At 39.0% G+C, this 144,179-nt stretch overlaps 2 protein-coding genes and 3 long non-coding RNA genes across 9 annotated transcripts in view; 3 read left to right on the top strand and 2 right to left on the bottom strand.

Moving 5' to 3' along the window:
• LOC308185095 (uncharacterized protein) overlaps positions 1-17,771 on the top strand; it is an 846,543-nt gene extending 828,772 nt beyond the window's left edge. Inside the window, exons 7-10 of the transcript XR_013943103.1 lie at positions 1,159-1,238; positions 8,039-8,114; positions 9,281-12,271; positions 14,573-17,771. The gene's annotated coding sequence lies outside the window, so the exon portion shown is untranslated. The remainder of the gene's footprint in view (positions 1-1,158; positions 1,239-8,038; positions 8,115-9,280; positions 12,272-14,572) is intronic.
• Positions 17,772-33,463: 15,692 nt separating this feature from the next.
• Positions 33,464-47,726, top strand: FAM174A (family with sequence similarity 174 member A). Of its 4 annotated transcripts, XR_013943105.1 has the most exons (5): positions 33,464-33,891; positions 43,853-43,987; positions 44,183-44,230; positions 44,340-44,382; positions 47,253-47,726. XR_013943105.1 is itself a non-coding variant. In XM_080572847.1 (4 exons), the coding sequence occupies exons 1-3, from the start codon at positions 33,479-33,481 to the stop codon at positions 44,205-44,207; spliced, it is 573 nt and encodes a 190-aa protein (XP_080428973.1). In that variant the 5' UTR covers positions 33,464-33,478; the 3' UTR covers positions 44,208-44,230; positions 47,253-47,726. The 4 variants fall into 4 exon arrangements, 3 of the variants coding, with proteins under 3 accessions (XP_080428973.1, XP_080428974.1, XP_080428972.1); XM_080572847.1 differs by lacking the exon at positions 44,340-44,382; XM_080572848.1 differs by lacking the exons at positions 44,183-44,230; positions 44,340-44,382.
• Positions 47,727-49,626: 1,900 nt separating this feature from the next.
• Positions 49,627-115,841, bottom strand: LOC308185117. Its single transcript, XR_013943132.1, has 3 exons — positions 115,698-115,841; positions 71,560-71,724; positions 49,627-59,912 (listed from the first exon to the last, which is right to left on the bottom strand). It is a non-coding gene; the product is annotated as an uncharacterized lncRNA (long non-coding RNA).
• On the top strand, positions 97,279-99,299 carry LOC308185116. The gene is made up of 3 exons (XR_013943131.1): positions 97,279-97,416; positions 97,849-98,039; positions 98,216-99,299. It is a non-coding gene; the product is annotated as an uncharacterized lncRNA (long non-coding RNA).
• An 11,027-nt stretch (positions 115,842-126,868) lies between the features above and the next one.
• On the bottom strand, positions 126,869-130,936 carry LOC308186199. 2 transcript variants are annotated; one of them, XR_013943963.1, is made up of 4 exons: positions 130,872-130,936; positions 130,290-130,423; positions 128,527-128,605; positions 126,869-128,288 (listed from the first exon to the last, which is right to left on the bottom strand). It is a non-coding gene; the product is annotated as an uncharacterized lncRNA (long non-coding RNA). The 2 variants fall into 2 exon arrangements; XR_013943964.1 differs by lacking the exon at positions 130,872-130,936 and adding an exon at positions 130,503-130,845.
• Between the last annotated feature and the right edge of the window lie 13,243 nt (positions 130,937-144,179).

Raw genomic sequence — 144,179 nt, 5'->3', positions numbered from 1 at the left:
GCTGGCAGCCAGTTACTTGTGGGTTCCCCAGGCCTGTATTTTAGAGGCACATCTCTTCAATGCTTTCATAAATGACTTGCATGTAGGACTCAAAGGTATACCAAGTAAACTTGCAGATGACACTAAACTGGGAGGATGTTGAATCCATTGATGTTAAAGAGGCCTTGCAGAGAGGTCTGGACAAATCAGAGAGCTGGGCAATCACTAACAATATGAAGTTTAACAATAGCAAGTGCTGGATGCTGAATCTGGGATGGAGCAACGCTGGATATATGTACAGAATAGAGGACAAAAGGCTGGAGAGCAGCCCTACAGAAAAGAATCTGGAGGTTTTGGTTGACAAGAAGTTGAATATGAGTCAACAGTGTGTCCTGGCAGCCAGGAGGACCAAACATATCCTGGGGTACATCAAGCACGGCATTGATAGCTGGTCAAGAGAAGTGATTGACGCACCTCTATTCTGCGGTGGTATGGCATCACCTGGAGTATTCTGTGCAGCTTTAGGCATCACAGTATAAAAAGAACATAAAACTATTAGACAGTGTTCAAAGGAGGGCTACTAAGGTCCAGAGAGCAAGATGTATAAAGAGCAGCTGAAGTCACTTGGTTTGTTCAGCCCAGAGCAGAGGAGGCTGAGGGGAGGCCTCATGGCGGCCTGCAGCTCCTTCACGAGGGGAGCGGAGGGGCAGGCGCTGAGCTCTGCTCTCTGGGGGCAGCAACAGGACCCAAAGGAACGGCATGGAGCTGGGACAGGGGAGGGTCAGGCTGGGTGTTAGGAAAAGGTTCTTCCACCATAGGGTGGTCGGGCACTGGGACAGGCTCCCCAGGACAGTGATCACAGCACCGAGCCTGCTGGAGTTCAAGAAGCATTTGGCCATGCTCTCAGATATATGGTCTGATTTTGGATGGTCCCGTGCAGGCCCAAGAGCTGGACTCGATGATCCTTGTGGGTCCCTTCCAACTCAGGGTATTCTATGATTCAATAAATACTTGACGGGAAAATCCATACGCAAAAACCTGTCTCCCCAAAGAAGACCTAGTATTTGTTAAATTCCCACACAACACCAGTAAGAAATGCAGTTTTCTAACTTTCTTAGACCTGTACATTGTCCTTCTTTTGTTAATAACTTATCCTCTTGTTTGTTTTGTCTTCATTAGCTTCCTCTTCCACAGTAGACAAAATCACCACCTGTAGCAAAAGATGAATGCAGCCATTTCAGTTGTTCAGAGGACATATGGTGAGTGTCCAGAACTTCATATGTCTTAAGAAATACATCTAGGATACTCTCAAGTTATAGTGTTTTAATCAGAAGATGTACCTGAAATCTCTGAAATTCCATATCTTTGCCCAGATTTAACTTGTTAAAAATTATTTCAGTCATTAAGCCTCCCTTCCACCTTCTAGGACAAAGTTCAATCGAGATTTCAGCAGTGCTTTAAATACAGATGCCAGCCTTCTCATAAGCATATATATTAACTGCTTATATTATAGCACTATAAAAATTGAAATAATGAACATGTTTCACTACTATTTTTTGATTTACACTAGTGTAAAAAGCTGTGCCGTGAAAGTTGGTTGCACTCACATATGTTCTCTTGCCTGGAGGTGCTTTTTCAGGACATCTGGAGGATATCACACATTTATCTAATTTTTATTTCTAAACATCTGAATGCAGCATATCCATAAATATATTTACAATCTTAGCCTTATTCTGATTTCTGGATGCCTTGGCAGAGCTCTTGGGCACTTATGTACTGTGTGACTAGCAATAGTCAATTTGACATTTTTGGGATAACCAAGCCTATGCTCCATTAGCTACAGAGCTAACCAGTGTATGTTTTGTAAGGCTAATGCTTCTCTGTACAGTATATGCATACTTATTTCTGTTCAGAAATACAGTAGTTCTTTTTCACATCTTCTGTTTGAGAGCAATTTTGATGCCTTTATTCTTTCCTGTCCTCCTCTTCCCTTTTACCTTTGTCTCTGCCTTTTAAACCTCTCTGGTGCCTTTCTAAAATCACCTGTTTCTCCTTTTCTTCCACAACAGTGGGAGTCAGTTCTCCTTCAGAGCTGTGACATATCAGAACAAGTTTTCTCCTGCTTAATGTTAAAAGTGGTCCAGCCAGTTCCATAGCTAAACTGCAGTAATCAATGTCTTTTTTGACTATGCTCTTCATATGTGCAAAATAGTGAAATAAATGCTCATTACAGACTTTGCACTGGGAAAAAAAAATATATATATATATATATATGTAAAAGCGAAAGTGGAAACAGAATATAAAGCAAAATTTAAGAATAAATATTTCTTGGTACCTTGTTTTCCTGAGAGAATATATCTTCAAAACCAAGCCATTTTCCATGCCAATTTTCCACAGAAAAAGAGGTTCAAGATATAGTTGTCAAATTTCTCAAGTCTCAGTGCCAAACCCCAGACGTGACATCTAAATCAGATTCTCCCACAGATGGCAGGTACCTTATACCTTATACTTTGTTGTCAGTCATGAAGCATCCTGTTTTCAGTGTCCCCCATGAACACGGCAAACTGGCAGCTGATGATCGCACCAGTGATCCACTGCCTTAGGTCACAGGACAGAGAAGAAGATGAGAGGTTACCCTACAGTCAGAGTTAGTGCCAAATGCCTGAACCTATGAATTCAGACACCATGTAATACAATGACAGGTAGCCTTCAAAGAAAAAAAAAAAAAAAGAAAAAAAAAAGTAACCCTTCTATATCTCTGCTTAGAACTATTATTATTATTATTATTTTAGAAGAGGGAATCAATTTTAATTCATTTTAGCAAGTACAGCAAAAAGAAGTTTTTTTTAAAATCATTTCTTATTTAAAAAAATACCAAAACAAGCAAAACCAACATGAATTACAAACTTTTTCTTTGCTGAATTTCTAGGTGTTGAGTTATTGCCAAACTGTGAAAGGAAAATGGACTGAACAAAAAAGACCATACAAGGTCTTTAGCTCTTTCAACTTTGAGCATAACGGTTGAACCAGTATTCTGTTTCTAACAGCAGCTTACTGAAAAGCATGTCACTCTTTCACTTAAAAGAGTTGTCCTCTTTATTACAGCTATGAGTTCAAACTCAGATTTTAATAAGTTAAAAAGTCTAAAAAGACCACCACAAAAAAAAAAAAAAAAGAGTTTTTGTCTTATTCTTCGTTTTTTTCCAGTCATACATGATTTCATGGTAGCCAAACATAATACAACATTTCTGGCCCCTCCTTTCTGAGAGCTGCAGTGCTTGCATGGCACTTCACCAACCTATTTTAGCACACATTCAACAGAAAACCATTTGTTCTTTCTGGCAGGTTAGCTTTCTGACAGATCACTGCTGAGTAGATAAGTGCTAGAGACAGCACAAGGAAAATTGCAGGAATGAAACACTGGGATCAAGGAAAAAGGCAGGATTACAACAGCCTGAAACCTGTGTTGGCTTAAGTTGTCTGTACCCAGACGGCCTATACCCTTGGTCTGCCTCTGTTTGAAAACTGTTGCTCTCTCCACCTCAGGTCAGCCACACAACCTGCAGAGCACCATCTAAATCAGAAGATGAAAGGCCAAGTGTTCCAATTGTCTACCTGTCAGCAGAAGAACAAATAATTGTGTTTCTTTTTGGTTTGCAGATTGCTCAGAAAGAGTCAGAAGAGCATTCAAACTGGTTGCTCCTGTAATTTTTCACACATTTATTCAGAGGATAATTTCTGTGGTACATACCATTAACTGCAATTAATAATTTATATGGAATGACTGAGTTCAGCACATCATGTTATTTTCTCAGTTCTTGTTCTGACTGCTCTAAGTGTAATGCATTGGCCCAGCATGAATAGCAAACCTGTAAATTTCACAATCAAATTTACAATATAAAATTAATTGTAAGGGTATCCTCAAGCAGCCAAACTAAATAATTTCTTTTTATTGGTATCTATGCAGTTAGATCTTAAGCATTTCAGCTTTCCATAGCTAGCGAACAGGCTGTGAATACAGTCGAATTGAGCTTTGCTTCTGAACTGGAGGAAAGTTAACAGAAAATGTACTGTTGCTACATGATGATATTATGTTGCTAGTGAAACAAATAACCTAGCTCATCAGCAAAAAGTCAGAATATTGATTATTTAATGTCAACCACTGTATTTTTCTGAAGGAGTATGAAAAGAGGAAGAGTGTGTGATAGTCACAGAAATACATACCTGCTGATTCTCCAAAGAAATGCCTGAAAAAGACTGAGTGGTTGTTTCTGCTGTGTAAATTACTGGTATTAAGAGATATCATACATGAACTAAGCACGAAGAAGCTAACAGAGAACACAGCAACTCCACGTCATAAAAGGAAAAAAATAGTTTTGTTTAGGATTATTGTACAGAATCTATTTTCTACAATTAATGTTCTTAACAGCTAGCTAATTGTTTGAACTTCGGCAGTGTCACATCAGTTTGGATCACTTGCAAGCAACTAATTACCAAACTGACAAATCTGGGTGACTCAGTTTTTCAGAGGGTTTGTGAGCCTATATGCAAGCAGGAGTGTAAACTGCCCTTTACAGCTATAACGTTATTTACATTTATGCCCTGCCTTTTAAAGTACACTTATAATTAATTTTTAACTCTCCAAAAATAAGCTGTGTGTATAAAATCCAGAGAATCTGGTCAGCAGAATCTTGAAAGACTTTTCCAAATCAGAACGATAATTTGATTTCACTGGTTCTTTGGTACTGTATGTTTTTATTCTTAACTAAATGTGAAAAATTTTAAAAAGTAAAAAAATATTTTAGCAGCTTAAGGAATCATTGACAACAGGTATTGCTTACTGTGCCAAAATTAGAACAAAATTCTTATTTTCCTTATTGCTTAGTTCTTTCATGGCATATTAAATACATTCAAGTATTACTGTTGTTGCAGTAAAAATGAATGAGAAAGGATCAGTTGCTACAGTAACTATAGATCATTAGTAAGCACTTAAAAAGAGTATCTGAATATCTCTTTGTACCTGTTATCTTGAGCTAAATGTGAAGTTAAAACCTCTTTTGTCTAGCCCAATGTCTAAAGAATGCCAAGATAGTATTCATAACAGAGTATTTTCTTAGCTCTTTACAACTTAGTAGTGCTAAATTTTATTCTGCAGCTTCAAGGACAACCAATCTCATGCACAAGCACGGCAAATTTATTTAACATTCCTTGATTCTGCTCCCTTGCATTGTTCTTGGAAGTTTTCCCCAGTTTGATAAATTGGTCTACTTTAGCCAGACATAGACATACATGCTGTACCCTCTCCTCAATGTTTATTTTGTGCTGGACATTGTAGATGGTTAACATAGTTCAAAAGATCCCAAATAATTTGAATTACTTTGTGATGTAGTGGGCTGCATAGTATCTATGACTTTAAACAATTTTGACACATTGGAATCACAAATAACACAAATTCAATCAAGAAATTTCAGTGATTATTTTATGGGCATAAGATTCTCTTAAGATTCAAAATTTGAACCTAAAATGTATGTTTCACATGTCCAATTCTCTAATAAGCAAGAAAAATTGCATAGTAGTCAGTGAGGGATATGTATAAAATTGTCAAAGCACAATGAGAGTATAAAAAAAAAAAAAAACTTTTTTTTTTTTAATTGGAAATTTTTATTTTGCCAAAACTAAAGAGAACCTTGATAAATAAATTATTAGTTATTTTGGTCTCTCTCTCTTTCTGTGTTTCCTTTGAAAATTTTGACAGGTGTCAGTTTTATCTTGGTATAAATTGAAAAATATGCTTTTTAGTCTCAGGATTTCAAGGGCAGCAGAATACCTTTCATGATCAAACTAAATGAGAGGCATCAAGCACAGTTCCTTACATTTTTTGCGTTTGTATGGTATGATGATTACTATAGTTTTCCAGTTGTACATAGTCTTCTGCTTGTCATCTACAACAGTGATTCCCTAACTGGAATATTTGGTTCTCTGTTGTTCAACTGTTGTTCATTTCACCCTAAATAGTTGTGTAACACAATATTTTTGCCAGGCTTACATTCAGCTTAAATCATATTCTTATTTTATTCAGATATACACTGATTTTATTACAGGACCAGCAAGACTGTATCATCTGCTTAACAAATACTGTTCATCCATTTTCTATTCACCTTATTAACTTTTGCGTATTTATTTTATTGAAATGTCACAGTAGAGATTGAATCAAGCCAGGGAATGACCTCATAAAATCATGCCTCAGCCTCCTTTTGATGTCTACAAGACTTCTATTTTCACCTTCTGTTATAACCATTTTCTGTTTCCAATATAGCTATTTTTTAAGTGGATCCCTGGTTTGTGAATTCTGATATAATTTAAAATGGTAGAATTTCCATGAAAATATTTTCTTCTTTCCATTAAAATTTTCAGCAACATTTGAGATTGTTCTTCCAGCTGGCCCCAAAACTCTATAGCAAATGAGTAAAGTTTTAAAAAGCTTTCAGTCAAAGTTTACAAAACACATATTTTTACTTCAAAATAAAGAAATTTTATATATATATATATATATATATATATATAAATATTACTGGTTTTACTTCATATTAAAGAAATTATAAAAAAATAAAATAATTAGTGGTCTGTGACTCCACACAGACCCACAGTGGATTCAATCACTCTGAGATCCTGATCAGTTATTTTCACTTAGCCTTTAATTACACAGTGAGTTCACATCATGCTCCTGACTGCGATGAAGACTGCAACGCCATGGGCACCAACTGGACCAAGCAGACACCAGCCCCGAGGGTGCCTGGCCCTCCCGGGACACAAAGTGATGTAGCCCAGCCCCACCCACTCTGGGGCCCATGGATGCCACTTGGTCTCACTCACTTGGTCTACCAACACCTTGTCCTTTTCTCACCTACCCGCACGCCATGTCTTACCCTCCTCCTACCCTATGTGTAGTGGAGTGCCATTTTGTTTCCATCATACGAGAGGAAGCTACTATTTTGACAAATATCATAACCCAGGTGTTTTCAAACTGCCCAGTGATTGGCTGAGAAGACTGGCTCCCCCACCAGTTTACCCAGAAGGAACATCAGAAAAGAAAGCTTGCTCTGGCAGTGTGTCACTCCCAGCATGTTTTAATACTGCTTGGTGTTCAGCTGGTGGCCATTTTGCAACTCCTATAGCCACTTGATCTCAGACCAGATAGCACTCTGACTGGATGTCTGTTTCATGTGGTCCAGAAGGTGCACAGATATACAAGTATATACATTTGTATACAATGTATACATTATTTAGACATACAGAAATAGATATATTAAGTAGAATACAAATATGTATGAATATTGTCTTTTATATATGCACACTATTTTTATAGATTTACATATGCGTGTGCATGCATATTTATGAAGATATAAAATTGCATGTATCCGTAAAGGTATAGATATAAAATGGATAAAATATTCTTTAATATGAGATAATGGAACACATAATAATAAAAATGTGAAAACTAGAGTAATTAAACAAAACTTAAAGGCAGGTTCAGGATCCCCTTCTTTGCAAGGCTGCAGAAGATGCCCTTAGCTATTGGGAGGGAGCTTCAAGAGGATAGAAGGGCACCCAAATAGTGAGGGCCCCAAACAAGCCCAAGAACCTTTACTAGGAGGCCCAGTAAAGGTCCTCTGCAAAAGCCCTGTCATGTACAAAGAAAGGTCTAATCCTGTGAGCTACAGCCCTGCAGATACCTGTCTGTGCAGGGTTACAGGGGCAGCCTTTGGGCTTTGCCCAGTGCAGCAGCACTCAGACAATGCTGTCTGTGAAAATAAAACTGGAACAAAAGCCCTACTTCAAAAGAACGTGTGTGTGGAAACAAGAAAAAGACCAAACAAAACAGAAACACTGGCCAATGGGCCCATGAATAGCAAAATAGTTTTCAAAGATGTTGTCACACAGAAAAGGGGTGTAATGGTGTGGGGGCTGTGCTTGCTCATAGTTGTGGGGGGATCCTACAGATACTGGTAAGACCATTATGGGATATAGGCTAATGCTCTATGTGCTTCCTTATCCTTAGGGCAATGTTGCATATAAGACACAGAAGAGCACACATTCAGTGAGGATTGTCCTGTTAGACAACGGTTACTGCACAGGTATCAAGACCAAGGCTGTGAGACACAGACTGCAGCCCCATGCTGCAGAAAGAGGAAAAGGATCACTAAGAGTAACTGAGGTGGTACAGAGCTGAACAACATTATTTTTGTGGGACAGAGATAAGCAGCAGGCTGAATGGTGGTGACAAAATGACGGGAAGGGCTGCTAATTGTGGGGCCTTAGATTACAGCCTACCAGAAAACAAAAACAAAAATGCAAGAACAAAACCTGTTAATTATGGAAGCTAAACACAGTTTTCATCCCTGCAACCATGTTCTTGGCACAGGTTTACAGAGACCACAAAGGCCCTTAAATGCACATTGATCTCAAGCTGATCTGGTCTGTATTCACCACCTCACATCAGTTTGTGAACCATGCAGGGAATATACTCAGGAATGAGTTTCAAGTCTTCTATAAGGCTATAGTGGAAAGTGATTTTGATGTAATAATACAGAGCTAAACATTAAAAAGAATGCAAAAAACCAGGAGGCTCACACAACCATTTTACAAATATGTCCTTTTTTATCTATGTCTCAGGGGATCTGATAGAAAGCATGTCATGACATGCTATACTATTGAGCTATAGAAAGATGTCATGAAGCCAGAATATACCAATGGTACAGTGAAGATCTACTGGAATGTGTCCCTCCTCATAGCAGGGACCTCTAGTTGTAACTAGATTATCTTTAAGGTCCCTCCCAAACAAAACCGTTTTATGATTCTATGATTCTGTAATTCTGTGATAAGATAATGCACCTATGGAAGAATAAGCTTTTAAGGAATCATTTAAATATGATGAAGGTAGTATACAGGAAAGTAGTGTAAGTAATCAGAATTCTAGAAAATGAAAGTGGAAGAGTTGAATGAATTGCTGTGGTTTAGCTCTGAGAAAACATGACTCTATTGTTTAATAAAATTTGCTGTAAATAAAAATGTAGTGATGAGTTTTCTATATCTAAAACACAGCATGAAGAGACAGGTTTAAACTCTTATCAAGGAATGTTCATTTTGTAAGTAACAGTCATTAGTACAACAGGTAATTTAGGTGCTCCTGAATTCTCCAGTTAATGGAGATCGCTAAGAATAGTCTTAGATGCAAAGAAATGTACCTTACATAAGTATTTTTTTATTCTAACAGTATTTTTAATTTATGTATTTTTAACAGAGGAAAGTGCACCACCCTGAAAACCATGATATTCCAGAATTCTTTACATGGCTCTGGACTGTCATCAGGATTGAAGCTGTAGGTCACCTCTTTGTCCGGAAAAAGGAGAAGAAAGAGGAAAGAAAAGAGATCATGAAGTTCAATTTCCAGAATGTACTCATGTAGAATAGTGATGGGTAACATTAGAATTTTAGGAATTATCATTGGCTTTTTTAGCTGAGTCAGAAAATGCAGTCTTCCATGTTGCAACTTCCTTGGAGTCTTTAGTAAGAAAGGTTTAGAATAAATACATCTGAAGCAGTGTCTGCATCTTCAAAGGCCTCCAGATAAACTGCTTTTACTAAGTCACTAATTGTTGTTTTAAGTTGAAATTTTCAGATAGACTGAAAAAAGAGTGAATGTCAAAGCAATTTACATCAATGATATAACCTACTGTGCTTGAATACAATCAAGCAGAGTCTTGGCTGCAGAAACATGTCTTGTAACTATCACATGTATGAGATGAGACAGTTATAGTGGCATGTAATATCAGCTCTTTGTATTTATCTGATTTTCAACAGATAATAAGAAAGCTTGTATTAATACCGATTTATGTGAATGCAAGCAAAAATACTTTAGAAATAGGTATGTCATTAAGTTAAATAAAAATAGCAGACTACTTAGCTATGCTCAACTGAAATATACATATTGAAAGTATTTCTTTCATTCTTGAGAGGAAGAATGTGATAAAAGTATTCATCTGCATACGAGAGATCCCGAGTCAAATTTCCTGGCTCTAGGTGGCATTAGTCAAGACATTTTGACTTAGCTTTACAGAAACTGAGACCCACAGTTGGTCATCTTTGGGCAACTTAATACCAGATCAAATTGTTATACTTCATGCAGTTGCTGCCTAAATTCATAGGTGCCTGAACATCCCCTGCTAGCTTAATTTTCCCAGTACTAATTTATTTTCAACTCGCTTAACACTTCTTAACTCGCTTTTCTTAATGCTTCTGTTGATGGACTGTTTCATATGCAGGCTACTTGCTGTAAGTGCTCCTCCTCCTTGTATCAAATGTGTTTTATGAAGGAAAAAGCTGACATGGTCAGTTTTTTCCCACAAAGAATTACCTATCAGTAAGATGGGTATCTGATTCAAAACTGTGCCATAGCAGCAAATCCCCTTTGTAAATCTAGTTTTTCCTGCTGTGTGGTTTCTTATGTGTACAATAGTATAAGACCTTTCCCCTAAACCACTAGGAAATAAATAAATAAAAAGGATTTTATGGTGTTCAGAGGTTAGAAAAATAGTAAAAGTTTCATCAAAAGAAGTGTAAAAGTTTTAATAGCAAAGGTGTCTAAGAATAGCTTATGCAAGGGGAGGGCACAGTAACCTGTGCTTGGCATGACGTGGAACTGTGCAAAATCTGAGAGGCTCCTGCAATTCTTTGAGACACCATGAGCAGCACTATAAAAGTAGCTACTAGCACCCTGCAAGGCAAAATTTGCAGGTCTAGGTAATTTTCTGCGATGATTTTCCTACTTACGTTGTAAGAGTCCTGACTGATTGGGCACTCTCACATGGTGTTTGGATGAAGTGGGTATAATGAATAAATCCTGAAACTGTCAAGGACAGCATATGATAGTAAGGAATGAAAGAAGGCTTGTTGTGCAATTTGTATCTAAAACTTCTGATTGAGTGTCCATTTTTCAGAGCTGTGGAAACTGTAAGGCAACAGGCAGCCCTCAGGAGCAGGAACTACTCTATATGTGACTGAAATCACAAATATAGAAGCACATTTAAAAACACCTGTTCTTTGGTTTATTTTATTTTATTTTTCATGTAAAAACTATAATTTTTCAGTACGCTTCACTAAAAAGATCTAAATGTGTAATATCTCCTTGGAAATATTAATACTATTCATGTATTTATTAACAAGCAACTTCTGGACTCTTAATGAACAATTAAAGAAATAATTGCTAAAAGCAAGAACATTTAAATAACTTTATTTAAAATACAGAATGTATAAAATCTTCAATGAAACCTTACTTACAAGAAATGAAAGAAGTGTCAAAAAGAAAAGGCTATTTGGAGAAAAATCAAATAAGAGATTTAATCTTTAAATTTGATATTGCATTTTCCAAAGAAAATTTGAATATATAGTCACAGACAAAGATGATATATTTACACCTTAATGAAAAACACTGTAAGGATATATGGCTTTGTATTACTGTATTTGTCAAAAGAAATGCCAGCAAAAAATGTATTGATAAATATATATCTGCATATATATTTGTACATATTGTATCTTTTTGATGAGTTCTATATTGTAAATATTAATATTTCTGAAGTCGAGCATAGAAAGAGTATGTGTAGTTATTTTGTACAGAATATGCATGTTAACCAAACAGTCTGACTGAATTCAGTTATAAGAATGCATTACATCAGTATTGCTGAGCATCGTTTCCTAACTCTTTTATACTCTACACTAAAAAATCTCTAAAGTTCTTGTACATTTGAAAATGGTTATATTGAAGTCTGAGCACACAGCCATAAAATAGAAAAGTCACGAAAAAAAAAAAAATCAGTTGCATTCTCAGTCTAAGCTTTAAGCAAGGGGAACGTGGTTAAATCTGGGAGACAATAGCCACATCTAAATGAGCCAGAGTATGAATGAAGAGTTCCTCACCATGTTAGCTTAAGCTCCCCTGCCAAGCCAGCTCTCTCTTTGTATCTATTATGTGAACAAGGTGGATGGTGTCTGACTTGGGTCTTAACTACAGATTAGTGTTCTAACTGCAGCTGAGCAAATAACAGAAAACAGATAGTCATGAGTATTCATTTAAAACTGAATGTCAATTTGATTGGTTTTAATGAACCTTTCTTGGCTATTTCCAGGTACCCTTGAGTGTTTCAGATGTACTGTCATGAAAACATATGAAGTGCAAGTCACATGTTGTTGCTCCAGCTGTGATGGTGAGCATGCAAGATATGGTTTGCAAGAAGAGGTAATGTCTTTCTTGTAGTTAAATGGATTCACTTGGAGATACTTGGATGTTAAATGGATTCACTTGGACTTTTTCTTTTTTTTCTTTTAGCCCTTCAAAGATATCAATCATATACAGCATGCTGCCCAAGAGCCTAACGGTTAAAACATCTCTGTTGACATATTCCTCTGGTTTGATCTACAAGTCATAGAAGTTATAGTCATAGAATCACTAAGGTTGGAAAAGACTTACAAGATAATCTGGTCCAACCATCCCCCTACCACCAACATCACCCACTAAACCATGTCCCTAAGAACCACGTCCAACCTTTCCTTAAACACCCCCAAGGACGGTAACACCACCACCTCCCTGGGTAACCCATTTCAATGCCTGACTGCTCTTTCTGAGAAGAAATGTCTCCTAATTCCTAACTTAAAACTTCCCTGGCACAACTTGAGGCCATTCCCTCTGGTCTTACCACTAGTTATCTGCGAGAAGAGGCCGACCCCCAGCTCCCCACACCTTCCTTTAAGGTACCTGTAGAGAGCAATAAAGTCTCATGTCAGCCTCCTCTTCTCTAGACTAAACAACCCCTGTTCCCTCAGCCACTCACCATAGGACTTGCGTTCCAGGCCCTTCACCAGCTTCATTGCCCTTCTCTGGACACACCTCAAGGCCTCGATGTCTTTATTGAAGTGAAGGGCCCAAAACTCAACACAGTACTTGAGGTGTGGCCTCACCAGAGCTGAGTACAAGGGGATGATCACTTCCCTGGTCCTACTGGCTACACTATTCCTGATAAAAGCCAGCACGCTGTTGGCCTTCTTGGCCACCTGGGCACACTGCTGGTTCATGTTCAGGCAAGCGTCAACCCAGATCCTTTTCCTCTGCACAGTTTTTGAGTCACTCTGCCCCAAGCCTGTAGCACTGCATGGGGTTGCTGTTATCAAAGTGCAGGACCTGACATTAGCCATATTGAACCTCATCCCACTGGCCTTTCCCCATTGATCCAACCAGTCCAGGTCCCTCCTACTAGTAGGGGAGGCTTCCTATCATCCAGCAGATCGACACTTCCCCCAGCTTGGTGTCGTCTGCAAACTTACTGAGGGTGCACTTGGTTGCCTAGCCCAAATCATCAGTAAAGATTGGGGCCCCAAAGGATGGGCCCCAAAGGTGTTTAACTATTGAGTGTTTCAGGTCTTTCATTGTAATATTAACAATAATTAATCCTTGCTTCATTTTATGTAGAGTAACAAGTATCAAAACTTCCTTTCCAGATAAAATCTTTCAGGAATGATAATGGGAGAAACACATAACACATAAAACACTAGGAGATTAAAATATGAAAATATGAAAATATAAAGTAGTCATTGAAGGATTTGAAATTTTCAAAATGTAGGCAGTTCTGTCTGCTAACAGAAATTAGGTGTCTAGAGCTGCTTTTCAGTAGAGTTGGGGTGCCAGGAATGAGTTTGTGAATGCTAGTAGCACCGAGATCTTAGACAAAAGCACTGCATATTTCTGTTCCCCATTTAAATAGAGGTTCTTTGACTGTGTGGACATTACATAGAAACAATAACATATAATTTTACTAGTTTATAACCAGTGAACAAAGCCACAAATACTTTGTTGTAAAATGTAGTTCCCAGTGTGTATTCTGTTGCTTGGTGACATAAATCATCCAATCAGACAATAGAAAAATACCAGATGATTTCTGTAATTTGTGTAGTGAAAAAGGCAAATGTTTGTAATGAGATTGAAGGTCAAAACCATTCACTGAATAAGTATATATCTTTTCAATAAAAGTATGTTCAAATGTTTTTCAGTTCATGTAACAATCCTTTAAAATAGTGAAGTTTGCCAAACACAGTAAATTTTTACAGATTACCGGATGAGGCCCGAAAGTGCTTTGCTGTAAGACAAGCTTGAAATCTACAGAGAGATGTCAATTTTGTACATAAAATACACTAATAGCACACAAAAATAATAATCAACATCACAGTTTACAACAATTACTGACAAATCCCCATCTTAGACAACTGTAGCCAAGCAGAAAATCTTTGAATTCAAGAAACATCCATGTCAGAATTTTTGTAGTCTCAAGTAGCAGGATACCATTTACTCAATGCATCAAGGATCAACAAGCAATATAATTTAATTGTGAGCTGCAATATGTCAACATTCACAGCAGTTTGTAGAGGTAGAAAATATCTCCCTTATGTAAGGCTGCATATTTCTACAGCATGATTCCAACTAAAATGTATTTCTGAATGCTTTACCTTTTATTTATTTATTTATTTATTTATTTATTTTTTCCTCCAGGGACTGTACAGAAACCACGATGAAAAAGGAAAAGTATAAACCTTTCAGATTTGCAGGAAAACTGTTTGGGACAAAGACTGAACTGAGAGAGGAAAGAAAAAAAAAAAAATGTTTTCAGTGATGGTCCCCATATCTAGTGCTAGAGAAATAAATAAATAAATAAATATCTTTGTTCAGTTTCTCACCAAAAGCTACATCAATATGAGATCAGAAGAAACTCACCCTTCTGCCAAAGGTAGTGATTGGTTCAGCCTCTATGTTCAAATAAGCATTACTATAGTGAAATAAACTCTATGTGTAGTCACAGTGCCAGTAGTCTCTAAGCAGAATTCTTCCTTCTTTAAACTAATATTTTCAAACCATTAACAGGTGCTCTGCAAATAAAATAAAATAAAAAAATAAAATAAAATAAAAAGAAAGTCTGCAAGCTAATCTAGTCACCTTTCTACTGACTTCTTCAAAGATTCTGCCAGGTTTTGATATTTTATTATTTAGGTTATCCACAGGACAGACACCTTGATGTGCATTCAATGTCTTAATCTGGACTTGCTAGTTAACACATAGCTACCCTGCAGGATCTGTTCAGATTGTACAAGTGCAGATGTGAGCAGTAGTTGAGGGAAGAGCTACCAATACATGACATTACTTAGTAGTGAATTCAGCTTTCATTACCCATTAGGTGAAGAGCTGATGCATTTGTCTTTCATCCTGGTTTTATGCTATGTTACAATCCCACTACCCTCAATAAAGTTACTTATTTTGTGTATGTATATGAGGAAAACGAGCCTATATGCAAGGAGAAGCTTACGGAAGAGTCTTGAAGATTAATACTGTCTTAATTGCGCTTGCATTGTAAATAGTCACTCCATTCTCCGTACCTTAATTTCTCACCATTAGATTATCAACAGAGTGACACAGAAGCAGAGCAGACGCAGAAAAGCAAATTACAAGAGAAAAGGAAAGAAAATAAAAACTACGTGCAAATTCTTAAATTGATAAATTTATTCAAAAGCAACAAAAGAATGAATTATGATATAGTAACAAAATTAAATCCCCACTGAACAATTAGCTCTGTTTTGCATGGCTGAGAGGTCCTGGACTCTATGAGGTATATGTCATTCCCTCTATTGGACTGAATTCATAAATGAGTTTGAGTTTTGGACTACTAGATAAAAGTTTCTCTTAGCTACTTGAGTTCACAGTTCACAACATTCTTAGCAGGAATGAAGATAATAAAAGCCAGGTAGATCAGAAATAAGTTTCCTAAGATTGCTGTGGGAAATGCAAAGCAAAGGCGTGTGCCTCAAACCTCACTCTTCCAGGCCTACTCCAGCTTGGCAGAAAATGTTTTGACTTTTTTTTTTTTTTCTCTGCACAGTTCTGTCTTTGGAAAAACAGCATTTATACAACAGAATTTGAGCTGAAGTCTTCTCAGTGTACTGCTCCCTTGTTTTGTGGACCATGTAATGAGCAGATCTATTAAATTAGTCCCTAGGTTATTGGTTTGACTGTGAATTCTGCTAGCTCTCACCCATGGCATAGGCGTTTATGTGACGTAGCCTTTTGGACATAGCTGGTTCTGCATAAGAGAAAAGCAGAAATATAATATGCCTAAGAACTTCAGTGGTGTAAGTGTAATTTAGATATTCTCTGGGTCAGGCAAACTAAAATCACCCTTGAAAGTATGATTTGAATCATAACTCTGTGTTGTATAGTGGGGATCTTAGTCTATACTTCTAAGAGTAGGTCAGCTAATCTGTTTCGCAACTGCCCTGCTTCTAGCCTTGGTGTTCTCCACTTTCCTTTTAAATTGCTACTCCTTTCCACTCTTCTCTGTATGTTTCCTCATGGTGATGTCTTGATCTTGGATAGGTCTTACTGACATGAACATTGTCTGTTTTCACATCCCACTTAAAAAAATACATTTGTTAATTGGCTTCCAAATCTGGTGTTAGCTGTTTCTCCAAAGTTGTGTCCTTCAGAATCTTATTAATTTACTTGGTTTATATTAAACTTTGGTTTCTCACTTGCTCACTTATATACATGTGTGCTTTTTTTTTTTTTTTTTAATTGTTTGTGTGTATGTGCATGTTTGTGTTTGAGAACAATGAACTATGCATTAACACCATAACTATCTGGAAAGAAAAAAGATTGAATTAATGCTGTAGTGATATACCTATTGAAAAGATCTTTTTGAAAAACAGATTTCAAATGCAATATACAGCAGTGATACAGTTAACTGCAGTTTGATTTTTTTTTTTTTAACTGCAAATGTAGCTTACCGGAATGGGGGTGATTTTTCAACATCACTGTGTCTGTATAGTGGCAAGAGCCACTATTTATTAAAGTACTTCTCATTTTGAAAAATGAGTAAAGGGGAACATAGATGGAGAGAGTGGTTGATTTATGCTCCATCAGATGCCCTCTGTTTTGCTACGCCTCTAAGCATTTCTTAGAAAGGAACCTGTGCTTTTTCTCCATCAAGTTTTAATAGATGGTAAAATTCCAAGATATGTGAAAATGACCATGGAAAATAAGAGAGACCACTGGTTAGCAGCATCTTCATTCATTTCTAAAGTGAAAATAGCAAAACATTTTTTGTAGGTACAATACTATCAGAATACAGCTTGATACTGAAAAGGTACCTAAAATCAAGGAAGTATATTGTCATGCAGTTAGCAGAACATGATCCACTATCCAATTGCATGAATAAAAATGCTCTTCAGTACTATAATCTGTCTTGAAATTACAGTTAGTTTTACTTACCTGAGAGTAATGCTTGAAATAAACAAATCTGTGTGTTTGTGGGTTGCTTTTATAGAACTAAATAGGTCTCAATGATGGGAATAAATTTGATATTTGTGTGAAAACTGAAATGTTACATTTGGCAACCCTCAAAGACATGCTCTGCCATGACTAAGATGTCTGGGTCTCTCAGGACTTAGCTCTAGGAACCCAAATCCACTACACTTCAGAGAGGCATACCTCACTGGCAAAGGTTTTGTTTACAGTCTGCATTTAGTGTACAGTGCGCAGTATTCTCTTGCCTTCTATTTGTCCCCAGTGTGCAGACTAGCAGTACTGGTACAGCGCAAACCAGTTCCTTAGTGTCTTTGGCACCCTACTGAATGACAAAGAGATTACAGTGGTAATGTGTGGTTTACCTCTGAATACAGGGTGGAGCTGAATTATATTTTGTCATTAGGATCTTTTGCAGGTACTGCACAGAGGACTGCACAAAATCAGTGGTATTCATTACAGGAAACAATAAACCTAAGGACTGAAAAATGTATACAGAAAAGAAAGTCTTTCCAGTGGGTTCCGTACAGACGCTGTTATGGAGAGGAGCACGAAGAATTCATTATCAGTTCAGTATTTCCTCCCTAAACCTATGTACAGCCTGAAACAAGAGGTCTGAAGAGGATTTATGCACCCTATCCTCTCATTGGAGTGTTAAGGAGAAAATAAAAATTGCAGTGCAAAGCCTTCCTTGACGATATAGTTGCTGAGTGTTCTAGTGAAACCATCCAACTAAGATATTTATATTACAGTTCAAAAGCTCTCTAACATCTTCTCTGTTATGGTCCAACTCTCCCTTACATAGTCATTAAACCCTGCAAATCTGTGGTCCTTAATTGTGCAGCTGTGTGTTGCCAATAAAACCACCTACATTTAAAAAAAAAAAAAAAAAAGCATGTGTGGTGATGGTTTAAGATAAAATGAATTTAATCTCCGAACAAATAACATGGGAGACATTCACTGATTAAATAAATAGGAAAATGAAAAATGTAATCAGTTTCTACTTTACTGTACATTAAATTGTCCCAGTTTCTCCAGTCTGACACAGCATGCAGTGGAATTTAGGTCTAATGATCTGCAGAACAGACTTGAGTGTGATTTGGATATCTTAACAAAATACTGAAGCTTTGTATTAATAATGATGATTTTCAAAAGCTAACACTAGAAGAGACAAGAAAATTTCAGGCACAGCAAATATAGTGAGCCAATTAAGGTGCTCTAGATCAAATACTCTTTTATAGTTTTAATTCTGACAAGTCATGGTTCCTTCCTGAAGTTAGTTATCAGCCTGTACCCTTATTTAGCAGAGATTTAATTGGTAAGGCCAGCCTTGTTCCCAATATAGGTTCTCACTCATAGCCACTTATTAACCTTATTTTTAAAAGTAATATATTAAAATCCCTTTTCGTTTTTATTTGATAAAAAAATTACTGTAGCTGATCACAATTTCAGTGACTCTTGGTGGTACTTTGACAGCCCCCCAGGTATTTTTCCCAAGATCAGACGTTCTTTTCTGATGGTTTTCTATCAACCTCCCAGCTGCCAACTTTGCCTTCTAATGGACACCATTTACTCATCATTTCTTTTCAGGTGCTGACCTTTTGTATCAGAGACAGGAAACATTTGTGGTACTAATATTGTTAGCTAATGTACCTCTTTCTGTATTTTAACTAGCTTAAGCTTCTATTATCTTTATTCCTATGTTGATTTTCTATTTTTTTACTATACCTGTCTCTAGAAGCTACTGACTTTAACTCTTAAAGTTTATAACTTCCACTGAAATGAATTTATGTAAATCTATTTGACCTTTAAATGTCTGCGTGGCTCCAGTGATCATTGCCAGTAGACATTAATGCTGAACTGGGGCTGTATACTGTAATTAATCCTACTATACTATTCTTTCATTAGTATTTTTATCCTGTCCTCATTCTTAATAAAAATATATGCAGAGCTAATGCTTGCCTAACTTTTACAAATGACTTTAATTTCTGTGGGTTTAATTTTTAACCTGTCCTAGTCATTTTCTTTTTCTTTTTTTTTTCTTTTTTTTTTTCTTTTTCCCAAAAACCATGGTTCAAACAGGCCTTGTGAAAGGAATCACATGAGGATAAAATGTAGTAGGTATATATAAAAACAATGTTTACAGTAAGTATGGATAAAGCTTAATTTACTACAAATGGTCAAAACAGGAAGATAAGGCAAAGTGCAACAGACAATGATTAGCACAGTAAGAGGCAAAAAATAAAAATGAGATAAATAGGAAGTAGGGAATAGGCAAGGCATCCAGAATTTTGAGGGCAATCAGACAAATGAGTGTATTGCAAGGATGAAGGCGTTTCTAATCAAGGGATTCAAAGAACATGTAACAGAGCTGATTGAAAGGCTAGCTGGGTGCAGCCATGTCTCTGCGGCACTTAGCTCTTAGGTCAGGGTACAGTCTTGGCTGCATCCCACTCCATACTGGAATGAGTTTTACACTACATCTAGCCAGTGAGGGGGATGTGGTTTCTGGGCAGTGTATATTCATTCATGAATTGGAGCATGCACAGGTGAGTGAGAAAATGGGAAAGATGGAAAAGGAATAGTGTATGTTAAAATGTTATAAAGAAGGATCCCGGGAATCTTTGAATTAATGGAAGGGAAAAATAGCTATAGCCTTCATTAGGTATGTCTGGCAATGAAGAGAGAGCTGAATTGTACAGCATTGCATGGCATGGCATGGTATCCAAAATAGTTGTTTTCAGCAGAAAAGATGCTTGCTCTCTAGTCATTCACATGGCTTCTCTAAAGCCAGCTCTGGTATTTTTGTATTTCCTTGCCAGATTTTAAATCTGATTAAAGGTCCACTCAGAAAAGCATCATGTCCCTAACAGCAGGCAGCTGCTGATGGTTGGGAAAAGCTGCATAGTACAGAGTGTTCTTATGTATTTCTTCCTAGTTCTCAACATGTATCAGGATTTTGTGTATAAATGAAAATAGTTAAAGAATGAAGTCAAACTTAATTTGCTTTAGGTATTGATTTGTTAAAGTGGTTTCTGAGCATCACAAATTGTGTATGTTTCTTAGTGATTTAACAAAGGTTCATGCATAAGAGTAAACCGTTTTAATAAGCAACAGAATATGAGACTGAAGTACTTAGTGACCCTTAGTCACATACGCAAGATAAAAGAACATAGAAAATCATCTCAATGTAAAGGACTGGAGAGCATCCAAAATTACGTTATCAAACCATCAGTTTTCAAACTTCAGGTAATGGAAATTCTGGTTATAAATTTTAAAGGAATACTTCTAATAGTGAAACATTACAGTAATACTTCAGATCTTCAGCAAATATTGCTTTGTTTAAACTTAGGATGACAAGCATTAAGCTTTGAAAAGCACAGTACTGCTTATTTGTGTAATGATTTTGGTATGATTTAGCTATCCCCTTTTGCCAATAAAACTGAGCTTCAGTTCTTTTTCTGCTGAGTGATTTTAATTCTTTTTATAAAGAAGGTGGACCATGTCTATCAAAATTATGTGCTGGAGAAAACTGTATTATTTGGAGTCCCCGCTAATGATCTTTTTATGATCTGCATAACCATAAAAATCCATATGTATGCAGAAGGCAGTGCTTTTTAAAGACACTTAGCAACACAGAATGTGACAATTATGAACTGTTACCAATTGGCCAACTGGTAAGATTGCATGCCAGAATATTTTAAATAGTGTATTTTAATATGATGGTATTATATGGAAATAAAAGATGGTTTAGGGAAAGGAGAGTGTCTTATAATCCAGGAATTTTTGATATTTTTCTTTCAAATAGCAGAAATTTATCTTTTTTTTTTTTTTTTTTTTTTAATATTAAAAGCCATAGGAATGTTGCTGAACAACTTGCTATACGGTCAAATCTTTTTTTTTTTTTTTTTTTCCTAAACTTTGCCTGAATACAGCAATGTCATGTGATCTGTGAAGTCCTGGGAAGCACTTCACTGGTAACCACTAAACTTCTGTAATGGGTAATTGGTAATGTGCCCTTACCCATGGTTATCTTATGTAGCACAAATTCCCTGTTAAAACTACAGATTTTAGTGTACCTTAATTTGATATGGAAATAAAAACTTGGCTTATTAAAGGACCTTTCTAAAATAAAGGCATGAGAATATCTGACTAATTCATGTAAGTGTTTCTTTGGGTTGGACCAGTTATCTTAGAGCTCATTTTTGCAGAAAATTCAATGGCAAATAAAAAGTAAAACAAAAGCTTTCTATCATGGGCATCATCAACAAAGAACAGTATTTTTATTATTTCTTAATTATTCACTTATTTAAGAGATTAATCTATGAACACTTACTTTATGATGATCCCTCCTACCCACTTGCCTTATTTACATTTCTTGCATTTTTGTTTCTTTTCTTTCTTAATGCACACACCACATAAAGAGTCTGAAACCACACAGGACGTGAAGAAGATGCATCTTGCAGATGATTTGGTGCCAGTCAGATTTCCCTGTAAGATACTTAGGCTTTGCCTTTAGAGGCATGCAATTCCATCTGCAGGTTCATGATCACTGAATATGATGACTTTCCAGCCACAGAGATATAAATGTATTTGAGACCACACACACACACACAAAAAGCTAATCTTTAGAGAAAAAAAAAAAAAAAGACTCACAAAAAGGTAAGCAGAGTTTTGTTCTTGAGAACACAGACCTGGCAGGATTACAGCCAGAGTTATTGTAGTTATGTGATTAATTGGTACTGATCTAATAAAACACTAAGGCTGTGAGATTTTTTTAGTGCTTTTCTAATATGCTTCATAGGTGTGTTTTTTTTGTTGTTTGTTTGTTTTCGGGGGGGGGGGGAAGAAACCCCTGTAGCTATAATATAGCTAATAATATATCAATGGATTAATTTTCAGAGGTGTTAGATGTGCAGAAAAAAACTTCATTGTGTCTGAAATACGTTGCAAACTTGGACTTTATACTTCTTTCCACTATCTTGTATGTAGGAGATAGCACTTGCATGGAAACAACAGCAAAAAGATAGTTAGAAAAGAGAGAAAAAGATGAAGTTCTTCTTTCTCAACCTCTGTTCTCCTAACACAGGGTCACAGAGCTACAATGCAGTGCTGGGAATGGTAGAAAGAGTTTACGCCAACTATACTTGTACTTAGACCACCAGAGATCCCATGGCAAATTACTGTGACCAAAACCACTCCTTCAATAAACACACACTCCTAAGAAACATCAAAAGTCTCTCATTTTCTAGCTGAACTTTAAAAGTACTTTAAGGAAAAAGACTGGACTTGATTTGATGCTAATGTGTTTTTTGAGTAGAACTCTATTCTCATATAAAGGGCAACTCCCCATCCTCATCTTCCCATCCTGTCCTTCCTCACAGGGCTACTGGTTACCCTCTCCCTACCCTGTCATTTTTAGTATAAAGCCCTCTTTAGGAGGTCAGCCATCCTGTTGGAAAAAAATAGTTTTGCCCTGCTCACTGAGGTGGATCCAGTCTCTCACAGGCAGATGCTGACCAGCAAACAAGGTCCCACAGTCACAGAAACCAAAATCCTTTTGCCAACACCAGTTTTGCAGCTAGTTATTGACCTGTCCTGTTAGTGCCCTTCTCCTCACACCCTTTCCCCTCACCACCAGTACTGAGAACAGCACATGAGCCCCCATGCCCTTCAGTACTGTCCCTAGAGCTCTGCAGTCACTGCTGCTGTTGTCCAGGATTCCCCTGGCAGTATCATTTGTGCCCAGGTGGAGTAAGAGCAGGCAGTAGTAGTTGGGTGCTGGACTAGCTCCTATAGTCCCACAGAGTTTAAAATTTCCTTCCTTTCCCGTATGCATACAATTCATACAATGACCTACACTAAATCAATACACTGCACTCCTGAGTGTTTAGCTGTATGAGTCCACACTAACCTCCATCATTCTTGCACCGTAAGATCTAGAAAGCCATCCTCATCCTTGCCCTACTAAGCAAGCTCAGGAAATCCCAGACCCCCAGTCCTCCTCTATGTTCCCATATTTCCTAGGTTTCTCCACTCTTAGCTCTCAGAAAAGCCCTTCCATTCTTTCATCTTGTGTTAGCAATCTTAAGTTCCTGTACTCCCCAGCTGCAAGGACACCCTCCAGAAGAGCTGCTTTTCCTCTGGATCAGTGCCTTGCTCAGGCTGGCATTCCCAAACCTTCCCTGTGAAGAAGCTTTCTTCTGTCCAAGGTTTCAGTGTAGGTATCTCTACACGTCCTGTGACTCCCTTTGGCTTGAGGAGAGTAAGAAAGCAACTGTTGTGCTACCAGCAATTCAGTAAGCCACTGCTTAGACACAGCTAACAGCTTTCATTGCCTGTCTCATTGATAAAGTAAACTTACTTCATATTCTGAAAAGAAGTGAGAGGTTTTAAGGAGAGAGTGGGAAGACAGAGAAAGGAAGAAACTAAAAGAAAAAGAGGAAAGGTTTATGGGATTTCCTTAGGGATTTCATTCTGATTGGACACATTCTTTTGTGTCCACGGGTGTCTCCCCCTATGGGCAAAAACTTCTGAGACTGAAGTTAAGTAAAAGGAGTCAAGTGAAAAGTAGTCCAGACTGATAGCTGTAGTTTTGTGCACTCCTCAACACAAATTTTTCAATTTATCTTCTGTTATAGTCATTGCCTTACACTTTCAGAGATGAAAAGCTTCATGATATTTTTGAGAGACATGAAATGTGCAGGAACATTATGCCCAATCTTTGCCCAAGAACCAAGGAGTAATGTCTCACTGAGACATTAACTCAGTTATCCCAAAGGGGCCCTTTATTGCATCCAGCCTGAATTTCTTTCACCTGGGATTTCTTTCAAGTTACACTGATCAGATCAAGTTAAATAAATAAATAAATAAATAAAAATCAAACAATACCACCACTGATGTTGAGAAAAATTAGTTTTAGTGCTGTTAAAGCACCCCAAAAAGACATGTGCTGCCTTTATAACTTAAAATTAAATGTAAATTTAGATTTTTCTAGGGCTGGCTGTGGGCTAGTTTTAAATAGTTCTTGTCTAAATCTTTCTTCCACTTCTCTGCAGAAGTTGAATTGTGAAGGTGACATGTCACCACAACACAACAGCAGTTACAAGGCTTCTGAGTAAGAAACTCAACCAATACAAAACAGTACCATTAACAGGCATTACAGAAACTAGGCAAGTCTGTACTCTCAGTGCTCTTTCTTAGCCTTTTGCACAATTCCGTGTCTCAGCAATGACTTGGCTGCACATATCCAGGATGTGAGGCACCTGTGATGAGGACACACAGGAGGTGGCTCTTGTCTCTGGAGGTCCCAGCTTTACCAGAGACACCTGTACCACCACCCACATTTCCCTCTTCATCTCCTCTCACCGCCCAGGAGCAGGTTGCCCATCTACTGCCCCCAGTCAGAGGCAGGCATAAGGAACCTGCTTCCAGCCCTCTGAGGCAACCAGAGGAGGGAAATGACAGAGCAGATGAATGAAGCAGGCATCACGCACACCAAGTTGAGGAACAGAGAGTGAACAATGTGTGAGTAGGAGGAAGGAGCAAGAAGGAGGACTACGAACATAAGCATTAGCATTATTTACTTGGCTTACCTGCTGGCAAAAGAGGCAGCAGCACTGAGGATTTGCCTCTCATACTAACCCCAAAAAGACTGTTCAAGTCTATATGCTAGGAAGTATTGACTGTCCATTACATTGGCTTCTAGTAAGTTCCTGCTTACTGCAATAAGAACAAAATTAATTTTTAGGATATTATTTTTCCCCTTTTTTTCATAGTAAGTTTTCAGTATGAAAGGCAAGCTTTTAACTATGCTTTTAAATTATGTATATTTTGAAATTTTTATTATATTATGAATAATGATGCACTTATAGTCCCAAGTTTCTCACAGAGGCATTCATCTGACAAAATGAGGATGTAAAATGGAAATTCTGATTGAATGTAACGTATAGTCTGAAAAATAGTTCTGCTACAGGCATCATTTAAAGTCAATATATTTTTGCATTGCTTCCAGTTGCGGAGGAAACTTACATCTCTCTCTCACTTGCCTCCTAAATCTCTTCTTAGATATAGTATGATGTGTTACAGAGAAAAAATAAGCATTACAGTGTTCAGTTAAATGTGGCAGATAATTGTTAGAAGGTTGCAAGTTTCATTTTCCATCATAAAGTACTAGATTCAAATATACAAACCAGTATTTTCCCCTGACATTAAAAGACTAAGAAGACATACAATTTTAAAGGTATTTTCCACCTTTCTCTGAGGCACTTTTTGGAATAAGATTGCAAAATTGCACATAAGAGACTATTTTTTTTGTAAGTACTCTGCTATGCTAATCTACTTTAGGTGGAAAAGATGGGTGTTATGACTCTACGAACCTAATTTAGCAATGTCATCTGTCATCAGCTAAATTTGTCTGCAAGGAACTTGTACATAAAAGAAGGTAAAAAAAAAAAAAATCCCCAAAACCACTTTTGAAACTTTCATATTGGAAAAGCTGTTAATGATAAAAAGGACTGACATGTAAAAGAAAACTCTCTATAACAAATTACTTCCTATAACAAATCAGGATAGTATTACAGCATTTAATCACATAATTTAAGACTGAATTTTATGTAGGTATTAGTTATGGCAATTAAAGCTTCTCTTCTCTGCTCTAATACCATCTAGTGAAAGAACCCAATGCAAATGTGAAAGACATTCTCACTGGTTTATTGCCATAAAAACCCTGATTTAAAGTACATCTGAGTCTTGCTGTAATGTCTAGACAGGCACTATTATGAAATTTTCTGCCCTCTTTAGGGCTCTATTTTCTGTCTGCATCTTGCTTGGATATGATACATTTCATACTTTCTTTTGCTAAACTTATATTACCCAAAAAAACAGATTGCTGAATAAAAATTCCTTTTCTGTCTCTAATATATTCAATTCTTTACAGGTAACACTTCCAAATATTTAACGACAATAAAAAATAGCAAGTGTTATGAACAAAGTGTTCTCCATATTTTCTTTAAATAGTATTCAACTATTACCCCAATATGGTCTGGTCTTCGTTTCCCTCTCTTCCATTTCACTGTGTCTTTGAAGACAAAAAATAAGGAAAGATAAAAATATTTCTTAAAATACAGTTATAAAACTCTTCTTTTTGACACCCTGATTCATGGATATAGGCTGTATTTGAAAACATTTCTAACTCATTTTTATGTTGAAAACCAGTTAGATTTTAAACTGACTATTCTTTTAATGTCACCATCTGCTTTAGGATTACAGTAAAATTTAATAATGTACTTTACTTTGTATGTCTTCAAAGTACAGTTGTATCTAGTCTTACAAGTTTAAATGTAAATTAGGTGTGTGCATAACACTGAGAATCTAAGCCTTTGAAATTTAATTCACACTTTGCAAACAGTCCAGGCAGTTCTAAGCAGGAAACTCTGCTGTAATTGTAGTTTCACAGAGGAAAAAAAATGGATTTTTGTAACTATTTTATTTAACCACTGTACTTTTATTATTCCTAAAACAAAGTCTCTTTCAGAAATGTTTACAATACTTTGGGCATTTTATTTTTGTTCTGATTTTTTTTTTGATTGTTCACAGAAATAATCTTTCAGGAAAGCAGTAAAATCCTATGTGGTATATTTCTCTACTGAAAAAAAAAAAACACATTTTGTTCTTGACACTTTTGAAAAGAAGAGTGCAAGCAGACAAAAAAAATGGAAGTTTCAGAAACAGAAACAAGCCCACGTAAAACTTTAAAATGTAAATAATAATGCAAGCCAAGATACTCTTGCATGTAAAAGCTGTTGAACTTCTGGCATCCAATGAGACAGTCATATAGATAAATCTCCAGAACTGATAGATCAGATTTAAATAAATAAAAAAATAAATAAAGTGACAAGCAGTACTCTTTATTTTTAAGCCCTGATATTCAACCCAAATTCTATTCCCTAAAACTATAAATTTAGGTCATTGTTTTCTAGACTGAATGTGTGTATCAGAGGCCACAATGATTTGAGGTATCACAGGACAGAATTAAATGTGTTCTTCTACAACTAGACCGAGTCAAAGACAAAAGTCTAAAGGCTGAGTGAAATGTCCATTATACCTCAGCCATTTGCTATTAGAGAAAAAGGGAGAGGGAAAACAAACAAACAAATAACATCAAAACAGCAAAGAGCTTCCCACTCTACCCTACCACATTTGACAGGACAGCAGGGCCAGCTTTTTGTGTCTGTATTTCAGATTTTCTTCCCACATTTTCTACGTAAACACCTTTGTGAAGAGTGTGAATAACTGGGTGGAGAATGGTGAGGATCAGGGGGAGGTATCCAACTCTTTTTGACAGCAGACATTCTGCATGTTTTCACCATCAGGGTACAACCACATACCATTCATCCTTTTAGAGAATATTCAGTGCTTCTAGGGAGGAACACGGCTACCTGCATGAAGTAGGGATACCCTGCAGTGTGCCAAAAGTAGCATACCTGTGCGGTTAAATTTCACTGGAGTTGCCTAGAAAAGACGTGACTGCTGTCATCAGGACAAATAATATACAGCATTCAGTGCAGCTGTTTCTACTGGGACCTCTCTTTCCTTATGCTTATCAGGACATATATGTGATTTATGGGAGAGAGAACAGATTTCCAGGGAGCACAGCCATGGCTTTTTTACTGATAGTAAAAAACTGTTGCTACCAAAAACTTCAATGGAAATGCAGTCTGCTTCTAGGAAACTTATAGTTTCTGTGTAGCAGAGGAAGAGGTGACAATGGCCCATAGGCCTAAAACATTTAAAAAACACAGATCTAGACCAATTCAGTTAAGAAAAAATAAACAAACAGCAGGTAATAATAGAAGATCACATATAACCATGCTTGACCCCTTCAACTTATATCTACGTAAATAGGCTAAATTCTGCTGGAACATGTTGGAGATACAGATACGTGTAAGACTAATGAAAGAAAATACTGCTGTAATACTAGAGGAGACTGATGTAGGTGAAAACCTTCCAGAGAAACATTTTTTCAGACCAGTAATAAGAACTCATTTTAAAATCCTTAAGCCAATTTATTGCCATTATAAACTACTGATTTTTTTATGGAGGTATATAAAATAATTTCTTCTTTGCAACAAATTGAACTAGCTTGTCTACCTTCCACAATATGCAATTATGCTAAAAACAGAGTTTATCTGGCAACCCAAATTTACAAAAGCACTATAAAAGAGCAACATAGATTGTTAAGTCTTATTATACTCATGTTTAAGATAAAATTAAAAAAAAAATGCAGAGAATACAAAAAGCTGTGATATTATTAGGAAATATCATATTACACATATAATAAACACTATTACAGAAAGAATTTAAACTTATATGATGCATTCCTATGTGCATGATTTATAATAAGAAGCATTTGAGAGATTTTATTGTAGCATTCTTTTTGCCCTTCAAATTACTGCACTTTCTGGAGCACAACAAACTGACAGGAAATCAACAGAGACTGTTGACACTACCAGGATAAAAGGTAATAAACAAACTTTAAAATACAGAAGTATAAAATATTATTTTCTTTATGATAAACATTTTGCACAGGACTATCATGAAAATGACATCATAGAATTATTTTACTTCAGAGTTACCAGATAAAGTAGTCTCTGGCTCTCTAATTGTGTGGGAAAAGCTATTCCCCATCTCTGCTAGTGTTTGTCTCTGTGCACCGCCAAAATACCACTCAAAGACTCTTTTCAGATAGTCCTTTCTCAAACTCCAGAAAGGTTCCTTGCCTTCAAACACTAGATGCCATTTTTACATCCAGAAAATCAAAATCACAAAGGCATTTTTGTTGTTATTGTTGTTGTTTTAAGATAATAGTTTGACTGGTTGATTTGAAATGTCTTCTATCTACTGCACTTTGTTACATTTTAAAAAGCATTACATTCTAAAAGGGACCAATCTCCATCTGATTGTGCATAAACATAAAATGCTTCACTTTCTATATTCCTTTCTTTAGAGAAGTTTTATATGTGTCTTTTTTGAAATTGTAGCATCTGTGGTTTCTTTCCAGAGTACATTCACCTGCAATCCTTTGCCACAAGCCACAGTTACTAAATTTGCATATCAGTGGGGGAAGAATCACTAAAAGGGACATATTAATCTCTTTTTTGTTTGGCTTGTTTGAAAAGTTTCTTGACCTATGCAAGGGCAAGCACAGATAGGTATACCTCTGCAATGATGTCCTCAGATAGTATAAATAGCAGTGATTACAATGGAGTTTGGAGACCCATAGAATTTGATAGTGCTATTCAGGGTATATGAGCTTCATATCTCTTTTAGGGGGCAGAGGGCAGTAGCCTTCTAGCCTCCTATCAGAGCAGAGAAGCCTGTAGTGTAGAGTGTCATCTCTGGGTTTGTACCTTCTCAAGACCACGTGAAAGTATTCCTCAAGGACTTCATCAGGGAGTGCAGCTACAGACTGAGAGGGCAGAGGGAAAAGGAAATAGATGTGTTCTGTACTGTGCTTTTGTCTCTATAAGTATCAGGACACATGCACTGCAGTTTTAGTTGGCCTAGCAAAAAGAGAAGAAAAAAAAAAAAAGAATATACAGAGCTGCTAAGTGCCTTGCTCTAAGTTATCATCTCTTTCTGTGATGAAAAGGCCCCTTCCCAGACATCTTTGACACTCACATAATCTTGCAAAGTAATTTCTCTGTTCTTTCAATTCATCTACAAGGCCTATTTTAAGGAATTCAAAAAATTGCCCAATTTTGTTTTTGTCAAAGGTGGAAGTCATGTAAGCTCCATTAATTTTAATGGACAATTTAGCAGTCTCAGAGTCTTTCAATGGCACCTTCTGACGTTCTGTCACCTTTTGGATACAAGATATAAATCTGAAAGTTTTTTATTTCTTTTGCAAGCAAGAAAAGAAATGGGGAATATAACCACATGAAATGGGGAATATAACCCACTTCTTTCGACAGCTGCCTGAATGATCACAGAATGTCACAATTTGTGTTTAATTCTTTCTTTCACTGAAAACAATAAATTAGACAATGATTACTAACAAGCTGGTACACTTAGAAAACTTTTAAATGGCTGTCAAATCAATCCTTATGCAGGTTCAAAGTCATGACAAATTTAAGCAATACATTTCATCAAAGAATTATCTTACATCTTTCTCAATGCAAATTGTTTACAAACTTGGAATCTATTTATGCCTCACTTGAATACTTAACAAAATTAAGCATTTCAATGACTTAGAATATAAAAAGAAATCTGCAAATATTTAATTAAAATAATTGTTATTATTTCAGAACAATGAACACAAACTACTGTAGCTTTGGCTTCTGTTCTGAAAATTCAAAGACTATATTACCTTACTGAAGTAAGTGAATTATCTTCTAATTTTGGAAAAAACTTCAAAAAATACATTTTCCTGGACATACAACACTGGCACCCTTGCTTTTAAAGAGTAGCTTTGCAAATACATACTATGAAAGAAGAGAGTATTTAAGAAGTCATTCCATAGTCTCTACTGATCACGACAATCACCCTTGTTTCTTCTCACACATTGACTGCAGATATGCAGTTTGCCATGAAATATACCACCACATTCCCCTGAGTAAATGTCCCAGCGCTGTACAGCTTACACGGTCCACACATCATTGCCATATCCTTAGAACAGTTTAACGTTAATGACTGATGTTCCCACTGGGCTGGAATGCAGCTGCTTGGACTCAGCACGAAGAAGTACATCTCAAGGGGATTCACAGGGAAGAGAAATTATAATAGATATTGGGGTTGGAGGGGACCCCTTATGGTCTCAATCAGGCAAACTTTATCCAAGTTATAAACCACAGACAAGCTTATGAAGAAAGTTTAGTCACATATTCCCTTCAGCACCCTTAGGATAAACTTGTTCCAAAGCATCTGAAAAGAACATTCACACAAAAAGTACCAGGAATTTTCAAGGGAATGACAAATATATGGTGCACATGCTATGTAAACTAGTTTCACCCTTTCAATGCCAAATTCTCTTTGTGGGTTAAAGCTTGAAAATGTTTTCCCAGTTAACTATCAGTAACAGCCAAACTTGTTAATAGATTATTAGCAAATCATTATTGAAATGATCTGTATTATACATGATCTTATATGACACAGTATAACTGCTTACTGGAAAACCTGAAGTTTTCTGGGATATAAAAAACAAAAAAACAAACAAACAAACAAAAAAAAAAGCCATATACAAAATCTGGTTGTTACCCATGTTAACTATACTTCAGCTGCAGAAATGTAAAAGGCTTCTTTTCTATCCCCACATTTTACCCATTTCTTCTACTTTCTTCTACAGTATGACAAGCTGAAAAGAATCACAGAATCACAGAATCAATCACAGAATCACAGAATCACAGAATCACAGAATCACAGAATCACAGAATGGGTGGGGTCAGAAGGGACCTCTGAAGACCATCTAGTCCAACCCCCTGCCAAGCAGGGTCACCTAGAGCACATTGCGCAGGATGGCAGCCAAGCGGGTTTTGAATATCTTCAGAGAAGGAGACTCCAAAAACTCTCTGGGCAACCTGTGCCAGTGCTCCATGGAACTCTCTGAACTCCTTGCTGTAGTTTACTATTCACACACACACACACACACAAACAAAAAAAAACAAGCAAAAAAAAAAAAAAGGAGCCAAAGAAAACAACCCCCTAATTAAAGAATAATTACAGGATTATCCTACTGGATGACATTTACTGAAGGAACTGCACTCTAGACACGCACATTACACAAGCAGCATAAATATCACAGTGGATTCACTCTGTACAAAAGCTGAACATAATTTGGGGTCTCACCTCTCCAGTTTATGAACTTCCACTAGCTTTTTAAGGTACTGATGGCTCTGTGGCCTTGGTTTGTCACCAATGGAGACACACTAGTTTCCTGATCCACAATTTACCCGAATGGAAACAGGATCTAAACTCTTCAGACACTACTACTTCCAAACTCTCCTTTTGCTTCTCCCTTTTTAAACACTTTGCACAAAAGGTTAATATAGGAAAAGCCAAGGAGACAACAATTCTGATTCATAATCATCAAACATTGCGGTGTGACTGTCATTACCAAATAGATGGGTACCCTCTGCTACTCTGACCTACAGAAGTTACCTCTGAGTTGGGAAAGCCAAAACAAGCAAGGCTGCATTGGGCTTACACGTCTTTCAGTGGCAAAATTTTGGTAGCAGGGAGGCTGCTGGGGTGGTCTCTGTGAACAGAGCCCAGCAGCTGTGCCATGTCAGAGCAGAGCCAGCTCCAGCTGGCTCCAAAAAGGGACCTGCTGCTGGTCTGAGCCGAACCAGTAAGTGACGCTGGCTGGGCCTCTGTGACAGCAGACTGAAGAAAGGGAAAAAAAATCTGCTGCGCAACAGCAGCTGGGAGAGGAGTGAGAAGCAGCCCTGCAGCCCCCCAGGTGAGTGCAGCAGGAGGGCAGGAGGTGCTCCAGGCAGGCAGCAGCAGTTCCCCTGCGGCCTGTGCAGGGAGAGGCCCCTGGTGGAGCAGGCTGTCCCCCTGCAGCCCATGGGTCCCACACGGAGCAGATCTCCACGCTGCAGCCCCCCCGTGGAGGAGCCCCCGGTGGAGCAGGTGGATGTGGCCTGGAGGAGGCTGCGGCCCATGGAGAGCCCCCGCAGGAGCAGGCCCCGGGCCGGAGCTGCAGCCCGTGGAGAGGAGCCCTCGCAGGACTCGAAGCGTCCGGGACTGACCACAGCCCCCATTCCCCATTCCCCTGCACCGCCTGGGTAGAGGAGGTGGAAGAGGGTGGTTGGGTGAAGTGTTTTTAGTTTGCTTTTAGTCGTCACTACTCTCGTCTGTTATTGATAGGCAATAAATTACATTAATCTCCCCGTGTTGAGTGTGTTTTTCCTATGGCCGTAATCGGCCAGCAGTCTCCCTCTCGGTATCTCACCCTACACGTTTCACTCCCACTATATTTCCACCCCTCTGTTCTTTTGACTGGGGGGGCGCGAGCGAGCCATCCCCGTGCCTGGCAGCCCAATCCCCGCCAGGGTCCCCCCCCTGCCGCCGCACCGCCCCGCAGTCACGCCCCCCCCCTCCGCCTCCATGGCAGCGGCAGCCGCCGGGCGCCGACTGCTTCCGCTTCCGTGGGCCGGGCGGCGGCGGGGCCCGGCCGCGCTTGGGCCGCGGGGCCGGAGCAGGAGGAGGAGGAGGAAGAGGAGGAAGGCGGGGGGCAGCAGCATGTGGCCGCCGCCGCCCGCCTGGCTCCTGGCGGGGCTGGTGCTGGCAGCGCGCTGCGGGGAAGCTCTCGGCGGCGCTGCCGGGGCCTCAGCCACCTCCGCCTCCCCGCGGCCCACGGAGGCGGCCGGCGGCGGCGGCGCCACGCGGGGCGGCAGCGGGCGGCTGGCCGAGGTGTCGGCGCCGCCCGAGCAGGGCCAGCCCATGACCCAGCGCGCCCTGTCCGTGCTGGTGCTGGCCAGCGCCGCCCTCATCGTCTACTTCGTCATCCGGACCGTGCGGTAAGGGCGGACGGTGACGGGCTCCGCGGTGGGGACGGGGGCTCTGCGCGCCTTCGTTGTTGATGGTGGGGAGGTAGCGGGGAAATGTTGTGCTCTGCGGGACCCTTGCGGGAGCCCTCCGAGCGGACATGGGTGGCCTGAGTGCTCCGCAGTCTCTGTAGGTCGTGCTTTAGCAGCCTTAACCCTCGTTGTCTTCAGAGCACGGGTTTTGATGGTAATACCTTCTAAAGGAGTCTGCATGGTCTCTAGAACAAGTGAAGATGGACTGGGGTTGGAGTTTTGAGTATGGGAAGGCCAAGGAAGGAAAATAAATAAAAGCTTGTCAATGCTTAAGGTGCAGGAAGAACATCTCACCTGCTGTCATTATTTTCTGGATAGCTGGCAGTTGTCTGGTATTCTGTATTTGGAATAGGAAGGTTACTATTCTGCATTCGAAACTGGAGCGCTGCCTTCTAGGCACTAATGCGAACAGAAGGGTTAAACCTGGTGTTGTGTTTCTAGAATTCTTCAGCACCTTATGTGAGGTCTAGAACCATTAATACAATGTGTTCTGCTCCACTGGGATTCTGCAGAGAAAACCATCTTCATCTTGATGCTGTGAAGTGTTTATGAACGGGAAGAAGAGGCACTGAGCTTAGTTATTTCACTGATCCTGTGAGGCAGATGAATATTTGTGCTCAAAGTTAAAGCAGTGCTTCATTATGCTGTGACTAACAAGTTCCCTGTCCTTGGAGGGAACACAAAGTTAGATTCAAGGTGGTGCAAAATAGTTTAAAAAAAAAAAAAAAAGGAAAAAACTGGCACTTAACCAGAATAGTGTCTTAATGTGAGAAGTGCTGAGTAAATTTTTGCTTTTTGAGAGCAAAGGAAAAATAATTCCTTCACATTGGTTTTACTAAGCAGAATTCTAACATAAATACGACATATTTTACCATGACACAAGTAATCCCGTTTTACGGCAAAAATAAGGTGGTTTAAATTCAAAGCTTGTACAATATAAGAACTTGGTATTGTTGAAGTGTAAGCCAACCTGGCTCTGCAGGTGCTATAAGTGGCTTTCGTAGGTACGTTGGTGATAAAAGGAAGATGAGGGAAACTGTGGGCCCTCTCTGGAAGGAAATGGGAGATCATGTTTCTGGGATATGAAGAAGGCTGAGGTACTCAGTGACATCTTGGCCTCAGCCTTCGCTGACAAAAGCTCCAGCAACATGGCCCAGCCCCCAGAATGCAAAGGCAGGGTCTTGGAGAATGATGAACCGGCTTTTGTAGGAGAAGATCAGGTCTGAGACCATTTAAGGAACCTGAAGGTTCCTTAAGATCATGGGACAGGATACATCCACAGCTCTTGAGGGAACAGGCGGATGTAGTTGCTGCGCTCCTCTCCATCTGATTTGAGAAGTCGTGGTAGTCTAATGAAGTTCCCACTAACTGGAAAAGGGGAAATAATCATTTTTAAAAAGGGAAAAAAGGAGGATCCCAGGAACTAAGGCCAGTCAGTCTTACCTCTGTGCCTGGCAAGATCACAGAGCAGATCCTCCTGGAAACAATGCGAAGGTACATGGAAAATGAGGAGGTGATTGGTGACAGCCAACATAGCTTCGCTACATGCCTGACAAATCTGGTGGCCTTCTATGATGAGGTTACAGCTTTGGTGGATGCGGAAGTGCAACTGACATCATCTGTGTGAACTTGTGCAAAGCATTTGACCCTGTCCCCCATTATATCCTTGTCTCTAATTTGGAGAGTAATGGGTCTCAGGGATGGACCACTGGGTGGGTAAGGCATTGGCTGGATGGTCACACTCAAGCAGTTGTGGTCAACGGCTCAGTGTCCAGGTGGAGCTCAGTGACAAGTGGTTGTTCCTCAGGGGTCAGTACTGGGAATGGTGCTGTTTAACTCCTTTGTTGGTGACATGGGCAGAGAGATTGAGCAAGTTTGCTGATGACTCCAAGCTGTGTGGTGCAGCTGACACGCTGGAGGGAAGGGATGATATCCAGAGGGACCTGAACAGGCTTGAGAGGTGGGCCTGTGTGAGCATTGGGGTTCAACAAGGCCAAGTACAAGGTCCTGCATCTGGACCGAGGCAATCCAAAGCACTAATACAGGCTGGGCAGAAAATGGGTTGAGAGCAGCCCTGAGGAGGAGGATCTGGGGGTGTTGGTTGATGAGAAGCTCAGTGTGAGCTGGGGTGGTGTGTACTTGCAGCCCAGAAAGCCAACTGTATCCTGGGCTGCATCAAAAGAAGCATTACCAGCAGCTTGAGGAAGGTGGTTCTCCTCCTCTACTCTGCTCTTGTGAGACCCCACCTGGAGTGTTGCATCCAGGTCTGGGGCCCCCAGCAGAAGGAGGATGTGCAGCTGCTAGAGGGAGTCCACAGGGCCAAAAAGTTGATCAGAGTGCTGGAGCACCTCTCCTGCGAAGACAGGCTCAGGGAGTTGGGGTTGTTCAGCCTGGAGAAGAGAAGGCTGCGTGGAAACCTTATAGGAGACTTCCAGTACCTAAAGGGGGCCTACAGGAAAGCTGGGGAGGGACTGACTCTTTGTCAGGGGGTGCGGTGACAGGACAAGGAGCAATAGTTTAAACTAAAAGAGGGTAGGTTCAGATTAGATATAAGGAAGAAACTCTTTATACTTCCAGTAAGGCACTGGAACAGGTTGCCCAGAGAAGCTGTGGATGCCCCATCCTTGGAGGTGTTCAAGGCCAGGCTGGATGGGGCTTTGGGCAGCCTGGTGTAGTGGGAGGTGTCCCAGCCCATGGGACAGGGGTTGGAAACAGGTGATCTTTAAGGTCCCTTCCAACCCAAACGGTTCTATGATATTATGAAATTACACCTTAAGTTCAAATTTGATTTTATTTTTGAGTGAGATTCTTATTCAGACGCTAGATGCACCTCCTTGACTCAGCAGTTGAAATTTTTTTTTTTTTTACTGTTTCTGGTATTCTTCCATAGAAAGTATGGAAGTGAAGATGGAAACAGGTATACAAACATTGTCACTTTGCATGATAAAGGTTAGCATTATGAAGGAATTATAGAGTGTATTGGTTTGACGTGGCAAGGCTTGGTAGCAGGGGGACTGCAGGGGTGGCCCCTGTGAGGAGAGCCCAGCAGCTGCCCCATGTCAGAGCAGAGCCAGCTCCAGACGGTTCCAAAGGGACCTGCTGCTGGCCAGAGCTGGGCCAGGGAGCGACGCTGGGTGGACCTCTGGTAGAGCAGATTGAAGGAAGGGGGAAAAAAAACGTGCTGTGCAACAGCAGCTGGGAGGGGAGTGAAAAACTGCCTTGCAGACACACAGATCAGTGCAGGAGGGCACGAGGTGCTCCAGACACCAGAGCAGAAGTTCCCCTGCTTGTGATCAGGACCCCTGTTGGAGCAGTTTGTGAAGGGCTGCATCCCCTGGGATGGACTCCACGCTGGAGCAGGGGAACAGTATGGGGAAGAAGGAACAGCGCAGATAAAAGCTCTGTGATCTGTGACCACAGCCCCCATTCCCCACCCTGCTGAGGTGCTCAGGGGCAGGGAGAAGGTGGAAGCGTGGGAGTGAAGTTGAGCCTGGGAAGTCGGGGGGGAGATGAGGGAGGAAGGTGTTCATAACTTTCAGGTCTCACTGTGCTACTCTGGTATGGATTGGCACTGAATTAATCTTCCCCAAGTTGAGTCTGTTTTGCCCGCAGCAGTAGTTGGTGAGTGATCTCCCAGTCCTTATCTCAACCCAGGAACTTTTTTCATCTAGTTTTCTCGCCCTGCCCTGCTGTGTGGGGCTGAGATAGCAGCGTGGTGTGCGCCGGGCAGCCAGCTGAGGTTGACCCACCACACAGCACTGTGAATGCTTCCACTTTTTGGTGTTACCAAATCAGCCTGCTATCAGGCTGTTTCTTTCAACAGATGTAATTCTCTTTCAAGTTTCTATAGATTTGCTTACAAATTTCACAACTTCATTAGCAGATAATTTTAATTCGTTGTTTAAAGAACCACGTCCACTAGAGTTTCAGTAGAGCTTTTTACAACATCTAGAAAATAAATATGCAGTTGACTTTTTTCTTTTTTTCCTCTTTTTTTTTTTTTTTTTGGTTTTGGGAAACCTTGTTAAACAAACCTCTTCCTGAATGAACACAACGTTGCCCAGCATTGGGGAAATGTGACAGTCTTGCTTAAATTAGCACAGCGCGAGTGCTCACTCAGAACAAAACACCAATTTCTCTGTACTTGTCTTGTTAGGATTAGGGGCAACTAAATAAGTGGTTACCACTTTAGAGGATTAGATCTTAAAAGCCTTTTTTTTTTTTTCAATACACTCTTTTGTTTAGTTTAAGTGCAAGCCTAGTTGATTTTGTTTCTAGTGCACAAAAACATTTACCCGCTTGCACCAGTCCATTTTGGGTTTGATAAGCTCCTGACAGCTGCACTTTTAAGGTGCTCCTGGTTGGAAGTGCTTGTCTGAAACATTCAATCTATGCCTGTAGTAAGCAGTTCAGATTAACTTGGAGATAGACTTGTAGCAGCAACCTTAAATCCAAGTGAGAAAAATGCTTGTTTGCTAGTGTTGGTCTGAGAGAAAATGTCTGCAAGTTCTATTTGTGCTCTCAACAATTTTGAGGTTTTACAGACATTTTTATCTTTCTGCTAGCGGAGTAGTTTTGTTACACTCAATTATTTGTCAGAAATTTAGGTATTATAAAAGACAGCTCAGGTATAGAAACTGAATGGTGATGAAGATTCTTTATAAAATAATTCAGTCTGTAGCCACTATGCATTCTTTACCACATCAGAAACCTTTCTTAATGGATGTTGATAATTAATAAATTTTGTACATTCTGATAAAGATACGACTTTTCTGTTTTCAGAGCCATTTGACTTTGTTTCAAGGTGGTTCCCTGAAAATCCATTTTCAAGAAAATCTTGAGAGCTGTTACAACTTTGCTGTTGTGGCTATAACTATTTTTTTTCGGAGTAATATTGTGTAAACTGTATCAAGCTCCCATGGACCTTCTCCGTGACATTGCTGATGATGCAGTTTCTCTGCCAGGAAAACAATGTATCTTGATTTTGTTTCTAGTTTTATGTGTGGGACTTGTTTCAGCCTCCCTGTTATAAAGGTTGAGCTGCCTGCACCTTCCTTCTATAACAGAAGATTTTCAAGGAACGATGTATGTAGCAGCAAGACCATACAGCACATCCATCAAAGCTAGGAGTAAGAAAGCTCGGACAGTATGATGCCTTGTTTAGTCTACCAGCTTTAGTTTTATTGCCTTTTTTGCCTCTTAAATTTGATACGTTACAAAAAATGCCTTCTGTTTGCACTTCACCATGCACAGAAGTGCCAGTGTTGCAATTCATGCATCCTTTGTTTTTCCCCCTTCCTCTTGTTAGTACAGCTCTGTTGTTTTTACATGAAGCCTATTGCAGTCAAAGGTTGTCTTCCTTGTTTATGTAGGAAGAAGTACATGCCATTAGTTCTTCAGTCTTTCTGAGATGATGAGAAAGCAAGTGTAGCAGATGAGATGAAAGGCTTTTTTTCTTTTAGACAACTGTTAGTGTGCTACACAATGCGGCATGTTAAGACAGAATTCCAAAACGTGGTTCAGCATGAATTGTGTTCCATAATTTCAATTTAAAACAATTTTCCAGGAACTTATTTGTAAGCCTTTGGATTTGATCCTTTCATGGATATAAATGTGTATATATATGTGTAATATAAATGTGTAGATCATGCATGCCCTTCACAGGAAAAAAAAAAAAAAAAGAAAAAAAGCTCAGTTAGGTTCAAGTGATAACTTTATTTTTATTGAGAATACATTTTGTAACTGACCCAGTTCATGGTTCAGGAAGAATCCATTTAGTTTGAAATATTCATTAATGGAGAATGCGAATGGGCTGTATCTTGTCGTTTTCTCATACCATGCGCTATACTTTAGGGTGCGACTTTCCCAACACTGGGTCAACTCTGGGACAGATAGAATTTAGTTCTGTCACAAAGACCATTACCGAACTCCTCAATGATACATATATATATTTCCTGAGCTGTGTTTACCTCAACTTATCCACATTTTTGAAAGTAGTCATTCTTTGGAACTGTTGATCAAAAAATGATGATTTTCACTTTTAAGGAGATATATACTGGCCTGTAAGTAACAGTTGAGGCTTGAGGTGATTGGAGAGCTACAATTCCCTTGTCATGTACTTCACAGAATCCTCTAAAGTATTGTGAAGCTGAAGAGTAGGGAATAGGGGAGATTGGTTTATTGGAGAGCTTACTATCAGTAAAAATCTTCTAGTAGAAAGGCATTTTACATAGAAAGGTTAATTAGCAATTCATACTGTATTGAACTGATCTTGTTTTCAGTGTTTGTGGCTTGTAGGAAGGGTAGTCCCTTGTACCTGCGCAAATTAGGGTAGTGTAAAAAAGAGATTCTTACCCTCCTATGTCCTTTCTCCTTTTTCATGTTTCTTAGATGTGCTTTGAACTTGACCTGTTTTCCTTCTGTGCTCATTTTCTTGTATTTTCTGCCCTTTTTTTTGACCACCAATATTTCTTATTTATCTCCTCTCTTAACAGTCTATTATTTATACCATCTCTGATGTTATTGTCATACTATTTGCTTGTATTTTATTACAGATTCCTCTATTGCTGTCAGCTGGCTTTGAAAAAGGATTGGAACTGAACAAATAAAAATATGAGTTGTCTTATACACTTTTAATGACATTTTTTGTAACTTCATCTTCTTAGACCATGCGGTCTAATAAAACCTTTTATCAGTTATAACTACAGAGATAAAAATAGTCTGCATTAAGTTGCTGAGAGCAGTAGAGAATGCTACAGACCTTAACGAAATTGGGATTTTGTCCTAGGTTTTCTTCCTAAAAGTCACATGGTAGCCAAGCCTAAGTTAATTTTTCTTGACAGTGCTTTAGTGCCCTAGTAATTATACGTGTATGTCGTATAAGCATCTCCAGTATCGTTTTAGCTTTAGTTTGGTAACTGATCTGTATACAGAGAAAGTTTTCATGTCACTAGTAATTCTGTTGTCAGGTTCTCAACAGCATTCACTTGAATCTAGATTTTTTTTTTATTTTTATTTTTTTTAGTTTAAATATATTACTATTTCTGTTATCTCCACACTCCCTGACAGAGTCTCTCCCCAGCTTTCCCATAGGCCTCCGTTAGGTATCAGAAGGTTGTTAAAAGGTCTCCCCAGAGTCTTGTCTTCTATAGGCTGAACAAGCCCAGCTCTCTCAGCCTGTGTTTGTAGAAGAGGTGCTCCAGACCCTTGACCATCTTTGTGACCCTCCTCTGGACTCACTCCAAAAGGTCCCTGTCCTCCTTGTGCTGGGGGCCCCAGAGCTGAACGCAGTGCTCCAGGTGGGGTCTCACAAGAGCAGAGCAGAGGGGGACAATCACCTCCCCAGCCCTGGTGGCCACGCTACTTTTGATGCAGCCCAGGGTAAGGTTGGCTTTCTGGGCTGCAGGTGCACATTGACAGCTTATGTTGACCTTCTCATCAGCCAACGCCCCCAGGTCCTTCTCCTCAGGGCTGCTCTTCACCCATTCTCCACCCAGCCAGTATTTGTGCTTGGGATTACCCCAACCCAAATGCAGGACCTTGCACTTGTCCTTGTTGAATCCCATGAGTTTGGCACAGGCCCACCCCTCCGAGGTCCCTCTGGATGGCAGAGGGTTTCTACTGTTTGCATGTCCACAAGTGCTTGTCCGAGTGTCAGTTGTGTAGCTTATACTTTAGTAAAAATGAAGCACGATGTGTATGAAGCATATTTTTCATCATAAGGCTTCTGAATTTTCTTCTACTTGGTACTTTCTAGTATACTGCTTTTTTCTATGTTAAGGACTGTTGAAAAAAATGAATTTTATCTTGAGCGGAGAGGTGATATTCGTGTGTCTTTGTGATTAGCTTTAGATTTAAACAATAAGTTGTACTAAAGCATGTCTGGCAAACAGTTGATTCTATTTCAAATCAGGTGGAGGAAATCATCATGATGGTTTTTTTAATGATATCATAAGTTTGCATGCTTCAAAAAAAGTATATATTTTTACCTTTCTCATCTGAACATGTTGGTATTTGCTTCTCAACTCCAAAAGGAGATCTAATTCACTGGGATATAATGTAGACCAAGACTGGATGCTGCTTAATTTGAAAAGGAGGGTTCTTTTCTGTAACATTTAAAAAATAAGTAAGCAAAAATAAAAAGAATTCTAGAAGCATACCAGAGTTCAGGACAAACTCTGAAGCCATAACTCTCAATATCATATTCATCTATCTAACAAGGTGACTGAAGGGTTGCCTCAGAGGTGATTATATGTTGCATAATAATAGTATAATGTATATAATATTATTTAAGCATAACTTACTATACTCTTTTTGATGATAAGCTTTGAAATATCTCGTAGTTAAATTCCTGAAAGCCATGAATGCCTTTCCTAGGCACTTAGCTTAGGTTTGTAAATTCTACTTCTGGTGTTGCTAAGAGGAAATGTTGTGTCTCTGTGGATTTAGCTGTAAATGTCTACAAAGTATTAGTTTTTAAGACAACTTTACTCAGTTGTACAGCTCTCACATAGCTGCTGTTTGTGAGTATAAAGTAGCTGAAAGTGACTCTGTCAGCATTTTTTAACAGACACCTTTGTATATTGTTAGTTATATTGCTAGTTGTCTTGAGTTCCTGGTCCTCAAAGAGATGGGCAAGGCATATTCAATGCCTATAGTTGTGCAAAGCCAAAAGCGTGCATGAGGCTTACATGGGACGCAGGCCTACACAGAGAACATAAGAAAGTAAGATTCAGACAGTGTTTCTAAGTACTGTCTTAATCTTGAAATACTCTTCACTTTGTGAATCAGTTTTGTGAAATGCAGATGACATTGATTCTACAGGTTCTCTCTAACTTTTAAAAGTGTTTAACACTTTTTGAAGTGTTAAAAAAATAAAGTAAAAATCCTCACAAAATAAAAATAAAATAAAAAATAAAATAAAAATCCTACAACTGTAGATGCGAGGTTGTGTATTGAAGAGGAAATAGCTGAGAAACAGAGGTGTTAGTTTTAAAAATTACGAACTTGACCTGTCCATTTCCTGATTGCAGTAGCAATGACCTTGATGAATAGTGAGTGTCTGCTGAGTATTTTTAGGTTTTCCCTCACCATGAGTTGGTTTGAAAAAGTTAATTCTCTTCTACACATGAGTTTTCATTTATGTCAAGAATTTATTCTATTTCACACTTAAGGTCAAAGGTCTAAATAAGTTCACTTACAATATAAGAGGCAGTGCATTTGTATATATGCAATGTTATTAATGCAAGATGTTTATTACTCATTACTATGAAAAAGAGATCTTTGTTTTTCTTCAGATTCTGTTCTGCACATTATACTGCTATTTATTGTATGGGTGATTGACTCAATTATGAACAGTGGAGCTTTTTATTGTAATTTGTGAAGTCTTCTCTAGGCATCAGGCTTAAAATGATGGAACCCATGGCTTGCGCTGCATCTCTACTATAGTTTTACTGAGTTTATCTCTGATTTGATCTGCTGTTTTATAAAGCAAGTAGCAAATTCATAACGAGGTGATTTTTTTTTTCATTGTAGGATCTGCTAGAAGTGTGCTTGCATATATTTTTATCTGGCTCTTGCATATAGCTACTAAACACTGTTTTGTATTCACTTTTTGTATTAGCTGTTAAGTGCCTTTTTGTATTCTCTGCAGTAATTCTATACTAGCTAAAGGTGACAAATTTTTATTGGCCTCAGTCATTTCTTGTAAATTCTTCACACTTGGAATTGTGTGCAGTCTGAATTTCACTGAGCTAAGGGTGTACAGTGTAAATACAGTAATTTCTTAAAATTTATGATCAGTATCAATATAGCTATGTTTTAAGGGATGGTCTTCTTGCATTGTTGGAATTGAAAGTAGTCATAAGTTTATAGAACTTAAATATCATAAAATACATTTCAGGCTCAGAAGACGTAACAGAAAAACCCGAAGATATGGAGTTTTGGATACAAACATAGAGAACATGGAGCTGACTCCCTTAGAGCAAGATGATGATGATGATGATACAACACTATTTGATGCCAATCATCCTCGAAGGTTTGTATATAGGAGCTGTATGTCTATGCAGTGAAGGTACGGATGATAAATAGCTTGACTGAAACAGCTCACTACTTTGTTTCATATGTATGTAGTTGCAGAAAGGGTATCAAGAACATTTAAATTTTAAATGGGCAAGAATTAAGTGGGCAAGAAGATAAACTTAGTACTTCATCTACTCTTGATCTACTCCAGAACACCGTTTGTCTTCAGCATATGAGTTCCAGAGAAATGGAGAGGAAGGTAGGATATTTTGGTTAAAAATAGTGTCATTACTAAAGCTTACCAAGTTTATCTGCTTTACATACTTCAGTTATTCCATTCTTGGATATTTCACTCTTGTCCCTTACAGGATGCATAAGGAGGAAATGGAAGCAAAAACAGTAAGGACAGAAGTATGTTTTACTCTAAGGTGCTTTACAGCTATAGACAGCAGGCCCCAGACTGCACTTGCCATTAACTTCGGTATCTAAGAAACAAATTTTCATTATAGTGTAGTGTCGTAGTTGAGGAAGAAGCTGTCCCAATTTCCAAATACTTAATTTCTATTCAGCTGTTCTTCTCAGTACTGCAGCAAATCATTTGCTTTAGATATACCAAGTAATTTTGAAGTATTTGAAAGTAATTTACTGATCAGACCATTTTAAAAATAGTTGTCAAAATGACATAGGGTAGAAACAATTTGAATACCTTAGCAGTATTTCGTTTATCTGATGACATAGCTGTTGTCAGATAAGTCAAGTGTTTATTAGTGTTAACAATTAGCTCCTCACATACTGTGGCATCTTGTTGATGGAAGAACCTCTGGTGCATACATCGTATTTGATTTAAAAGCATCAGTTTCAGATGAAAACCAAGAATACACAAGGCTCGGGATAAGTGGAATATTTGAACAACATGAGAACATATCGTAGCCTGGGGTAAATATATAGTGATATAACTTGTACCATATGTATATCCTTCTTTCTTTCCTGTGGGTCTGCAAAATGGCATAAAATTTAATGGTGTTGGCTTACAGAAGAGGTGATAATGTCACTCTTGAGCCAAACTGCAAGAAAATGAATTGTATTGCAGCAACTGAGTGATCTAACCAAACAGCAGATGTTTCTGTTAACATGCTGAGGAAATAAACAGAATAAAAGTAGTAACCACAGAAGTGAATAACGATAGATAATAAAGGAAGAAAATGTTACTGTTTTTTCAGAATAGCTCAGAAAGTAAGTGCTTAAGTGATCAAAGCCATTATGAGAAAACAAATACTTTAAGGTATATATAGTTGATAAAGCAAATTTACCCTGCATATGTATACTGAGAGCTAGCTGTGTTCTTCTGTATAGGGAGAAGCTCTGAAAATTTATTCTAACAAAAGTTGCTGTTATCTTGAAATAATGTTTGCGCATAGGAGAAAGACAGTGCTGGACGATGTGAGTGTGCTCAACAAAACTCAGTATAGATCAGCTTAATAAAATGCTGCCCATACTTTGCAAAGGGACAGCATTGCTGGGAAGGAAGCTTGAAAACTGAAATAGAGTACTTTTTAAATAATATATATGTAATATATATATTATTTATATATATTATTTATATATATTATATATTATATATTATTTATATATATTATTTATATATATATATAATCTGTATCAATAATTAGGTATACACTTTTTCAGTTAGTTTCTTTTACCTCGTTTCAACTAAATCATATGTATTTGCATGACAGATTGTGGTAGTTTAAAGCTGATGGGCAGCTAAGCTCTACCATACTGCTTTCACTCCTCAAAAGAACAGGGGAAGAAGATAAGAAAAAAGGCTCATGAGAACAAGATCATTGATTACCATCATAAGCAAAACAGACTCAGCATTGGGAGATTAATGTAATTTATTGCTTATTACTAACAGACTAGAGCAGTGAGAACTAAAAGCAAACAAAAAAACACCTACTCCCCAAAGGAAAAAACACCTTCTTTCCAGTATGGGGCCCCTCCCACGGTATGCCATCCTTCCTGAGCTGAGCCTGCGGGGGCTGCCCATAGGCAGCAGCTCTTCAAGAACAGCTCCCACATGGCTCCATACCACGGGGTCCATCCATCCCCCAGGAGCAAACTGCTCCAGCACGGGTCCCCCACGGGTGGGCGGCAGCTCCCCCCAGACCCCCTGCTCCTGCGTGGGCTCCTCTCCACAGGCTGCAGCTCCGGCCCGGGGCCTGCTCCTGCGGGGGCTCTCCATGGGCCGCAGCCTCCTCCAGGCCACATCCCCCTGCTCCACCGGGGGCTCCGCCACGGGGGGGCTGCAGCGTGGAGATCTGCTCCGTGTGGGACCCATGGGCTGCAGGGGGACAGCCTGCTCCACCAGGGGCCTCTCCCTGCACAGGCCGCAGGGGAACTGCTGCTGCCTGCCTGGAGCACCTCCTGCCCTCCTGCTGCACTCACCTGGGGGGCTACAGGGCTGCTTCTAACTCCTCTCCCAGCTGCTGTTGCGCAGCAGATTTTTTTTTCCCTTTCTTCAGTCTGCTGTCACAGAGGCCCAGCCAGTGTCACTTACTGGTTCGGCTCAGACCAGCAGCAGGTCCCTTTTTGGAGCCAGCTGGAGCTGGCTCTGATCTAACATGGGACAGCTGCTGGGCTTTGCTCACAGAGGCCACCCATGCAACCCCCTGCTAGCAAAACCCTTGCCACATAAACCCAATGCAGTCACACTGATAGTTTACAATCTTCATTAAATCACTTCATGTATGCGCTACTCGCTGCACTGCAAGTCACAAGGTAAACAATAATTCTATTTATGATAGCATTCCAGTTACGGAATGCTACTTAGAGTTACTGAAATTTGAATAGGAACTCAAGAGCCTTGTAAGTTCACTGGGTCTTAAGTGGTACTTAATCTTACAGGCTGCACATCACATATATATATATATATATTTTTAAAATAATAATATATGGAGATCTATAAATATTAAGTATTTGTTTTGCTTCATGTGACAACATATCTATTCACTATTTAACCTGTCTACTTTAAAAATACATCTAACATGGGTGGAAGAGGGTTAATATGTCATTGTAGACACACTGTTTTTCCATTTGGGAGTTTTAAATGAATGTTGTTTTATGGCACTTCATAGTAATGTGGTAACTAAGTGTTTTATGGACAAATTTAGTAATAAAATACTGTACTTTCTTGTCTTAATATTTGGTCTTTAAAAATGTGGGCTAAAGTTACCCTTGAAACAGGATATTTCACATTAATGCATTGATCTCTTCTGTTGTAGATAAGTATGTGCCTTTCAATGAAAGAACTTAATCTTAGAACCAGAGAATGAGACTGCTTCAAGGGAGGAGTAAGAAGCAAGAGGATATACAAGTTGGGGAGGGGCTAATTAAAACTGTGTATATTTTAGCATTCTTAATTTGTTGCAATAAATACTGTACCAATTTGTTGTACCTTTTTGTATATAGAGAAATGTAAATGCAAAGTCTATGAGATAGGATGCTCTAAAATGAAAACCTGTTTGGAAGGGAGATTACTTTTAAAACAGGATATTTTTTGTTTGTTGTAAATCTTGTATGCCCTAAGTGTGGTATTAACTTTTTCTACAGTGATCTGGAATGTTAACAGTTTTTTTTTTTTTTTTCTGATACTAAATTATAAGTAAACTTATCCTCTGTGGACTTCTCAGAATTGTTAGAACTTAATTTTATCTTAGATGTTTTGCCCTTTGCAAATAAAAATTCCAACTACTGCCTTTTGCGTTGAGATTTTTTTAAACTAATGAACATGTTGTATGTAAGTTTTAGTGAACAAATAAAGACTGTTTACAGTGTTCCTAACATTTAGTGTGATACTTCAACACTTTATAGATGTTAAGGATATTGCTTATAGGGTCTTGTTGAGCACAGTAACATAGAACCTTTTTGCTGATAAAACTACTGATTTTGGCTGTTAATTTGCTTGTGAGGGCCATCTTTAGTTGGTGTGAGCAGATGTTGCTCCACTGACTTAAGGGTACTACTTGTATATGCCACGTGGTGTCAGTGTTCAGACCTGTGGTGAAGGAGAGTTCAAGACTTCAGTTAAGGTTGTTTATTTTTGTACTCTTTAAATCTGGGGCAAATACTAAACTTGAACCATAACTCTAAAATGGAAAAGTGACATCAGAAGCAGTTGGTGAAATGCGAACTGTGAAATGTGCAGTAACATTCATATGAATGCAAATGAAACCAGGAGGGTTTTTTTGTTTGTTTTAGCCAGTGCCCCAGAAATTAAAGGAAGAAGTGTATTATAGGTAAAATGTTCAAATTCTATTTTATTAAAATTATGTTAGTGTAAATTCATCGCAAATTTTGTGTGTGTTTAGTATCAAGGCATAAACCTTCTAGCAGCATTGGTGCAGCTGGCTATTTTTCCTGGAAGTTCTTGTGTTTTGGAAAAGGGTTAGAGGTAGGGGGTATTTTCCCTGATTCTTCAGTCCCCTCTTTGAACAGAGTAGGAATGCCTTTGATGATATTTCTGTAGTGATAAGGGGTGTCTGCCTTAAAATTTTTTTAAACCATCCACCAGATGATACGTACTGAAACCTGCTTATTTTGCCATAGTGAAAACTTAGATTGGGTCTGAAGTAATGGATGCAAAATCAGCTTCCTAAGGTAAAGTTTGTCTACAGTTTGGTCATATGCTGTACACTGCTTGGAAATATATTGTATTTACAATATTCTAAGTCCTTATTTTACTTCCTCCCCTCTTGTATGCATTTGTTTTTTCTGTCCATACTTAAAACTGAAATGAGAACAGCACTGATTTTTAGAAAGGTTTAGCTGGGGAATCCAGAAAGAAACATTGTGAAAAACAGCTGTCATAAACTGTAGGTCAGAGAACAACAAATAAGATTAATGAATAGAATTATGATAGAATGAAAGCCTGATAGAATGTAAAACATGTTGCTCCCATATGTGAAGGGGACCTTCAATGTTAAAATTCAGTGTAATTTTATACTTTCACTAGATTTTTCTTTTTTTAGTGGTGTTGCACATTAACACTAGCATAGGAGACTGTCTTCCTGACTTCCTAAAATTAATTGTGTAGAAACTTTCTAGGCCTTCAACTGAATACATCCTGAAGAGCTGTTAAGCTTGCTAAGCATAGATAAGTACAAATTTTGGGGGTTTAAACAACCAACAACAAAACAGATTTTTCAAAACAGTGTGGACTTCTTGGATTCATTCCTTCAAAATTATGAGGAAAATTATAAGTGGCTATATAGAAATCATAAAACTAGTAATAAGTTGAGATAATTTTGTGTTCTGGTATTTCAGATACTATGTGGTTCGTGGTGCATAGTTCTCAATCTTTTCCAGGCAGTATCTAATTTCAGGAGCTGAATTGGATCGTCACTGACACGAAATTTCTCCAAAATGCCTGTGTTGCACCTGTCTTGGTCTTAACAATTGGAAATCTGCTCTGAGTTGTGCTCAGCCCCTGTTGATACACACACCATCACCAAAGCTCTTTCTAGTTGTTCATAAAAAAACAACTTATGATAGCTTAACATTCTTTTAAAAATTTGACGTTTTGTAGGGAGGAATATGTCATCACAGAGGCCAGTAACTGATCTGTGTATAAATGGGACTAAAGTTTGTATCAAGTAGATTTATCACTTTACAATTTGTTGTAAAACATGAGATCAAAAAGATGAAGACTGTTAATTATGAAGTTGAATAGCTACACTTCAGCTACTACTATACCTTTTTGAGTCAAGATATTAATAGCCCAGTAAGGAATGGGAGCTATCTGCTGAAATAAAGCTGTTTAAAGTTATAAGATGATCCAGGTTTAATGAGAAATAAACCTATTTGGGACATATGGGAAATAAACCTATGGGGAAAGGCATAAGATAATGCTGGAGACAGAAATTGAATGTGGAGTAAAGTCTTGGAAGACTCCGGGAAAACAAGGTTGTTTAAAGATGGCCTTTAACAGATTTTTACAGATTTAACAGATGTTAACCAATGCGTGTAGAGATCTATGACTGTATTAAATACACTCATATCAGACAAGAATCTTCAAAGCAAATCCGTTTATTTTTGAAGACATTAAGGAATTTGATTGCCTGGTGAAAGCTGGTTTTATTTTTATTTTAATTCAAAACAGAGAATAATATTTAACACTGCACGTGACTGATTTTTCAATATTCCATACAAACATTAAATATGTAATTGATATTTTTAAGTCAAATGGGTGGTCCTTTTCTTGGTCCATTGGAGCATCTAACCTGCTGAATTCACATGATGAAAGTGGTTTGCAAATTCTTTGTATGTTGCCACTAATCGTTTAAATACATCTACTTCAAAGTGAGACAAAACTCTGTGGTTTATCAAATTTTGCTGTGACACAAATTACTGAAATAAACAGGGCATTGTGTCTGCCTGTGTATTCCCACAGGGAATGGCTTTCCAGTAGCCGGGTATTCTTAGTTTGCTCTTGCAAAGGGGAATACCATTGCTGTAGTAATTCACAGTGTTTCCAGATCTTAGCTGAGCAGAGGCATTAGACGGGTTAAAACCAGTTGACCTCTGTGGGAGTTAAACATATAATTAAGAGCTTTGATAAGCTTCACTATTAATGTGTTAGCAGTTACAAAGTATTACAAGGCAGAGCTGTGAGTAGTGCAGTTATTCAAGAGTTAGAAGGTATGCATCATTTGTAACTAAACTTTCTCCTCTTAGTACGCTGTGTAGCATGCAGGAGTATCTCTTGGAGTTGCTAGAGGGAAGTAGATATATTGTGATGAGACATAAAACAATCATGTCTAGACTGGTCCTTCATATCAAATCTAGATTTGAAAAGATGTTATCATCTATGTAAATCGAGCTTGGTTGCCCAGATGAATTCACCCGTTCCAGTCCAGAAACAGGCAACAAGGGACGAGTACTGCAGCAGGTTGGCCCTGCAGAGTTAGCACAGTTACACTCAAGGTCTGTGGTACCACCTGAAACGTTTACTGTGAGGGCCACAGAATTCAGGAGGTGTGTCAGCTCTAGCAGTGCCTGCCCACAGGCAGGACATCCAGTGACTGGACACAGGGAGCCTGCTCTCAGTCAAAGTATACAGTGAAATGATAGCACTGTCTCAGCATTCACATATACTTAGCTGAAGTGATTCGTGCATACTTACAGTAAACATACTGGCTGTAAACAATACTGATGTGTATCTGTACCAGAACTTCAGCAGCTGTTTCTTGTGATAAGCCTGCACCTGCTTCAAACTGGGAACAACAGCTACAACATCGTCAGCAGCACTGCCTAGCCTCTGTTGCTCTGGTGGCTGAAGTTGTTCTTTAAAGTCATCATAGCCACTGGAAATTCAGTGGGTCCTTATCTTCTACCAGGTGACCATGAACTGGGCCTTCAGGCATCTCCACACACACTGGCACTGCCTTCTATCTGGCAGGACAATGATATGCTTGTAACTTTTTTAAGGAATGGCAAACCCATCCAACTTGTTGGCTTGCAGTAGCACTGCATACTCTGCAATGGTTGACTTCCATTCAACCAACAGCAACCTTTAATACTGCTCTCTTGTTAATTGTGCCTGTGGTGCGTAGGTGCGTGCTTTTTTGTGCAATCTGAGCTTATTCCAGATAACTCATGTCCCTATTCTTGCCTCCTCTCTCTGTAATGCGACTTTGCTCCTATTTTTTCCTCACTTTGCATTTCTGGGTGCAAACCTTGGCACCCACATTCCATCAGTTTTTCCTGTTCCCCTATTTAGACATGAATTATGTCTCCTCTTTGTTATCATTGGTAGTACAGTTCCTCTTCCAAGAACATGAAGGAGTTACCCAGAGAGAAATCTCCCTCTTTTCGTTCAAAGTCACCTTTTACCTGATAGTACCACTTATCATTACATAATGTAACATAATAATGTGAGTCACATACAAGTAACATTTACATGTCACAGAAAGAGTGAAACTTTCAGCATTTTTGAGATAGAAAATCTGCATTTTGCTACATGCAGCTATTTTGTTGCTCTGTCAGCCCTCCCCAAAATGGATAAATTTGCAATAAAAGGTGAATAAATATGTTACCAGTACTATGATAATTTTCTCTGGCTTTTGCTCACCAGAGAATGGAATGCATGCTACCCAAAACTAAACTTGCGCATTTGCTGTGAGGAAAAAAAAAAAAAAAAGTACTAAATGTTTCAACAGAATTTTGCTCTAAAATTTCATATTCGAGGCAAGTCTCATGCATTGGCATAAGGAGTATTGAGCAGTTACTTTACTATAGAAACCAATAACACTCCTTGTACTCAAAAGCATAGCTGAGGTGACATAACAGTGACAACTGCAACATTACCCAAATAGATATTCTAAATCTACTTAGGAAAAACCCTGAAACTTTCTTGTTCTGGAAGAACTGTGTGGTTAAAATTCTAGATTGTGAATCAGAGAAAAATTAAAGGCCTTTACAACTTGACTATTTAAATCAGAATGTTTCCTGTAACAATTTGAGAAAGAAGACAAAACAACCTAATATGGGAATTTTTAATTTTATTTAAAATTCAGTATGTTAAGAACAATTTTGTTTGGGGATTTAATTATACTATCTAACCAAGAAAATGGACGGAAAATTACCTAGTGTTATAAACTGAGGAAGATATTTCAGTTTCATAGGTACTGAAAACAGGTGCATCTCCACTGTGGACAATGTACTTTTCACACTCAAGTTTAAAAGAACAACACATCTTTAAAAAAAACATTTGCCATATATCTTACTTTACCTTTACCTTTCTGAAACTTACATCAAAACAGGTGAATTTAAGGGATTTTCTTAATGACAGCTAGAGCTGTCAAGGTCATCAGTTAAAATCTTAATCACTCTTTGCTGTTTATATCCAAAAGACTATAAACATTTTAGACTATAAGTATCAATACTGCACACTGGAGCTCAGATATTTCTCTATTATGTTAGTAGAGACCACACTGGAACGGTCTCGACCATTGGAATCAGAAGCACCACAGCTACTCAGGCAAATAAGCTCTGCTATCATATCCTCTCTGGGAAAATGAACTAAAATCTCTTAATGCTGTCATGTACCAGCTTGCATTGAACACAGCCACAGAACCTGTGTCCTGCTTGCAGATGCACAGCACATGTAGTTATCCACATCTAATTTAGAACCCTGTTTTCTACATATCTACTTTCTGTTACCAAATGGTTCTAATGCTGCTACAAAATCTAAGGCCTCTTTAACTTTTACTTAAACACCTACAGACTGATTTGTCGAGGTGTTGAAGTGTTCAATGTTTTAAGTATGTAAAGTATATTTAAGTATGTATGAAAAAAGGGCAATTTTCATTCTGAATGAGGAATTATTTTAACCTTAATGTCTCAACAGCTAATTAGCAGGAGGTCTGGGGATGGTGGCTTCCAGAGGACACTGTAAAGCCTAGCCACCCTCTGTGCATTTGCTCATTGTAGTGTTGTAAGAAGCTTTACAGATCAGAACCAGAATCTTAATTTAGCCAATGAGAAAATAAGAAATAGATAGTGAATGATGAACAGGACAAGTTTTGTGTCAAACAATGTGTTCAGCATCACCTGGAAACTCGGTTTGTTTAGTTCAGTTTAGTTTCCCTTCCTTTTTCCTTTTAACCTTGTAATGAAGTACATAGCTTTTTAATCACCATGCAACCCTAGTTCATTCCACAAGTGTACTTTATCTAGTATGCTGAACGAGGCTTGGTCCTTTGGGAAAAATAGTTTCTGATTATATTAATGAGGACTATTGCAGTGCATGTGCACAAGGGGTCAACTTTCGCCTGCTATGATTAAAGAAAGGTTATTTATCTTTGGAGAACTGGGCTAGTAATCTGTAGAAAAAAAAAAAAGAGGATGAACTTGGGAACAGTTAACTTAAATTCATTACTGATTTGGAATATTTAATTAGAGGTTTTTGTTTTTTTTTTTTTTTTTTTTTTTTTCCTGAGAGAAGGAGGATTTCTTTGAGGGCAGAACATAAAAGGTGATGTGGGAAGAGTAGCCAGTTTTCGTAGTGTGCATTCCCTAGGTTTCAATTTACTTCATTCTCCTAGAGAAACTAACACTGGATTCATATGCTTTGAATAACCTCTTACAAAGCTGTATCTACAAGCTGCAGGAATTATCCAGAATTCTGTAGTTATTACTTGACAGTGGGAATTTAGTTCCTGGCAGACCAGTAAGTTGAAGGAACCATTTAACTGATAGGAGTAAATTTTTAATTGTCTGAGGCTATGCTTGACACCAGTTTATAACAAATGCATATCATCTATCTGGCTTGTTGTGGTACAGCTATTTGTTCTGTTTGTTTCCTTCTCTATCACTTTCTCTGTATATTTGTTTTTATTCAATTCCTATGTTATGTTTATGAGAGGAAGCTTAAGATGCCACAAGCCTGCTGGATGAGGGAAAGGCTGTAGATGTAGTCTACCTAGACTTCAACAAGGCCTTTGACACGGTCTCCCATACTACTCTCCTGGAGAAGCTGGCAGCCCATGGCTTGGACAGGTACACTCTTTGCTGGGTTAAAAGCTGGCTGGATGGCTGGACCCAGTCAGTGGTAGCGACTGGAGTGAAATCCATCTGGCGACTGATCAGCAGTGGTGTTCCCCAGGGGTCTGTGTTGCATCCCATCCTCTTTAATATCTTTATTGATAATTTGGATGAGGGAACTGAGTGCACCCTCAGTACGTTTGCAGACGACACTAAGTTGGGGGGAAGTGTGGATTTGCCAGGGGGTACGAAGGCACTGCAGAGGGACCTGGACAGGATGGGTTGATGGGCAGAGGCCCATGGGATGAGTTTCAACATGGCTAAGTGTCAGGTCCTGCACTTTGGCCACAACAACCCCATGCAACGCCACAGGCTTGGGGCAGAGTGGCTGGAAAGCTGTGCAGAGGAAAAGGATCTGGGGGTGCTGATTGATGCTCACCTGAACATGAGCCAGCAGTGTGCCCAGGTGGCTAAGAAGGCCAACAGCATCCTGGCTTGTATCAGGAATAGTGTAGCCAGCAGGACCAGGGAGGTGATCGTCCCCTTGCACTCTGCTCTGGTGAGGCTGCACCTCGAGTACTGTGTTCTGTTTTGGGCCCCTCACTATAAGAAAGGCATCGAGGCCCTGGGGCATGTCCAGAGCAGGGCTACGAAGCTGGTGAAGGGCCTGGAATACAAGTCCTGTGAGGAGCGGCTGAGGGAACTGGGGTTGTTTAGTCTGGAGAAGAGGAGGCTCAGGGAGACCTTATTGCTCTCTACAACTACCTGAAAGGAAGGTGTGGGGAGCTGGGGTCAGCCTCTTCTCACAGATAACTAGTGATAGGACTAGAGGGAATGGCCTCAAGTTGTGCCAGGGGAGGTTTAGTTTATAAATCAGGAGACATTTCTTCTCAGAAAGAGCAGTCAGGCATTGGGACGGGTTGCCCAGGGAAGTGGTGGAGTGTGACTGTCCTTGGGGTGTTCAAGGAAAGGTAGGACCTGGTGCTTAGGGACAGGGTGTAGTGGGTGACCTTGGTAGTAGGGTGATGGTTGGACCAGATGATCTTGAAGGTCTTTTCCAAGCCTAATGATTCTATGATTTTAAGGTCTTACTTATGGTTCACCATAAATACAGTAACAGACTAAGAGCTTAGAAACTAGGCAGGAGAAAAAGACAAGTGGTAATAGACAAAAGGCAGCAGTGTCTTCATTTTACAAGAAGGTGTGGTGTCAACTACCACCTGTGCCACATAGTTTGCATCAGATTGGGCAAACCATAAACTGATACTCTAGCTGCTTGTAAATTTTCAGCTAAAAAATGAGAGCAGAAACATTCCTTTTATGGTTCATATTAAGGAATAATAAACAGTTGTAACATCTTTATTTAAAGGTCAGTTTTAAGCAAGGTATCATTTCTAGGGATGACTTATTAGGGAAAGGTGCATCCCACTTGCCACGTGACATAAATTATATAGTTGGGCTTAATCTTGCTCTAGTAAGGCAGAATCTGTTGAATCTATATAGAGCATAATTATGTGTAGATAAAGAATGAAATATGAGAAAAATAAAGGGCAATTTTCATTCTGAATGAGGAATTATTTTAACCTTAATGCCTCAACTAACAGGTGGTCTTGGAATGGTAGTTTCCAGAGGACTCTGTAAAACCTAGCCACCCTCTGTGCATTCCTTGGTCTGGACAAGTTAAAAGGACTAGCTGGTGACCAGGGAGTGATCTCTTCAGATATCGCTAAGTAGTTATGTGTAGGAGACATAACTACCCATGTTTGGTGAAAAATTAAATAAATAAGATATAATAATAAAATAAATAAAGGAGAACTTAGCTTACCAGATTTCCACTTATATGTCTGAGTGTAATACTGTAATACTGGAGGGATGGGCTGAGAGACACCTCATGAAGTTCAACAAAGGCAAGTGCAGGGTCCTACATCTAGAGAGAAATAACCCCAAACACCAGTACAGGCTGGGGGCTGACCTGCTGGAGAGCAGCTCTGCAGAGAGGGACCTGGGAGTCCTGGTGGACAGCAGGCTGACCACGAGTCACCAAGAAGGCCAATGGTATCCTGGGCTGCATTCGGAAGAGTGTTGTCAGCAGGTCAAGATCCTCTCCCTCTGCTCAGCCCTGAGGCCGCACCTGGAGTATTGTGTCCAGCTCTGGGTTCCCCAGCACAAGAGGGACATGGAACTACTGCAGCAAGTCCAGGGGAGGGCTACAAAGATGATGAGTGGACTGGAGCACCTGTCGTACGAGGACAGGCTGAGAGAGCTAGGCCTGGAAAAGAGAAGACTGAGAGGAGACCTAATCAATGTGTATAAATATCTGAGGGGAGGGTGCTGAGAGGATGGAGCCAGTCTCTTTTCAGTTGTGCCCAGCAACAGGACAAGAGGCAATGGGCACAAACTGAAGCACAGGAATTTCCAGCTGAATATGAGGGGGCATTTCTTTACTGTGAGAGTGACAGAGCACTGGGACAGGTTGCCCAGAAAGTCTGTAGAGTCTTCTTCTCTGGAGATATTCAAAGCCTGCCTGGCTACCATCCTGTATAATGTGCTCTAGCTGATCCTGCTTGGCAGGGGGGTTGGACTAGATGAGGTCCCTTCCAACCCCAGCCATTCTGTGATTCTCTTCTTCTGTGGTTGGTCATACTGTGTTGAACGTGGACAGGTGTGACAGTAGAGGAAGACTGAGTGAGGGTGGCTGGAAATGAAAAGTGTTTGCAGCAAATGAAGGGGCAGCATTAGATCTCCCTCTGCTAAAGGTCCTGAAAGACATTTGGAGGCAAGGGGCAAACAAGCTCCATTGATTTCAGTGCTTGTCTCTTTTAGGCCACAGCTGCATCAGGAAATAGAAGATAGCCAGGGATTAGTTAATGGCTTAACACTCCTGAAAACAGATTGGGTCTCTGAAAAGGAATGTGTCTACTGAGCTCCACCTTGCAAATCAACAGAAGTTTGTGGGAACATTACAATGCATATTTGTTCTTACTTAGTTTGAGTCACTTTAATGTTCAGTGATTTACATTTATTGACTTGGCAACCAAGATTTCTTCATTTGAGTCCTTTCCTCCTCTCCTTCCTTTTGTTTAATTAAACATTGTGTAATTTTCTGTGGAAATAAACACTTCCTTCCCCCTTCTTTACTCTCTCTCTCCACAAACCCTCCTCCTGCCTCTCCTCCCCTTCCCCCACCCCCCACCCCCCCAAGAAAACAAAACAAAACAAATCTTTGATTTCCTGTTGTTAAGATGAGTAATAGCTTAGAAGTTTTAGGGGATGTCCTTGGTCATTCTGTTAGCCATAAAGTGGCAGCAGTAAGCCCCTAAACCCGCATGTTTTAAGGGGGCTCACCAGGCCAGGGAGGGAGGAGTGAGGAGCTCAAGACCCTCTAATGCCCTGCTGAGCCAGACCCAACTGCAGGACTCTCAGTATCTCATTTTTGTTTGCAGTCTCTGTCCTTAAGCTGAACATCAATTCTGATCTCATGTTTGTTAACAAGTGGAGTCTCTGACAGGTTGCTGCAACTTGACATCAGTGCCCCAAAACAATGATTGTGTTAACTTTTTCTGCAAGCAGAGGGGAATAAGTATTGAAGTGAAAGAAAGTACCTTATTCAAAGTTGTCAAGGAGGAAATCAGGCCACATGCAGCAACTAATTGACTAAGACCAAGAGTTTTCCAAATTCACTCTAGAATTTTCCACAGAACAATGAATGAATTAATACCAGCAACAAAGCTTTCAAATATATTTCAGGTATGAATGAAGACAAGAAAAAATATTTTCATTACATTTAGATCTATTTTATTTATAAAATTAGCTGAAGTTATCTTTCTCTAAGAAAAAAGGTTATTTTTATTTAATAAGATTTATTTAATAAAGCATTAAAATTTAATTGTAATTGAAATTAAAATAATGTATTTTAAATATAGCTATTTTAGAATTATGATAAAAAATCTAGCAGAAATATTGTGTGTGTTGTAAAATATACTGCTAAACTTCAAATGCACATTATAACTGCATTTTGGAGAATTTTGTCATTCATAAGATGTTTTTTAGACCAATAAAGTTTGACTTTACATTTCTCCCCCTGAAAAAAAATACTTTCATAATGTAAAGAAAGCATTTGTTCTAAAACACAGCCAATATTTTTTATAAAATGACTCCTGTATCAAGTATCAATTAATGGAAAATATTTAATGTGTCTTTGCTCTTTCCTGAAACAAAAGAGGTTTTTCTTCTGATTTAGGCATGCTTTTGGACAACTAAAGGATGACAAACCCCATTCATTGAAAACTTATGTACTGCAAAAAAATTGCATTTTGTTTGCATTTGTTGTGATTGTTCTCTGCTTTTAAAAACCTATCAATAATTACATCCTTAGTTGTGGTGCTTTTTGTTTGTTTGTTTGTTTGTTTTAATGTCTAACTATTAGGAATCCTGGTGAAAACCAATAAGAACTTCTACTTTTCATGTTTAATTTAATGATCCCCTGGATCATTAAATTTAATGTCCTGGAAATGAAATTAATGTCCTGGAAATGTTCAGTTGAATCCTATTTTATGTAGTGTGCCTGCTAGTAGGCATGATTTATAACTGACCTATAAAGAAAAGGCTAACGCGTCTAAATAGAATTGCAAAAAGCCACAACTCTACCATGATGTGCAGAATGTGTAGAACCATATCCTGTATATTACTGTCTCAGATACCTTAATTTAAGGAGACTCAGTTAAAGTCTCCAGGCTCTGGATTATAAAAGATGTAATTCTCCTAAGAAATCAAGCTGTTCTTGCAGAATATCAATGACTTTTCTTCATTAAGATTGTAAATGGCAGTTTCACAGCTTACAAAGCAAGCATGCTTTCACATAAACTATTTAAACTCTATCATCTTCACTTCTATGGTAAAATAAACTGTGTTGGCACTCATGTTCTGAACTGGTGTTCTCCTCAACATGGAAGAAATAGTTTTAACCTTTGTTCCTTTATGAATAAATCAGCAGTTTAACTCAACAGGTTAAATTGCATGTCTGAGTTAGTAGTATTTCTTTAAAGCAAGCAACCTATACCACGGTAACTGTTGCACCAAGAAGTTGTTAAGCAGACTGTGGGAGAGCTGTATAGCATGCAAAGGTAGAAAATTCTCAGTAATGAGCTTGATTTTAAGGCTTTGATTTGCACTGAAACCTAACATTTTGTGATGCCCTTTCTCCAACTGATAGGTAGGCATGACAGAATCCTGCTATTACAGAGTTACAGGTGACTGCATGGCTCTGGGTCAGTTTAACAGTTCTCTTCGAGGCTGTCAGACTCATCTTCATAATGCAGAAGTAGGTCTTTAGTGTTCCAATATGTTCATATAGACTGCATCTGAAGAATGGGACATCCAACAAGGTGTTTATTTTGCTTCTGAAAGAGATAAAAAGAACCATTTAAAATTCAATAACATTGATGTGTCAGAAACATGACCTTGAAGTTAAATATTTTTCATTGTCTTCTCACTGTCAGCTGCTTTGTAAAACACTTTATTCACATATGTTATAATTCTTTGTTGTGTGATAATGTTTTTAATTTATAAATATCATTATTTTTAAATACTGGAATATTTCATACTGATATATTTTTGGTTCCACCATGATAGTAAACTGAATTAATGGAAATAAAGTTGCAGGAGCTTTGTCATTCATATAAAAGTAGAGAAAAATGCATTTATACTCAATATGGATGCAAAGAACTGAGTCTTTCTGACATTTTAGAAGATCAAATGAGGAAGGTTAAAATCAAGCTATAAACTGGAATCATGATAGACTAGGTCTGCTGTAACCCCATTATCCCATTATTCTAAATATGTAAAAAAAAAAAAAAAGGATATACCCTTATCTTTTAAATAATGGACTATTGTTTTTAGTTTCCTGTTTTCTTCTGATCTAAGTGCACTGTTATTTTAGAGAACTTTCTTCACTTTGTGTTTACTCTGATAAGGTCTTTTTTTGATCTTTGAGAACTGTCTATTTCCTCATCAAAGTCTTTCTTTTACAACTGGGAGAACCCAGGTGACCAGTTCCTTTCTTCTGTCAAGATGAATACATTCCATTTCTTCTGCAATTGCTGGTGGTTTGTCCTTGGACTTAATCTTCTGTTATTGCTCTTCTTGTGTGAACTCCTTTTATAAAAGCTGTATCATTACTTTTATAAAATACTGAATGGAATGTACTGGTGCCTTTACAATCCAAGATGATGGTAGGAATTCACTAAGCACTGTAATAATTCATAAATGACATCATAGCTTGAACACATCTAGTGTTGTATATCGCTACTGTATACTAACATTCTTGAATAAAGCATTATAGTAAGTATAGAATCATAGAATCATAGAATATCCCGAGTTGGAAGGGACCCATAAGGATCATCAAGTCCAACTCCTATACATGCTATATGCTATGGCATATATAGCATACAGTATATGCTATAGATGTAATGCCAGAAGTTAGCAGTTATTTTTTGTGGTTAGTTATATTTCAAACTAGAATGTATTTCAAACAGCTGCTAAACACACTATTGTGATATGCAGGTGATAACTATTTGTGTGTTACTCTATAGTCTTCAAATGACAAAACTGTGGTCTGTTTACATCTGAAAAGTTGGAAAGATAAATACAACCAAGCCATGAGAAAAAAAAAAGAAAAAAAAAAAAGTAAGAACTGAAATGTGGTGAAGGGACAAGACAACAAAAATGAAATGTACATAGCAGCAGTACTGATTGCAGCCTAGCATTTGGAATTTGATTACTAGTTTGAACTCAAAACTTATTGAAGCCTAAATGTTTTTAATTGGCACTGACATTCATTGTTAATCTATTTCCAAACTGGGATTTCTGCTTCTCTCTTTATCCCCTTATTTCTCAACATTTAGCTGTTATTCATCTCCTTCTAGTCCAGCTATTACAATACACATTTTGACCTATGGATTCTTGACTGCCTCCCGTCATTCTATAAGCTAACACCTAAATGAGATTTACATGAGTAAACACATGAAAACTAGGTAGTTTGCAGACTGTAAAGCTAACATGTAATACTCAGTGTTTCACATGAGATACCATATTGTGGCAAGATGTTAAATCTGTAATTTTTTTGAGTTGATAGGCTCAATAGTATAATGAAAACCGTGAACTGAAGTGGTAAATGTTTTTTTAAGGAGAACATTCTTTCTTCCTCTACCCCAAATGGACCACACAAATATGGGTGATCATCTGATTCATGCCTCCTTTGGAACCTCTTAAATTTAGGTCTTTCTTTCCATAGGAAATGGTTGGATTGTTAGAATATGCAGATCCACCTGAATCTAGGTGGAAGATTTGTAAATTATTTCTGGTACATGGAGCATGAGTGGAACTGACACCTTAATTTCCCCTTTTTTGGCTGCAGAGTAAAAGTAGGATAAAATAATGAGAGCAAAAGATAGGAGGTGTTGGCATGGGTAGAAAAAAAGTGAAGTTCTCAGATTCCAGCGCCTCTAAAGGTGGAATTCAGAGAGGAAGAAGGCCGGAGAATTGCAAGAAGGATGGAATATCTAACGAAAGAGAGGAACCTTATAGCAGAAAATAAATAAATAAATAAATATCAAAGAGAAGACTAAAGGAAAGATGGAAATATCAGCACTGCTAGTTAAATTTTGTTACATTGTCCAAAAGAAAAAACAAAGCAGGTAATAATTCCTGTAGACAATGCAGAGGATACCTTACTTAATATAAGGAGAACAAAAACAAACAAACAACAAACAAACAACAAACAAACAACGAACAAAAAAACCTTTTATTTGTCCCCCACCATACTGGCAAGCTTCAACTCTAATTGAGCTTTGTCCATGCAAATTTTCTCCCTACAATGGCAAATAGTATCCCTGTAGTCTTCACATGTTGCCTGACCTTGCTTCCAGTGGCCATAGACTCTTTTTCCAAATAAGATCCAGAAGATCGCTGCTCAGCAAAGCTGACCTTCTGCCCCACCTGCTTGACTTCTGGTGTTTTGGAATTGCCTGTTCATGTAGTCTTAAGAGGTGGCAGTTAAAAGTGATGAGCACTGATGGACCCCAATGCTTTCAAAAGTAGTTTCCAAGGGGACCTTACTAACCAGTTCTCTGAGGAGCCTGAAGTCTGTTCTCCGTAGATCCAGGGTTGAAATTTTGGTGGTAGTTTTCCTCCTATCACCAATGATTTTAAATCTGACTATTATGTGTTCATTATGGCCAAGATGGCTGTCAATTGCCACTTCTCCCATGAGACCCTATCTGTTCACAAGCAACAGATCTAGGAGGGCACGTTTCCTCGTCGGCTCCTTTTGTACCTGTACCAAGAATTTATCATCAAGGTGTTTTAGGAGTCTCCTGGACCTGTTTGTATTAGCTGTGTGGTATTCCCAGTTTACTTCTGGTAAGTTGAAGTCACCCATGAGGACAAGGGTGGCTGATCTAGAGGCATCTCTTAGCTCCTTAATGAATATTTCATCGGTGTTGTCATCCTGGCTCGCTGACCTATAGTAGATTCCCACAATAAAATCCACTTTATTTGCTTGTGCCTTAATCCTTACCCAGAGATTCTGAACCACGCCATCGCCACCTGCAAGCTCCATACAGCCCAGCCCCTCCATTACATACAGCACTACCACCCTACCTCACCTGCCCTGCCTACCCCTTCTGAAGAGGCTGTAACCATCCACTGTAACACACCAGTCACAGGACACTTCCCACAAAGTTTTACTTAAGCCAATGATATAGCTCTGGGACTGACACAAAGCTTACAGCTCCTCTTGCTTATTCTTTATGCTTCATAAGTTGGTTGTAGAAACATTTCAAATTTGCTTCATCATACCCAGCACCTTGTGGAGCAGACTGAAGTATTTCACTCTCATGCAATCCCTCAGATTGTGGTGTACTATCACTGGTTTTGTCCCTTTCCCCCTTCAAATCTAGTTTCAACCTCTATCAGTCAGCCTTGCTAACTCCTGTGTAAAAATCCTTTTCCTCAAGTGTCCCATCAGGCACCAGCACGCCTACTGTTTTTTAGACCATCCCATAATCGAGAAACCTCAAATTCTGCTAGTGACACCAGCCTTGGAGTCAAGTATTGATCAGCTGGGTTTGCTTGTTCTTTCCAGTGTATTTCCCTGGTACTGGAAGGATAGAGAAAAACACTACCTGTGCCCCTGATCCTTTAACTAATTGCCCCAAAGCCCTGAAATACCTTTTGATTGCCCTTGGACTTCTCTTTGCTACTTCATCTCTGCCAACATGAAAAAACAATAATGGATGATGATCAGAGGTCTGTATCAGGCAAATGACTTTTCTAGTGATGTCTCTTAAGTGGATCTCAGGGAGGCAGCAGACTTCCTTATGAGCCGGGTCTGCTCAGCATATAGGGCCTTCTGTTCTCCTCAGAAGGGAGCGTGACAATGTCCTCTGTGACAATAGCTTTTTTTTCTTTATGGAGGTTGTTGTGATACAGGGGATAGGCTGACTTGCCTTAGAAGACCCTTCCAACCTAGTCAGACCTTCATCCACATCATTGTTTGCCTGTCTACCAAGTTGCAGAGATTCATACCTGTTGCGTAAAGGCACCTGTGAAGGTGAGGTACACAAGGAGGGGATTTGCCTGCTGCTCTGAGCAGAAAGCTGCTTCTATTCCCCCTTTCCCCCCATCTCTTAGGTCTCCCCCTACTCCCTGGTGGTGAGAGGGTAGGGGATCCTTCATCGTTCTGCAGCTGGCTCACTGATCTCTCCCAGGGATGGTAGTGTATGATTCCACCAGTCAATCTCCTTCTGCAGCTCCCTGATGCTCCTCAGCCTGCCCACCTTCTCCCGCAATGTTCCCTTGGGAGCTCTGTCTGGGTAGCTACGTCACTCCTTGTGGTTGGAGAGGCCACAGGGGACACAGCTTTTGCCCACCCTGGCCACCATTGTCCTGGTCGCTGAGTTCCCCAGGGGCTGTCTTTGTACATGTGGGGGTGGCTATTGGTGCCCTGTCCACACCTCCTTGGCCACTCTCACAAGCGTTGCTGGGTGCTGGTGGCTCCCTCTGCTCCCTGGGGCTACACTGGTGCAGGACCCCTCCCCTGCACACCATGATCACCTGCTGCACTGCAGAATGCACCCTTTTATTTTCTGAAATGAACATTGCTGGCTATGTCGGTGAGATGCAGATTTCCAACTGTTTATGCAGTACATTGCATTTGCAATCTGGTCACCAGGTTTCTCGTTTCCAAAAGCTGATATTTGCGATGTCAAAAGCAATGGCAAGGACTCATCAGTGATGCCCACAACAAGCTCTCAGTGTAAGATAAATGGGCAGGTTTTTGTCAGTTGCTGCACCAGTTCAGCAAAGATAAATTCCATATTTTCCCTGCATTACCTTGTTTATTAATGAATTTTGGAGACTAAAGCTTTGTTTCACTAAGGAATACCTGTTTTAATGAATTTTTCATGATAAGCAAAATCATGTGTCTTTAATTTTTTATTACTTTCCAGTCCTTCTTTTTCATTGTTGATTTGGTAAAGTAGCTGCCCAGATTATAAACTATCCATCCATAGAGTGGCCTTTCTCGCTTCCCTATGGTTTAAGCACTTTTTTATCTGCTCTTTCTTGCTCTTTGTGTGGACTGCCTTAAACAGGATCTCTAGGGAATGAAGTGCTGCATAAGCAATCTTTTTCCATATTCCACAGCTTATCATATATCCCCTTTATGACTTTGTGTTTCTTTCTAGCAGAAAACAGTAATAGATGCTGTAAATCTTCTTTTATAACATCTTCAATTTATTACAGACACCTAATGGAGCTGCATGTCATACTTTGGTTACAGTGACCATTGCTTCAGTATGTGTGTTTAATAACCTGGTATATAGTAGAGTATATATATATATATCTATATATACTCCATATATAGTATATATATATATAACATTGTCCCAAGAGCCTTTGCTCTTCACCACTGTGGTTGGTTACATCAGTAAGGCTGAAGGTGGTTGTGTATCTGCACACATGTTCAAACTTGGGTATGTATGATAAATATTATTGTACTATAAAAATCCTGTCTGTCCCTGCAGTTTTCTGTCTGTATCTGTTGTTAACAATGGAACAAGCTCTTTCTTTGATTGCGTGCTTTGAAGAAAGGCTATTTTATGAGTAATCTGAGGAAAGCAGAACCACAGCGTCCATCAAAATTCCACATTCACAAAACCTGCAATTTAATGACCAAAGAAACCTCATATAAGCAAGTAAATAAGAAGGCATGTAGAAATTCAGTCTTCCATATAATTCATTAATCCAAACACAGCTGTCTCACCTCTTCCCCTTTCTTCTCAGTTGTATTACACACACATGCATACTTACACTCACACACATGCACATTATTGCATTAATTCAGTACCTTTCTATGTAAATATACAACGGGAGTTAATGCTCCAAAAGCAACATACATATTTCAGTGAGCTGTAGTTTCCATTACATTTGTAATGTTTTCTAATTCTCATAAGGCAAAGAAACTGACACTTCATTTCATATACAGCAGGTCACAAATAGCTGTCCTCTATCCTGCCCAGTGAACTTTTGTCTCTCTATAGTATCATTCAGGATGTTTGTGTCTCCTGTGTTCCAAAGTCAGTAAAGGCTTTGTTTACATGTTTGGTGGTTAAAAATAATAATAAAAAAAATAAATCTATAAAGGATATCTATAATCTACAAAATTCACACTCTTCTTTCTGTTCCTGTTACAACATTTTACACAGGAAATATTACCTGGGGAGAATAAGAAATATTCAAGAAAATAAAAGGACAAAGCCCTCCATCAATTTTAGCCTTGGAGATAATGGATATTCTTGTCTTCTTTGCAGAATAATTTATTTTGTTTAATTGTTATAAACTTTAAACTTCATTGAACACTTGAAATTAGATTTTGGTTTCTAAGTGTGAACTTCTATTGAATCACATTCAAAATAACATATTTAACAGAAAAATGAAGTACTGTTTGTGACCAAGATTTTTATGGCTTTAGATTTACCTTACCAGAAAATGTGACAACAGATTTTTGAAATAATACAGTATGTAAAATATTTTTTTTCCACAGTCATAGAAATACATTACAAACATTTTGTGCCACTGGATGGACTTTAAAGATTGTTTTTATTCTTGACGGCATGGTGTTCTTAAGTGTTCCTAATTGTGTGTAAATTGCACCTTTTTCAGTCCTCTTTTATTCTAGTAACAATCACTGTAAAGATGAATAATGCCTGTAATCCAATTTCTTGATGAAAAAACTCATTCCCAGTAGAATGAAACATTACAAACTATGCCAAAAAAAAATAAAATCTTTGTTTTTCTTTGCCTCTTAGATTGATTATACTGTATTTCAAACGAAAAGTTATTGCAGGTAAGTTTTTCATTTTAGCCTGGCTCTAAGGAAACAAACTTCAAGACCACATTATTTGCATGAGTACTTTTGCATGAGTACAAGTCTTTCTGCTAGTCTCTCTAATAACAAAAGATGCTGGCCTATTTCACCTGAATATGACAGAGACAAAGACCTGTCAAAGACATTATGTTCATAAACATTAAAAAGGGAAAAATAATAATAAAAAAATTAAGAAGGGATAAGAAGGGAGACCCCAGTGAAGAGGGACATCTACAAATATTCTATTAAACTGAAAAGAATGCATGCAGAACAAGCAAGTTGAAAACCAGACTTTGTACATTTCCACTTAGTACAGAATTACTTTCTTCTTTTGGCAGCAAACCAATATTCCATAGCAGACCATATTCCTATAAAAGTGCCTAAGCTGGCATTTTTTATGAAGCTTCTCATGCATATTGTGAGAAAACCTGGAATCATTAGGTTAGAAAAGACCTCCAAGATCATCTGGTCCAACCATCACCCTACTACCAAGGTCACCCACTACACCCTGTCCCTAAGCACCAGGTCCTACCTTTCCTTGAACACCCCAAGGACAGTCACACTCCACCACTTCCCTGGGCAACCCGTCCCAATGCCTGACTGCTCTTTCTGAGAAGAAATGTCTCCTGATTTATAAACTAAACCTCCCCTGGCACAACTTGAGGCCATTCCCTCTAGTCCTATCACTAGTTATCTGTGAGAAGAGGCTGACCCCAGCTCCCCACACCTTCCTTTCAGGTAGTTGTAGAGAGCAATAAGGTCTCCCTGAGCCTCCTCTTCTCCAGACTAAACAACCCCAGTTCCCTCAGCCGCTCCTCACAGGACTTGTATTCCAGGCCCTTCACCAGCTTCGTAGCCCTGCTCTGGACATGCCCCAGGGCCTCGATGCCTTTCTTATAGTGAGGGGCCCAAAACAGAACACAGTACTCGAGGTGCAGCCTCACCAGAGCAGAGTGCAAGGGGACGATCACCTCCCTGGTCCTGCTGGCTACACTATTCCTGATACAAGCCAGGATGCTGTTGGCCTTCTTAGCCACCTGGGCACACTGCTGGCTCATGTTCAGGTGAGCATCAATCAGCACCCCCAGATCCTTTTCCTCTGCACAGCTTTCCAGCCACTCTGCCCCAAGCCTGTGGCGTTGCATGGGGTTGTTGTGGCCAAAGTGCAGGACCTGACACTTAGCCATGTTGAAACTCATCCCATGGGCCTCTGCCCATCAACCCATCCTGTCCAGGTCCCTCTGCAGGGCCTTCCTACCCTCTGGCAGATTGACACTTCCCCCCAACTTGGTGTCATTTGCATACCTACTGAGGGTGCACTCAATTCCCCCATCCAAATCACCAATAAAGATATTATAGACGACGGACCCCAATACCAACCCCTGGGGAACACAACTGGTGACCAGCCACTCTGTTCACCACCACTCTCTGGGCCCAGCCATCTAGCCAGTGTTTAACCCAGCAAAGAGTGTACCTGTCCAAGCCATGGGCTGCCAGCTTCTCCAGGAGAGTAGTATGGGAGACCGTGTCAAAGGCCTTGCTGAAGTCTAGGTAGACTACATCAACAGCCTTTCCCGCATCCATCAGGTGGGTCACCCGGTCACAGAAAGAGATGAGGTTGGTCAGGCAGGACTTGTCTTTCATGAACCCACGCTGACTGGGCTCATCCCCCAGCTGTCCCTCATATGCTGCATGATTGCATTCAAGATGACCTCTTCCATCACCTTTCCTGGCACCGAGGTCAGGCTGACAGGCCTGTAGTTACCTGGGTCCTCCTTACGACCCTTCTTATAGATGGGTGTCACATTACCAAGTCTCCACTCATCTGGAACCACTGTGGATGACCATGACCACTAATAGATGATGGAAAGTGGCCCAGCAATCACATCTGCCCACTCTGCCAACATTATGTTTACCCATGTTGACTTTAGTGGGTACAATAGCCATGCAGACATTTGAAGAAAGTTTTATTCTTGTGAAAGTGTTAGACTAGCTGGTCCCAGTATTTTAGGTTTTGTACATGATGAAAATCATTCCAGTTCCAAAGTTCTATTGAATTATAACTTTGTGTAAATGTACTTTTTTTTTTTTTAGATCCATGCTTCCAATATAATTAATATTCAGCAAAGAAGGAGCATAAGAAAATGAAACAAATTTTAGACATTTTAAGAATTAATTGCACATTGTTCTCTTCTCTGATCTGAAAGAATATATCTGGCTTTTTGCAAAGGCCCATCTTTAACATGTACTCAGTCATCATTTGTCTGAAAGACTATTATTTAAAGTAAATTTATAAATGTGATAAAAGACTGCTCTCAATAGATGATCTAATAGACAAGATGATCATTTATTTCTTAAGAACTGGCAAACAAAGTTGCCCCATAAAATAGCATATAGTGTAGGTACAGTAATACACAGTTTAGCAGCATTGCATAAGGCTCTAAAAGATTTGTGCAAACTACAACAGAAATGAAGCCCCCCCCAGTATATCAACATTGACAATACCACCTCATTAGGAGACATAAATCTGCTGAATTCTACAGTACTTCCCTGTTACTTTCTTTCCTTAGACTGCTTGCTTCCTGTGCTAACAAAGTAAATTGAACCATGATTCAAACATCAATTCAGAGCAAATTGTAAACTCAGTTGTAGGTGGAGAAAGGAGGAATGCAATGCAATTCTGAACTGTGTTGTTGCACACAGGACCCTTTGTGTGAATAAAGTAGCTTTTGCCACTACAGTGCAATGTGTTTATGTGATTTGTAAGCTTCTACAATGAACTTCTGAAAGAAATCAAAGATCTGTGTTTTTTTTTTTTTTTTTTTTTTAACTAACTTATTTATAAACCACACTGTATCGTTTCTATGGTATTTTCCATTACACTCTATACATTACGTCACCATGAGTTAATACCTTACTTTGCTGTGTTCTACAAATGCACTACAGGATCTAGAAGTATCAATTTCATAGTTTGATAAGGGTCTGAATTATGACCATTAGCTTTTATATTTACAGAAGGCTTTTCTTCTGTGATCCTAAAACGGTTCTAGATGTTACCTCTGCAATACTGTATGGCATTCAACAAGACTCAAAATTTTATGTGTACTAAACATATATATATATATATATATATATACAATTTTTTCCCCCCTCCTGAGAAACCAAGACAGGAACTAGAGCAACACATGCAGGGCAAGAGTTATCTCTTTGAAGTTGTTCACCTGTGGGGGTAGAATAGAAATAGATACTCCACCACTGAAACCAAAGGAACCAAATCTCAGAGTAACTGACCACGTGTTACTTTCAAATCCCAACTTCAAAACCTCTTGTTAATTGCAGGAATGGTAGTTTTCAGTCTGACTAGGGTTGGGTGGCACACTGTCCACAAATACACCCATCTAAGAAAAATATATGTGGCAGGTATACGTATAGGTTATTACTAAAAATACAATCATATTTTCAGTGAAGAGAAGGATAAACTCAGTAGCCAAGTAGCCAAAACTGCCTCCTACTTTTCCTTTCCTTTCCTTTTTTTTTTTTTCATAAAGAATCATAGAATCACTTAGGTTGGATCTGAGACCATATAATTGAACCTTTAACATGGCACTGGCAAGTTCACCATTAAACCATGTCATTCAGCTCTACAATTACATGTCTTTTAAATACCTCCTGGAATGGTGATTGAACTACTTCCCTGGGTAGCCTGTTCCAACACTTCACAGCCCTTTCAGTGAATATTTTTTTCCTAATATCCCATCCTCCTGTGGTGCAATTTAAAGCTGTTTCCTCCTCTCTTAGCACTTAGTGCCTGGGAGAAGAGACTGATCTCCACCTTGCTGCAGCATCCTTTAAGGTAATTGCCAAGTACAATAAAGTCTCCCCAGAGTTACCTTTTATCCAGGCTGAACAACCCCAGCTCCCTCAGCTACTCCTCATAAGACTTGTTCTTCTAGGCCCTTCACCAGCTTTGTTGCCCTTCTTTGGACACACTCCAGCACCTTGGTGTCCTTCTTGTAATGAGGGGCCCAAAACTGAACACACTATTTGAGGTCCGGCCTCACCAGTCAAGTACAGAGGGATGATCATTCCCCTTGTACTGCTGACCATATTATTTCTGATACAAGCCCAGATGCTACTGAGTGCGCTCAGGATGCCACCTGAGCACACTGCTGTCTCATATTCAACCAGCTATGTAACAGTACCCCCAGGTCCCTTACCACCAGGCAGCTTTCCATCTAATCTTCTCCAAGCCTGTTGCTTCAGGTGGGCTGTGGCCCTTCTAATTTGTCCATGCCTCATGACATCCTTATAGTCCTCCTCAGTGGCAAGCCTCTTCTTCCAAAGGTCATAAACCCTCTTTTTCTTCCTGAGTTCTAGCCACAGCTCCCTGCTCAGCCAGACCAGTCTTCTTCCATGCTGGCTCATCTTTCAGCCTGTGGGGATGGCCTGCACCTGTGCCTTTATGACTTCTTTCTTGAAGTGTCCTTCCTGGATTCCTTTGCCCTTCAGAACTGCCTGAGAGCTGTGCCCAGGATGGCCTGAAAGCTTCACATCAACCACAGGTCCTTCTCTGTTAAAAAGCAAAAGGTCCAGTGGGGCACTGTACCTAGCTCACTCACCAGCTGTGTCAGGTAGTTATCTTCCAACACACTCCAGAAAACTCCTAGACTGTTTCCTCTCCGCTTTGTTGTATTTCCAGCAGACATTTTGTAAGTTGAAGTCCCCCACAAGATCAAGGTCTAGAGACTGCAAGACTTCTCTCCGTTGCTTATAGAATATCTCATCTGCCTCAAAGAAAGAAAGAAAAAGCAGTAATGAAGAAAATGGTAGTGGAAAAAAAAAGATCCAGTTAAATGGAAAAAAATCCAGTTATGTGGAGATTCAGAACACTAATTTCCGTTTGTAAATATAACTAATGAGCACAACCTGGGCTGCTTTCTGGCGCTCTAACTCTGCACAGCCTTCAACGTTAGACCTGAACATTTTTATCTCCAAAATAGGATAGCAAGCTGGCTATTGAAATCAGCTTTGAGACTTTTCTAACTCCCAAACAAAATCTGAGAATTTTGCAGGAGAGATTTTGGTCCCCTTAAATTGCTTGTAATCAGCTTATCACTGTGACAGAGTAGCTGGTTGAGTTTTATACATTTATGACTGCCTGGCACTGCTTAGTTTACAGTATAGAGTAAGTAGTATTGAAAGTCCTCATACCATCTCAGTAAGGCAATGGGAAGAGTGTAGGGACCAACACCTGGTATTTTTTCGACACTTTTTCATTCATTGGCTATCAAAAGCATGCTGATGTGAGCTATCATTGTTACAGAGCACCGGTTTGAGAGGATTTGGCCCTGCTTGAATCAAGTTAATATTTGTCTGTTCCAACACTGCCCTCAAAGCAGACCCTACTGTGAGAAGGAATTAGGATAGAGCTGTCCTGAGGCCCCTTCCAGCCTGAATGATCTGTCCTGTGATGCTATGGCCCCTTGCTTTTAAAGCTCAATATAGCTCATTTTTCCAAGATTTACAGTATAAGACACCATAGCCGCAGGTGTGGAAACGTGCTAAAGCCTCTACAATATTGCTAAAGTCTAAAACATGTCTCTTTTACTTCTTCACTTCCTAATTTCTTTTGCAGCTATTCAGCACATTGGTTCAGCCTCTGCTGATTTATATTATACTGACATGAATATGTTCAATGTATTTTAAAGAACCATAGAATGGCCTGGGTTGGAAGGGATCACCTAGTCCCTAGACACCTTCCATCCCATTAAGATCATCTGATCTTAAAGACCACCTAGTTCCAACCCCACTACCATGGGCAGGGATACCACCCACTAGATCAGGTTGCCCAGGGCCCCACTCAACCTGGCCTTCAACATTTCCAGAGATGGGATATCCACGATTTCTCTGGGCAACCTGTTCCAGTGTCTCGCCAACCTCTGAGTATAGAAATTCCTCCTAATATCTAATCTAAATCACCCCTCTTTTAGTTTAAAATTGTTTCCCCTTGTCCTTCCTATCATTACCTGACAGAGTAAAAAGTTACTCTCCATCTTTTATATATGCTTCCTTTATGTACTGAAAGGCCACAATGAGGTTTCCCCAAACCCTTCTCTTCTTCAGGCTCATTCCCAGATCCCTCAGAGTGTCTTCACAGGAGAGGTGCTCACACCCTCTGATCATCTTCGCGGCCCTACTCTGGACCTGCTTTAACAGGTAGACATCCTTTTTGTGCTGGGGGCCCCAGACCTGCATGCAGCACCCCAAGTGGGGCCTGATAAGGGCAGAGTAGAAGGGTTGCAGTGTATTGGGTTTACATGACAAGGTTTTGGTAGCGGGAGGCTATAGGGGTGGCTTCTGTGAGAAAAGTCCAGAAGCTTCCCCATGTTAGATAAGGGCCAGTTCCAGCTGGCTCCAAAAGGGGCCTGCTGCTGGCCAGAGCTAAGCCAGTAAGCAATGCTGTTTGTGCCTCTGGGACAGCAGGTTTCAGGAAGGGAAAAAAAAATATGCTGTGCAAGAGTAGCAGGGAGAGAGGAGTGAGAAATGTGAGAGAACAGCCTTGCAGAGCCCAAGGTGAGTGCAGCAGGAGGGCAGGAGGTGCTCCAGGCAGGCAGCAGCAGTTCCCCTGTGGCCTGTGCAGGGAGAGGCCCCTGGTGCAGCAGGCTGTCGCCCTGCAGCCCATGGGTCCCACACGGAGCAGATCTCCATGCTGCAGCCACGTGGAGGAGCCCCCGGTGGAGCAGGTGGATGTGGCCTGGAGGAGGCTGCGGCCCATGGAGAGCCCCCGCAGGAGCAGGCCCCGGGCCGGAGCTGCAGCCCGTGGACAGGAGCCCTCGCAGGAGCAGGGGGTCTGGGGGGAGCTGCCGCCCACCCGGGGGGGACCCGTGCTGGAGCAGTTTGCTCCTGGGGGATGGATGGACCCCGTGGTACGGAGCCATGTGGGAGCTGTTCTTGAAGAGCTGCTGCCTGTGGGCAGCCCCCGAAGGCTCAGTTCGGGAAGGAGGCATCCCGTGGGAGGGACCCCACGTGGAGCAGGGGCAGGGAGTGACTGAGAAGGAGCGGTGGAGATGAAGCATCAAGGACTGATCGTGGCCCCCATTCCCAATTTCACAGTGCCACTCGGGGGGAGGAGGGAGAAAAGTGTAGATGGGGGAAAGATGATTTTTTTGTTTGCTTGTTTTTAGTTTTTCACTGTTGAAGCTGGTTAGTAAGAGGTAATAAATTGCATTAATCTCCCTCTGCTGGCTCTGTTTTGCCCATGACTTTAACTGTTGAGTGATCTCCCTTTGTCTCAAACATTGAGCCCTTTTCATTGTGTTTTCTCCCTCATTCCCTTTGAGGAAGGGGAGTGAGAGAATGGTTATGCTGGATCTCAGCTGAGTAAAACCACCAGACAGGCACCTCTCTTGACCTGCTGGTTACTCCTCTGTTGATGCAGCCCAGGATGCAGTTGGCCTTCTGGGCTGCAAGCACATACTGCTGGCTCACGTTGAGCTTTTTTTTTTTTTTTTTTTTTTTTTTTCCTTAGGAATTGGACTCAATGATTCTTTTGGGTCCCTTCCAACTCAGGATATTCTATGATTCTATGATTTTCATCCACCAGAACCCCGAAGTCCTTCTCTGACAGGCTGCTCTCAATGAGTTCTTCTCCCAGTCTCTACTCATGTCTGGGGTTTCAGCGACCCACATGCAGCACCTTGCACTTGGACTTGTTGAACCTCCTACAGTTCACATAGGACCACTTCTCAAGTTTGTCCAGGTCCCTCTGAATGTCATCCCTTCCTTTTGTTGTATCAACTGCACAACTCAGCCTGATGTCATCTGCAAACTTGCTGAGGGTGTGCTTGATCCCCCTGGTGTCTAAGTCATTGATAAAGGTATTAAACACCACCGGTCCCCATACAAACCCCTGAGGGACACCACTTATCACTGGCCTCCACCCAGACATATAGCCATTGACTGCAACTCCGGATACAACTATCCAGCGAATTTCTTATCCACCATAGTCTACCCTTCAAATCCAATTTAGAGACAAGGATGTTGCATGGATCCATGTCAAAGGCCTCACAGATATCCAGGTAGGTGATGTTGGTTGATATTCCCTTGTCAACTGATGCAGTTAACTCCATCATAGAAGGCCACCAGATTGGTCAGACACAGTTTGCCCTTGATGAAGCCATGTTGGCTGTCTTGGATAACCTCCTTGTCCTGCACATGCCTTAACATTGCTCCAGGAGGATCTGTTTCACAATCTTCCAAAGGCATAGAGGTGAGGTTCACCAGTCTGTAGTTCCCCCAGTCTTCCTTTCTACTCTTTTAAAAATGGGAGTGTATTTGTTGGACTTATTTTATTAGTGTTATTAAAGAAACACCACCAACAGTATCAAAATGCTAGGATGAGCTTTAGGACAGATGCTCTTTCTAATGTAATGCAATAAATATGAATAAACTGAAAGGAACATACATGCTTGGTTTTGGTTTTGTTTTTGGTTTCTTGTTGTTCATTTGTTTTCGTGCAAGATACTTTATAAGGTACTGTAAGGTCTTCAAATGTTTTCTCCATGTAATTTTCCAGATAACTACTGACAAGTTTATAGTTGTATCTAACTGACAAGTTTATAGTTGTATCTAGTTAGTCATGGACATTTACCAGCCAATGATTTTCACTTCACTTGCTATGAATATACATCCTTGGTAACTTTTATTTTGATTAACGTAGCACTAGTGATTTTTATTGTTGATAATGTCTGAGTTTTACTGCAGAGAAGTATAAATAAGCTGTAACTTTAAAAGATTTAATTCAACGGCAATACTTTTTTTTTTTAATATATGTGTATATATATATGTGTGGGTATATATATATATATATATATATAACCCAGTATTCACTTATGGATTGATGACAAAAATGCTTAAATATTAATATCCTAAATTCATCATCTGTCCTTAACTCTTTGCCCTAGTTCTGAAACTAGCCAGGATCACCTTCCACTTTCCATTTCTCCTAATTTAAACAGAAATATATATATATATATGTATATTTACTAAAGTTTCTAAATATTTAAATTGTCAAACAAAGTCTACATCACAATTGTCTTGCTTTATATCACAGAAGCCCACTGCACAAGTTGGTCTGCATGGATTAAATGGATGTCTCCTGAACTGGAGTTTACGTAGCAAGTTGAATAACATTATGTTTTATGTTAAGTTTTAGCTTATCCACAGAACAAGTTATTGAAGAAAAGAAAACTGATGTAATATGACTAGACAGTCATTTCTTTATGTAAAAGTATGGTTGAAGTCTGTTCTTCAAAACTGCTATCAAAAAAATATGTGGTATGTTGTGTTTATATTTTCTCTAGGAATTTGAGGGACAGAAGGTTGTTTTGTTTTGTTTTATCTTTGCTGAAGACAATGCAAGGAAATTATGAAAATCTATCCATTTCTGGCAATTGTTCAAACTCCAAAACAATAAGCAGAAAAATCAGCAGTCACAGAAGCAGAATGAGTGGAAGTGTTCAGATTTTTTTTTTTTTGAATAAACGTGAGTTCTTTGATAAATGCCAAATTCAAAAGCAAAACATACTGCCTTGATAAATGTAAGTTATAATACAGGTTGATCTTCCTGCTGACTAGGCTAATAGGTTGCTTCTAGATGGAAAGAAATATGAATGTGAATTAAAAGCCAAAAGAAAGCTAGCACAGGGAATTTAAAAGGAGAGTAGCACAATTAGATCAGTTTTACAATTATGTTTGCATTAAATATTTAATTATTTTTGACAGCATTGATAGTTTATGAATAATTAAGATAATATTTTCTTATATTTTTGATGATAAAACAAAAAAAATCTATTTTTAATGCATGTAATAAGTTAGTAAAGGAACGTATAGTGTTTGCTCTTGCAAAGTGTAATCTTTGTAAGTTGTTATTGACATAATCAGTATAATTAAGTAATAGGATGACAGAAAGAGATTGTTTCCTAAGAGAATTAAAAGACTATTTGAATTATTCAGTTTTCTCTACTATGAGCTATATTACACAGAGAAATTGAAGTTTCTAAAATAAGCCATTAAAGTCTGTTGACATCCTCTCCTAGTTATTTGATATACTCAAAGACAGCTCCAAAAAAACTGTCTAGACCCTCCACTACTCTGTATGTACAAGATGTAACTGAGAAATGTCACATGGTCTTTCACAGTCAGTCTTGATCTACGTTTTGTTTACTTTTATGGTTTATGACACCATATCAAGGAGTTTGCAATATTAAGCTGGTCATTTCATTTTAAAGTATTACTGGTTTATAGATGTCTTAGGAGAGCATCATCTACTCACTTAAAAGGAACTTACTGAAAATATGAAAACATTGTGTCATGCATCAGCTTACTGTGATAACACTGTCATATAAAAATTTCATGGTGTATATGAATATCAGTAACACTATGAGTTTCCAGTTTTAAATGCTTTACAGAAGATAAGTTTAGGTTGTAATAATCATCAGTATTTCTGCATCTTTCAAAGTGTAATTTTTGTACTCTTCCATACATATAATGAATGTTTCAGCACGGAATAAATACCTTCATCTTTTTATATCACTGAAAGCTGTGGGAATACTAAGGATATAAAAATCCTTTTAGATCCAAGCCTCAGAAAACAGCTATATCGATGAAACATGGGAAATATATTGAATGTATTCTGTAAACAGGCAAAACAAACAAACAAACAAACAAACAAACAAAACAGGACATAGTAATAATATGCTCTCATTTGAAGAAACCATAACTAGAGATTCAGAGTAATGTTCTTTCATTTTAATTAGGAAATAGTGATCAATGAAAATATTTGGCATAAAGGTATCAGAGGTATCTGTTATATTACAGACTGAGTGAACCATTTAATCCATATCTTGAAAAGTCAATGTAAAATGACAGTCTTCGAACTTAAGCCATCCCAAAGGTGTCATTAAGAGCAAAATGTCCTAGGCTTGCTACTGGCTTCATACAAACAGTCAAACGTACTCTGCATGTGCACAGAAGTGATCTCAGTATATTCATTAAATAACACCATGTGAGAATAGCTACAGTGATAAGGACAGTCATATAATCTTCCAAATACTTGTGTGGTTGTCTGGTTCTGCTGCTTTTTATCCAAGCCTGAGACAGTCCGCAAACTGGAGACCTTGAGCTGTGTAAGACTAGGCATGTGTATGCTGCTCCAAAGCCATCTTTTTGTAAGTATCTTGGCTATTAAAAGGAGCAGTTATTCAGAGAAATAAAACTACTAACAGAGAAATATTAAAGCTAATAGCAAGGAAATGCTGCCAGGTTAATCAAGATTGTTCTGGGCATCTGTCCCTGAACATTACCTTGAAGAGTTACATTGTGAAACACCCAATATTACTTCTGTGAAAATAAAAATAAGCTTAACTTAGGTTCTCATTAAAATCCTTAGCTACTGACTTCTTGAAGCATTTGACTGTGATATTTTCCTAAAATAAAATTGATTCCAATAATAATAATAAAAAATAAATCTCCATTTACCCTGGATATCCCACACGTGAAACTACCAGACTGAAGCCCTGTTTTTTTTTTTTTAATTATTTTTTTAAATTGACCTATGAAAAAGAAAAAAAGAAAAAGTGATACATGAACAAAAAATTGTATTCAAGTTTATCATCTTCCTTATGGATAGAAAAAAAATCTAGCATGGACCAAACCACATCAGTTTTTCAAGAAAGGAATTCATTAAAAAAAAAAAAAAAAGCCTACAAAAACTGAATCATCTCTTTATGAGTTTGCAGTGTCAGATTTTGTATCTTCATAGAAGAAATTCAGTTCTTATGGAATACACAGCCAAAGAGAGTCACAGATAAGATTTCCTAAGGTCATTCAACTTGCTTTCACCTGGCACTTTTTGTACTGTATGGTCTAAATCAAGTTTTGTTCATTGTCTTAATACAGTCACTATTACCACCTTTTAAGATCAGATGCTGTTTAACTTGGCCACACAGTGTCAGAGCACAGCACAAACTCAAGATATTTTGTCTCTCTCTCTCTCTTCCTTCCATATTACTAGTTCACCTCCTCACCAACAGAAAGTGGATATGAACAGTCTGTTATCCACTTTGCTTGCAGGATATTCAAGTCCATGTTTTGTACACAGATTTGTGCAGCTGATACTACAAGAAATCCAATGAATTTAGTTTAAAATTTCACCATTTCCCTGGGATTTGTGAAGGAGCTCAAACTGTACCTGCATCAACAGGCAGATGGCGTAGGATGACAAAATGCAAGATGCACTTTTGTCTAAATTGGGAACTTAAAACTTCCCAGCTGTCTGACATACAGCCAGAAGACTGCAAGTCCTGGGAGACTGTAGCAGAGCTTTAGCTTCTCAGAGCTCCTTTGATTGTTTCCAAAACAAATTTCTTTGGAATCTCCTTCTTGTAAAATTAAAAATAAATAAATAAATAAATAAATAACAGAATATAATATTATTTATTGCTATACTCAGAAAGACATACTTGTTCTCGAGAGCTTCATTATCAAGAAAATACTGTTCAATCATATCTATAAAGTCATAAATGTTATGGAAATGTATAAAAAACAATTGTTCACAACTTACCATAACTCCACTAAATTTAGACATCAGACTTCAAAAGAATTCATTTTGTAGATTAAAATTTATTGATAGGCTTTTTGCCACAGTGTGTTGTGCCTGAAAAAAATATGGATTTAAGCAAATTCAGGTAACAAAAATCCTTCAATACAGGATATCCACAGGTACAGAAGAGCCACGGTGGAATTTTTGACTGAGGAACTCTGAATTGTGCTTTTGGGAGGCAAGAAAATTATTTCCTGCACTAGTCTTCTTTCCCTACATACACAGTAGCTGCCAGGGTTTGAGTCAGCATACCTGAGCAGAAGCAGCTTTAGTTCTTTATTGTTAAGTCTAGCCCAGAAGGGACAGATTCACTGTGGATGAGAAGATTCACTCGAAACAAGAAATTTGTAACTCAGGTTTTGTTGCAAGAGCATCTACTTTTAATTGTAAAAGCATGAAGAAAACTTAGAATCCAATGAGACATTATTATTGTTCGGCTTTGTAGATTTTTTTTCTTTTTTTTCACAGCTCTGACTGTGTTTAAAGCACATACTTAGATGTCTTGTTAAATAACAATAACAGATATAACAAGGAACTCCAGTTTTCATGATCCATAAGGCTTGGTTCAGGTCTAAATCAATTTCTTTAATTCCTAGTAAGAAATAAATGAATGAGAAATATATATATATAATATATATTGAAATTTATTATATGAAGAGGAAGAAGAGGAGGAAGAGGAGGAGGACGAGGAGGACGAGGAGGACGAGGAGGACGAGGAGGAGGATGTAACATGTAACATGCTAAGATCAAAAGCAATAGTATGTAACAGGCTAAGCCTTGGTCAGGGTCCAAAAGAAGAATCATAGAATCATAGAATATCCTGAGTTGGAAGGGACCCACAAGGATCATTAAGTCCAGCTCCCAGCTCCACACAGGACTATCCAAAAAACAAATCATATGTCTAAGAGCATTGTTCAAAAACTTCTTGAACTCCAGCAGCTCTGTGTTGTGACTATTGCCCTGGGGAGCCTGTCCTAGTGCCTGACCACCTTCTGGTGCAGAACCTTTCCCTAACACCCAGCCTGACCCTCCCCTGTCCCAGCTCCATGCCGTTCCCTCGGGTCCTGTCGCTGTCCCCTGAGCAGAGCTCAGCGCCTGCCCCTCCGCTCCCCTCGTGAGGGAGCTGCAGGCCGCCATGAGGCCTCCCCTCAGCCTGCTCTGCTCTGGGCTGAACAAACCAAGGGACCTTAGCTGCTCCTCATATGCTTTGCCATCTGGACTTTTGACCATCCTTGTAGCTCTCCTTTGGACACTGTCAAATAGTTTTACGTCCTTCTGCTGTGACACTCAAAACCATACACAGTACTCAAGCTGAGGCCACACCAGCTCAGAGCAGAGAGGGGCAATCTCTTTCCTTGACCTGCTAGCAATGCTATAGATGTACCTCTTAGTAATGCAAAGAGGTGTCATTATTATTAGAGAAATACATTAATATGAACAATTATTGAAACTACCCCCCACTCAAAGACAAAACAAAACAAAGCAAAACAATAACAAAGGAAAGCTGTTGCCTTCTTTGCATTGAAAGGAAGACATTTTTCAAAAATTATTCTGGCTGTTGTTTTCAATATTTGAGGGCACTTCTAGCACATCTCGTTGATACACCCACAAAGTACAATAGGGCCTTAAATTATACATAGCACTAAGTAAACAATAATCAAATGGAAAATGATACATCAGCAACCAAACTGCCTTAATCATATAGCACCTTCCACAAATGATTCAGTTCATTGCACAAATGGAGTGTAATAAACTTTCTTGTTTTATCTTGCTTGGGGTAATTATAAAGAATGTACAGTCTGAAAACTAATTAAGGTGAAAGTCTAAACAACTGCAAAGGCTAATGAATTTTAAGCAGCATTCACAGATAAGTGGTGGGGGAGTTTTTTTGAGTTTTTTATTTCATACACATGTACAATGAATACATGCTCAAATAATATTTGCTTGGGCCCAAACCAAAAATTGGATCTATTTCCTGTGATATAGAAGCACCCATGAATTGCAACAGTTCACTTATGCTGTTTTTTCTTATCAGTTCTACAGCAAATATCAACAGGAATTATGCTGGCAAGCAACTGTGGGGCTTTTTTATATTACTGCTACTGCAGCTACTGACTACTCTGGCATACTGGAGTCTTAGATCCAGAGTTACTGAGCCCGTGGCCAGGCATAACAGGGTGAAAACTTGTTATCTTGGGCAACTTCCTTTGATAAACCTGAATAGAAGAGCTTGGGCCACTATAGTGAAAGATATTGTCAGGGCAAGGACTGGTATTTTCCAACGACTTGTGTTTTGAACCTTAGTCTATGCAGATTAAATGTTCATCACTCGTGTAGATAACACTACAGCAGCTGCTACTAAAAACAGCCTAAGAGAGAGAGAAATCAGGGAACTGATCCTTATGACAGATGTGAGAGCAAATGAATATTGCCAGCTGTTTTTGTGCAACATTTTATACACTCAGTGCACACAATTTGGCATATTTCTTTCTCTAAGGACAACAACAACAAAAAATGCATGCATTTTACAGGAATGAAATACTTACTATGAAAATATCTTCTATGCAATTTTTATGTACCAAAATTATTTTTATGTACCAAAATTATGCTACATATGTGAAAGTTAAAAATATTTTAAAATTGAAACTTTTAAAAAATGGTATTTCATTGATGCTCATGATGGAATGAAAATTATTTTTCCTTAACATGCAAACACTTCTTTTGTTTGTTTGTTTGTTTTAATTTCTTCTAATTTTGACTAGGAAAGAGAATATATGTATATATAAGATATATATCTGTTATGTCATGTAAATAAGGAATAGCAGAGGGTTTAGACAAGATTTCAGATCTGCCTTTGAGCAAATCAAGTGACTAAGAGAGAATGACAACAAACTCTTAACAGTTTATTTTAGAAACTTCTCTTTTTTTCTGTGCAATCTAGCTCATAGCAGGAGTGCAATTTTGAAGCAAATCTCCCAACTGTCCCCATTTTCCATGCTGTAGTTCGCATCACTGAACGGCAAGATGAAACTAAGACAGAAGATGTACTCTGTGAAAGCACCTAATGGACTCCAACCACTGATGGACATTCAGTCCTTGGCAGACTGGAGCTAGTCAGAGTTAAACCCCTTAAATGCGTGTAGCAAGTACCCTAATATATTAGCATCTTTTTTTTTTCTTTTTTTTTTCTTTCTCTGCAAATGTACTGTTTGCTAAGGTGAGCATAGCCTTGGAGGACTAAATTTAAAATCTTGCTATAGTAACACACATAGCAAGCTATGGATATGATAAAGTCTTGTAGGAATGTTAAAATGGATTATTAAGCTTTAAGTACTAAGTATTAAGCTTTCCTCATATATGCAGAGATAGCATCAGCCTAATGTTATGGGTTAAGCAGGTCATCTCCTTGAGGGAAAAATATTACAATACTATTAGAATAGCTAAACTACCTCAAGTGGAAGCAGAATATTTAGTCCTTCCTCAAGCAGAAAACAGTGTCCAGGAGGGGTCTTCCTTGCCTTTTTAGGGATGGGAACAAAAAGGTGGATAGCTACAGAGAATGCAATGCAACAGTGGTTTGAAAGCTCTGTTCATTAACTAATTTAACAGAAAGATGAACCATGTAAGAAACCAATTAAGTGGAGCTGATGTGCATAATCCTTACTTGTGCCAACCTTTGTTTTTATACAAAGCTGACAAAGTGCGTCAAATACATTTCCCTCTGCCTGGATACAGAAAAGCAGTTTTTTTCTTTTTTCCTTTTCTTTTTTTTTTGACTGCACTTCAAAAAATGGTTTGGGTCTTGTGCTTCCCCAAAAGTTTTGACAGCAATGCTCATTCTTAGAAAGTGTCTGCTTCTCTGAGACCCAACAGGCTTTGGAAATGAAAAGGAAATATGTAAGAAGACACTCAGCTGTCTGAATATTAGAATAGTATTAGAGAGTGAGTGATACATTGCAGGCATGGCAGTTGCAGATACAGATTAAATGGTTTTAAAACACTACTTGTCAACAGGTTTTCAGAAATGCAACCCACTGGAGGTGACTGTCCCCCCACATGATGCATCACAAGGGCTGTGATGTGAGTGTGGAGTCCCTCCACACTGCTCTGACTCACCTCTCTCATCTGGCTGGTTTAGTCAGCTCAGCTGGGCATGGGAAAATGCCAGAAGGCCCATAATGAAAAGTTGAAGGAGCAGGATGAGAGAGGTTCAGATATGGTATTTCAGTTGTTTCCAGTGTCAATGCATAACAGCTGGAGGGAAGTTTCTTAACAACAAAAGAGGACCTAGAAATGTTTTACTCATCCTCATTCTTGCGAGCGGCATTGGTTTGTTTCCTTGCCCTTTTGATGCTCAGTGATGCTAAACCCTTGTTGTATCAGGCACTGAGACTTGGGTAGCTCTTTCCTTACTGAGAAAATGCCTAAATAAAGAGCCAGCAGGTCCCTCTCTCCCTGGTCTGCTCTGTGACCCATATGAAATCAGAACTTGGCATCACTCCAGACTTGCGAAACTGGTTTTCATACCCATCACACAGTAAGACATGTCATATTGAGGTGAAGAATGCTGATGGTAGAAGGGAGAACAGAAGGGAAGATGTGGACTCAAATTTCCCTATTCAGACGAAGTGGCAAAGGTGAAGCAGTATATCTGTGTACATCTGCCAAGTATTGGTTAAAAAAGTGTGTCTGTTGCTGCCAGATATATTTTCAGAGAAAGGCCAGGCATAAACATCTGACCTCAGAAGGGAGTTCAGGACTTTACATGCCAAATGGCCTTTGAGACAAAAGTATTGTAAGTCTAGAGACAGACAGGAACGCAGTCAGACCTTGGTCCCCAAGGTTTCTTTTGGGTAAAGCACCTCTTATTTCCTGCTGATGGCTGTTAGGGACCATCTTCTAAGGCATATTTATCTTTGCATACTCAGATAAGGCCTATATGCATAATAAAGTGTAATTTCTCCTGGCCACACAGAATTCCAAAATATTTAAGGTATCTGAAATGAACCACTTCAGAAACATAAATGATTGATCTACTAGCTAAATACAGGGAAAAAAAAAAATATATATATATATGCAATATTAAATATTCCCTTATTTCTGTTTAAATTTGGGCTATGTTGCCTAGCGTGAGTCACTAACCCAGTAAAGCTCTAAGTTTTCCGAAGCCCATTTACCTTCATGTTTAGATGCCCCCAAAACTTTCTAAACAAAAGAGCTAGTCCAGTAAGCATCCCTTCCAGAGTCATATTTCCCTGAGTACTATTCACTGCTTTTTGCACATCAGCTTGTTGCACAGCACTGGGAGTCTAATAGAACATAAAGGAAAAGCCATAATGAAATGCAAGACATCATTTAAGCACTCTTCCGGTCTTTTTGTTAGCTGAATGTCTGCTGAGAATTTAGACAGTCTGGCATTTTAATCATTGTTTTTGTGATCAGGATGTATTTCTAACTAATGCAGAAGAGCAGAAATTACTTAATAGATGCCTGTCCACCATTACTTTCAATAAGCAGGTCAAAGTGACCACTTTCTGCTGCTACTAGTCACATTCATGATACTAAGACTGTACATTATTAATTCATACGCTGGTGTAACCTCTAGTCCTTTGTACCAGCTATATTTTAAATGTCTGACTATAATTTTGATAGTCCCTCCTTAATTATTGAGTAACAATAGCATGATTAATTAAATTGTGTGACTATTACCATATATAACATCTTTCGGAAGATATACTGCATTTAAAATGATATTGTATCTTGTCAGCTTTTCATGATCTTGCATAACTGTTCTGTTACAGCTTCTCAATAATAATGCTTAATTATACTAGCTAAATATGTAATTTTAAAAAGCTTCACTTAGAAAAGTGCCATCGCTATCCTAATAAAGGATAAAACTTTTAAAAAGCATTGGGGAAAATATTTCATGTGACCATATAGTATGAAGTCATGGGTGATTTCACAGGAACATGTCATACCCTCTACTGTAGGTAAGTCTAAAAAGCATTAAAGTATCCTACCAACACAATAAAATAAGTGAATGACTTTTTAGTAGAACGGACAACTTGAAAAGAGGTTCTTAGTTCTCTGATATTTATACAGCTGATAGCACGTGTTGAAGATCTTGAGGATGCTTTATTAACTGTTCCCTCCCTGACCCATCACAAGAAAACTACACCTTCCTGGGTACTAAGTGCAATGTCCTTCCAGGTGACAATTTCATTAATGGCTTTTTTAGGTACATAACATCTTTTAACAAGACACTGTTAAATAGTTCCTCAACCGACTGATAAAAAGATTTAGAAAAGCTTTGCTGAATGAGCTGAGGAGAAATGTGAAATGGAAATGAAAACATCTGTCAGGTTTCATCATGTGGCTTTCTTTAAAGCTTCATTCTCCCACAGTGTGAATCCTTAACTAGCTATTTCAATTTCTGAAAGAAACCTGTTTTCTCTCTACATCTTACTGTGGGTATCAATATCAAGACAACTATTTTTTACACAGATCTGGTCATTGGATTATTTTTATTTTTGTAATCAAGGTTTCAAAATCTTTTCCCCATGATTTGTGAAATCCTGTATTCAGAGTGTTTGGATTAAACATGATATGTGTATAGGGTAATGCTCTTGTATTGTAAAGATTTCACAACAACTTTTCTGGAAATTTAATTATCATTAAAATTTTGTGAAAAGGTGTCTAAAACACACCTGGAAGACCAGACTTAAATAGAGGTGCTAAAGCAGTCAGAGGAAAACAAAGAAACAAAGCAAAACAAAAGGCTAAACTAGAAATATGTTTGTTCGATGAAGGGCAAACAATATTATTGTGGATGTTGGATATTACACCTGTATATTGTAGCAAATCAACAACTCCCCCACCATGTTTTTCAAACTGGCACTGCAAAGATGTGCATAACACTCAGAGCCTGTGAACAGAGCAAGAGAGCATAACGTTGTATTCCTGTCTGGGTAACAGCATACGGCCAGATTGCTTTGCTCTGCAGCTTGAATACTCGCTGTCAGGAATAGCAAGAAGTGTGTGTACATGTATACAGAATTACGTTTAGACTACAGGTCTCTGTTATAATAGCATGCAACAGTAAATAGTCTTTTTATTTATTGAATTAATTAATTAATTTTCAGTAATAATAAAAAGATCGCCTGTTTGAAGAGGAACAGTACAGGATGTATACAATACTTAAGTTAATGTCAAGGATTTAGATGGGATTTATTCAGCACTAGCACTGTCTTTAAGAAAATTTCATATATTGCCATTTGCCTTGAATCTTCTTATTTGTGCTGCTGAAAAGCTCTAATACAATCCCTGTTTTTATATGCATGCTCTTTCTTGTAATTGCAAAAGCCAGAAAACTGTACTAAGTAATTATCAGAAAGACAAAAGTGTTTAGATTGCTTTCTGTCTTAAAGCACATTTTGGACTGCAATCCAATCCATTGGTTGTAAAGCATTGTTACTTTTTAATTTCATTTTTAATTTAGAAAACACTTTTTTTGTTGGATTTTGTTTGGTTTTGCTCAATATAAAATTTAACTGAAGAAAAGGCTACTAGACATAGGAAAAATAATTTCTAATCACTTATTACATTTGAAGTAATTGCGTTTAACCATTGTGTTCAGATTTTATTTTATTTTATTTGTAAAAAAGGAAAAAAAAACTGTACACAACTGATCTATAATATTATTGTGGTGATGGTATGATGTTTTGTAAAGTTCATCTTAACAGTGAAACAGACTCAGTGGAAGAATAGTACTGTAACTCTAAATAATGGAAGGATGGATCTGAAATCTAGTTTTGAAGGGTGTCATAAATTGTTACATGAGATATGTTTCTGATAAGCATTTGCAGACAGCAATGATAATGCTGGAATTTCCAAGAGAGTGATTGAAAGCAGTTTCAAAGAACACTGCCTGAAAATGTCCCTGCAAAGGCTTTGCTAGTAAGTATGTAAGTGATCACACTGAGCTGGTGACCTGGCACAAGCATTTCTCTAGTTTTAGGTTCCATCCATTTCCCTGGTACTGCTCATGGGTTTAAAAAGAGCCAAAACGGTTGCAGAATCTAGGCCTCTGGACTGGGTGAAGACAAGCTTTGCATATATTTTCATGAAAATGTTTTACTGTAATTTTCCCAAGCTCACCAAAGCTGGGTTGTTGAACTCTCTCTGAGGAAGAATCAGAATTCAGGTAGGCACTTCCGTGGCTCTGCATAACATGAACAAATTCAATGTTTAAAAACTTTTCCCGGTATTTAAAAATCAGTCACCTTTGAATCACATTGACCTTTCTTGTTTATCTACATGTGAACTGAAGTCAAAAGACCATGTTCAGGTGCAGTCTGAACTTTAAAGCTCTGCTTATGGAAATTGTTAGAGGCTCAGCTTTTTATGCAAAATGTCAAGCTGTTAATTTGTTCATTCCAACTCAAAACATGACAGCCTTTTTCTGAAAGGCAATCTACAGCAGACTGTCCTGGAAATAGCTAAAATGTGAATTACAAGCAGCCGGTATTTGACAGTGGGATAGAGGGAGTGTGTGCTATTGTTCTGCTCCACTTTTTAGAAAGACAAACTAGGACCTTCAAGTAGTGTTCTGCTCCTCCAGTTCTTTTGCATGCAAAGTGAGGGTAGATGTTTTGATTAGTATGTAAATATACAGTGTCTTAAGTGTCCTAACTAGATTTTTTTTTTTTTTAATCTGGTCGTATTGTGTATCACTGGAGTGCTGTGAAATAGCTTGGCTTCTGTGTGATACTTACCTTGACACTGACTTTGATAATAGCTTGATGAGTCACTGGCTGCTGGATGGGATACAAAACAACAGGCAAGTGGGGCATCAAAGAGAAAAGGAAGATGCCTTCATTAAAGATATCTAAATCTAAACTGAAAATTTAATCTCTGTATATATGATAGTATTAATTATCTTGACTTAAAATTCTAATCATAAGATATTTAAAATACCTCTCCTGCTAACCACTATGTAATCTACAACTTGAAACACATGCAGGAGCCAAGTGCATTTGCTGCCTGATGCACAGAAAAATATGCTTTTGTTTGCAAATACTGATAAAGGCGCTAATGTACGTCTTAAAGAACAGAGATGTAGCCTGAAAATGTATGGTTATGTTATGTTAAAAAGAATTATCACAAAGAAAAATGCATGCTAGGTTTTGTTTTGTTTTTAGATTATTCTTTTTTTCCTGATTTCTTAGCAGGGATTAAACATTGTCCATAAATAAATAAATAAATAAATAAATGCTGACCTGTAGGCTGTACATTAGTCTCTGCAATGCCTTTTACTCATTGTTGCCTGGCATAAGCAACACCCTAGGCTTCAGCCAAGTGTGACGGGTTACACTGCCTGAAGGGTGCAAGTGTGGGACCCCCATAGCACTGCACTGTCTGTGCTGATTTACTGCCTGGTTGGGGGTCTCTGGTGCTGTGCCGTACCATAAGGACTTGCCCTGTTCCTGTGCTTGTGTGAGGGAGCCCTGCAGCTGTGCCTGAAGCCAGGTGACAGGCCACCAACGCACGAGGAGCCCTGGCTCTCTTGTGTTCTACTTTTAGCTTTGGCTGAGACATCATAAGAACTCACTCCATCTCATTTCCTTTGGTCCAAATCTTTAAGACTGAACAGGAGCTGAGAACCCATGCTCTGCTGACATGGAGAAGAGCCCAGAGTGAATAGTCACATTGAAATCGTTGGGTTTGGATCAGAACTTAAGGACACGGTTGGAACTTTTTAAATTTGTTGGCAGCCATACGTTCATCCAGAACGGGTGTCGCTGTAATCAAGTCTTGCGATCTCATTCAGTCTCACAGCAAATTGCCACCTCTAAGCTGTAAGAACTGTGCTGGCAAAAATCCTTTTGTGGATATTTACAGGAAAATTTCATCTTTCTCCCCTTAACAGTGAGTCAGGTGGAGAAACACAAAGCCAAGGGCACACATTATAGAAATCCTGGATGATCAGTACACACACATGCAAAACTCTGAAGACAACCTCTTCATTCTCTACTGAATAGACACAGAGCTAGAAATTCTTTACTCAGAGGCTGGTGAGGCACTGGAACAGGTTGCCCAGAGAAGCTGTGGATGCCCCATCCCTGCAAGTGTTCAATGCCAGGCTGGATGGAGCTTTGAGCAATCTGATCTAGTGGGAGGTGTCCCTGTCCTTGGCAGGGGGGTGGAATCAAGTGATCTTTAAGGTCCCTTCCCACCCAAACCGTTCTATGAGTCTATAAGAAATAGCATTTTCTGCTGTTAGGGAATAGAAAGATTTCAGGGAAGGAAAAGATTTTTAATACTAAGCAAAGTTCATCATTATTCAGTCTCACAACCCTCAGAATTGCATAGGATGTGTTATTTCTTCCAATTTCTGCCAGTGGTTAATAATATTAAAAATATATATATATATCTGTAAGTGCTCACAGTAGTGACAATACTTCTTTCCTGTGATTTCTTTTCTCATCAGTGGAATGCAGACATGAAGCTCTGATACCAGTTTTGGATAACAATTTTTTATTTTTATTTTTTAGCAGGCAGCATCTGGCATCTTGGCAGACAACTCAAGCAATTTTGTTGGCAGTTCCAGACTTCTCCCTTGGTGCACCTACTGTTAATGGCCTGTCTGAGATAGCTCATCCTCTTAACCAACATTGTTCGATGATATATACTTTCTATTCAGGGAACTCACTGAGTTTCCATTTGCACATCAACTTTCACAGAACAGTCTGCAATATGGAAAATGTCAGAAACTACAAGAACTTCATAACCAGCTGACCTCAAATAAAGTCACATAATCCCTACGGCTCTATTAGCATGTAGTTTTGAACTTTTTTTCTCTCTTATTCTTTTCAATAACCACATGAAAACAAATCATTTCCACACTACAAATAATTTTAATTCTTTATGTCCAATTTTATTTATCAGGTCATACAGAAAAGCAGGTTGTGAACATTTCCATGTCTAATCAAAACAGCAGGCTAATATTTTTACCCACTTCACCTCAGTAAAAACTTTCATTTTGCATTAGAGTTCATCCTATTTAAATCATATTACACCTGTTTATTAATATGTAATACAAAATTTTCTGTACTGTATTAATCAAGAAATAGATATTGGGCCTTATATCTTCTGCTGCTCTGAATAGCTTGATTCCACCATAATTAATGCATAATTTGTCTGGGAAACTGAGAAATATTTGGCTTTACTAACCTTTGGAAGGAAAACCACTTAGAAGTCCTACACAGGCCTGGTATTGTGAATATTTACCAACCACTTGAACATAGAAACAAATGAGTTGAAATAACCTTTTAGCCTCTGCTGCCACTACTTAGATATCAGAAGGGAAGGGAGAGGGAACTTCAAGTTACAGTCAGCTTCCCAGTGGCCCTGTTGTGGAAAATAAAAAAGATATTTCTAACAGCTTGGGTTTGGTGGTAAAAATTAATTCATCTGTAGGGAGATTAAGAAATGGGTAATGAATCAAATATGGATTGACTCTTTCCTGATGAATAGATAAACTTTTGTTTGTTTGTTTGTTTTTTAATAAGAAGTTGCTAGCTTTCTTTTTTAAGTGCTATGAGGGAACCTGTCATAGGCACTTGGGACAGCTGTCAGCAGTAGTGGTGCTCTGGAGACACAGGAAGAGAAAAATACATCTGTGCATGTATGTGTGAAAGATTAAGTGGATGGCAAGCCAACAATATCTAATAAATATCAGAAATATCAAATTGGACAACTCTCATGACTGCATTCTCAGAAAACAACAAACACCAAAACCCAACATTTTCCACAGCAAAAAGAAATCACCACAATTTTCACTGGAATCTGGAATTTGTCAATGTTTCCCAAAATTCTTCCAACTAGTATGACTAATATAGATCACGTATTTACTTGTAGGCACAAAACTACTGTGCAAAACATGGGGTTTTTCCTCTTACATCTTTACTGGTTCCACAAAAGAGAAGTGAGCCATCAGTGAGCATTTTAAGATATGACTTAGTTGCTTCAGTCTTGAGGGAATTTTTGGCTGTGAATCCCCATACTAAATAGGCATCTCTAGCAGCATTTTAATTTGGGAGGGGAGAAGCAGGGAAGATCTCATGAAAGTGTTTAAGTGCTTTGGAAAACACAATAAATAAATATTAGACTGCTCATCCTGTAATTTTCTAACCCACAATTAGATTGAATGTGTACTGCTTAAAATAAATTAAGTAAACTGTCCCATTCTATATTCACCTCTCCCTGTCCCAGATGTTTTTTGAGAAATTATACCTTCTGAGAAGACATCTATTTTCCCTGTGGTTTTCTGCAAGCTAAAGAAATTTCTATACCAGTTTCTATTAAAAACTGTATATCTTTTCTCTTTTAGCTGCAGGAATATCATCAGAACAGTAATTCAGGAGCAGGAGGAGACTGAAACATCCCTTTGAGACTGTATTGCCCCATCTATCATACCATGCTGTGGAGAAATGGATTCTGCATTTTCTTTTATTTATTTATTTTTACTTTTTTTTTTTTTTTTCCTTTCTTGGCTTCACATACAGGAAAATGAGGCCCGTAGTTTGCACTTACTACTGGAACCCAGTTAATATGAGCAAGAGCAGGCTGGGGTTACATGACAGCTCAGCAGAAAACCAAACCCCCAGTCCAGTTTTCTGTGTTGTTTCTACCTCTCTGTCAAAGGACGTTATCAATAAAAAAGTCCCTTTACTGTCAGCATAGATGAGGACTTTAACTCTGGTTTCACCTCAGCAATATTACCAGCCCAATCACAAGGAAATGGGATGCTGCTCCTTGGCAGCACATTGTTGTGCAATATCCTTGAGTTGCCTCCCAAGCAGGTGGACAGGATGCAGCTGCCCAAACAGGTTTCATGTCCCACTGGAGAATCCATGGGGCGTGCAAGTTATCTGCTTGGCTTGGCAGGCAAGCACAGGCCTCACAGGGCCTGTAATGAGAGGGCCTGTAATGACAGGGCAGGTCTGCCATGATGCATCTTACATGGCCTAAAGATATGTTATATGGCCTAAAATGCCATAAAGTTTAGGCACGACATGTTTTAGGCAACTGGCTGCTGCCAAATATGCCTAGAAGTCACAGTGCGGCATAGTTCAGAGATGTAGGCCTGAACCAGAAAGCAAGACAGCTGTTTTGGCATGCCACTGCACTTCTGGTGCTTTCCAGAGGAAGTGGATTACTTTGCCTGTAGTGATGAGGATGATTTGCTTGTGGTACCATAACTAAACAGACTAGAACTAGCTTGGGAAATGCCACAGGTCTGCATGGGGCAATGCTTCAGGAATGATACCTCCAGAGTTACTGCTCAATGCGTACCCTGTATGGCAAAAGGTGAATTTTTGTCATTACAAAGTACTTTGCTTAACATAGGCTAGGAAGTTATTGCTTAATGACTGCTGTGTAGAAGACTAGCTAGAACAAATCACACACATAAACCACAAGAAACTTATAGACCTACAAGAAAAAAGTTATACAATTGTCCTGGTTTCAGTTAGGACAGAGTTAATTTTCCTCCTAGTAGCTGGTAGGGTGCTATGTTTTGGATTAGGATGAGAAGAGTGCTGAGCGAACAGCTGTGTGGTGTTTAGCTGCCAGCCAGTTTAAACTACCACAACAATGTTCTTTGTGTAGGGAGACACAGCTTCAGAACTTGAACGTTTATGAATTGAGCCAAACTGAGAGGTGCTGAGCAGAAGCATACTGTCCCAAAGCCACTGAGTCCTATATTCAAGGATATGCCATTTGGATTTTTGTTATACCGAATATATTTTGTATGTTTTTTGTTTGTTTGTTTGATGTTTATACATTCTTGGGTAACTAAGAACAGCTCTTTTCATCCTTGAAAACTGAATATTCAGAGTTCAAAGCTCTACATCACCTACCCCAGTTACAATACCTTCAAAATGCCAGTCCAGTAGCTTACCATCTAAGCGATTCCTTAGTCTCTAAGCAAGAGGCCTCTGAACTCTGTTACTGAAAATCAGGCTCCTAAGGACTGCCTAATGCATTTTATATATAGGCAATATGTCTTCAGCAGCAGTTTAAAAAGGAAAAAAAAAAAAAAAAAAAGGATGAAGAGCACTTAAGGGTAATGCAGAAATTGAAAGAACCAGTATCAACATTTGTAAACCCCCACATACTAACATAATAAAAGAGAAGCTGGACATTCATAAATACAAAAGCTTTCATCCATAGTAACTACTCAGCAAATGCAGCTTCACGAGCTATAATGGTAACACAAATAAAATGCAGTGAACTGCTATAGTATACTGAAACAAGAAATAGTTCCTCAGTGCAATAAAATGAAAGACGGTGGGTGAAAGATTTCATTGTGGTTATTCCTAGAAGCCTAGAAGAGAAATGCATTTTTTAAAGCAGAGTGGTGACACCCAGACTGACAAGTGAGAGCTGGAGCTCCAGCTATCAACCAACAGGGCTCTGGAGTACGCAAGATGAAAACTCCTTCCAAAATATGAAGGAGCTCAGCCTGAAGCACAGTGTTTTGCCAAGAAAAAGTGGGCCACCAAACCACTGGGTTTTCCCCTGATTTGTAAATGTCAGCCAGCAGCCAGCCAGTGTCCCATCACAGCCTACCATGCTGCTCTCTAAAAACTTACAGAGGTTTGGAGTCTCCCTTTCTTCCTTTTTTTTTTTTTTTTTTTTTTTTTCTTTTTCATCACACGTCCAAACATCAGACGAGGACTCACCTCACATTTTTCATTTCCCATGCTTCCTACCTCTCTTTATCTTTTCCCAAAAGAGAGAAAAAGCTCCAGCTTCTCCAAAAGACAGACAGGCCCAGGCCAGTGTTCCCTGACTTTCAATCCTAGCCCAGAAGAGCAATAGGATTTTTATGCTGTCAGTTTAGATGTGCTCAGGCCTCCGCCAAGGAGAGGCTGTGGGTACTGGCAGCTCCTCTCCATAGAAGCCTGGCTCTGCCTGCTCTTACCCCCACTCAGCTTTATGCAGCAACCTGGAGCCCAATGCTGCTGTGCCACTGCCCACCCTGGTACCACTTCTGCTGTTAGAGCCATAGTAGTCACAGGCATTTTTCTAACCAGGCAACTCAGACTGGTCAGTTAGTCTCCACTGAACCTGCTACAATTTAATTACATATTTACAGTTTATTTCTTTCTTTTTCTCAACCCAAGAAATTTTTAACCATGTAACGCACTACTACAAAATTTTTGGCTTTAATATTTTGCCTAAAATATTCCTATCCTATTCTCTGATTCTTTGTAGCTATATACAATATATATGAATTCATATCCAATAAGTATGAACTTTAAGTATAAAATATATGTAAAAAAAAGAAAAAGTATTTTAAATACAGGGAATGTACAGAATAATTCTTCAGCATATGACTCATTTTTAAATCTGGGAGTTCCAGTATTTTTAGCAGATATATCTGGACTTCTTTTTCTTTGCCCTAATTATACTTTTGGAAATATGCTTAATAATTCCTCTCTCTCCTTTTGTGCTTTAGTAGGAATGCTATTCTAGTGGCTCATTTTTATGTCTAAGGTAGTTTCATATTTGTGGCAGAGACAGACAGTTTAATACAAAGTGGTAACTCTACATCAAAACAGCCTGTGCATTCCCTGTCACAAAGAAACGCCAGCTCTGAGACCCTTTAGAGCAAATCTCTTCTGCCTGCATTGATCAAAACAAGGTCTTGATAGAATAAAAGTCTTCATGCATGGTGTTTATTGTATCCAAAATTGTATCTTAAATGCATGACTGTCTCATAAACCTTTCTTACTCAGGCCTCTGTCACTATTTGTCAACCTCACATATGTTACACCTGATTTACCATCTAAAGAATTATCCTAAGTCTTCGTGGACCATGGCACCAGTCTCTGGCAACTCCACCTATTTTCATCTGTGTTATTGATCAAGAGTGTAGTATCAGGGATCATTCCTGATCCCTTTGTATCAGGAAGCCAAGTGATTATACCATCAGATAATAATGATTATCAGCTGGAGGAGCTGCCAAGGTTTTGTGTTTAGACCAGATTTAGCAGCACCACATATATTGGTCACAGGCCTGGATCATTTGTTGGCTCATGAAAACACAAGCATTCTTATCAGGATCACACAGGGGTTTTGGCTTACCGACCACCAGCTGACAAATGTGGAGGATCACTTCAAGGCCAAAATCAATATTACCATGGAGATCACATCAGCCTGTTGCAGTCTGGGTAAGGATGTTGCAGAGCCAAACTACAAAAGGTCTCTGTAATGTGTCATACCATGCTTTCCCAGTTCTCACACTCTGTGTAAGCATCCTGTTTTCACCACTGTCATCCTGAGAATATAGCTGGAGAACATTGGATCAAATACATCCCACACAGTTGTTCTTACATTTGTGCACATTGGATCACCCCCACCCCCACCCTGAAAATAAAATAAAATAATCTTTGCTTGTCATTCAATTATTTGCCTCAAAACCATTCAAAACAAACTCAGCCTGCCTCCTTTCATTCTTCTCCCTCTTAGCCTCCAAGAAAAAGAAAAAAAAAAAACAAACAAACTAAAACTGTATTTTTGTCTCTGCCCTGTTTTTTGAACCCTGAAAATTCTTTGCTTTTCCCTATGCCAAACTAGAGAAAAAATGTTTTGTTTTGTTTTGTTTTCCCTGCCTTCCAGTCTGAAAGACAGCAAATTTTACTTCATCTAGTGGTCTCCTTTCCCAATCACCCTGCACAGCTTCCTACTTTTCTATGAACCATTCCTCGATGTCTTACTACTTAACTTTATGCTCATTTATCCACTTACCCTTTCCCTAAAACAGGCATGCATGTATGGGCCCAATATTGAATGAACATTCGATATAACACTCGATATAACATTCGAATCATTCGAATGAACATATCGAATAACATTCTCACACCTACCCCCACCTTGGGGCCTGAATAGTCCCAAGCTATTCTTTTCTTGCCTAGCCATGCTGCTATGTCTTAGGGTAGGTTAATAACACAAATAAAGTTGGAAAGGAAAACAAAAACAAAACACACACACAAAAAAAGAAGAGTGCAGTTTAAGTCAAAGTATACCTTTATTGAATAAAGATTGCTAAACGAGAAAATTGAAGGAAGAAAATGAAACCTTTCTGCCCAATAGCCAGAAAGGGTCAGTGAGCATATATCACAGCAATCATAGCAGCAAAAATTCTGGATAAATAATCCAAATTAATAAGAAATAGAGGCTACTAAGAGAAGTAGAACCAACTATGAAATGACTGGTATCAGAAAATTGTGGAACAGGAAACACAAACCTCTGTGTGGTTCTGTAAAATGTAAGAAAAATGAGGATGTTTTGCAACATAGCCCGGGAAATTGATCTACTGTGTCTAAAGTAAATCCTCTCCCACCAGACAGAGGGCCTGTGCCTGAAGGCTGCCAGGGTAGCTCTTGCCGAAGTCGGGGAATCAGGAGAAATACCAGGAGTTTGGCAAGGTTGTAATGACACTTTGCAGTTCAGCGTTGAGATTTCTGACTTCTCCTGGGCCTCTTTTGCTGGGAATCCCTGTGGTAGTTTCACCTGGTGGCTAGAGTCCTCTATAGTGCCTGTCAGCAAATACTTCTTAGTTGCTTTTTACCATTGTCAAATGATCATTTGAAACATCTGTGGCAAAGAGAGAAAGCACTTCATTACTAATGGCTGGAAACAAACGATATACTGCACTGCTGCCCAAATCAGTCTTTCTGATGACCATTTACATATCAACACCATCTGAGAATATGTCTGAAGCCTGGATCCTAGAACTGGGCAGGTCCTTTTCATACGTATTTATTTATTTATTTATTTATTTTATTGGGGGGGGGGGGGGGTGGCCTTTTGATCAGAGGCATCTGTGTACCTGAGACTGCAGTTCCTCTGGGAATTTAGCTATAAACAAGGGTTCAGAAAAATCTGCCAGAGAATGGTAAATGATTGATAAGTGATATGGTTGAGAATAGCATTATAAAAAGTATTTCAAACTGCTGTGAACTGTCTAGCTCTCAAATACATTGTGACCTGAAGAAAAGGGGGGGGGGGGGAATAAAAAAAGCAAACAAACAAACAACAACAAAACAACAACCTACTGTTAAAACAGCACAATGGGAGATAGAATAATATATATATAATATATATAATTTATATATATATATACAAAGATCTACCTCTAAACTCATGATCAGCATAGATATAAAATATTATTTAGACACAGAGAGGAACAGACGGGAGAGCCTTGCCAAACCTCAGACTATCCCTGCCTGACTTATTGGAGTGAGACACTTCTGGCTCCTGATGCTAGAACTTGTTTAATCTTACAAGTCCTGGGTACGTTCTGCTCTGCTGTGGTATCCATGGAGAAATCACCACCAAAGTCCTGAACTGAGAGAGAAGAAACAGGTAAATATCCACAGCGTGCTTGGCCAGTGGCTTCAGGCCTCACTGCCCTGTGGGGAGAGTTAAAGAAGGCTTCCTAGAGTTGCATGTAAAACTAGAACAGCCTGTTTTATACTAGTAGCCTGACTTTCAATAAAACTATAGGATATGGAACCCAGAAGTACTTTTGTTTTGTTTAGGGGCAGATCATGGACCACAGTATTGGGACTGCACCTCAGCCCTTTATGGGAGGAAGATGTGTCTGCGAATACAGCTTATGGCTGCATACTGCTCTGACATAAGATAGGCAGACCCACTGAATCACAGAATCACAGAATTGTAGGGGTCGGAAGGGACCTCCAGAGATCATCGGGTCCAAACCCCCTGTCAAAGCAAGTTCTCTAGAGCAGGTTGCCCGGGTAAGTGTCCAGACGGGCCTTGAATATCTCCAGAGAAGGAGACTCAACAACCTCCCTGGGCAAGTACACTGAAATACACCTACATTTTTGAAACACAAGAATTTTACTAAAATATCTCATTTAGACATTTAAGTAGTGAGCAAAACAACAGGAAAAAGCAGCACATGCCAAAGGTAATGGCAATTCATTTTCTCTTAATGGAAAATACAGCTTTCACTGACGTGGTGTGTCCTGATCCTGTCAGAAAAACAAGCGTCCTTGCTCTTTAGTGAAGTTCAATAAGTGAAGGAATCATGCTCTCTCATTTCTACAAAGGGCATTTGTAAATAATTGTGGTAGAATGATGTGTGTCAACACAAAAGCTAGAAAGTTAGGAAATACAACAGGCTGATGCTAAAACGAGATGGAATGTGTAAAATTGGCATTGTCAGGGTACATATTCCTGAAGCACTGCACGAAAATTTGAAGTGAGAGGAAAACATTTAGAGAAATATGTGAGATTTTAAAGAAAATTTGTTCTCAGATGCAATGTCTATGCACCCGTGGATTTCATTAGCCTTTTTTTTTTTTTTTTTTTGTATGTAGAACTCTTTCTGATAGGAGGATTTGGAAATGAGTTACAACTTTCAGCATGATGCCTCTATAAATTATATTAAAAATGGTCTTTTTCTTTGCAATAAAATATTTCAGTACTTAAGAACAGGAAGCCAAGAATCTGCATTAATTTTAACATTTGTAATTCAGCAGACTGTACACATGTCATCAAGTAAATAATACAGAAACTGGCTACTGCCCTAATAGAAAAGGCACATAGCACACAGATACTGAATGTGAAGTGTAGTTGATAAAGTTTAAGTCTGCTGTTCAATAGCAATACACAACATGAATGCAAGAGAAACAATGTGCCTGTGTACATACAAGTAGAAATGCTTGTATGTGGCTGATGGCATAAGGAAATTGATGACAAATGGGGAAATTCTGGACTCCTTTCTCATCTGGCATAAATCATGATGCAGCAAACACTGTGAATCTGGTCCATGAATTTAAGGAAGATTCCTTTCATGTGTGCGTGTGTGTGTGAAATTGTTAATTTTTGCAGAGATAAAAATGCAGAATATGCAACAAAGAAAATACCCACATAGAAATATAATAACCATAATATCGTGTTGTATTAAGCATCATATTGTAGTTACACTTTTTACTAAAATGTAATCAACTTGACATTTATCCAGCATTGTTTTAACAGAGTGGTTTATGGATCAGATGCATTTAAGCCTCGTGGAGAAATTGACTTTTTTTTGTTATTGCTAATTATTACTTCCATTTTTGCAGGATTGACTGTTTGTGATATTTTTTCCTCAGTAACATGTCACTGCTGATTATTTTCTTTGACTAATTGATCAAATACAATTGATATTCATGAAAAGAAAAAAAAAAAAGAAAGTACTGTAAGATAAGGAAGACAAATAATATTTTCAATAGCATCTTAATCCAAATTTTCAAAAGGTTTCAAAAACCATTACTCCCAAGGTGATTAGGTGCATAAACTACTTGCAAAAGGCAGCACTAATTTTCAGAAATATGTAAGAATCTGAATGCAGAAGGAGAAAAAATGGCTTTAGGGGCAGAGGGAACATATGCTGATGAGAAATTAGGAGCAGACCACATATTCAGAATCATATCAGTCATTGCTTACCACCTGAACCGACATTATATATCTAAGGTCTGGCTTGTAATTCGTAAGTATTACTCCTGGTCCTGAATAAAACGCTAATCTAGGAGAAACTGACCTTTCTATTTCTTCGCTTGTGAAGTCTGGATGATGCCTCTCATAGGCACAAAGGGCCACAGAGCACAGGTGTGATGCTGCCATGTCTAGACTATCCTAATTTTGCACCCAGGGAAGCCTGGGGTTTGTGCCATTCTGAAGTCAGGCCGTGCTGACCTGTCCACAACATGGGCTCACAAAGATTTGTAAAGCAGCTGAACTAAAGGGAGTATGACCTCTGAGATCATACTGATCTGTGACAATATATTTTGAAGAGTTTTCATGCTATCTGAAGCTAATGAGTCATGAAGACTTTGTAAGGAATCATCGTACAAGGGTACTTTGCATTATTGGAATACTAAGCAATATTTTGCTTATGTTCCTCTAAACAAAATTAGTCATATATCTTAGTCTTCCTGACCCTTGAAAGTAATTACTAGCATAAAGACATTGTATAAAAATATTTGATAAATTGTTTCATTGTTCTCATTTGTTCTGAGGTTAGCATTTTTGTTAGTCCTTTACTGTGTTTAAATTTCCAGATAATAGAAGGAGATACTTCCGTAATTAGTGGTAAAAGGATTGGTTTTATCTACTGTAAGTCTCCCTGAGTACAGAAATTTTCGAAAAACAGATTTTCAGACTTTATCTTCCTCTCAAACACTGCCTTTTCTGTGTGCAAACAGCTCTTCTTTTTTTATAACAGCAACCACAAAAATTGATGGAATCGACTTACAATTTTAGACAACCCCATTATCCCCCTAGAGACTCTTCCCTGAAAAGTCCACTTTTGCAATGACCATACACAAGTGTTTTCAGTAGTAGTAAGGCATGTGTTAAAGCAAATGCTAATATAAGAAACCTCTATTCATTTTCCCTCAGAGGAGTTTTATACTGTGTCTCACCAAGTAGAAAGTTAGCAAAATCTTCTGTCATAGTAGGTTTGTCGAAGACTTGTATGCCTGACATGGACTGATATGCCAAGGAAATAAAATCTTCTGGCTTCAGTGGCAGTATAAACAGTAAACTACAAAAGCCAATTCTTCATTTTAGAGCCAATCCTCAGTAAGAGGTAGATACCTCACCTTCAGACAGCACGATCCTACCGAAAGAGAGTGCACAATACTTCCTAAGCAAAAGTGTTTTCCAGGTGTGTTTAAAAAGAAATATTACTGCTAGTCTTGCAGTGAGTTATCTGTAAGTCATCTTATCGATTGTTACCTTATAAAGCAGAATAGATATAGAAAAATAAAATCAATACAAAAATACTGGGAATACAGTTAGCCTAAGGAGGAATATCAGCTTGCCAAAGTCATGTCTGACAGGTATCAAACTTCTGTCATTATAAAGGAAAGAACAGTGGTCTGGTAAGACTAACTCTGACATAACTTGGGAACCATTTACCCCACCTGGAGCACTGTGTTCAGCTCTGGGATCCCCAGCACAAGAAGGACATGGATGTATTAGAGCAGTCCCAGAGGAACTGGGAAAGATGATCACAAAGATGATCAGAGGGCTGGAACACCTCTCCTATGGAGACAGGCTCAGGGAGTTGGAGCTGTACAGCCTGGAGAAGAGAAGGCTCCAGAGAGACCTTATAGTGGCCATCCAGTACCTAAAGGAAGCCTACGGGAAAGCTGGGGAGGGACTCTTTGTCAGGGGGTGTAGTGATAGGACAAGGGGAAATAGCTTTAAAGAAAACAAAACAAAACAACAATAACAACAACAACAAAAATAGATTTGATTATATATCAGGAAGAAGTTCTTTACTATGGTAGGTGGTGAGGCCCTGGAACAGGTTGCCCAGAGAAGCTGTGGATACCCCATCCTTGGAGGTGTTCAAGGCCAGGCTGGATGGGGCTTTGAGCAGCTTGGTCTAGTGGGAACTGTCCCTGCCCATGGCATGGAGATTGAACAAGATGATCTTTAAAGGTCTTTTCCAACCCAAACTATTCTATGATTCTATGATGCTGTGATTCTATGATTCTACATTTCTATGATTTAAGAAACACTGAAAAATAACCAGAGCCTGATGTATGTCAGCCTTAAAGTCATGGCACTGAAAGCCAGGACAAAACATCAGTTGTCTCTGTATTGCGTCTGATTCAACTATACAAACCAATGTTTGTATACAAACCAATAATTTGCTTTTCTTGGTGCACGTTTCCCCCTAAATGATGGCACCTTTTGATCAGAAAACAGCAAAAGAGGGAGAATCTGTCATGTTAATATTGCAGTGATTTCTTAGTTCTCTTCCATTCTGTATCCATTTTTTTTTTTTAAAGCTACATGTCAGAACCAAACAGTCTCATCAATTCATCCTCAAGACTCATTTCTTTCTTGTTTTTACTTTCATGTTATTTTGCTAGAGGAACACTCTAATCGTTTATTGTGTGGTCTAGGTATTAAAGTATAACTCAAAAACCAATCCATAAGGTACACTTTTTGGAACATTTGCTATATTGTTTTTACTATATTGGTTTTGTAGCTTTTACTCAGCATGTTACATGGTCATATAACTTACCACATCTAAATATATCTGCTTCATTACCTTTCTCAGGTAAATGTGTTATTTATCAAAGAATAAAATTAGACATGTTTGAGAAGATCTATTTTCCATATAGGATTATCAACTGAATTGATTTTTTATCCTTCAAACTGTTTACCAAATCATTCTGGCAACAGTTTTTTTCACTATTTATGTAGATCTTCCTTTGTTGCGTTTCCTTTTTTTTTTTTTTTTTCCAAAGTCAGCATAGCTTTAGCAGTCTTTTTTTTAAAGTTTTTATATTACTGTTTTTTTTTTTTGAACTCTCAGGTGTCAGTTACTGCAGCCCCATAATGTAAAAATATTTTTCTTGATGGACTTTAGGTAGCACCCTCCCCTAATAATTACTAAAATTCATATCACTCTGAGATACAATCAAATCATCCTCATTCATAAATATTTATTAGGTGGATCCCTATTTTTAAAAAGCCTTATCAAGCTTCCCATTCCAGTGTAATAAATATCAAATTTCTTCTTGAATATTGTAAACTCCCTAACTAGCTATGGAGTGTTAAATTAAATCTTTACCTCCCTTACCAGCTTTCTTTACTGCTGAACTTCTCATCTGTACCAGTAGCCATTTGGCAACTGATTTCCTATTTGTTATATATATACTATTCATAATGCATTAAATTACGGCATGTTATACAATACTGCTTTTAAATATCTAATTCACTTCACAACCTCAGCAGAGGTGGCTTATCATCAAAGTTTCCCGATTCTGTGTGAGAGGAGGTGGACTTCAACATACCTGGCAGGTGTTTTCAGCAAGCACTTTTCCTTTACATTGTTCTCTTAAGAATGTGGGAAAGAAAACGATGAATTTTGAGTACACTTTAGTTTTGGAGAAGACAATATGATCTGATGGAGTGATCAAACAGCTAAAATGCAAGAGTCATTGAAACAGCTGTAGTGTCTAAAGCCTCCCCAGGAATACACATGGCTGTCTGATCTCCTCTTTTTATGCATAGGCTGATAGCATGAAGCTGTTCTAAGTACTTGTTCTGGCTGAGAGAAAGACTACAGTCGGGCATTACACAGTATTTAAGTGTTTAAACAGTAATTTAAAGACAAGGAGAAAATGAAATTACTAACCAAATTGATCTCTGTACTTCAGCTGATGGAGTTAACAGGAGATTAAGCAAATGATGTTATGGGTCAGTGAAATTAAAATGAAAGTGAGTAATGTAGAAGGTCTACATTCTCTAAAACAGAGATTTTCCAGACTAAACTGAAGTCTTTGAATAGCAAATGTCAAAATGAATGAAACAAAGATTGAAAGTAGATGGATTAGAAAAATAAAGTAGGAGAAACAATCTGTCATCTTGACTTGCCTGAAAGGGAGAAAAAAACAAGAATGGAAAAATTAGGAAATACCTCTTTAAAGAAATGTTTATAGAAAATTATATGGATGCATCCTTTGTCATGCAAAGGACAGAGAGCAGAGCACCTGGTGGCCTCCACAAAGCAATGATAATAAAGTTCCTTAATTATAGTAATACAGATAAGCTGTTACAGCTGGCTAGACTGAATAAAAGTCTGATTTATAATTCAGATAAGTATTGCTATTCCTTGATTGCAGTATGAAAATACAAAGGAAGCAGAATCCATAGAAACTGAGAGGAAGCTTTGGGGTTATGAAATGGAGTGCTTGCTTTATCCTGCTAAAGTTGAAATTGGTGTGGGTGAAACCAGACTCTTTCTTCTGTAGTACAGAATGATTATCAGCCTTGATTTACACAAGAGAGTAAAAAATGAGATTGCTATAAAACAGAAGTGATATCCTGAATGTCTCAACACACATTTAATAGTCCTCAGTGAGTGAAGCATCCTTAAGGACCATTCTCAGTATTACCTCTGGCTTTTAACCCATGACAACTTTATAGGTAACACTCAAAGCAGGACAGAGCAGTAACTATTCCCCAGGTGTCCTGTCCTAGTGTTTTAAAATCATGATTCTTCTTTCTTGAATCCCCCTTCCTTTTTGGGGTGGCAGGGAAGGGTACATATGTGGCATGTATTTCAGTGGGCTCCCTGACTCCTACAGAATGTGTGCACACATAACAGCTCAAACATATATGCCTGCAGACAATCACTACAAACAGACACACAAAGACTCTCAAGCTCATTCTCTAGCATTAGTTTGGGTGCTGCAGGCTCAGATTCCTGCAGTCTCAGGCACCCACCGTTCTGCACAGAGCAGAAGATCAAACTATAAGAGCACCGTTTGAAAAAGGGGGTTTTATCCATAGGCAGTCATTGGTTCATTTTTAAAAAGCAAATAATTTATTTGCCCATGCCCAACTGTGTGAGATGGACACCTAATACTGGACACAGTTTCACAGTTTCTGTCACTGAGCCCATCTCACAGAGGAACTTTCCACAGTGCTTTTATTAGACTACTAAGAAGGAGAGAGCACATTCACTTCATTATTTCTTTTTAAACATATTAAGGATTTTGCTGCTCAGTATGCTATCTTCTGTGAATGCCTTTGGAGTGTCTAAATCTGCTCAAATTGCAGTAGAGAATTTAGTCACTTTAACTCAGCATTGTGAATTTTACTTCTAAGGAAGAAATCTAACTTGTAGATGTGGTAGTAGACGCAGCACAACATGTAATTTCCTCCTGGCATTTGATCCAAGAGCTTTGCAAAGACATAGAGTAGGAATGTTCAAGCAATCTTAAGAGTCTCTTAGCTCAGCCTCTTGTACGTTCACTAGCTGTCAATTATGACTTTTCAATAGTGTTACCCCTTTAAGGTATGGGCACCTCGGTTTGTGAATGTATTTATGATTCTTTCTATCCAAGAATGATGCAAACTGAATAAAATATTTTGGCCTTTAAAATAGCTATGGAGTAAATACTTTATAAATATTCTGTATTGCAGTTTCTCTTGAGGAATTTCCTGGTAGGGGGTTAATGGAAATAATGTCATTCACTGTGGTAACTATGGCAGTTTCTGTGCAGATAAGGCAGCTGGAAATGTGATCAGATTCTCCCAGGCTAGTTCTTCACAGAGTTGTCTCATAGTCACTTATCACGAGCTCTGTTGTGGTGTGGAACCAGGTATTACAACTGTGTTCCCAAACTTTACACCTTATCATATGTTAAGACTCTCCAGGTGGCAGGTAATATAACAGTAATAATAACCCCTTCCTCTGCTTTCTATGTTCACAATAAATTGCTGACACGTCTTCCTGATAACCTAATAAAAATAGAAGAGATCAATTATATACAACACATGGTTAAAATGTTGAGTCCATGCTGGAGTAGTGGAGGAATGGAATTGTTGCAGCTCAAAGACTGGTGTAAAATTTACAAGCACTATCACTAACCGCTCATGAACATTTTTCATTTTTTTAAGAAAAAAGCAAATGAAAAAGAAAAAAGTGAAAGTGCCAATAACAATCCTCCTATATTCCTGTCACATGCTGAATTTTACTCAAACCTCCCCTCTCCAAATAGATGAGCAGACTGAAAGGATCAAAGAGCTGGACAATCTTTGGAAGTAAATGTAGCAGCTTGTATTTCTTAATGGATAAGATCATGAAGGAAGAGGAATCACCTTACTTATGAACATTTGCCACATCTAGGTGTACAAACAGGACTAAAATGGCTGTGTAGACATAAACATTGCAGTAAGAATAGAATGATCCAGAAGACAAAACACTTGGGTTCTTCCATTTTGTGGGAAAGCAGCTCAAATGCCTAAAGAAAACCTTGGACAACACAGTCTACCAGAAGAGAATGTACATATTCCAGATTGGCAAGTGCAATACACCCTAGACAGAGAGTAAAATGAAGAGCATATTAGCAACCGTGAAATCACTTTTGGAAAAGAAACCACTAAGACAGTGAATTCTTTATAGAACAGTACAAGTTTAATGGAAATTCTAGAATGTGTGAATCAGATTACCACATGTGCACACTAACATATAATTCTGCAACATTTGCACAAAATGTACATATTTTTGTAAGTATAATTCCAATAATCTAGTCTCTGAATCATTTTTTCAGTGTCAGACACACCAAATGCTCTTGCACTACTTTGACAGTTTACCAGATACAAATAAGGGTATAAAGCTCAACAGACTCTCTGATTTTGGTAACATCCAACCATATAGATCACAAACCTGAAAGCACAGAAGTGTGACAGGCAGAATTCACTGGGAAACACAAAAAAGTGGCACAGATCTCTGAGTCATTTCTGCTTCTTCTCTAGCCTGTTTATTATGCTGATCCTAAAACATATGAGGTATACTACAGAGACATCGCTTGTTCACGTCAGATCATGGTTTATGTGTTTCCTTCTAATTACACAGAACACTAAAACAAAGGCTGATGTCTCAGTTATTGCACCTTAACACACTGAATTTTCAGCAGACTGCATACTGCTGCTTTTATGTTCCAACTACAGCTATCATATAAGGATCTTGACAGTCTACTGAGATAGGAGTTTGAGCATTAATAATTTCAATAACATGGAAGAAAAAGTTAAACATACATTATCATGATCTGCTGCTAGAAGACACTCAGAAAATGCATTAGACACACATCAGCTATTTTAATTACCATTTTTAAAGCTCCACTAGTTCTTTTATCCTTTGTGCTTAATAAGCTCTTATAGCAGCTTTATATTATCTTCAAATTAATTTTTTTTCTACTCTATTTTTTTCTGTAGAAACTAAGAAGCAAGTCAAATATTGTTTCCAATATACAAACATTAAAAAAATAATAATAATCTTAGTTTCTCCTTACCATAATATTGTCTGAATGAACATGAAGAACATCTTCTACAGGGACGATATTTCTCATATATCTGTCTTCAGAATACAAATAAATATGGATTGATATTCTACTTTCCTAAGGACTTCAGAGAGCTTACGAGCTAATTAATGTCTTGAGAAGAGGTTGATCCTGCAATGCAAAGTCCTAATATTCAAATCTGAAATGATGTGAAACCTTCTTTGACACAGGCAGAAATGTGTTGTGGCTGACATATACATGTATTCATCCCTTTAGTTGGTAAAATTCTTCACAGTGATTGTACTTCATGTGTTTTTCTAGTACCTTCTCAACAACAAAGGCCATGATTTGTAGTAGAGGATTTCTCTCAGGTTTGTTGCCCTTCAATGGAAAGGTATATTCTAAGAATTTCAGAACATTAAAAAGATCTGTGAGAAGTCTAGGGAAGAATATGCATTTTGTAGAAGACCTCTTTCAGGGTTAGATAATTAGAAACTGTTGGTTTCTGCAGCTTCTGCTGTTACACTGCATGACAAGTCACAAGAAAAGGAAGGAAGAAACTAAAAGAGGTTTCTCACAAACAATTACATACCATGCTATGAGTGATCATTTATTCTGATTTCTGCATTCTACTTTTTATTATTATTATTATTATTATTAGGTAAAAAAAAAAAAGAAATTAAGCAGGAGATTCAAAACAGAAAATGACATACCATTTTGGAAACAATGGTATTTTCAACTTTAGCAAAGTACTTGATCTTCTTATTTAAGTTGTTGGTTTTACTGACAAGACATAATTCTTGGTGCTGCTTGCATTGCTTTTAGAGAAAAAAGAAGGAAAAAAAGGGGGGGGGGGGGCTTTGCAGACAGACATATTAATCACAACAAAGATCTAACCAAATGAAAAGTTAGCACACAAGTTCCTTGACTTTGACAGTCTGCTACATTTTGATTTTAAGAAATCAAAACGGAAAAGATAATGTACAGAATTAATTCCTGGTAGTTATGGCTGTTATTTCAATTATATGAATATTCATTTTCCAGAGAACTGGATTTTAAAAGCTTTCATCTGAGAGAAAGATAGTAAAAAAGATTTAATGACTCCAAATTATTACCGTTCATTTTAAGGGCCTTTTAAAGCAAGGGGCCTCCCTTTGCTGCTGCTCCTCAGGATTATGTTCATAAAGCTCTGTGTTTCTGACTGCAATTATATCAGCTAGTGGTAATCAAGGAAGACTAAAATACTCATAGGCCACATTTCTTCTGCTTGCATCTAGGAAAAGGCATAATAAAGTCTAAAAGGACTCCTTGGAGGGAGAGTTACATGTTTTATTCTGACCATCTTCAAAAACAGACTGTTTAAATATGATGGTTTTTCACTTTTGCCGCTGTAGCCAAGGATATATAATTTGTGTATACAAAATCTATCTTAGCAATGAGTCCAACATACTTTGTTAAATGTTGTACCATACATTTCTGGAACATGATGTTGTTTTTGAGGCAGACCATGAAATAATTCTGAACATCAGACTCAGGGATAGGTTCTTCACTGAGACATCCTTTGAACTAGGAAAATGAAAGTCATGCACACAGTGAAAATAGAAAGATGGACAGTGAAGTCAGTGGGGCTTTCTAGGGAGACCATTCAATACTCTTTTCACCCACAAATCGATTCAGTTCTAATCCTGCACTGGTCAATCCTTAGTCTCCTCTTCTCTAAGCTAAACAAATCAAGTATCAGCTACTCCTTCCAAGTGAGGCCCTCTAGACCTTTCAACATCTTTGTTGCTCTCCTCTGACACATTCTAGTATTTTTATGTCCTTCTCATACTGTTTATCCCAAAACTGCACACAGTAGTTGAGGTGAGATCACACCAATGCTGAGTATTGAGGGACACTCGCTTCCCTTGATGGGTTAGCTGTACTAAGCTTGATGCACCCCACAATATGGTTGGCCCTTTTGGCCACCAGGACACATCATTGACTCATAAGTATTTATCACCAGCCAAACCCCCCAGATCCCTCACTGCACTCCAGCCACTTGTCCCCCAGCCTACATATCCTGGATAGCAATGTCCCGGCTGCAGAATCTAGCATTTGTTCTTGTTAAATTACACACAGTTTTTTATTGTCCAGTGCTCCAATTTACCAAGATCTTTCTGAGACCTTGTGGAAGTTGGCTACTGGTGACCAAGGGAGTCTTGGTCAGCCCTGACAACACAGGTGTGTGTTTGTTTGTATGTATATGTGTGAGAAGGTCTGTGGCAGCCAGAAGAGTGGGGCTGTGGCCTCAGGGGCTCGTATATCCAGGTGCCAGCAGCTACAGAAACTGGAATTCAGGGGCAGCTACTGGGCAGTGCAAGTGTCTGAGCCCAGCTGTTGGAGAGACCCACACTGTAAAGACATGTATACATGTGCTCTCTACGCATATGTCTGCTGGGAACGCACCTTCAGCCCCACAACTGATCATACCTGGGCTATGGAGCTGCAGTAGCTTCAACTGTCTAGGGCTGTCAAATCTAGCATGATATATTTTTCTCCTGATAATACTGACTACAGTGATAAATGTGAAATTGAATCTATACATGTGAGGCTTACTTTCCTGGGCATGGAACAGAGTATCTTGAAGACAACTTACAGAAGAGCTGAGATTTGGGACTGTGAGCACAGGAATTGTTTCTGCTTTTACTTATGCTAAAGAAAAACAAGATGTGCAACTTGGGGGGAAGGGAGGAGGGGAGAGAGAGAGAGAGAGAGAGAGAGAGAGCGAGAGAGAGAGAGGGAGGGAGGGAGGGAGGGAGGGAGGGAGCTGCACAGAGAAACCTAACTTGTCAACAAGCATTTACATGCTGAAAGGTCAAACGTTCAAAAAAAAAAAAAAAAAAGGTTAAAAAAAGTATAACAGAATTTAAAATATTTGACAAATCTAAAGTACTATGGAGGATAACCTAAATGTACAATTGGCTTTAAAATGAGGAAGAGAGGACAGGACTGTACTAGTCTTGTGAGCTACTCTGGGCATGTGTTTTAAACAACTGCTCCTATTATAATCCATCTTTTCTATTCTTCATCTAGGGAAAACAAGTGTCTCTTTGCAGAGTTAACCAAGATAGTTAACTGGTTGCCCCTCTCATCCACGTACCTTATGGTAAACTGTACTGTGGCAGCAGTATGGATTGAACAGCACATTTTGCAAAGAAAATGCAAGACAAAGCCATCAATTTCTAATGGCTTACTTACATTTCAGCTGTCTTTCCAGAAGAGGCAGTTGTTCTCCCACAGTCTACCAGCATGAGATCAGAACAGCTCACCTTTACTGAAGCATAAACTAGCAAGGAATATATCTCAGAAGATTACATATAACAAGAGGAAATTACACCTGAGTTCATCTAGCAGATCATTGCTGCTGGAAAGGGTGTTAGATTGGTTCATTCCACGTTGTGCAATTTTACCCTTGATGGAATACATGTGCAGCAGCAATAAAATTCACTAGGTATTGTCAGTTAAATCTTTGCATCCAAATTTATAACAGAAATGTGAGTTACATTGAATGCTGTCTCTTATAATCTATACTTTGGATTTGTTTAACTTTGTTCCAATACTTAAAAGAGGCTGGATCTGTCAGATTCATCAATTTTCAGACAAAGGAAAGACTGATGCATTTTTTGTTTGTTTTTTGCTTTGTTGTCTTTGTTGTTTGCTTGTTTTCCCCATATGTTAAGACTTTATCCATTTTCCTTTCAGATGGAAAAATAACTTGATCTTCAGGCAGTACCTTTATGGGTTGCAGACCAAGCTCTGGAGTTTCCATCATTTTGCTTGTTTTGCTCATTACTAAGGATTACATAAGGATACATAAAAAGGAACAACAAAACGCTCAAAGCATTTAGCATGATTGCCTAGTACTATTTTATTTTATGCACTACAAAGCTCTTCATATTAGGCAGGTTTATTATGGCTTTTGCAAGCTCGGTCAGCTGCAATACTGTTTCGGAATTGATCTTTATGGTAATATAAATGTTAACTAATAAAGTAATGGTGATGTTCTTGGGGCATGTTCTCCTTCCCTAGTTATCTTTTTTCATTAAGATCAATATGACAGAAAATAGATTGCTTTTCCACTTCCACAGGCACATCTGGCAAGCTTTTAACTATGTAGTTATTACATCATAGTGTTTAGGAAGATACCAAAAATAACAGTAATGCCTAAAACACCAATCACTTTCATCTTCCCCTGTCCATTTGTGATTTATTGCATTCACAGCAATAAAGGTCCAGAGGAAGATGACCAAAATTCTTTGTTCTTTGTGTTTCATGTCGGTAAGAGCCCCTGAAGGTACCAGCAGGAAAAACAAGACAGGAGGACTTGGAAGGAATTTAGGCTACATAAAGTTGAGCCAACTTTTTTTGACTTTGTGCCTATAATTTTTTTAAATCTTTGGTTGGCATTCTTGTGGACTCTGGGGGTTTGTTCCACTTTGGATCTTTGATAATGTGTGTCCTTCGCTTCACATTTTTCATCTTGCAAATCAGGCACAGCAGCTCTGCAGCTTCCAGAGGTGTTATTAACTTCTGCTATCTAGCTGTCATGCACTACATGACCCAAATAATTCTCAGCACGTTCCTCTCTCCTTCTCAGTTTCTGCTGTAGATACTGTCTCCAAACAATCCTAGTTCTCTTTGCCTGGTGTCTTGTTGCACTCACACTACAGCAGAACACATCAGCCTATGTATGTACTACTTTCTTCAAAAGCCAGTATCTCGTTTAAACATTGTCTTAAGCTTTAAGATCCTAAAGGATTCAACCCAGAACCCTCATTCAGAGAGTGGAGGATAAGCAACATCATTTCATTTATCTAAAATTAGATTTCACTTACTTTTTTTTTTTTTAAATTGACAACAGCATGCACTAAAACCACATTTACTGAAGTCTGTTGTTGCAGTAAGGACCACTATCCTTTGTGGACCTCACTTTTTTTTTTTTTTTTTTTTTTGTGGTCCACTTCGTGGACTCATCTTTCAGAGGCTACAAACCCTGGTATTGCTAACAGCTAAGGATCAGTACCTTAAAGATCAAAAGAAAGAACTCTTTAGTTTTGGAGCCAAAGACTTTAATTTCACTGTTATGTGAGCTGTCAAACAGTACACATGGAATGGGATAGATGATAACTTTTGATTCTTCTTCTTATAAACATCTTACATGACAAGCAAATGAAGCTGGAAGATATTTAAAACCTCAGATAAAAACATAAAGTACATGTTATTTATAACTTCACTGAATCACTGAATGGTTGGAAGGGACCTCTGGAGGTCATCTAGTCCAATCCTGCTGGTAAGGACACACAGAGCAGGTTGCCCAGGACTACATCCAGACAGCTTTTGAGTATCTCCAAGGAAGGAGATTGCACAGCCTCTCTGGACAACCTGTGTCTGAGCTCCATCACCTGCACAGTAAAGAAGTGTTTCCTCACCTTTGGACAGAATTTCTTGTGTGACAGTTTCTGCCTATTACCTCTTGCCCTGTCCTTGAGCACCACTGAAAAAATCCCAGCTCCTTCCCTTTGCACCCTCCTTTCCAGTATTTACATACATCAATGAGATCCCCCCTGATCCTCCTCTAGGTGGCATAGTCCCAAATCTCTCAGCTTCTCCTCACATGAAAAGTGCTCCAGTTCCTTGATCATCTTTGTGGCCCTACCTTGGACCTTTTCCACCTAAACTAATTTGGTTTAGATGCAAAGTAATGAAGAAATTAACCTAAAAATATTAGAGTATTTGGTACCTAGAAATTCTAGAATATTTGGTGAAAATACTAGTAAATTGAGAAAGACAACAGTGTGAATTTGGAAGCCAACTCAAGTGTCTTACAAATGGAATAAATCATAGTTGTAAATCTTTGTTGTAGTTCAGTGAAAATGGACTGTGTATTCAACTTGAAATCCTAATGAATACACAACTATAACTGAAATTGAACAATGCTGAAATCAAATTAGTGTATCAATGAATTAATAATGACTGAGAATTAAATCAACAAATCCAATTAATAGAAATCCTCAAGCATGATGTTATCCAACTTAGTGTAAGCCCTCTGAAACAGCAACCCCAGATAATCTGAATAACAGCGCTACTCTTCAACACTTTCGGGCTGCAACTGCACAATTTTAGGTTACTATTTTCCAAGCAACATGTGCAGCAAACTCTTATTCTGCCAAAATAATTTATTGGGATACAGAACAGCTTGCAACTACTACTCTCACTTTCTTATGTTGTACTAGTTTTATGTAGATCCTCCAGACTCATGGTGAACAACTACTTAGTAATTTCTAGAAATATATCCATGGACACACTAATATTTTAATTCAATTTCACTCATACTATAAAATTATGGACTGTAGTAATAAGTAAACAAAAAGTTACTTAGAATAAAGAAAGAATCATTCTTTACTTTGCTTATCATTATAGCATATATTTACAAACAAGCATAGAACATGCATGTAGAAGCCTTTCCAGAACCAGTATGATGTTCAAAGCAGATCAAAAAATATACAGTCAATGAAAGTCTCCCCTAAGCAACACTCATTCTGCAACAAGCAAGAATCAAAGCTGCCATTTCAGGTGCCACAGTTTTCAGTTAGTACCTCCAAAGTTATCCTTTGGACCCTTAGCTCTTGAGTTGATACATTAAGAAGAGTTTCTCACTTTTTACTGCCTTTTAGACTGATAGGATAGCAAAGGTTTGAACCTTCCAGAATTATGAGTATGCTGAAGGAAAACATATCTTTTTGATATTTTTGAATACTGAACTTCACAGCTGAGACATTAGGCATTTCTCCAGAATTATTCTAAACCAAATAGACATTCAATTGTTTGCTGTGATAGTTGTAATAGGATAATAGTTTGATGTCAGACAATATAGGTACGTCCCAAAGCTAACTTTCTATCAGTCAAAACTGTTTTTCAAAGATGTGAAAAAAAATCTGAAAGGAGATGTCCTCACAGGCACAGTGTTAATGTCATCACCCCTCTCCAAGTGATATCTGCACGATCCCTGATGCTTAACCTGCTTAATTTCCCCTCTCATTCTTTTTATGCTTAGTTACCAAGTAAGTAATACTCTTGTTTTTCCATGTTTTTTTTCCCCTCAAACTCCCCTATTTTCATTTACATTTCCATTACCTAAAGAAATGTAAAAGTTATCATGACCACCCCGGTCACCTGAAGGAACTATAAGTAATTCTATTAACTTGGTCAGTGAGTGCAAAGACATCCTTGACAACCCATCTCTCACTTGTATTAATACAGGTTTCTTAGGTATCAGTTACTGCATAACTTAAGGTAAAGTTTGCATGTTTTCATTTTACACACATAAAACTCCACTCAGCTAAGCCAACACATCTACAGTAGCACAGGTTATAAAATAAGATTCAAAGTATTTTCTATAAAGGGCATGTATTTGATTTTGCAGCAGTGAAAATATATGTGAAAACAATAATGGAGATTATTTGTAGGATATTTTTCTTTAATGTTAATTGTTATAGTGCTTCTATACCACTTTTCCTACAAATAACAGTTTTTTATAGTTTTAATCAGTATTTTACAGTGTGATCTATGTCTGCCAAGACTAGATCATAAACTGTAAAAAATTCTCCTTATTCTTGTCATTCTTTAGGAAGTACAGAACTTAAAGTCTTAATTACTTCATAAGGTGAAACAGATTTTTTCTTTGCTGGAGCTACAGCTACTGATCAATTTATTTATTTATTTATTTATCTATTTATTTATTTATTTTACTCTGAAAGATAGACTGTGCAAAAATATCATTTTATCTCCTCTTCAAAGTACATCCCACCACCCTTTATTTTCACCTTCTAAGTTTAGGGACCAACAGTAAGCACTATGGAAAAAAAAATCAAAAACCTATGGGAATTTTGTTTAAAATATGCTGAAGACATTTCCATTAACCAAAGATTTTTGTTTGTTTGTTTGTTTGTCAGTTGGTTGGTAGTTTTTTTGATGAAGTTTAAATTTAAGACCACTTTTAGCAGGAAGCCAAACTGACAGAACCTTTGGGCATCTTTGCATATGATGATATGAATGCTGCAGAAGTTCTGCTGTGGTTACAGCATGGTCCCACAAGCTCAAATAAGAACAATTTTCATAAACTCAATATTAAAAAGAAAAAAAAGAGCAATGATCTCACCCTAAGTGTTTTCACTATCAGATGAAATTTCCAAATGCACACTCTTGTATTGCAGAAAACACTCTTCCCTCACCCTGGTGTTTCCACATCATTCGGATAAGCACTGGTCCAGGAAGTGAAAGAATGAGTGAGACTTTCATTTCTCCAATCTAACAGTGTGGAAAGTTTTTGCAGTCTGATCTGAAAGCATTGATTTTAGAAATGCCTACTTTTCATCATATCCTTGCTTTCTGTTGAAAGCATAGGGCAGAACCAAAATGGGGTGAAGCATGCCAGTGGGAGAGCACACACGAAGGCATTAACATAATCTGGAGTAAATCATCCCTTTTCCAGCAAAGCTTACAGATCTCTGCGAACATACCCAGGTTGAAGGACTGCTCTGTGTTGATTAAAATGCCAGGGAGAAGTGGACACTTAACTAAGATGGGACATACTTGTCAAAATTAGAGTAATTGGCCCAGTAATGATTACCAATGGTGTAGACAATGCACAGCTAATTAAATATTTGCTCTTTAACAGCCAGTATCATAGAGGGCTTCCTTTTTCATCTCAGTCCACACACCATGGGCTTTTACAGCCTTCAAAAAGAAAGGTAGATAAAAATTCCAGGGCAAAAAAATGGGAATAATTAAAAGATAATATGTAACACATACAGAACAAAGTAATAACATGGCACTACTTTTCGAGGAACTGAAAATCTTGCAGAAAATATCATATGTAATTTGGCTAGGCTATATACATATATATATATATTTATTATAAACAAATTTTGCTTCAAAAATTCACTGTTATCTCTATATATCTATGTACATTTATTTATGTTCTAAACCTGTGAGAAAAAAGGTGCAAATGCGCATTCACAATTAGTAAGACAAGAAACTAACTCCATGTCCATTGGGAATTAGGAAAATGAAGAACTTCTGGGCTCAGAATAGAAACTGATTTAGAAGACTTCTGTGTTGTAGAGAACCTGATGTGAAACAGACTGACTTCAGCAGTAAGACAACAGTTCCCTAATATCTCAGTTTCCTGAAGTTAAAGAACACAAAATATCTTCTTAGCTTTCCTGGGTGTGTTGTCAGGGAGTCCTGAGATTCCCTAATGGCTAGGTATGAGAAAAAGTAGGCACCAGACCTCAGAAACCCAGCCACAGAATCATGAATAAAAGAAGGCATGGGAACAGGCTCCCCAGGGAACTGGTCACAGCACCGAGCCTGCTGGAGTTCAAGAAACATTTGGACAATGCTGTCTGATGTGGTCTGATTTTTGAGTGGTCCTCTGTGGAGCCAAGAGTTTGACTCATCGATCCTTGTGGGTCCCTTCCAACTTGGGGTATTCCATGAGTCTGTGATTCTATGATCAAAGCACACAGACTCCATCATCATTTGTCATGGTAAGGCTAGAGAAATAAAATTTTGCACTTTCTAGGGCCTAGATATCTTCCAGTTCCCCAGAACTCCCCCTTTTTTTTTCCTTGGGATAGCACTTTTTTAGAGGCCTGTCAAGATCTTATCCTGTTCCAGCTTAGCTCTGTATATATACCCTCCATTCTCCGGAGTAAAGCTCTGGGGCAACCACGTCAGGGAGACTGTAGAGTAACATGCTCCCTGTTCATACAGCCATTAACCTTTATCAAATCCAATTTAAAAGTGTGGTTTTTGTTGTTGTTGTTGTTTGTTTTTCTCCCAGGTATGGTGCGTTTTTAAGTATATAGGAATGGAACAGTTTCACTTTAGAAGTTGCCATCTGTGCTTTCAGGTACAAGTCTCTGTTACAGTACTAAATTCATGCATTTAGAAACAAAAGCTGAGCTGACAAAATATAAACAGGAAAGCCTGTCATTGCCAAGTCTCTCATGTTTTCTTAGTCTATGTACCACTTTACAGTGATCAACCAGGATGATCTTAAAAATACATAAATATATAAAATATATAAATATATATATTTGTGTGTGTATATACATATGTGTATATAAGTGTGTATCTGTATATATATTTAAAAAAAATTAGGGTGAGAGAAATTGTTGTAAAATCCCCATCTCTGGAGGTTTTCAGAACTTGACTGGACAAGGTGCTAGATAAACTCGTCTAAGCTCCCTTTTCCCATGAAAAGTTGAACCCGATGATCTTTCAAGGTCCTTTCTAACCTGGGCTATTCTATGACTTTACGATTCTATTGGCTTTGGAGACTTCAGAGAAAGTCTCTAGCATCATGAGGGTGAGCATATTTCCTTTTTTGTTTGTTTGTTTTTTTGTTTGTTTGTTTTCCCCTTCATCTGTTTTGGTTTATGCACACACAAAATTCACAGTAAGTCTGAAGGGAAGGGAAGAATATATTCCCACTTCTTCACTCTGTCGCTCCATGATATAGTCCTTTTTTTTTTTTTTTTTTTACCTTCCCTCTGATTCTTAAAAACTCAATTTATTCTGACATAATCAGCTATGATAAGTCAGTCAATAAACATGTCTGCCTCAGGGGAAGATTTCTGGAGTATCTAGAAACACTTTACCAGTCCCCACACAAACCATGGTATGAGCCTGGGATTAGACAGAGGTCAGTTTAAGCCTTTCCTTAGATGTGTGATGTAGCTGATGTGTTCCTGGTTGCATATGTAAAGTGCCCAACAACACCCCAATTATACACCATCATTCCAGATTTTATCATCATGAAGTGGATGAACATCCAGTAGCTATTGAGGTGTCCACTCTGGTGCACCTAGCCATGTTTGCTTCTTGCTTTACTCTCAACAGTGGGGAATGAGTTAGATGACATGGATAATTTGTACTAAAAGGAGAGTGTTTCTAAGGCCCCTTTCCATTTCCACTATGAGTGGCCTAATAGCCAGTCAGCTAATGCTTTGACTGATAGCCTCTTTGCCTCTGGTTCATCTAGTCATGGGATGTTCTTCCCAAACAGCTTGTACCTTTTAGTCATTCTTCACCTTTATCCTTAGATCTCGATGCTCATTTTGGCTCCTCTACAGAAATTAAAAGATCCCAAATTAAACCTGCACAAACCAGTTGAAATCAAATGATCAGCAGAAGCAAACATAAAGATTAGCTGATTCTCCCACAAACCAACCTCAGCTAAGTACTGAGCTGAGAAAGAAATATACTTGGTTGCAAGGCTGAACCAGTTAGAAACAAGTAAAGGAGATAATGTTATCTTTCCATTTCAGACACTGGTTTAATATATCATCATCTGCTATAAATGACTATTTGAGACTCACATTTTTATGTTATTCTTACTTTTCTATCATTATAGCTGATGATTAAAATTAGGCTGAAGAATGCTTTAGTCTGTTTTATGCACTCTTTAGTAAAGAAAGAAAAAGACAGAACCTGAACAGTTTCATTTCCCCCTCTAACCTGTAACTTCAGGAAGATTTGTTTAATGAAATTTTCAAAAATAAAAAATAAAATAGGGTAATGGGGTGTGGTGGTTTTACCCAGCAGGGCAGCCAAGCTCCACCACAACCACACTCTCACTCCCCCTCCTCAAAGAGAAAAGGGGGAGCAAATACGATGAAAAGGGCTCAAGGGTTGAGATAAAGACAGGGAGATCACTCAACAATTATCGTCACAGGCAAAACAGACTAAGCATAGGAATATTAATGTAATTTATTACCTCATACTAACAACCTAGAGAAGTGAGAAACAAAGGAAAGAAACCAAAAATGCCTTTCCCCCATCCACTCTCTTTCACCAAGCCATACAGGGAAACAGAGAATGGGTGTTGCGGTCTGCGCATCTCTAGCGCTTCTCCTCCACCACTCCTTCTCAGTCACTCTCTGCCTCTGCTCCCCGTGGGGTCCCTCCCACGGGATGCCGTCCTTCCCGAACTGAGCCTTCGGGGGCTGCCCACAGGCAGCAGCTCTTCAAGAACTGCTCCCACATGGCTCCATACCACGGGGTCCATCCATCCCCCAGGAGCAAAATGCTCCAGCACGGGTCCCCCCCGGGTGGGCGGCAGCTCCCCCCAGACCCCCTGCTCCTGCGTGGGCTCCTCTCCACGGGCTGCAGCTCCGGCCCGGGGCCTGCTCCTGCGGGGGCTCTCCATGGGCCGCAGCCTCCTCCAGGCCACATCCACCTGCTCCACCGGGGGCTCCTCCACGGGGGGGCTGCAACGTGGAGATCTGCTCCATGTGGGACCCATGGGCTGCAGGGGGACAGCCTGCTCCACCAGGGACCTTTCCCTGCACAGGCCGCAGGGGAACTGCTGCTGCCTGCCTGGAGCACCTCCTGCCCTCCTGCTGCACACCTGGGTGGCTGCAGGGCTTCTTCTCATTCCTCTCTCTCCCAGCTGCTATTGCTGTTGCTGAGCTCCTTTTTTTTCTTTTCTTTCCTTTTTTTTTTTTTTTTTTCCCTTTCTTAAATCTGCTCTCACAGAGGCACAAACAACATCAAGTATTGGCTCAGCTCTGGCCAGAGGCAGGTCCCTTTGGAGCTGGCTGAAACTGCCCCTTATCTAACATGGGGCAGCTTCTAGACTCTTCTCACAGGGGCCAGCCCTGCGGTCTCCACTACCAAAACCTTGTCACATAAGTCCAATACATGGAGAAAGAAGACAAAAAATAAAAGAGTGAGATTGGTAAGCTAAAGGAGTACAACAATTCTAAATAAACAATTAGGAGATCAAAAAGGAAAGACAATCATAGACTCTGCCTGCAAGACATCACCTACATGTTTAACTAAACAGGAGTTAATTATAGCTTCTTTAAATGTGTCATCAGTTAAACAAATAGCATGTAGATAAGAAAACAATTTCTACATATCTTGGCAAAATGCAATTTCTTAATTTATGGCACCTTTTGGATGACGATAAAAGTAAGACTGTAAGAGCTGTCATACATAGAAAAAATTGGATTTTTTTTTTTTTGAGCTCACACTGTCATTTAAATACAGTCTTGTTTGAAATTATCCCAAAGAAAGAGATTAACTTGATCTAACAAGGAGTAAGGCTAAGTCCAAACTGTTTACTTTATGAGTACTGTTTACCTTAAACTCAGAGGGGAAAAAAAACAGCTTTATTAGTTGAATTTTCCATTTTGTTATTTTCACATGAGCTTATTTAAGATGCTTTCCATTGATAAGAGTTTGATGTGAAGACATGGGAAATGCAAGTGTCATTACCAAAATAAAAGAGACTTTGACAAGTATTATAAGTAAATATTAAGGTTTTGTACTTAATCTCATGTATATATATTCAGAAGCTTCTTATCAAATAAGATTTAATCAATGTCATAAGCTCAGGGACACAGCAAGGAGACCCAAGAGAGGGCTTTCTACATTCTTAATTGACTGAACTTCAAGAAGCAGAAATCAAATCATCAGAAGTCAAGGACCGAACATCCAAATTAGCTGCTATTCATATAGCCCAGTTTCAGCTGAGACGCTCAGCTGCAAAGCAGTGTATTTGTCTGTAATTTTGAACTTTTTGTAGGCAAGTAAAAGGCAGTACTGAACACTGGAGCAGAGACCAGAGTATCATATGTTTAAAAATTGCAATGCATTCCTTTTATCCCAGGACTTTTGTTCTGATTGTTTTACCATGTCTAAGTCTCTATGTTTCCTATGCTTATGACTTCCCTAACAAAATCCACTACTAATGTTTTCAAAAGGCTGGGAAGGATTAAAACAAAAGTAGGTTTTCTTACTGTAACTTGCTGGGGCAGCAGGGTTGATACTGAATCTTTGTGTTCAAGAATTTAGAATTGTGGGGCATCCAGAGAAGATCTGTTTCCAAGAAAGACTGAAAGGGAGGGCAGGGGTGGAGGGTAAGAGACAGGGAAGAGGAGAGAGAATGAGAGGGACAGAAAGAGGGGAAAGCGAGAGAGGGAGAGGAGTAAGAAACTGAGTGAGAGGGCATGAAAGAGAGAAGGGGGTGTGGGGGGGGAGGCAGAGAATGAGAAAACAGAGGGGGTACAGGTGAGAGTGTGTGAGAGAAAGTGAGGAGAGAACTTTATCTTGGTATAACCAAGAATTATTTCAGACATCTAACCAGCAACTTTCTAATGAGAAGTAAACAAATCTTCACAACAAACATTTTTCTGCCATCATTTTTCCTATTTTGTTAAATTAATTTTCATCTTCATTTTTCTGAAACTCTTTTAAACCAGAAGTTTTCCCCTTTTTGCTGCCCATGCCAACTGGCCATATCCACAATCCACTGACTGCCAGGTCCTTTCAAGGGAACTGGTCTGCCCTGTCAGAGGCAACTACATTTGGACTACAGTGCTGCAAATCTGTGACATCAAAATACTTCCAAAATGCCTTTCTACCAGTAAGCAGGTCAGTGAGTCCAAGTGCAACAAACATGGAGCTTAATCTCTTTGCTGTGAAATGGTGAGTGGCTATTCAGGTTCCATCCCTTCAGGCACTGTGATGTACTTAGCAGAAAAGCTGTATTTCTGTCAAACTGTGTTTAAGGGTCATTCTATATTAAGTTGGTATGAGAATCATTAGCAGTTTTAGAATTTGGAGTACAGAAGTAACAAGCAAAAAAATAAAATAAAATCCCCACAAACAGCCCACCCTCTATTTGTCACCTCCTGAAGATTCAGTCTGCAAGAGGCAGTTCATTGTGTGTACTGTGTGCACTATATAAAATCTATTACAGCCACTGATTATAATGAAGACAGTGTTTTAATAGGGTGGCATCATCTGCAGCACTTCAGCTGGGCTATGGCTGCTTTCTTTAAAAGAGTTTGATTTGTCTAATCACAGCCATTTTTCTGGGATGCTAACCACAGACTTCAAGCAGAACACATTCATCCCTCATGGTGTCTTGCAGCATACAACGTGCAATAACATAAATGGGGGCCTGAAAAATGGGATCAACATAGAACCAAAAGCCTCTGCTAGAACAACTGGACAGCCTGAAGGTGAGTCACAGAGATGTGAAGGGTTATTGAGAACTTCCCTATGAGCCATCTTAACTCTGAGCAACTGGTCGTAAATTAAATGCCCATTCAATACTTTTCATTAATGTGATTGCATACTGTTTTCCACAGAATTTCTTTGAAGAACTACAGCTTAAAATATATGCTAAGCTGCAAACAAAAAGACATACAAAACACCTTGAAAATGATAAAGAGATGGTATTATGTTTTGATCCATTCCTGTATCAGAATGTAGTACAGAATGAAATGCTCTCATTCCATTGGACAGTTTCTCCACCAATATTCAGTCATCGCTGGTGTTCGGGCTATTCCAGGCTACTCCCAAGTACTACTGTGCTACTGTTCCCTGTGTCTGTCCAGCACAGTAGCCTCTGAAATGAACAGGATGCAAGAGACATATGTTGGTCTGGCAGTAAAGCTCTTTTTGCTGGCTGTAGCTTAACAGCAAAACCAGATTTAACTTCCTCTTCTCTGTGTTACTGGCAAGGGAAAGGAAAAGGGTGCGGTGGTATGATAGGGGCTGTGACTGCATCCTATCACTTAGATCTTGCATCATGCTTACCAGAGTAACTTAAAACACAAGATAACAGCATATTAACCTTTCATATTTTTTTCCCTGTATATTATTTCAGTTAAATTCTCAATCAGGAGGAATGTAGATTTTTTAAAACCCATTGCTAAGAATTAACAGTTGTCACTCTAGCAATAAGAAGCATCAAAGAGTTATGTATTCCTTTGATTCTTACTAGAAGTTATGGTTATTTTTAAAACTATATGAATGGCTGTGGTATACAAACCAATTACACACACATCTGCCTAACAATGGGTTAGCATGAGGGTATTTGATGCCAGCAATGTTTAGTCCTGTAGTCCTCATCCAGGCTCTTTTCAGAAGATACTAGCTCTCTCAAATAAGATTAACAGTGCCAAGCTGTGTACGACAGAGTTACACAGATGTCCTTTGCTAACTGCACACGGCTATCTGTTTTTGAAACACAAGGAAAAACAAGGAAAATTAACAAGGAAGCACAAGGAAAAAAGGAAAATTAACAAGCTAAAACAAGGTGACTTTATCATAACTTGTAAATGAGAATTGCCCACAGAACCTCTACTGTAGCCAACTCACCATTAGCCACAAACACTGCCAAATACCTTACGACGTCCAGGAGATCAGTAATGCAAAGTAATTCATGTTCTGCATAGAGGCATCAGGGACTTTGTCAGTCTTTGTAGACAGCTCTACTAAAAAGGAAGATATACCTCTCTACCATGTTTTACTGATACCAGAAAAACTTTTGCAGGTGTGGGGTTTTCCATGGTGCTTCCCATGCTGTTTTCTGCAGGCAGAATGACCACAGATCATAGGATTTCTTCCTTTTAACAGTTCAGTGATTGACAGGTCTCCCAAGGACACTTCAGCTCAACTCAGCTGAGCTCCAAGAATACTTTGATATTGCTGAGGGGCACCTCCATGGATCAGGGAACACAAAGATGGACAGTCTGACTTTGCAGTTTGTTTATTTTATCAGTCACACTTAAAATGCCAGAGTTGCAGCGATCCCATTAAATTACATATATTTGAAAGTTATTGCCCTCTGAAAATTTGCATAAACATTCCATGCATATTTTATAGAAAAACTGACAAAACACATTTACAGAAAAATGGTATTAAGCAGCTGAATAGTTTTGGGGAAAGAATATATGCAGGCCAATTATGATCACATTCATTTAGTGATATAAGATAATGAGTTAGGAAAATGACAGTATGAATGTTATCTGCTTTCCAAGGACAAAGCTCATGGAACACAAACATGAAATATCATTTTTAGATGAGAAGCTTGTGGAACACAAACATGAAATATCATTTTTAGATGAGAAACCCATTAAGAACCATTTCTCTTTTTTTAAGATAATCAGAATAAAAGAAGTAGTTACAGTCTTCTCGATGATAAATGTTAAGAATATATGTGACAAATAAAGACTTTATTTTTGTCTTTGGCATTTAGGGCTTGCACTGATCCTTGAATATCAAACATACACCTTCCCTCACCCGCCCATTTCACCTTACTCACTCCTATATAAAGTGAGGTTTCACAATCACATTTTTAATAAGACACACAGACACATACATACAGACCTTTGTTATTAAGTACTGAGTTGTAGTTTGTTGTTTTGTTTTTAAGTACTCAGAGGAATGAAAAGCTAGTATTTTACAGTTTTTTAAAACCAAGCTTTATTTTAAATAACACTTCAGTAAGCAGCTCCCTTTCCAATAGACTTGAAACTTTTAAATATATTAGCTAATTGCGTTTTACACAACTTGTATTAAGAGTTGTCTTAAAATATTGAATGAAAAAAAAAACATATACAATATTTATTAAATAGGTTTTACCTAAAATATGCTTAAATAGACAGAATGTATGCTTACAGTCCTGAAGAAAGGTAGCTGCACTGCCCCAGGAATGACCTAGTAATACAGGAGGAAGTATTCTATGCAACTGCATGAAAATATTTTACTGTAAAAATTACAACCATGTACACTTCTCAGCAAGCTGATATGTGTCTCTGTTGGGAAAACTTCTATTATGTCCCTCACAGAAAGTAGGCAGGAATGTCCAAAAGCAAAACTCCCACAGAGATGAAGGTCGTCTAGAAGAGTGATGTTTATAGCACCCACATAAGCGTGTTTATAACCATCCAGTTTTCCCTGTCATGACATCTTATACTTTCTAGTAAATAAATGTCACCATGTAAAATCCAGCTGATTAATCAAGATTTTTTTTTTCCCTTGTTACTCTGTCACTGATATTTGAAACTGTAATTAACTAATACAACAGAAAACATAAATGAGAGGGATGATCCGAACTGAGTTTGCAGTTCTAAACCTACATGAAGATAATTCATTTTCTTACATCAGATAAATAAAGTGTATGTAAGCAATGGTAACTGATAACTTCAGTAAAGGAAAAATCATTTCTTGTTTCTTTCCCTTCCTCTGTCATTGTTAAGACTAATTCCACCATCCCTGAGGTACATAGTTTCCAAATACCAATTACCTTTATTGAAAAAAATATTTTTTGCATACAAGCAGTACAGAATATATGTCTGTACATATATTTCTGGATTTTCCCAGAGTAACGTAAGTCCCTTTCAGTAATGGGATCCTACTCAACATGGTAATTTCATCATTTATAAATAAATTAATATATAGACTCTTCTGAAATCCTTTTAGTCATTTCCAGTCCCTTTGAACCAAACTTTTGTCAGCTTTCTTCTGTGAAACATCATCATGATAGAAGATATTTTTTGCCAATATTTTAAGCTAAACAGAAGGAGCCTCCAGAAAAATAAATAAATAAATAAAATAAAATTAATCAGAATGTCTTACCAATGAAATTCTGAAAAGCATACCCTTTGAAACTGTTTCATCTTGAATATTAAGCTTGTGTGGCTGATCATTTGAGAATACTTTATGTTGAATATTTGGAGTATATAACTTCCATATCTGCTTTACCATCAAAATGTTTTCTAATACTAATTTAGCACAAACTTTCACTTTATTCTATATGACCAAAGTGGAATATACTTTGTTAAGGTCTATGTGATTCTTCTAAACCTCATAGAAGTCTTGCTATGATTGATGTATTTTTCTGGGGAAAATGAATGTGACCATTCACTGTTCTAGACAAGTATACATGTGAAGTGATAACACCTGAAAGAAAAGAAAGGATTGAAAATATATAAAACAAGGGACTGATGTGTCTGCAAATTTACACCTGAATGAAGATAAATAGGCTTTACATTATGGACATTTATTCTCAGTAAGTGATAATAAAACGTTGCTGTTTTTATCTGCTATCTGGCCATGTTCAAAAGAGAATTTGTTTTAAAAGCATGAGGCACCCCTCAAAAACCAGGACTGGACCGTAAGTCTGGAGAATGCTAGAAAGGTTGCACTAATTCCTTACTTTATACAATTAAGAGAGAAGTGAGCCTGCTAGCATTTCTTCTTTCACATATATTTGCCAAGTAAACGGGTGGCTTAATATATTGCTTTTTCACTCAGCAAATCTTTTAGGTAGGTTTACATTATTTTGACATTAAAGAGCCTGAAAATTGAAAATCATCTTTGACCAGCTAATCGTTGCCTAATATCTGGGAGCTTGAACAAGATTGATTAAGATTTTATTGACTTTTCAGCATCAAATATTACATTTCAAGAGATGCTCTGTCATTTCTCTGGCAATATGATAAATTTCATAGTGATACTTTGCAAAATATAGCTTACAGTAATGGCTTGTGCTCTCTAGTAAATTTAGTTTACACCTACGTATATATACTTATATATATATATATATACCCATGTAAGCTCACAAAAAGCAGAACATTGCTTGAAGACTTTGGCCTTTCACTTTAAAAGAAAGGGCAAGGACTTGGCCAGAGAAAAATAATTGAATTGCTTACCCTTATCTTTTTTATAGCTCAGTGCCGGTTGAGACACTGGAAGAGGAAAAAAACAAAACAAGACAAAACAAAACAAAAAAAACACCTTTGTATTCATACATATACATATGCTAATTAAGCAGAAATTGAATAAGTATGCTTCCTCAGCACTCTGTAATGATGCCCAAACTGTTTTTTTGTGTGTGTGTGTGTGTGTGTGTGTGTGTGTGAGAACAGTATATGGACTACAAAGTTGTGATATGCCTAGTTAAGAAATGCTGTATCTGTTCATTTCTGGTTCTATTTTCTCTTTTACTTTTGTATCTTCAGCCGGCTTTTAGCTTCAATAGTCATCTTAGAGTGGTTGTTCAATCAAAAATGGCATATTTTATGATTACAAGTGTCTGACAAAGTCAAGAGCATTTATTCTGTGCTCTCTTAACCAAAGACTAATGCAACATGAAAAAAGGTATTACATGTAAAAAATAATCAGCAATGTTATGATAACTTTAGTCCAGAAATTTTTCCTGAAGCAGATTTATTACAAATCTGCCACGAAATTAAAATGCTGTACTTCCTTTCCCTCCCTACCCCAGCCTGATTTCAACAAATAAAGAATTGAGAGGCATTCAGGTTGTTTTTCTAGTTCTAAGATGAAATCTCTGGATACAAAAAAAAAAAAAAAAGAGGAAGAGAAACCACTCCAGAAACCACTCCATAAGTCAGAAGTGTTTGGTCAGTGGTACTTGAAAGATGGGATTTCACAGGCTGCTGTTACGCTCATGCCCATGTGCATAAACAAACAGCCCAGTAAAACCTATTGACATTGCTAGTAATATGCCATGAGCTTTGCAACTAGTCTTCAAGGCCGCAGGACTGAGGTTTGTCACTAGCTTGCTCTGATCTTTTCTGCCTTCTGCTTTGCATTGCCTGGTTTTGTGGCAACAGCAATTTCTAACTGACCAAATGTCTATGGCTAATTTGTTGTAACACGTATGTATCTCCCTACGGCACAGTAGTGTTTTTTCTATAGATAGCAACCAGCAGTCACCAGATATAGCATGAGATAGTATTCTGATTTTGTGCTGAGAAGGTCAGGCCTGGAACAACACCAAAAGCCCCACAGGCAGGAGGCACAAAATGTGGCATAGGACAGTGGGGTGGGTGATGGGGCACAGACTGGGCCCTGGAGAACCACTGTCTACAAACCACTCATGAGTAATTAGGTCAAAAAGGCAGACCTGGAGCTGGGAAAAAAAATAATCTGATTTTAGGTGTAACAAAAAACAACAAACAAACAAACAAAAAAAGCGCCCAACATACATAGGCATCTAAAATATGCATATAGGAAATTTGGATATAAACAGTAGCTGCAGACTAGTGAAGAATAGCACAATGTAAAGGTACATTGGTAAATATAAAAATGGCCCCAAGTGGATCGTAGGGTGAGAAATAAGAAGCCACCAACATGAACACTGCACTTACCATGGCAAACTACTCCAGGAGCTCACAACACCCCTTAATGTACCACGAACCATGAGAATGACTATGTTCACCTAAGGACCTGGAGGAGAAGAGGGAGCAGAGAAAAAGCAGAAACTAAGTGACTGTATTATAACACAAACTGTGTTGTTACTATTACTGAGATTTTTTTCCCTGTAGTCTAACTGTATTATTGTTCCTTCTCTGTAGTAGTGAGATCTAGCGTAGTAATGATTTTTAAATAAGACTGTTTAGATTTCATTGATGCTGAAGAACCTTTTTGATGAGCTCTGCTCTCTGGGGACAGCGACAGGACCCGAGGGAACGGCATGGAGCTGGGACAGGGGAGGCTCAGGCTGGGTGTTAGGGAAAGGTTCTGCACCCAGAGAGTGGTCAGGCACAGGGACAGGCTGCCCACGGCAGTGGTCACGGCACTGAGCCTGCCGGAGTTCAAGAAGCATTTGGACAACACTCTCAGACACAGAGTCTGATTTTTGGGTGGTCCGGTGGACCACCCAAGTTGGACTCAATGATCCTTGTGGGTCCCTTCCAACTCAGGATATTCTATGGTTCTATGACCTGTTCTAGGATCACAAAATTACTTCCAGCACTGAAATAGGCCAGCCTTTTTTTTTTTTCCTCCTTACCTACTGTGGGAGTAAAACAGACAAGAGCAGAACAGAGAGCTCATCAACCAGTCATCAAAATGTAATTTACTATTTTTTTTGTATTGAGTTGGAAGTGGCCTGGCTGGTAAATTCAACAGGTTAAGGTGGACTGAAATATGTTTTAATAGTTATTGCTTGGAGACGCTCCTTCTTTTTACTGTTCTCTCAAAATTTCTAGCCCATCGTTTCAGGCTTCTGGTTTGGTTTTAAATGCTTGTAGCCTATCTTTGGCATCAAAGAAAATATTTTTGTCATTTAACTTATCAGATTCAGTATTTCAAGATCTTTAGGATCAGTTACAAAAGTACCTAGAGAAGGAAGACTGATTTTCACTCACATTTATAGCCCCTCACACTGCTATAGACATCCAAACTACCCTCAAGAAAAAAAAATCATTAATCTATCCACCTCAAAGCTTCTGGCAGTGCAGCAGTGATGTAAAATTGCTACAGAATCACTTCCTGTACTTCAAGTCTGTGTATGAAACTGTTCCATAAGCAGTGAACTGTTTCCCAAAGTATACAGTAGTTGAAGGGCTTCTGGTTACTGGAGTTTTCTGAATCGTTTCTATACAAGGCTTAATAGCTCTTTATTACTTAAAATTCATATTCCAGAAAAGACCACAATAAAGGGAGAAGTCACCAGTTTGCTACCTAAGCCTTTTGCCAGAAGTTGACAAAGACAATGGTGCATAAATTCCTTACATTTCAGTTTTGCTTACACCCTTGTTCAGAGTCCTGAGAAAATGAACAAAAGTTCCAGGCGGTGAACGAGGTAATTTTTGCCTTCTAATAAACATAAATCATTGGGCTTAATGCAAGACAAAAGCCACCTCAGGGTAGATAAAGGGGCTAACAGGAATTTTCAAAATAACGCGGTTCCATGAACCTAAAGTAAACCAATATCTACTTTAGAGCCCTCTTCCTCAGTGAGGCAGCAGCTGCCTCTGCTGCACACACTTACCAGGAACCCTTTCTTATCCCACCTGAATTGACAGGCAAAGGTGACTGAACTGCCATGACTCTTGCATGGTCTGCAGGCACTGCCACACAGGCCCTTCCTGCTACACCAAGGGGGTGTGCAGCACTGAGGGGTTACCTGGTTCTTCTCGATGCACAAGGCTCCTAAAGTGCGTTCCAGCTTTATAGCTTCTCTTTCCCTGGTTTGTAGCTTCTCATGTTCATGTTGTTCCAAACAGAACATTTTTCCACTTTAAAATAAAGGACTCGTTTCTGTAAAACAGAGTAGGATTTTTTTTTATTTTTTTATTTTTAAAAGGAAAAATCTAAAAGCCTTGTTTCAGACTTGAACCTGTTAGACCCTGTGTTAGTCCTTTTCTTTCTACTAGATTCAACAGGGTACTTCTTCCAGAATGGTTTTTTTCTTACCGGCCACCACACCTATCTCTAGAGTATGTCAGAGTCTTTAACCACCCTCCCTGCTACAATGGTATTGCTTCTTTCCTGCTTTTGAATTTGTCTGGCTTCAGTTCTAGCCATTCATTCCTTTCAAAGCCTTTTTTACTTTTTATACTTTTTGCTCCTGGTACTTTCCCTATGTAACTGTGTATAGAAAATGTTATCTCCTGGATTGTTTCTGCATCCTACCGGCTATTCACAGTGGTATTTAAAAACAAACGAACAAAAAACAACAACAACAACAACAAAATACCAAACCAACCCACAAATATTCCTCTGCTTATTGTGTGTTTATCACACATAGCATACTAAAACCATCTAGCTACCAGCTATCTCTAATTCTTGGCTTGCTGCAGGTTATATTTTAAGGTAAGAGGAAAGCCTGATGGCCATGACCTGTGATGCATACTTGCCTGCTCCAGAACTTGCTCATTAGCCTAAAAGATAGTGTTTTGTGGTTGTTGTTGTTGTTGTTTATTTGTTTGTTTGTTTTAAGAAAGGAATGACTGGCATGTGGTAATCTGTGAACAGAATCATGGTTGCCCTTTGTCCACACTAGGTACTGCATAGAAAACAGTGTTTTTTCATGTTCTTTCATTTCAATACATTTGCGTAGCATCACAACAACTAGTGTGTTAAAGGACCAGTAAACTGAAGGTATGAACAGGAATGTTTATGAAGCTTCTGCGCTGATGAACCTCATTTAAGCAGCTTATGATTCAAGCAGGCTGAGCTCATCAGCTCAAATTCAAATCAGTGAATCAATGACGTAGAAGCTGCAGTCAAAGCCAAATTTAACTAAATTAATTTAACTAAATTTAACTGATTATCAGCCTATGGATGCCTCATGTATTCACCCAAATGAGAATGTATTGGTCTGTTATCCTCAAAGTCATCATCTGTAACTAACAGTTCTTAAGAGGCTAAGCATACTCTTCCTCCTCAATATTTATTGTTGAGAAATTTGTGCAGCCAAGAACACAAGGACCCATTCTCATTAATAACATAAACAGCTTTGTTGTGACACTATTCCAAAAACAAATTCACGCAGAAAACATTTGTCGGAAGCACTTAAAAGAGCCACTCCCCCATCATTCTCTCTGTCCCCCCAGCAAAACCCTCAAACAAAAACTGACCATGATGAGCAGCCCTAACCCTGCCCCTTGCCTCACAGCTGCCAAGAGGCTCATGCAGCCAGGCTGCCCCAGCTGCTGGAAGGGCACATTTGCCCAGCTGATCACACTCTACTTATACCACTACAGCTACAGGGTCACTCCATTAACATCAGCTTTCTAAACACACACTGTCTCCCATGATTTTTATAGTCCTCATAGTCTGCCAGTTACCTCACTACTACTGATGGCTCTTTTAGACCAAGTTTCCTTTCATTTGCTTATTTCTGCCTGTGTTTTCAATCTTTATTCCAGAATGCCCTTCCTAAAGTGACAATATTTCTGTTCTTCAATAAAACTAATTTATACACATATTAGCTACTTCGGACACATGTCAAAATATCAATACTCAGTTACCATGCTCTTGCTGCATCCGCTTCCCACCCACACTGTACCCTAACTGCAACAAAATGGCCACAACAGTGACTGTGCTCTAATTTCACTGCGTATGGACTATAAATCTCCGCTGGCTGGAAATATTTCAATTTATCCTACAAACCAGCAGAGAGAAGCTGTAAACATAGTTAGCCAAAATCAAATCTAAAAACAAAGTATATGTTTTCCAAATTTCTACATTACATGTTTGGGGGTTTGTGTGCGTGTGGAAGCAAGCTCTGACAACTCATTTGATTAAGTACTGAGGAAAACATACTTTCATCAGACACAATGCACTTTCAAACAGCTAAAACCTAAACCAATTCTATGTCCATATTTGTATGTTTTACTCCAGTATTAGCCAGCACAGTGACACAGGTGAACCTGAGGACTTCACCTAAGTCAAGCAACAGAAGTGTAACAGACTTCTTTCTTATGTGGGCATAAAAAATAGTACAACAGCAATCCTGCCTGCAGCATTATCAGAAAGTAAGTTGGCCTTATACGTAGGCTGATAATCAAAAATAACCTAATGATTTACAATGCATTCTGCATTCCAAAGCAACAGTTTTTGCCTTTTGCAATTTAGAAGTTTGCTTAAAATTCATATTGATCATCTTTACTGCTTCAAACGCATTTAACTAATTTAGACAGTCAACAAAATGTCTACACTTTGTAAATTAAATAAATATGTATCTGCGTGTTTTATATATTCTACTCCATAAAATATTTACTAGCTTGTCAAGGTAACTCAAGAAGTATTGCCTTACATTAGAATCTCTACACTTCTCTTCATCAGCTAAACAAAACAGCACTACCGTCGACCGGAGATATTTCAGAGCAATAATTCTGCCATATGGTGTTCTGCCAGAGGGTATTGTCATCTCCTGTGAAGTCCAAAGACTGTTATAAATAACACAAGGGTCATTTCCCATAGAACTTCTATTTCTTTCTCAGTAGCTGCATGTCTAACCTTTCTTTCCATGATTTTGACCTGGAAGTTGGAACTGTCTGTATGGGAGCTAACAGGGCATTACTCACTGTTACTGACAGCTTCCGCTCAGGTTACACAATTTTATTGTTGCTGAGCTCTCCCCACTAGCTGGAGCTGATAACCTACACAGGTAACCTGGTGAGGATAGAGTGACTGTCCTGTGACAGAAGATTGGCTGCATACAGGTTATCCTGGTCTGCAAGGTTTTTGCTAACTTTCCTCTCCATGATGATTGGTATTTATAGGATATAGATCTTACATGTTCTATTAAAAATTTCAAGTAAGAAAGGAAGCAAGAACACACTGAAGAGGAAAATACCTTCATTAAAACAAACAAACAAAAATCACCCACACAATGAAGTCAGAGAACCATCCTTGAACTTTCCTTCATAAATTTTAATTCACTAGAAGTATTCCTATATCAGATTAGATCCTCTGCTTACTGTCTAGGCCCCACTTAGATGTGCACAATATAAAAACAGAAGGACATTTGTCTTAACTCTGCTACTTCTTTTCTATGCTTCGGTTAACTTTCATTAAGGCAGCAACTGAACTTAAACTGGAATTTAATAACACTTTGCTAGTATACTAGTAAAAAAAAAAAAAAGGCCAAGTAATTGCTAAGAAATAGAATAGAATAGAATAGAATAGAATAGAATAGAATAGAATAGAATAGAATAGAATAGAATAGAACAGAATAGAACAGAACAGAACAGAACAGAACAGGATATTCTCTTTTAGAACTGTTTCTATGCCAAGTGATTGCAAACATATATTCTAGTGTTATGTGCTATACTACAAATAAACAGGATATAGACAAGAACAACCTTTCCAACTTTTAGAGAACCACTTGTTTTCCAACCACAAAGTTCTCTTTTTCTTACTACTGGTTTCAACAGGAAATTGGAGCAAATCCAAAATCATCGTCTTCTTTCAGCAAACATTTTTGTCTGCAAGCCATCTTCCAGATTTATTCCTTTGTTTAGCTCTATAAACAAAGATCAGAAGACAGCCATATGTTTTCAATAGATCTCTTATTAATTGAAGCCCTGTTTAAAATATTGGAATTAACCAATACATAAGTGTGTCTGGAGTCCATTGCTTCGATATAGTTATCTAAAGATGAGCTCATTGTGGTTACATGACTATAATCTAGTCTAGGGATTCACAGGAGTCTTGGAATTTTCTTATCAGGATTTTCACATCATCTTTCCAAACTTCTTCATGTGTTCAGAATAAGAAGCTACTAAAAATGACAGTTAGAGAGTATGGACTGGATTTCTACTCACCTGCCTTTGTTTCTCAACTGATACTCACCAGTGAGGAGGTTTGAAACACTGGGAGTACTAGTACAGACTGTGAACAAGGATTTACTTTTATTGACAAAATAAATGCTTAGCTTCTCTTCAGGCACCTGATTTCCAACTAGTCACATATCTCTGTCCTTACCTACAGCTCACTTCAACCTGTTTTGCTAAGTCACTAAGGACTATATGACACCATTGCTTGTCTGTCAGTTCATCTTAATAACTTGTCAAGAGAGTTCAGCACAGGGCCATTAAAATGGTTAAGGGACTAGAGCATCCTCTCACATGAGGAAAAGACTGTTCAGCCTGGAGAAGAGAAGGCTTAGGGGGGTCTCATCAATGTGTACAAATACCTGATGGGTGGCAATGAAGAAGAGGGAGCCAGACGCTCCTCAGTAGAGTACACTGACTGGACAAGAGACAACAAGCACAAATTAAAAACAGGAAATTCCATATGAACACAGGAAAAGGAAAACACGGAAAACACTTTTTTTTTTTTTTTTTTTTTTACTGTGAGGCTGGTGAAACAAGGGAAGTGTCTGCTGAGAGGTTGTGGAGACTTCATCGTGAGGGGTTTTCAAAACCCAACTGGACAGCGTCCTGGGCAACCTGCTCTAGCTGATCCAGCTTGAACAGCAGAGTTTGGCGTAGATGATCTCAGGAGGCTCCTACCAACTGCAGTAATTCTGTGATTCTGTAATAAACTCTTCACCAAATTCAGCCACATTTTCTGGAATACTAGCTGTCATTAAGTTCCTAAAACTTTTTGAAAATAAGTTACAAGACAGAGGGATAGTGAACACGTCTTATGCTACTGCAGGGGAGAGAAGCTACATTCTATACTTCCTCAGCAGCAACAGCCAGATCCCTAATTAGGGTACAGGTTTATTAGGATGCTTTTATCAGCCCTTGCATAGCTGCAAAGTGGAATTATAGACACGTTTATTTGCCTGACTAGTGAGCTTCTCCTGTCTTCAAAAAAACAATCCTCTGTCCTGTATTGCAGCAGTGGGTATTGGAGGGATGTGGGATTGTTGCAGGGGGAAGCAGCTCAGTGAGAGGACTCTGGAAGACAGTGGAAGCAGAAAGGTGAAAGGTGTACAAGCAGTGATACTGCTGGCATATGAGGAGCTGAGGTTACCTCAGGACACTACTTCATGTAAAATCAAGCTTTAGACATTCTAACAACTCATAGGGTGAATTGTCTGATGAACAGAGTTAGAACTATTACAGCACTGAATGCTGTTTATATATTACAGAGCACTTTTCTATGCCCTGTAGAAGCAGAGTAGAGAGCATTACCTTGATGCAGTGCCCAGGCTACTCCATTCTTCTTCTATAAGAAGCAATTCATCCACATGGAGTACCATACTACAGAGGCTATTCTTCTTCCAGGCTGATGCATCACTACATAATGCTGCCTCATTCTTCAAATATTCTCTCTTTGCACATAGATTTAGGAGTCAGCTTGCATTTGCCAAGGATTCAGCAGGAGCATGGACAGAAAACTTGGAGAGCAAATGGACTATCCCAGAGAGGAAAGAGTCAATCCTGTGTATTCATTAGGAGTGCAGTAGAACACCTGAAGGCATCTGCTCTTATTTTGTTATTGTTTTTGTTGTTGTTGTTGTTGTTGTTGCTATTATAATGACATTAACCTTCAGTTTCACTGTTGCTTTCCTTTATCAGAGGATTATACAGGAAAATAATGTGGGAACTAACTGCTCAGTCACTGTTGTTGAAGTTATTGGACCCAAGGCTGTTTTTTATTTTTTTTTTTGTTTGTTAGCCCAGCAAAGCACTGGATGGAGATAAGGTTTTGTATGCTCCAGAACAGATGCTGAGTCATGAACCTAAGTCTGAGAAAGCTGATAGCAAGGCAGGCAGGTTAGTTGAATTTAATAGCAGCTGTCAGTCTCTGAAAGCAACAGAAGCCTCTGAGAATAATGTTTACTCAGACAAGATGGAAGTCTGAGTAGCATTACGTGGACAGCACACCTAGTACATGCATATTCTTTTGTTTGTTTGTTTAGGTACTATTTGAGAATAGGCGTGTACCAGTAAACAAAGACTGTATCTACCTACTTGCAACCATCCACGAAAATAACCCACTCCAGCCTTTCTGATTAATTGAAACATTTTGTGAGTTTAAAGCTAAGACACTCTCCATCATATTTGAAAAATCATGACAGTCAGATGAAGTCCCCAGTGACTGGAAAAACTGAAACATCACTTCCATTTTTAAAAAGGGTGGAAAGGAAGATTTGGGGAACTACAGACTGCTGAGCTTCACCTCTGTGCCTGGAAAGATCATGGAACAGATCCTCCTGGAGCAATGTTAAGGCACATGCAGGACAAGGAGGCGATCTGAGACAGCCAGCATGGCTTCACCAAGGGTAAATCATGCCTGACTAATTTGGTGGCTTTCTATGGTGCTGCATCAGTCAACAAGGGAAGACCGACTGATGTCATCTACCTGGACTTCTGTAAGGCCTTGGACACAGTTCCATATGACATCATAATCTCTAAATCAGGAAGATATGGATTTGAAGGGTGGACCATCTGGTGGACAAGGAATTGGCTCGATGGCCACACCCAGAGATTAGTGGTCAATGGTTCTATCTCCACGTGGAGGCCGGTGAAGAGTGGTGTCCCTCAGGGGTCTGTCTTGGGACGGGTGCTTTTCAATATCTTCATCAATGCCATAGGCGATGTGATTGAGTGCACCCTCAGCAAGTTTGCAGATGACACCAAGCTGAGTGGTGCAGTTAATACCAAAGAAGGGATGCCATCCAAAGGGACTTGGACAGGCTGGAGAAGTGGGCCCATGTGAACCTAATGAGGTTCAACAAGTCCAAATGTAAGGTGCTGCATCTGGATCCAGGCGATCCCAGCCAGAAGTAGACTGGGAGAAGAACACATTGAGAGCAGCCCTGCAGAGAAGGACATGGGAGTTCTGGTGGGTGAAAGGCTCGACATGAGCCAGCAGTGTGCGCTTGCAGCCCAGAAGGCCAACTGTGTCCTGGGCGGCGTCAAAAGAGGTGTGACCAGCAGGAGGAGGGAGGTGATTGTCCCCTTCTACTCTACCCTCGTGAGGCCCCCCATGTTTGGGGCTCGCAGCACAAGAAAGATGTGGATCTGTTAGAATGAGTCCAGAGGAGAGCTACAAAGATGATGAGAGGGCTGGAGCACCTCTCCTATGAAAAAAGGCTGGGATAGCTGGCACTGTTCAGCCTGGAGAAGAGAAGGCTCCGGGGAGACCTCACTGTGGCCTTCCAATACTTAAAGGGGTCTTATAGAAAAGATGGAGAAGGACTCTTTACTTGGGTAGATAATGATAGGACGAGGCAGAATGGTCTTAAACTAAGAGAGGATAGATTTAGACTAGACATTAGGAGGAAACTCTTCGCTGTAAGGGTAGTGAGGCACTGGAACAGGTTTGCAAGAGAAGTTGTGGATGCCCCATCCCTGGAGGTGTTCAAGATCAGGTTGGATGGGGCCTTGGCCAACCTGATCTAGTGGGAGGCATCCTTGCCCATGGCAGGGGGGTAGAGTTAGATGATCTTTAAGGTCCCTTCTAACCTGAGCCATTCTATGATTTTATGATTAATTTCTTTTTGTTGTGATTTCAGAAACTGACTGATTAATAACTTGAGGCAAGAAAGTCAACTAAAAAAAGCACAAAAGCATGCATTTGTTAGAGATATCAATTAATATTAAGCATGATGATGATTACATGGAAGTATTAATTCAATGTACAGAGCATATTTTCAGCCATTTGAGGTTGTGGCTGATTCTCAATGTCCAATCTGACTCTAGAGCCAATTACTTTCTCATCTTTACATTGGTCTGGAGCGTAACTCCTGGATAGCATCCCAGTGTGCTAGCAGGATTTCTTTTAGCAGGAGGATTTCTGGGAATGCCTTTGAGTCCCCTTTACTAGGGGACTGTGTTTCAAGGCAGGAATTGAATTTTACTTCAATATACTTATAATTGTTCTCTGTAGGTTAGTTGCACGTTGACATAATAGTAACACTCAGATAGTCTTGAGCCACAGAAAATTGAAAAAGACCTTAATAATAATCACCTAAAAATGGTCTAGTTGTAAAGAGAAATATAGCAGTCCCATTTAAATTATTCTGGAATAACTTTAAGGATTGTTTCATGAAACACAATAGTAATAATCAATCCAGAGATACACAATCAAAAATACTGTTGCTTAGGCATTTTTCTGTGGATCAGACAAAGAGCTGAGAGCAAAGAGATTATTTTTTTCTTGTTTTATTTTTATTTTTTAAATAATATTTGGAAATGCCTATACATGCACTTTTGGCATTTGGAGCACTTTACCATTCCTGACTGGAAGTAACTTCTTTTGTAATGTTTGCCTGAGCTTTATGGGACTTGTACTTTGGATGAATGTCCACATTTTCCACTCTGGGATAGAAATTCAACCTTCACACTGCCTCTCAGAATGGAGAAGAGTCCTAAGATGCCCCCTGGCTCTTCAGCAGAGATCAAGAGATGCTCATCTGTAGAGGAGAAAGATGAGACAAAAATTCTCATCTAACTCTAGGCATAAGCTTTAATAGCAGCAGAATCTTTGAGGTACATGTAATATCTGATGTGTTATTTATATGTATATGCATATGTATTTTTTATTTTTATTTATATATATATAGCACCTCTCACCATATTGATAAACACTCTTTGTAACTACCCTGATGGCAGGGGTAAGAACAGGAGCTGGCCTGTTAATACTTCAGCACTTCTATTTCCAATCAATTAAAAAAAAAAAAAAAAAAAGCCACAGGACTTCGCTGCCAGCCTGGCTGGCTGGCTGGTGTTTAATAGTGTTACTCCATCAGGGCTGGAGGGAGACCTATTGTGAATGGCAACAGTTTGCACCGTGACTTCTCCAGCTGTGCTGCAGAACACAGCAGGCATCACAGACACGTAGTGGGCTGTGAAGGCCCAGACCTGTTACCAGCCAAAATGTCTCAGTAGCAGGGAGAATCTATTAGGAGAGACCAAGCTAACTTTGCGCACAAAGCACTTGCTCTCTGTGCTTAAGGGTCTGTCAGTGAACCTTCTGGATTCTTCCTATGTTTCAGTAGATCACCAGACAGAAATAAATGTCAGTTATAAACATGTCATGTCAGTTTTGGTGTGTGTGTGTGTGTTTACAATGGATAAAGGGAAGAGAGAATGGAAGAAGACATCATACATTTCCAGTTCTGCAGACAACAGTTTTGACCACATGCAGTAAGTCACTGGACCTTTTCAGTAATCTTATCTACCTTATGTCTCATCTTCTATGTGTATAGACCTGTTTTTCCTCACTCTTTTAAAAGACTAAATACTATTTTATTTTAAACACACTCTACACTAAATAGAATGCGCTCCACTGTTTCCACTCACCTATAGCAATTTAAAATGAGTAAAATAGGTGAGAAAAGCAAAAGTATGCACACAGTAGCCTAGAGAATATAAAATGATTGTGAAGATGCTAAGAATCTGACATGCAGTCATCGGACACCTTTTAAAATCGTTACATTTAGAGTCTTCTCTAAAAACAAAGTCAATGGATATGATTCAGTAGGTATTATATAAGTGGCATGTCTTCAGGTACTGCCCAGTGTAAGTGTGCACAAAATCTGACCAACAAGAGCATATTCCAGGTTTGATCTAGGCATAAATTACTACTGTATTCAAGGAGACATGTTTCCTGTTTACTCTAAAACCATCAAAGACCATTAAGACTTGAGCACTGTCTCCTTTAGAGCCGATTCTTTTTGTTCCATCTTTGCCATTTTATGTTTCCGTAACACTTTCAATACATTTTGGTCTCCAGAAAAGAATTATTCTTTTTCCTTGAGATCACAGCCTCTCTACTGTGCTGTCTAGCTATCTGTACACTTGGATAGCACCATTATAATCTAAGTGCCATAAAGGGACAACTAAACTGGAAGTGCAAATTACACTTTCCATGGCAATACTCCTTTGAGAAACAGTCTTTTGTATTGCTAATCAGGTTTCTTAAGGCTTAGAGAATGCACTTAAATCAGTTCACATACCTTTAAAGTGCAGTTATCCATGAACAGTTACCCAAAGATCCAGATGCAGTCAAGTGCATGTGACCCATATGCCGGAAGTTTGTACAGAGCACACCATCATTGTATGCCAACTCATTGGCAGCTATGACCTGGAAAATGGAGACGTGGTGGATGAATTGGCTGGCCAACTCCAGCAGTATGAAGAAAGTCTCTTTTCTTCCTTATAGGTCTGCATTTTGTCTGTGGTGAAACTAGTATAGCAGGTTAAAGAGAGAGGATAAGTCTTTTCCCCCATCTCTACAAACCACTGTCTCAGCTATTAGAAGTAAGTGTTCCTGTGCCCAAAAGGAAGGATATAGTGGGTACACACCACAGGCCACCCTCTAGTTTTATCTGCAGGACCACAGAGAGGACATGAGGAAGTGGGATGGAAAATCTACCTTGATCTTATAGGCAAGGGTACCTGAGCTGCAAGGAAAAACAATGGGAAAAAGGGGGTCCTTCCAGAGAAATGGTTGTTCCAGTTTCCAATGTGCAGTTCTCCAGACAGAGTAGATGGGTTGATCTTCTGACTTTAATGAAAGGACATTTGATTCACATTTACAAAAAGTGAGTAATGAATTTGAATGCAATAACCAGGACTAGAGGGGCCCTGCCTGCAGCCAGGTGGAGGAAAGATTTATTGGACTGTGTGGATTTGATGGCCTAGCACATCAGACCCACAGGAGTATAAGGCTCTATTGGACACTGATGCACAGTGTACCCTAATGCCATCAAGCTATAAAGGGACAGAAACCATCTGTATGTACGAAGTGACAGGGGATCCTAATAGCTAACTGCATTAGAGGCTGAAGTGAGCCTACCTGGAAAGGAACGCCAAAAATACCCTATTGTGACTGGCTCAGAGGCTCTGAGCATCCTTGGCATAGACTGCCTCAGGAGAGGGTACTTACAAAAACCTAAACAGGTACCAGTGGGCTTTTGGAATAGTTGCCTTGGAAACAGAGATGACCAAACAGCTTTCTACCTTGCTGTGGGGAGGACCCTTCTGTTGTGGGATTGCTGAGGGTTTAAGAACAGCAGCTGCCAATTGCTACAACGGTGCACTGGTGGCAGTATCACACCAACCAACATTCTCTGATTCCAATTCATAAGCTAGTTCATCATCTGGAGAGCCAAGGAATGATCAGCAAGACTTGCTCACGCTGTAAGAGTCCCTTATGGCCAACGTGAAAGTCTAATGGAGAGTGAAGACTAACAGTGGACCATTGTGGCCTGAATGAAGTCACACCACCGAGTGCTGCCGTGCCGGACATGTAAGAACTTCAATATGAACTGGAATTAAAGGCAGCCAAGTGGTACGTCACAACTGTTGCTAATGCATTTTTCTCCATCCCTTTGGCAGCAGTGCACAGGCCACAGTTTGTTTTCACTTGGAGGGGCATCCAGTACACCTAGAACCGAGCGCCCCAGGGGTGCAGACACAGTCCTACTATTTGCTATGGACTGATCCAGATTGCACTGGAACAGGGGGAAATTCCTGTACACCTGCAATACATCGATGGCATCATCATGTGGGGCAACAGAAGTTGGGCAACATCTACGGAGCTGAAGAAGTTTTTGAGAAAAGGAAGAAAATAATCCAAAATCTTCTTGGTGCATAATGTGGAAGGATGGGTAAGTCCAATGTGTACCTCAAGGAGATTTAATTTTGGATGAGAATAGCCACGGATTTGACTTGTGTGATGCTAATTGGTATATAATGCTATATTTCATGACTACTAAGGTTGCTATATGTCACATAGTGGTACTACAGTAAGAATCACACAGATTAATGAAGAATGAATTTTGATGGAATTGAGCATGGTGCAGTGGAGAGAAAAGAGGAGAAGTGCGGCAATGATGGAACTAGAGCTGGCATCAGCATGCAAGAATCCAGCACCACACTGCATCTCTTCTACCCCAAAGAACTGCTATGAAAGATGAAGCCCAAGTCGTGGACTAAATCAACTCACTGGACATTTGAGAGGGATGGAACATAGACTATATGATATCTGTGTGTATATATCAAAAGGCAAGAGAGGTGGTGATTAATTGGGATGTAATAGAAAGTATGGGCATGATGTAAATGGTATGGAATAAGGGGTGGACATTGTCCTGGTTTTGGCCGCGATAAAGTTAATTTTCTTTATAGTGGCTGGTATCGTGCTCTGTTTTGGATTTAGGATGGGAATAATGCTGATAACATGCTGATGTTTTAGTTGTTGCAGACCAGTGCTTAAGTCAAGGACTTTTCAGTTTCTCATGCTGTGCTGCCAGCAAGGAAGCTGGAGGGGGGAACAAGAAGCTGGGAGGGGACACAGCCAGCACAGCTGACCCGAACTGACCAGAGGGATATCCCATACCAATATGACATCATGCGGAACAATAAGAACTGGAAGGATTGGCTGGGGTTCAGGGGTACGGGCTTGTGATGGTTTTGCTCAGGTAGGGAGCTGCGCACCACCACAACCACTCTCTCACTCCCCCTCCTAAAGGGAAAGGGGGAGAAAATACAATGAAAAGGGCTCAAGGGTTGAGATAAGGACAGGGAAATCGCTCAACAGTTATCGTCATGGGCAAAACAGACTCAGCATAGGAAGATTAGAAAAATTTATTGCCTATTACTAACAAGCTAGAGAAGTGAGAAATGAAAGAAACCAAAAATGCCTTTCCCTCATCCACTCTCTTCCACCAAGCCGTAAAGCGAAACAGGGAATGGGTGTTGCGGTCTGCGCATCTCTAGCGCTTCTCCTCCACCACTCCTTCTCAGTCACTCTCTGCCCCTGCTCCACACGGGGTCCTTCCCACGGGATGCCGTCCCTCCCAAACTGCGCTTGAGGGGGCTGCCCACAGGCAGCTCCTCTTCAAGAGCTGCTCCCACATGGCTCTGTACCACGGGGTCCATCCATCCCCCAGGAGCAAACTGCTCCAGCACGGGTCCCCCACGGGTGGGCGGCAGCTCCCCCCAGACCCCCTGCTCCTGCGTGGGCTCCTCTCCACGGGCTGCAGCTCCGGCCCGGGGCCTGCTCCTGCGGGGGCTCTCCATGGGCCGCAGCCTCCTCCAGGCCACATCCACCTGCTCCACCGGGGGCTCCTCCACGGGGGGGCTGCAGCGTGGAGATCTGCTCCGTGTGGGACCCATGGGCTGCAGGGGGACAGCCTGCTCCACCAGGGGCCTCTCCCTGCACAGGCCGCAGGGGAACTGCTGCTGCCTGCCTGGAGCACCTCCTGCCCTCCTGCTGCACTCACCTGGGTGGCTGCAGGGCTGCTTCTCACTCCTCTCTCTCCCTGCTGTTGCTCAGCATTTTTATTTTTTTTTCATAAGTCTGCCCTCACAGAGGTGCAAACAACTTTGTGTATTGGCTCAGCTCTAGGCAGCAGAGGATCCCTTTGGAGCCAGCTGAAACTGCGCCTTATCTAACATGGGGCAGCTTCTGGATTCTTTTCATAGAGGCCACTCCATGCAGCCCCCCGCTACCAAAACCTTGCCATGTAAACCCATGAAAGGGCTGGGCGTCAGTTGGCAGGTGGTGAGCAATTGCATTGTACACCACGTTTTATATATAATATAAAATATATATATATGTATTATAATAAGTATGTGTATATATACACATTAATAAT

Source organism: Anser brachyrhynchus (genome assembly GCF_964034855.1).
Source record: "Anser brachyrhynchus genome assembly, chromosome: Z".
Lineage (NCBI taxonomy): Eukaryota > Metazoa > Chordata > Aves > Anseriformes > Anatidae > Anser > Anser brachyrhynchus.
The sequence above is the reverse complement of the archived record's forward strand: the minus strand, read 5'-3'. Positions and strand labels throughout refer to the sequence as shown.

Coding starts and splice junctions, on each gene's coding strand:
- FAM174A (XM_080572846.1), top strand. CDS start 33,479: ATGGCAGCGGCAGCCGCCGGGCGCCGACTGCTTCCGCTTCCGTGGGCC. Junction 33,892..43,852: donor TTCGTCATCCGGACCGTGCG/GTAAGGGCGGAC, acceptor AATACATTTCAG/GCTCAGAAGACGTAACAGAA. Junction 43,988..44,082: donor GATGCCAATCATCCTCGAAG/GTTTGTATATAG, acceptor ATATGTATGTAG/TTGCAGAAAGGGTATCAAGA.